Source organism: Hippopotamus amphibius, chromosome X, assembly GCF_030028045.1.
Source record: "Hippopotamus amphibius kiboko isolate mHipAmp2 chromosome X, mHipAmp2.hap2, whole genome shotgun sequence".
Taxonomy (NCBI): domain Eukaryota; kingdom Metazoa; phylum Chordata; class Mammalia; order Artiodactyla; family Hippopotamidae; genus Hippopotamus; species Hippopotamus amphibius.
Genome location: NC_080203.1, coordinates 17259966 through 17404144, shown reverse-complemented (window position 1 = coordinate 17404144; position 144179 = coordinate 17259966). Strand labels below are relative to the sequence as shown.

Genomic DNA, 144179 nt, shown 5'->3' with positions numbered 1-144179 from the left:
ATATATTCTCCTTTAAATTCTTTTTCAATTCAACAAATATTCATTAAACACCTACTATGTGCCCAGCACTGTGATAACTCCTGGGGCAGGGTATGAGGAGAAGACAGATGTGTTTTCCTGTCCTTAGGAGGGGAGAAAGGTGTAATCATTCATTCATCGATTTTTTTAATTTGATTTTTTAAAGAAATAGTCATTTATTTGCTTGTGCCAGGTCTTAGTTGCAGCAGGCAGGCTCCTTTGTTGAGGCATGAACGTGGCATCTAGTTCCCTGACCAGGGATTGAACCCAGGTCCCCTGCATTGAGAGCACGGAGCCTTATCCTCTGCGCTACCAGGGAAATCCCCTCATTTGTTGCATCTTGATTGACTGCTCTCTACGTGCCAGGCAGTGTGTGAACCACTGAATAACACAGAGGCCCCCCGACCCCCACCCTTCCAGAGCTCAAGAGGCGGGGAGAGACAAACCAAAGAGCAGGTATGGTGTGAAATATAAACCACCACCAGGGGAGTGCCAAGATGATGCTTAGCAATTGGCTCCATGTGAGGAGCAGACCTCAAAAGCTAAGCCTTGTTCCTAGTGGAAAGGGAGGCAGTGGAGTCGTAGGCAGGAGCAGGTGCACTGACGCCCCATGCCAGACCCTGGGCTAAGCCCTTCACACCCACAGTCTCAAGTAATCTTCACATTGCTATGAGGTGAATGCCATGATTCACATTTTACAAATGAGGACACTGTGGGCTCCAGAGATGTTAGGGAACTGGCCCTAAATCACACAATGGAGATTCAAACTCAAGTCTGTCTTCTGCAAAGCCTGGGCTCTCATCCACCATATTGATCACAGTTTCTGGGCTTGAGGGTGAGTACTGGTGATTCTGATACACTCCTTCTCCCCCGTCCCCCCGTGGAGAACCTACAGATAATAAGTTGACTTGCTCTTCTTTTATTTTTTATTTTATTTTATTTTCTGGTCTCAGCCTCTTTTTAGATTGTTGTTTTCCATTTAAGGTGTGAGGTGGAAAGGAAAATGCGTTGGTGTGGGAGTCAGGAGCCTCAGTTCCAGTTCCTGCTCTGCTTCTCATAAGCTCCATGACCTTGAGCAAATCATTCTACCCTGTGGACCTCAGGGTCCTGATCTTGGAAATGCAGAGAGTGGCAGGAATCCTCACTGGATGGTTGATGGGATTTGATATTTCCATCACCCCAGAAGGGCTGTAATGACACATTCTAGGGCAAAAACTACATCCCCATCTTGAGAATGATACCAACAAGCCAGTTCAGTAAGTCTACTTCTTTTTTATTCTTTTGGCCTCACCTCAAGGCTTGTGGGATCTTAGTTCCCCAACCAGGGATTGAACCCAGGGCCTTGGCAGATAAAAGCGCCAAGTCCTAACCACTGAACCACCAGGGAAGTCCCTCAGTAATTCTACTTCTTTTCAAGGCAATTTGAAAGCTGGATCTACAGTGAGGGTAAACAGCTGTCTTCCCCTTACTGACAGTGTGAGATGCTTTCTTGTCCTCTGCTTTCTGCTCCTAGTTCTGAATGCTTCCCCCCCTGCCCCACCCAATTTTCTCAATAAAATGAAATGAGCTTGAGTTAAGTGAGCAAGTATCTGTTTAATAGATCCACTTTAATTAAAGTCATAATCAACTAGCAACTGAAGATAATTGTTAGTGAAAACTGGGAAAGAGCCCTCAAATTAATGGGTTATTGCAGGTCTGTAATAACCTGAGAACTTTGTTCATGCTGATTTCATGCTCGGGAGAGCAACCCCATGACGTGCTACCAGCCACAGAAAGAGGATGTGCCTGACCAACAAGCCCCATAAAGCTAAGAGCAGAGAGGCTGATCTGATCCACAAAGGAAGGTGACTGAGGCATGGCCAGCAGATAATGAGCCTTCTGCTTTTTTTTGCTCGTTTCATTTCACATCAAATGTAGGGATTCAGAGTCCAGATCTGGTTATTGGAAAAGCAAACTCTTCTTCTGGACCCCACAGTGACACGGGGGTGAGAGGCTAAGGGAGTCTAGTTCTCAGGTAAGTGTCTTCCTCTCTTCCTTCCTTCTTTCTTTTTTCCCTTCCTTTTGATTTCTTTAAATTATAAAAGTAACAGATATTCATCATAAAAAACTAAATTGCATGTAATTGTATGAGGCATAAAAGTCCTTAATCTCTACCCTCCCTTTGTCTCTTTCCCTTTTCTTCCTTCCCTTCTTTCCTTCATTTTTAAAAAAATTATGGGAGTAACGCAGGTTCACTGTAATCAAACAGTGCAGAATGGTATGAGGCACACAGGAAACCTATTTCATTCCCATTTTTCCTTCCTATCTCTCTTGTCCCCTTCCTTCCTTCCTGTATTCCCTCCCTTCCTCTCTTCCTCCCTTTCTTTCTCCTTTCCTTCAATTTTTAAAATTACATAGGTAACATATGATAATTATAAAAGAATCAAGCAGTACAGAATTGTATGGTATATAAAGGAAAAGTCCTCAGTCCCCACCCCTTCCCCAACCCACCTTTTCACAGAGACTTACCTTATTCCTTTTAATGACTGCATAGTATTCTGCACTGTCAATATCCCATGATATATTTATGGGGTGTGAGGTAAGTTTCTGAAACATACCTTGAAATTATTATAAAAGTTTAGAGGAAATGCAAGGAAGGTATAAATTGGATTGTTTGCTGCTGAAAATTCCATTTTATAGATAGCAATCATATCCATTTCTATAGCACTTCATACTTTGAAAATTACCTTTGAAATATCACCTCATTTGATCCTCTTTTATAGCAGTTCTTGGAAATAGGCAGATTATTATCTCCATTTTTACAGATAAGGAAACTGAGGCCCAGGAAAATGAAGGAAGAGCACTACGGTCTCAAAGCTAGTTACAGATTCTCAGTCTGGTCCTCTTCCAGCACTGGAAATTTAAGCTCCATTTCATCTCGCAAGTCATAAAAGATTTAGACATCCCCTTATTTCTAAGCTTGTAGTTTAGAAAATCCATCCAAGTCATACAAATTCCCTTATTATTGTAATGAGAATGGCAGTAGAACACTTGGTAAATATGAAGAGCTTTATTAATGGCTGGCGCTCATAGCAAGACCAAGACTCATTTGGTTTCCTAATTGGCTTCTGTTGCTTTAAATATAAAGTGAGTCTATTCACTCCAAACCCTGCTCAGAAGTGGAAAGAAATACAATATGTTGCATTATCCTAGAAAAAATGTTTAAATCAGTAGTAAATCATTCAGAAGTGTATTTTATTTAAAATCAGAAAATGCCCATCAGCGCCTTACTGCCAGGCTTCTGTAATGTTTCAATAGGATTTGTAGCTTTAATACCATTGTGGTTGAGAAAGGGGGACCTCCAGTGCGTTTCTCAAATAAGCAGCTTTAGTTACGATTATTTAAGGAGAGAAGGTGGGTAAAGGTAATGAGATGGTCAGCTTCCTCTAAACAGATCTGCTTTTAAAAATAGCAAGAATGGGTGATGCCTTAGAGGGCTGGGATAGGGAGGGTGGGAGGGAGTCGCGGGAGGGAGGGGCTATGGGGATATATGTATAAATCCAGCTGATTCACTTTGGTGTACAGCAGAAAGTGGCACAACAGTGTAAAGCAATTATATTCCAATAAAGAGCTTAAAAAATAGCAAAGATTTGGGAATTCCATGGCGGTCCAGTGGTTGGGACTCTGCGCTTCCACTGCAGGGGGCACAGGTTTGATCCCTGGTCGTTCGCACGTGCCGCACAGCGCGGCCAAGTAAATAAATAAATAAATAAATAATAGCAATGCTTTGATGAGTTACTTTTGTCAATAAGGTCTTGCATAATGCTTCCTCCAAAAAGTTTAAGATCAATAAAACAGCAAGTTGTTGGGTTGAAGTTGTGTGCATTAAGGTTGAATACATCACATTTTGTAATTATGCATTTAATGGCTGTCTTTCCCTCTGGGCTAACTACCTTGTGAGGGCAGGAATCTGTCTTGTCTTCCCACTGCTGTATTCCCAGTGTACAACACAGTGTCTGACACATAGTAGGCACTCAATAAAATGTGTTAAATGGATATGCAAACAAATCAGTTGGTAAGGTTACAGACAGGCTGCATAACTCAGGCAAGGGTCTATATTGTGGCTGGCTGACATGGCTTTGAGCATTAAGAAAAAGCCTTGTGTGGGATTCGAAGAAAAATCTAGTCACATGCACTTGGAAATTGTTTGTTCTGAATCTGAGCTGGGCATATTTCTGATTTTTTGAATGCAGGTTTAGACAATGAAAGAACACATCATATATCAGAGGCTTTGTGGAACCATTCTCATGTCGAGTTTTATCTTTCTCTCAGGTAAGAAAATGTATTCTTATTATCTCTTTCAATATCTCATGGACAGTAGGGTACTGAAATAAACCATTTGAAAAATTGCTGGGCTGCCTCTCAATGGCTTCCTGTTGGTCCATATGGCTATAAGACAAGCTGAAGCTTCAGCAAGTGAATCCACTCGCTTAGGATTACCTGTGACCGATGGAGAACTGGCCTCAAGTAGACAGTAGCTTGGACTACTGCTGTCTTTGACATTTCTTAATGAAACTCCGAAATGCCATTTGGTGGCTAATACACACCTAACAGAAGCTTTGGGTTTTCTTTTAGGCTGTTTTCTCTTCTGCATAGTGCTTTATTTAAAGCTCCCTGGAGCATTACAATGTCATCTTTCTGTCTTTATTATATATATACATAACAAGAATCATAGAATATAGACTGGGAAGCTGAGGTGCGCCAAAAGCTGTCACTGATTCACAGTGACGAACAGGCATCTGCTCTGGGAGGCCTAGCCCTCACCTAGACTCTGTGATCAGAACGGAGATAGATTCTGTCTTTGTTTCTGTTCTGCAGCAAATAGATGATTGAGACAGTTGAACTGAAGTAGCTGGTAATTTGGAGACTTAAGAACGAGGTTGTCTTGGAAGACTGCAATCTTGTCCATGTTAAGTGAATTCAGTTGATAACATTGTTCATTTAGCACATCAGTCTTTAGCTAAAAAGGCCATACATGCCGATGAGGGACAATTCCTTGATGAAATAGAACTGGGGTTTAATTTGAACAGCCCTCAGATTTGAGAGCTGATCTTTGGGAAAAATACCAATTCATCCTCACCATCAACAATAAGCACTGACTGTGTGCAGGGCCTGATGAAAAACCATGTTTCTTATCATAAAGCTTAAAGTGGGATCTAGGGGGCACAGTGGCAACTCTGTCCCCTGGCCTTGACTACCTGCTAGGACATATATATGTATACACACACACACACACGCACACACACACACACTTTATTGCAGTGTAAATGCTTTATACTGTTGTGTCAGTTTCCACTGTACAACAAAGTGAATCAGCTATATATATACATATATCCCCATATCCCTTTCCTTTTGAACCTCTTTCCCACCCTCCCTATCCCATCCCTCTAGGTCGTCACAAAGCACCAAGCTGATCTCCCTGTGCTATGCAGGAGCTTCCCACTAGCCATCTATTTTACATTTGGTAGTGTATATATGTCAATGCTACTCTCTCACTTTGTCCCCTTCCCCCACTGTGTCCTCAAGTCTGTTCTCTACATCTGCATCTTTATTCTTGCCCTGCTACTGGGTTCATCAGTACCATTTTTCTAGATTCCATATATATGCATTAGCATACGGTATTTGTTTTTCTCTTTCTGACAGACTTCACTCTGTATAACATATTCTAGGTCCACCCACCTCACTACAAATAACCCATTTTGTTCCTTTTTATAGCTAAGTAACATTCCATTGTATATATGTGCCACATCTTCTTTATCCATTCATCTGTTGATGGACATTTACATTACTTCCATGTCCTGGCTGTTGTAAATAGTGCTGCAATGAACACTGGAGTGCAAGTGTCTTTTTGAATTATGGTGTTCTCTGGGTATATGCCCAGTAGTGGGATTGCTGGGTCATATGGTAGTTCTATTTTTAGTTTTTCAAGGAACGTCCATACTGTTCTCCATAGTGGCTGCATCAATCTACATTCCCACCAACAGTGCAAGAGGGCTCCCTTTTCTCCACACCCTCTCCAGCATTGATTGTTTCCAGGTTTTTTGATGATGGCCATTCTGACCCATGTGATACCTCACTGTGGTTTTGATTTGCATTTCTCTAATGATTAGTGATGTTGAGCATCTTTTCATGTGTTTGTTGGCCATCTGTATGTCTTCTTTGGAGAAATGTCTATTTAGGTCTTCTGCCCATTTTTGGAATGGATTGTTTGTTTTTTTGATATTAAGCTGCATGAGCTGTTTGTATATTTTGGAGATAAACCCTTTGTCAGTTGCTTCGTTTGCAAATATTTTCTCCCATTCTGAGGGTTATCTTTTCGTCTCGTTTATGGTTTCCTTTGCTGTGCAAAAGCTTTTAAGTTTCATTAGGTCCCATTTGTTTGTTTTTGTTTTTGTTTCCATTGCTCTAGGAGGTGGGTCAAAAAGCATCTTGCTGTGATTTATGTCATAATGTTCTTCCTATATTTTCCACTGAGAGTTTCATAGTGTCTGGCCTTACATTTAGGTCTTTAATCCATGTTGAGTTTATTTTTGTGGATGGTGTTAGCCTGCTAGGATGTTGATTTCTCTTTTCCCTGTTTCCTCAAAGGCAAGATACTGTGTTTGCTCCATTTCTTTATCCAAGACATCCAGCACATCTTGACAAACAGTTTGTTAGTACATATTTGCTGATTAAATAAATTAATGCAGTTTGAAATGATAAAACCTTGAACACCTGTATGTTGGTGGTGTATGTGACACAAACTCTAAGTGGATTTGTGTGTGTGTGTGTTGGGGGGGGAAATGGGGCATGGATAAGAGGGATCTAGGAATAGAGCTATCTAGAAGTCTTTATGTGTAGTCATGGAAGAAAAAGTGGAAGAGTGAGTGATACTGGAAGGTTAGAATGAGTTTTGTAAGGAATGTCATTGGTCAATGAAAATTGTGATAGATGTGCAGATTTTAAACCTTCAAATCCATGAGTCAACGCAATGTTTTTTTTCCCCAATTTATTTATTTATTTATTGTGGGGGGGCTGCGTTGGCTCTTCGTTACTGCGCATGGGCTTTCTCTAGTCATGGTGAGCGGGGGCTACTCTTCGTTGCGGTGCACGGACTTCACTTTGCGGTGACTTTTCTTGTTGCAGAGCATGGCTTCTAGGTGTGTGGGCTTCAGTAGTTGTGGCACACAGGCTCAGTAGTTGTGGCGCATGGGCTTAGTTGCTCCATGGCATGCGGGATCTTCCCGGAGCAGAAATTGAACCCGTGCCGCCTGCATTGGCAGGCAGATTCTTAACCTCTGCACCATCAGGGAAGTCCCAAGGCAATGTTTCTTTTAGATTATCAAACAATTAGTTCTCATTGTCCTTCAACTGGTAAGAAATTCTTCGTTTTCTTCCTGGAACAAAAAATTGGTTCTTGAAACAATCGTATAACTAAGGTTCAGTCCCCTTCAGGCTCCAGAAGAGTCACAAGGCTCCCAACTGTGAGGGTCATCGTGGGAGACAGGGTGAGGGCCGAGCCTAGATCGGGCAGAGGGTGATTCAGATGCTGTCGCTGGATGAGGCCAGTGTGTGGAGCAAAACCATGTCCATGGAGGGAATACCAAGGGTCAAGAAGAAACCAAATCTGTCATCATATCTAAAGGCAAGAGCAGTGCCAGAAAGAAGGGAGGAAGACTGAGGTCAGCAACTCGGGGAGGGTGGGGAAGGGGGAATGGGGGTAAAGGAATAAAGCAGAAATAGCCTCTGGGCTCCCTGCTTTTATTCTTGCTCTGTGATAGCCTATGCTCAACACAGCAATCAGAGCAATCCTTTGATGTATTAAGTCCGATCATGTCACTCTTTCACTCAAAACTTGCCAATATGTCTTCCAATCATAACACAATCACAATTCTTTAATTAGCCCTAAAAAACACTGCATGATCTGGTCTCCAGGTACCTCTTGGGCCTCATTTCCTACTATGCTTCCTCTCTCTCACTCCAGACACACCGGCTTCCTTTCTAGTCCTCGAACATGGCAAGCACAGTCCCACCTCAAGGCCTTTGCACATAGTGTTACCCATGTCGGGGTCACTCTCACTCCACATCTTTGTAACCTTAACTCTTTTTCATCTCCTAGGAGTAAACTAAAATGACTCTTCCTCATAAATTTAAAAAAAATTTATTTATTTATTTATTTATTTTTTGGCCACTCAACTTGTGGGATCTTAGTTCCCCGGCCAGGGATCAAATCTGTGTCCCCTGCAGTGCAAGCTCGAAGCCCTAACCACAGGACCGTGACAGAATTCCCAAATGAATCTTCTTCAGAGGCCTTTCTTAACTATCTGATTGAATGTAGACATTCCCGTTCCCCTCATCCCTGCCCCTTCCATTATCTAGCTCATCAGCCTGTTAACTTCCTTCCGAGTGCTGTTCATAATTTGTATTTCTTCTCTTTACTTGTTGAGTGACTACTTCTCTCTCTGGACTGTTAAGCTGACGAAGGCCAGGGACCTGGTGTGGACATGTGTTTACTCCATCACTGTACTCCAACACTGCCACGTAGTCAGGGCTCAGGGATCATCAATGTCGAGTAAATGAATGTTCCAGGGTGCTTCTGGCTTTATGAGTAAGGACATCCATTTTGTTGGGTGAGACATGGACCTTGTATCCAAGATTTGAAGGAAGAATCTCATTACCTATGTGGGAGTAATTCCTCTGCCTCCTATTTCAACAAGACCTCTTGGGCAGGCCACATACGTGGTCAGCAGCCTGGGTACTGGAGGAGGGGACGTGTTGGATGACTCTGTGACTGGTGACCAGTGAGGAAAATGAGGCTGAAAGTTGGATGCTTCTATATATGGCAGATCTGGTTTTTTGTTTGTCTTTTTTTATGCTTTTAGAGGGCAAATTTATTCATTGACGGTAGGAAACTTTTTTCCATATGCAGTGTTCCAGGTTTAGTATATCATCTATTTTTATTAATTAATTAATTAATTTTTATTGAAGTATATTGATTTACAATATTATATTTGTTTCAGTGTACGACATAGTGATTCAGTATTTTTACAGATTATACTCCATTAAAAGTTATTATAAGATAATGGCTAGAATTCCTTGTGCTGAATAATATATCCTTGTAGCTTATTTCATACATAATAGTGTGTACTTCTTAATCCCCTACTCCCATATTGCCCCTCCCCTCTTCCTTCCCCCACTGGTAACCACTAGTTTATTTTCTATATCTGTGAGTCTGTTTCTGTTTTGCATATACATTAGTGTTACTTTTTAGAGTCCATATATAAATGATATACTACTGTATCTCTCTTTGTCTGACTTGTATCACTAAACATAATATTCTCTAGGTTCATCCACATTGCTGCAAATGGCAGAATTTCATTCTTTTTTATGGCTGTGTAATATTATACACACGCACAGACACACACACATATGTCACGTCTTCTTTATCCATTCACCTATTGATGGACACTTAGGTTGTTTCCATAACTTGGCTATTGTAAATACTGCTGCTTTGATTGTTGAGTGCATGTATCTTTTCAAATTAGTGTTTTCAGTTTTTCCAGATATATACCCGGGAGTGGAATTGCTGGGTCATATGGTAATTCTATTTTTAGTTTTTTGAGGAAACCCCATACTGTTTTCCATAGTGGTTGCACCAATTTACATCCCCATCAACAGTGTACATGGGTTTATCTAAAGATTAGTTGGTTACTCACAAGAGCAGTGGGAAGTATAGGCAGTGGATGGCAGTAGCTCTGGGCCTCTGTGGTTGTCCACGTGATGGCCACGATGATGTGGGTAGTAGAGCTCCCCAGTATCAAGCATGAATCTACTGTATCTACTCAGACAGCCATGGGTTTGCCAGGACCTGGTCTACCAAGTATTTCAATGCTCCTAGATATTCATTTGCAACAATTTGTGATACTAAGAGCCAGAAGAGCCCCTTTATGAGTGAGTAATGGCATTTCCTAGTTGAGACAGGCATAGTGTACCCTTGGCAGAATGCTCACCTTCAGAAGGGGCAGATTCTTTACGGGATTGATACAGCCAATGACTCTGGTGGGCCTCTTCCCCAAAATCTACCCTGCCTCCTCTCCCTCCTTGGCTAGGAGGTATTGCCAGGTGGTTAGCTGGACCTTGAGCCCTATGTGGTGTTATGAGTTGAATTGTATCCCTCCCACAATTCATATGTTGAAATCCTAACCCTCAGGACCTGAGCATGTGATCATGTTTGGAAATAGGGTCATTACAAATGTAATTAGTTGAGGAAAGATGAAGTCACATTGTAGTAGTGTGGACCCCTAATCCAACATGACTGGTGGTCCATATACAAAGGGGACATTTGGACACAGACAGGCACACAAGGAGAAGGTCATGTGAGAATAAAGGCAGAGATTGGGGTCATGCAGCAGAAGCCACAGAACACCACATATTGCCAGTAAACCACCAGAAACTAGGAGAGAGGCCTGGAACAGATATTTCCTTCAGAGCCCTCAGAAGGAAACAACGCTGCTGACACTTTGACCTCAGACTTCCAGCCTCCAGAGCTGTGAGACAGTACGTTTCTATTGTTTGTGGTACTTTGTTACAGCACCCTAGCAACTATTACACTCAGACTCTGATGCTCGACTGGGGTCTCTGGATCAGAATTTTTGGGTAAAGTAGAGGAGAGCAGGTCACCTCATGGGGGAGAAACAGTGGCCAGATCATGCCCACAGTGCCTGACCAGGGGTGAACTGGCAGGTGGGTTCTTAACCACTGCACCACCAGGGAAGTCCCTCACTGACTTTTAATTATTTATTGGCCGTGCCGTGTGGCTTGGGGGATCTTTTTTTTTAAAAAAAAACTTTTATTGAGATACAGTTAACAGACAATAAACAGCATATATTTAGAGTGTACAATTTGGTATCCCAATCTCCCAGTTCATTCCCCCCAACCCTCCCCACTTTCCCCACTTGGTGTCCATATGTTTGTTCTCTACATCTGTGTCTCTATTTCTGCCTTGCATTTCCTCTTTCAAAGTTGTTAGCATTTGCCTTATGTATTGAGGTGTTCCTATATTGGGTGCATATATATTTATAATTGTTACCTCCTCTTCTTGGATGGATCCCTTGATCTTTATGTAATGTCCTTTCTTGTCTCTTGTAACATTTTTTATTTTAAAGTCTATTTTATCTGATATGACTACTGCTACTCCAGCTTTCTTTTGATTTCCCTTTGCATGGAATATCTTTTTCCATCCCCTCACTTTCTGTTTGTATGTGTCCCTGGGTCTGAAGTGGGTCTCTTGTAGACAGCATATATATGGGTCTTGTTTTTGTATCCATTCAGACAGTCTGTGTCTTTTGGTTGGTGCATTTAGTCCATTTACATTCAAGGTAATTATTGATATGTATGTTCCTATTACCATTTTCTTAATTGTTTTGTTTTTGTTTTTGTAGGTCCTTTTCTTCTCTTATGTTTCCTACTTAGAGAAGTTCCTTTAGCATTTCTTGTAGGGCTGGTTTGGTGGTGCTGAATTCTCTTAGCTGTTGCTTGTCTGTAAAGCTTTTGATTTCTCCCTCGAATCTGAATGAGATCCTTGCTGGGCAGAGTATTCTTGGTTGTAGGTTCCTCCCTTTCATCACTTTAAATATATCGTGCCACTCCCTTCAGGCTTGCAGAGTTTCTGCTGAGAAATCAGCTGTTAACCTTATGGGAGTTCCCTTGTATATTATTTGTCATTTTTCCCTTGTTGCTTTTAATAACTTTTCTCTGTCTTTAATTTTTGTCAACTTGACTGCTATATGTCTTGGCATGTTTCTCCTTGGGTTTATCCTGCCTGGGACTCTCTGCGCTTCCTGGACTTGGGTAGCTATTTCCTTTCCCATGGTAGGGAAGTTTTCAACTATAATCTCTTCCAATATTTTCTCAGGTCCTTTCTCTCTCTCTCCTCCTTCTGGGACCCCTATAATGCGAATGTTGGTAAGTTTAACATTGTCCCAGAGGTATCTTAGGCTGTCTTCAGTTCTTTTCATTCTTTTTTTCTTTATTCTTTTCTGCATCAGTGATTTTCACCATTCTGTCTTCCAGGTCCCTTATTCATACTTCTGCCTCAGTTAATCTGCTATTGGTTCCTTCTAGTGTATTTTTCATTTCAGTTATTGTATTGCATATCTCTGTTTGTTTGCTCTTTACTTCTTCTAGGTCTTTGGTAAACTTTTCGATCTTTGCATCCAGTCTTTTTTCAAAGTCCTGGATCATCTTCATCATCATTATTCTGAATTCTTTTTCTGGAAGGGTGCCTATCTCCTCTTCATTTAGTTGTTTTTCTGGGGTTTTATCCTGTCCCTTCATCTGATACAAAGTCCTCTGCTTTTTCATTTTCTCTATCTTTCTGTGGCTGTGGTTTTCAGTTCCACAAGACGAAATACTGCTGATACTGCTTGATTCTGCTGTCTGCCCTCTTGTGGAGGAAGCTATCTAGGAGGCTTGAGTGCGCTTCCTGATGGGAGGGACTGATGGTGGGTAGGGCTGGGTGGGCGGGGCTCAGTAAGACTTTAATCTGATTTGGTGGGCAGAGCTTAGTAAAACTTTAATCTGCTTGTCTGCCAATGGGTGGGGCTGTGTTCACACCTTGTTGGTTGTTTGGCCTGAGGCTACTGAGCACTGGAGCCCACAGGCTCTTTGGTGGGGCTAATGGTGGACTCTGGGAGGGTTCACACCAATGAGCACCTCCCAGACCCCCTGCTGCCAGTGCCCTGTCTCCTCGGTGAGCCACAGCTGCCCCCCACCTCTGCAGGCACCCCTCCAACACCAGCAGGTAGGTCTGGTTCAGTCTCCTATGGGGTCACTGCTCCTTCCCCCTGGGTCCTGGTGAGCACACTTTTTTGTGTGCCTCCAAGAGTGGAGTCTCTGTTTCCCCCATTCCTGTGGAGGTCCTGCAATCAAATCCCACTGGCTTTCAAAGTCTGATTCTCTGGGGATTCCTCCTCCCGTTGCTGGACCCCCAGGTTAGGAAGCCTGACGTGGGGCTAAGAACCCTCACTTTAGTGGGTGGACTTCTGCAGTATAACTGTTCTCCAGTTTGTGAGACACCCACCCAGCATTTATGGGATTTGATTTTAATGCGATTGCGCCCCTCCTACCATCTCATTGCGGCTTCTCCTTTGTCTCTGGATGTGCAGTGTCTTTTTTGGTGAGTTCCAGTGTCTTTCTCTCAATGATTGTTCAGCATTTAGTTGTAATTCCGGTGCTCTTGCAAGAGGGAGTGAGCACACATCCTCCTGCTCCGCCATCTTAATCCTATCTCTGGCTTGTGGGATCTTAATTCCCTGACCAAAGATTAAACCTATGCTCCCTGCATTGGGAGTGCAAATTCTTAACCACTGTGCCACCAGGGAAGCCCCTCACTGACTTTTCTTTTTTCATGGTCCAAGCATGTGGTGATTTTTATTAAGAATAACTTTGGTTCTAAGAATTCCACCCTCAGTTCTGTAATGCTTGCCATTAAAAACAATTATATAAGAGCAAATACAAAAAATATTAAATTATGAAAACAAACCCATTAAGGCTCCCTTTGTGTATGTTATATATATACCCAAACAAGTCAAGATTTTTCAGAGTAGAAGAATAAAGTCAACTGTGATAGTTTACAAATCAACACTACTTTACTACTCGGAGACTAGAAAACACTAAGCTATTTTAAGAAAACCACACGGTGGAAAAATGGAGCCAATTTTGTCAAAACGTGGCTCAAAGCACAAAACTGCTCGGATGTCCATGATTCCTAGGGGTTTGGACTGTATAGTATTAAAGTGTGTGTGTGGGGCTTCCCTGGTGGTGCAGGTTAAAAATCCACCTGCCAATGCAGGGGACATGGGTTTGAGCCCTGGTCTGGGAAGATGCCACATGTCGTGGAGCAACTAAGCCCGTGTGCCACAACTATTGAGCCTGCGCTCTGGAGACCTCGAGCCACAGCTACTGAGCCCACGTGCCACAACTACTGAAGCCCGCGTGCCTAGAGCCCGTGCACTACAACAAAGAGTAACCCCTGCTCACCACAACTAGGGAAAGCTTGTGCACAGCAATGAAGACCCAACACAATCAAAAATAAAATAAATTTAAAAATTTAAAGTGTAGGGCAGAGAATGATGCTTTTTTAAACTCGGGCTTATAGCCAGGACTTGGAAACAACCTAAATGCCCGTCAGCAGTTGAATGGTTAAAGAAGTTGTGGCACATATATACAATGGCATATTACTCAGCCATAAGAGGGAATGAAATTGAGTTATTTGCAGTGAGGTGGATAGGCCTAGAGTCTGTCATACAGAGCGAAGTATGCCAGAAAGAGAAAAACAAATACTGTATGCTAATACATATATATGGAATCTAAAAAAAAGTGGTGCAGATGTACTCAGTGACAGGGCAAGAATAAAGATGCAGATGTAGAGAACGGACTTGAGGACACAGGGTGGGGTGGGGGGGCAAAGGGGAAGCCAGGAGAAAGTGCGAGAGTAGCATTGACATATATACACTACCAAATGTAAAATAGGTAGCTAGTGGGAAGCTGCTGCATATCACAGGGAGATCAACTCGATGATGGCTGATGACTTAGAGGGCTGGGATAGGGAAGGTGGGAAGGAGTTTCAGGAGGGAGGGGATATGGAGATGTATGTATAAATACAGCTGATTCACTTTGTTGTACAGCAAAAACTGGCACAACAGTGTAAAGCAATTATATTCCAATAAAGAACTTAAAAAAATAAACTCAGGCTTATGAGCCGAGCTGATCTGGTAACTTCAAAGAACTTCTCTATCTGTACATCCCACTGTTTACTGAGGAGACATCACTTGATACTATTTACAAGTCTTCTTTTGGCCAGACCTTGGACTACTAACCACAATAATTTTGCAAATTTGCCTCACTGACTTTTTTTTAAATGTAGTAATCAAAAGTTTTAAATTATTATTATTATTTTGGCTGTGTCGGGTTTTCGTGGCAGTGCGTAGGCTTCTCTCTAGTTGGGGCTCATGGGCTTCTCTCTAGTTGTGGCGTGTGGGTTTTCTTTTCTCTAGTTGTGGCACTCGGGCTTAGTTGCCCTGTGGCATGTGGGATCTTAGTTCCTTGACCAGGAATCGAACCCGCGTCCTCTGCATTGGAAGGCAGATTCTTTACCACTGGGCCACCAGGGAAGTCGTTGCCTCACTGACTTTTAAAATGAATGTATTTGTTATTTTGGGGTCTGATAGGGAGAGGGAACTATCTCCTAATCTTTTGCCAAAGGTTCTCTAAAACAGAGGGCAGAGTGCAAGTTCAGTTTGTAGTTCAGAATTTGTCATCCTATGCCAGATGCTTCTCCCACAACACTGATATTTTTGCACAAGGGACAGCCCTCCATGTGCCCAACTGTCAGCCTCCAACTCAGTGCCCTAATACAGGGCACAAGCATTATATTCAGTAAATAGCAATAAAGGGGGCTTCCCTGGTGGCGCAGTGGTTAGGAATCTGCCTGCTGGTATGGGGGACATGGGTTCGAGCCCTGGTCTGGGAAGATCCCACATGCTGCGGAGCAACTGGCCCGCGAGCCACAACTACTGAGCCCGCCTGCTGCAACTACTGAAGCCCACATGCCTAGAGCCCGCGCTCTGCAACAAGAGAAGCCACTGCACTGAGAAGCTCACTCACCGCAATGAAGAGTAGCCCCTGCTCTCCACAACTACAGAAAGCCTGCACACACCAATGAAGACCCAATGCAGCCAATAAATAAATAAATAAATAATAGCAATAAAGGACCTACTATGTGCCAACCATTATGCTGGGCACTGGAAACTGGCAGTAGGGGCCAAGACTCCACTTATACTACTGCCCCGAAAACCAGATAATAAAAAAGTAGGAGCGTTCTAAAAAAAACTGGCATTGTTTAATGCTCAATGATTTCAATTCCACTTTAAAATTGCTTAAACTTGGTATCATCAGGCAAAGCAGCTTTGGAATTTAGCGAAAAGCAAAATAAAATTACATATTGGGAAACTGTTGTGGCAAGAGTGCTATTTTCCCTCAGACTCTGCCAGAGAAAGACCTGGGGCACATCCTCTTGTTATAACAATCTGCTAGAGAGTTAAAAAATGGTAGCTGGCAGATAAAGACATCATGAGAAAAGAAAACTACAAACCAACATCCCATATAAATCTAGATGCAAAACTTCTTAACAATATACTAGCAGACTAAACCCAGTGGCATATTAAGAGGATTATCTACCCTGATCAAGTGCAATTTATATCAGGACTGCAAAGGCGTTTCAACATATAGAAATTGATCTACCAGTGTAATATACTACTTTGATAGACTGAAGGGAAAAAAACACATGATCATTTTAATCGATGCAGAAAAATCATTTGACAAAATCCAACACCCTTTCATGATAAAACCACTCAACACTCTAGAAATAGAAGAAAACTTCCTCAAGCTATAAATGGCATCTATGAAAACCTAATAGTGAACATCATACTTAATTGTGAAAAAGTAGAATCTTCCCTTAAGATCTGGAACAAGACCAAAATACCCACTTCCACCACTTCTATTTGATATTATGCTGGAAGTTCTAGCCAGAGCAATTGGGCAAGAAAAAGAAATAAGACATCCAAACTGGAAAGAAAAAGTAAAACTATCTCTATTTGCAGATAATGTGATCTTACATAAAGAACATCCTAAAGAATCTGAAAAACAGATGTGAGTTAAACAAATTCACCAAAGCTGCAGGTTACAAGATCAACACACAAAAATTAGTAGTATTTCTATGCACTAACAATGAACAATCTGAAATGAAGTTAAGAAAACAATTTCATTTATAATACTATCTTAAAGAATAAAATACCTAGGAATAAATTTAACCAAGTGGGTGAAAGACTTCTACACTCAAAACACAAACATTGCTGAAAGAAATTAAAGAAGACTTAAGAAATGGAAAAGACCCCATGTTTACAGATTTAATATTAAGATGGCAATATACCCCAAAGAGATCCACAGATCCAAGGCCAACTCTATCAAAATCACAATGGTCTTTTTTAGGGAGTTCCCTGGTGGTCCAGTGGTTAGGACTCAGTGCTTTCATCGCCATGGGCCTGGGTTCAATCCCTGGTGGGGGAACTAAGATCCTTCAAGTCACACAGCATGACTGAAAAAATAAAAGCAAAAACTAAAACATTTCAATAAATAAAAAAATTCCAATTTTTTTTTTTTTTTACAAATTAGGAAAAGCTGATTCCAGTTGCAAGGAACACTGAGTAGCCAACATATCCTTGAAAAAGAACAAAGTTGGAGGACTCACACGTCCTGATTTTATTTTTTTTTCATTTTATTTTTTTTCAGATATTTATTGGAGTGTAATTGCTTTACACTGTTGTGTCAGTTTCTGCTGTACAACAAAGTGAATCATCTGTATTTATACATATATCTCCAAATCCCCCCCCCAATGACTCCTTCCCACCCTCCCTATCCCAACCCTCTAAGTCATCAGCCATCATCGAGTTGATCTCCCTGTGATATGCAGCAGCTTCCCACTAGGTATCTATTTTACATTTGGTAGTGTATATCTGTCAATGCTACTCTCTCACTTTGTCCCAGCTTCCCCCCCCACCCCCCTGGGTCCTCAAGTCCGTTTTCTACATCCACATCTTTATTCTTGCCCTGCCACTGGGTTCATCAGTACCATTTTTCTAGATTCCATATATGTATGCGTTAGCATATGGTATTTGTTTTTCTCTTTCTGACTGACTGCACTCTGTATGACAGACACTAGGTCCATCCACCTCATTACAAATAACTCAATTTCATTCATTTTTGTGACTGAGTAATACTCCATTGTATATACGTGCCACATCTTTTTTTTTTTTTTTTTTGGGGGGGTACACCAGGTTCAATCATCTGTTTCCATACACACATCCCCGTACTCCCTCCCTTCCCCGACCCCCCCCGGAGTCCCCCCCACCCTCCCTGCCCCAGTCCTCCAAGGCATCTTTCATCCTCGAGCTGGACTCCCTTTGTTATACAACAACTGTGCCACATCTTCTTTATCCATTCATCTGTTGATAGACATTTAGGTTGCTTCCGTGTCCTGGCTATTGTAAATAGTGCTGCAATGAACATTCGGGTGCATGTATCTTTTTGAATCATGGTTTTCTCACGGTATATGCCCAGTAGTGGGATTGCTGGGTCATATGGTAATTCTATTTTTAGTTTTTTGAGGAACCTCCATACTGTTCTCCATAGTGGCTGTACCAATTTACATTCCCACCAACAGCACAGGAGGGTTCCCTTTTCTCTGCACCCTCTCCAGCAATTATTGTTTTTAGATTTTTTGGTGATAGCCATTCTGACTGGTGTGAAGTGATACCTCATTGTGGTTTTGATTTGCATTTCTCTAATGATTAGTGCACGTCCTGATTTTAAAACCTACTACAAAGCTATAATCATCAAAACAGTGTGTTATTGGCATAGGGATAGACATAGATTAATGGAATAGAATTGAGAGTTCAGAAGGAAACCCATACACATATGGTCAGTTAATTTTCCACAAGGGTGCGAAGACCATTCAATGGGGAACAATAATCTCCTCAACAAATGGTGATGGGAAAACTGGATATGTAAACTATATATACATGTGTACATATGAATACATGTAAACACATGTAAAAGAATGAAGTTGGACCCCTACTTCACACCATATACAAAATTAACTCAACATGTATGAACGATCTGAATGTAAGAACTACAACTATAGGACTTTTAGAAGAACAGGCTTCCCTGGTGGTGCAGTGGTTAAGAATCCTCCTGCCAATGCAGAAGACATGGGTTAAAGCCCTGGGCCAGGAAGATCCCACATGCCGTGCACCACAGCTACTGAGCCTACGCTCTGCAACAAGAGAAGCCACCACAGTAAGAAGCCTGCGCACTGCAATGAAAGAGTAGCCCCCACTCTCTTTTCCGCAACTACAGAAAGCCTGGATGCAGCAACAAAGACCCAGTGCAGCCAACAAATAAAAAAATTAAAAAATGAATTTATAAAAAAAGAGAAAACATAGAGGTAAATCTTCATGACCTTGGATTTGACAATAGATTCTTAGAAATGACAGCAAATGAACAAGCAACAAAAGAAAAAAAATAGATAAATTGGACTTCATCAAAATTAAAAACTTTTGTGCATCAAAAGACACTATCAAGAAAGTTAAAAGACAGCCTACAGAAGGGGAGCTAGATGCAAGTCATATATCTCATATGCTCCTAGTATCCAGAGTACATAAAGGCTGCTTACAACTCAACAATAAAAAGACAACCCAGTTAAAAATGGGCAAAGGACTTGAAGAGACTTTTCTCCAAAGAAGATATGCAAATGGCCAACGAGCACATGAAAAGATGCTCAACGTCATTAGTCATTACGGAAATGCAAATCAAAACCACAATGAGATGCCACTCACACCCTCTAGGATGGTTATAACTAATTAAAACAAAACCCAGAAAACAACAACTGTTGGCAAGGAGGTAGAGAAGTTGGAACCCTCATATGTTGCTAGTGAGAATGTAAAATGGAACAGCCACTGTGGAAAAAATTTCAGCTGTTACTCAGTGGGCTAAACATGGAATTACTATATGACCCACTCCTAGGTATATACACATAAGAAATGAAAACATGTGTTCAAACAAAATGAATAGCATGGATGTTCATAGCAGCACTGTTCATAATAGCCAAAAGGTAGGAACAACCCAAATATCCATTAATAGATGAATTAATTTCTAAAATGTGGTATACCCATACAATGGAATATTATTCAGCCATATAAAGGAATGAGGTACTGACACATGCTACAACATGGATGAACCTTTAAGACATTACACCAGGTGAAATAAGCCAGACACAGAAAGCCACATTTTATGATTTCATTTATATGAAATGTCTAGAATAGGCAAATTCACAGAGACAAAAAGCAGATTGGTTGTTGCCAGGGGCTGAGGGGAGGGGCAAATGGGGAGTGACTGCTTAATTGGCACAGGGTTCCCTTTGGGGTCATGAAAATGCTCTGGAACTAGATAACGGTGATGATTGTACACCATCGTCAATGTACTAAATGCCATTGAATTGTACACTTTAAAATGATTAAAGTGGTGAATTTTATGTTGTGTGTATCTTCTCAATACAAATGCGGTGGTGCCTGGTACTCCTGGGGGCTGTAACATAGCCATTTAAATGCGGTTTATGATAAGCTTTTCCCAACATGGAAAACACTTATGTCATAATGTTAAGTGAGGAAGGCGGGGCACCACATTTTTCATACAATATCATCTCAGCCACATAGAAACAAGCAAAACCCACGTACAGAACCAAAAAAGCAAAGGAAATATTATAAAATGTTACTGGTGGTTGTCTCTGGGTGGTGAAACTCTGGCTTAGTTTGTTCTCATCTTTTTACTTTCTTTTTTTAGAAACAAATAAATTAACTTGTTTGTTTGTTTATTGGCTGCATTGGGTTTTTGTTGCTACACGCAGGCTTTCTCTAGTTGTGGCGAGAGGGGGCTATTCTTCATTGCAGTGTATGGGCTTCTCATTTTGGTGGTTTGTCTCGTTGCAGAGCATGGGCTCTAGGTGTGCGGGCTTCAGTAGTTGTGGCTCGTGGGCTCCAGAGCGCAGGCTCAGTAGTAGTGGCACATGGGCTTAGTTGCTCCGCGGCATGTGGGATCTTCCCGGCCCAGGGATTGAACCCATGTCCCCTGCATTAGCAGGCGGATTCTTAACCACTGTGCCACCGGGGAAATCCCTCATCTTTTTACTTTCTAATACTTTCCTTTTTTTTTTTTTAAAGAGTATGCACAGTATCAGTTTAATAATGGAAAAAACACCTCTTTTTTTTTTTTTTTTAAAGTGGGGGAAACCATAAATGTAATTTAAAATAAAAGGAAACAGAGGATAGAGGCAAAGAGACACAGAGGAGCCAAATCAAGAGAGAACATGCTTCAGGGGAGCAATCATGCCATCTGAATTTGAAAATTGCCAGGGAACAGATGGCAGCATCCAAGCAGACATCTGCAATGGATAGTTCAATCATATGCAAAGACACAAGTGGCTTTTGAAGCAGGCCCTGGAGAGGCCCGGCAGAGAATGCTGGTTGCCTGGCCAAACAGAAGGGCAAAGCTCCTGTGCCACCTCGTCACAGCCCGGCCTCCTCTGAGCCCTGCTCGAGTCCTGGAGGCTGCAGCAAGGGCTCAGCGCAGGTGTGCTTGAGTGCGTAAGGGTGCCAAAGGGGTTGTGGGAGAACAGGCCTCTAATAATGACAATGGCAAGCATGGCAGCTGACATTTACACGGGGCTTCGCAGTTTATCAACTTTCTCACATACGATGTGACCTAAACGTTAGTTATTTCATCAGTTTGTTAGTTGTTGCATCAGCTTTAATTTCCCTGCGAGGTAGGTAATTATTACTCCCATCTTACCATGGAGGAATGAGGCACAGAGAAGTGATGTGAGTTTATTTATTTAATATTAATATAGCGCTCACTATATGCCAGACACTGTCTCAAAAACTTTCACATGGGGGAGGGATAAATTAGGAGTTTGGGATTAACATATACACACTACGATATCTAAAACAGATAACCAACAAGGACCTACTGTATAGCACAGGGAACTACATTCAATATCTCGTAATAACCTATAAGGGAAAAGAATCTGAAAAAGAATATATATGATATATATATATAATATATGTATATATAATACATATATATGTATATCCTAATCACTTTGCTGTGTGCCTGAAACTAACACAACATTGCAAATCAGCTATACTTCAATAAAATATTATTTTTTTAAAATGCTTTTACCTGTGTTCATTTCCCATGTTCACGCAGCTAGGAAGGGGGAAAACTGGGACTTGAATCTGGCCTTTTTGGATTCCACTACACCACACTTCTGCTCAGATCTCAACAAAACTTACCTCTGTCTGCAGAACCTCAAGTATGGCCACCAAGTGGTTTCTTTCTATCTATCTATCTATCTATCTATCTATCTATCTATCTATCTATCATCTATCTATCTATCTATCTATCTATCTATCATCTATCTATCTATCTATCTATCTATCTATCTATCTATCTATCTACCTATCTATCTAATCATCTATCTATCTATGCAGAGAATAGACTGGATGACACGGGGTTGGGGGAGAGAAGGGGAAGCTGGGACGAAGTGAGAGAGTAGCATAGACATATATACACTACCAACTGTAAAATCGATAGCTAGTGGGAAGTTGCTGTATAACAAAGGGAGATCAACTCGATGGTGAGTGATGCCTTAGAGGGCCGGGACGGGGAGGGTAGGGGGGAGTCGCGGGAGGGAGGGGATATGGGGATACATGTATACATACAGCTGATTGACTTTGGTGTACCTCAAAAAGTAGTACAAGCGTGTAAAGCAATTATATTCCAATAAAGAGCTAAAAAAAATATAAAGTGACTTGTTTCCCCACAGGCTTGTTGTACTAGGTATTCTCAGTCTAAAGTGTTATCATTATAAAAGGGAAAAAATGGCATCTTGTTGTTCTAAGTTGTATTTTAAAAATAGTGAGAGGCCATCTTTTTTTATTTCTGATTTAGTTATTTGCTTGTTCATGTTCTTTGGCAACTGGTTTTATACTAGCATATTGCAGAGGGCAGAGGCCCTTGTAGACCATGTGAAATTACGATACATTGTCTTTTAAGGGACAAATAAGCCCTGGAGATTTATGCTCACCATAATAACCACTCTTACATGTTGTATCTGACGTCATTTTGGAGGGCTGAACAGAAAAGCAATGTTAACCAACCATAATTGAGACTCGGGTTTCATAGCAATTATTGCCATGTGGGATTAACTCTTAATTTATTAGCCACATGAAAGATGATAAGATAGTAGAATCACATAAGCCAAAGACAGAAATGAGCACTTGCTCATCCACCGTGGACAGTTTAGAAATAGCTCCCTGGCAGGTCCATGCTATGAGTTCCAGCACATGGTTTTGTGTGTGCGCGTGTGTATGTGCACGTGTGTGTGCGCGGGCAGCCACATGTTTGTTTGCTTTCAGAAGATGTTCAGTGGAGGAATGGAGGGAGAGAATTCTGTAGGGCTAGGGAATATCTAGAAGCTTTCATATGGGGACAGTTTCCCAAAGCAGTGAAGTTGTCACTTCCTGCCAGCCTGTGTAGTGTGCTGTGACGGCTGTGAGTTTTAGAGCGGCGGTCCCAACATTACACCCCTAATTCAGAGAAAGGTTGGCCTTCCTTTTTGCCATAAAGCTCTTTTTGGTTTGTCTTGGGTTGTGCTGGGAGTGGAATTAGGTTGATGTTCGGCAAGCCTCAGGTATTTGCCTAGTGCCCTGGGTTGTGAGGTGTGCAATGGTGATAGTATCACGATTCATCAATAGCTACCTATGAAACAAAGGGCTTACTTAGTTTCTACTTTCATAGATATTGCCCAATTGCCCGCCAAAAATTGTACCAACGTGCATGTCCTTCAGCTATGTTTGAGAGCACACATCATCTCACTTAATCTTCAAACTATCTTGTAAGGCCGGTAGTGCATTCATGCAACACTGTGGCCTTGAATTCCCATTTTACTGAAGCAAACGTTCAGGCATTGGGAGGTTAAGTTACATGATATGTGTCAGAGCTGGGATTCCATCCCAGGTTGTCTGACTCCAGAGCCAGTGGTAACCAGGTCTGTGGCCATCTTGAGCCTCTTAAAGCTGCTGCAGCCCCCTTAGTGAGGAAATGGAAGGAAGGAATCAGGATACACTCCAGGCAGTGCCCTTTCTTTCCTTCCTGAATGCAAACAGAAGCCCTACAGTTTCAGTGTTGTCCATCCTTAAGGCCCCTGTCAGTGCCTCAGTGAGAAGCGGTCTCCAGAGACAGAAAAAATCAGGTAATTTGGCTCAGGAAAAGGCATTGGAGAAATAAATTGTTCTTGCAGCGTGAATGTAATAAGGCAGTTAGGTAGATGGAAATAGTCATCTTTTGATTATATGAGTGAAGATTATGTGCAGCAAATTTTAAGTGCAAGCTGCCTTTTCCTTGGTCCTCCCCACCCCCACCCCACTAGCCACACACTTCGAAATGCCTCCCCAAACTGTTCAGTTGGTGTACGCTCTGGGAACACTAATCTAACTTTTCATATTAGCCCAGGCAAAATATAATTAGGAAGAAGCTCTTCTGCCAAAGTCAAGTCACATGCCAATGTCAATTAGAGATGATTTTTGTGTATCAACTATTTTGGCTTATTTGCACCAGTATTGACTTATAATAGTATTGTAGAATCTGGATTGGACTCTATGGCTTAAAAAGATGATAAATTAATTTTTTTTGTTACTGAAATTTCATTTGTTTTCTCTTTTCCCTTCCCCAAATGTGGACAGATGCACTTTCACTAAAAGGAAAAAGGCTGGATTTTTACAGCAGAGCTGAAGCCTATGTAAGCCTGACCAACGCCATTCCTGAACTCAGTCGATTCACAGTATGCATTGACCTGCGATTTGTGGGAGCCAAATCAAGTGATTGGATGGCCTTCTCCTATATTACTAAAAACGCTTTCCTGGGCAGAGAAGACATAGACCTTGGACTCTCAGGAGACCATCAGCAGCTAATCGTGTACAACTTGGGCAAGACCTTTTACATCCGTTACGACCTGACTCCATTTCAGTGGCACACAGTATGCTTGTTATGGGATGGTGTGAAAGGCAGATTGGAGGTCTTCCTGAATAGAGAAAGGAAACTGGTAATGATCAATCAACCACAAAACCTGGCACCTAATGGGACTCTGGTTCTAGGATATTTTCTCAAGAAAGGGGATGACCAGGTTAAACGCATGGTTCCTAGGTTCACCAACAGCTTGTACTACTTTCAACTCTGGGACCACATCCTGGGAAATGAAGAGTTTATGAAGTGTTTGAGCGGAAATGTGGTTAGTTGGGAAGAAGATGTTTGGCTCGTCAACAAGATCATTCCAACTGTTGACATCAGACTGCGCTGCTGTGAGTAACTGATGAATTGTCTTTCTTAGCAAGGGCAGTGGTGGTGCAGAACTCTTCTGCTCACTACTCTAAATAACCCACTCCTAGGGCCAGGCTCTATCTTCCTCAGAGGGGCCCAAGGTTGCCACAGTTCTGTCGTCTACGTTTTAACGTAGAGAAAATAGTATTTTCTGTCTTGCATTTTGATATGATTTCAAACTTACAGAAAAATTGCAAGAATACGACAAAAAATTTCTATATATTCTCTACCCAGCTCCACTGACTGTTACATTTTCCCCATATGTTTTATCATTCTCACTCTCTCTCTCTCTCCTTCTCTCCCCCCCATACACTCACTCTCTCTCTCCCTCCCCACCCCCTAACACACACACACACAGACACAAATTGCTTCTTAATAATTTGAGATTAAATCCCAGACATAATGCCTCATTTACCCTAAATGTCTCAGTGTGTAATTTCCTGAAAATAAGGACATTCTCTTACATAACTACAGTACAGTGGTCAAAATCAGGAAATTTAACATTGGTATGATACTAATTCATACTCCATATTCAAATTCAGCCAATTGACCTAATAATTTTCCTTATAGTTATATTTTACTTGGTTAAGGATCCAATTCAGGATCACGCATTGCATTTAGTTATGGTGTCTCTTTAGGTTCTAATCTGGAGCAGACCTTTAGTTTTTCCCTGTTTTTTGTGACACCAACTTGTCCCGTTACTGGTGATGGTAACTTTGATCACTCGATTCTGATGATGATTGTTAGATTTCTCCACTGCAAAGTTACTATTTTTCCTTTATAATTAATTTCCCGGGAGATATTTGAAGGCTATGTCTATATCCTGTTCTTATCAAACTATCACCCACTAGTTTTATATCTATCAATGATTCTTGCCTCGATCACTTATTACTTATGATGATTGCAAAATGATATTTAGAACTCCATCATTTTTCTATATTTATTAGTCAGTATTCTATTGTGAGGAAGAGCGTTCTCTTCTTCTACATTACTTATTTATTCCTTCAGTTGTTTATATGTTTATATCAGCCTGAACTCATGGACTCTTAGTTTATTCAGTCGGTTACAATCTGTTGCTGTCATGTATTTTGTTGCTTAAATTGACCCAGATTTGGCCAGTAGGAGTCCTTCAATCTGGCTCTTGTGTCCTTTTGACACATTCCCATTATTTTTCGAGCACTTCCTTACTTTCTAGCACAAGATGTTACAGGCTCATCTTGTACTTTTCCCACTCAGCCCAAGAATCAGCCATTTTACCAAAGTATCCCAGTCCCTTTTAGTGGGGAATGGTATTGATAAACCAATTCATTTTTCTTTTGAGAGCAATGATGATGTGGGAGAACTGTTTGGAATGGAATTCTTGTAAGCAAACTGGGTTTTGGGAATTGCACATGTATTTCCCCCCTTCTTTCTAGTTTTGAGGAGGAAATGTAGGGTTGTTTTTCTCTGTACAACCCCACTCTCCCCTCGAATCCAATCTTTCCCAACGGCAGTAGCAGCAGTCCTGAAGTGTGGATCAAGTCATTGATAACAGCATCAAGATAGGAATTTTTTCTCATTTCCTGAAACATTTACTTATTCTTAGAGGAATACTTTTACTGTTCTTATGTATTTGGGAGGGGGTAGCGAGGGAATGGGAGCTAGATCCATGCCTAATAGAGCTCTCACAGACTATGAAGATAGATTTTCACCAATGGTCTGGATGCTGTTTGAGTTAATGGCAGGGGCACATTCCGGAGGGTTTCTGTGTTTCTTTGAGCTCAGACTAATGCAAAGGAACAGGAAAGCTATTCCTTTGAGCTACTACCTGAAGGCATTTGGTTTTCTCTTTTCTGAAGGCTTGAAAATGAAAGAGAAAATTCCTAGCTAGCTCTGATTACAACACTGAGCTAGGGACTAGTAGGTTAATCCTAAACAGCTCACTCAAAGCAGTTTAAAGTAACTTTATGTTTGTTGGAAGGAACCAGAAGTATGGCTCTATTAAATCCATATACTTAGCAGTCGTCTTTGAAAACCTAATCTGGCCAGTGAATTGCCATGGCCTTTCCTACTACTTTGCTGGTAAATGACTAAATCTAACTGAAGTGTTAAAGTGTCAGATGACCCTCATTTATTTTGCTCTTTTGTACACTTTTTCATGTATAATCTATCCTGTTGGTCTGATTAAATCCTGGTGGGCATAATATACAAATAAGCCAATATAACAAACAAGCAAAAGAAAACACAACCTAAAATGACAATCAGTAAAAAGAGTAGAAAATGTTATTTCTACTATTCAGGTTTCTTCAGATGTTCTTTCCAAACCTTAGACCAGGGTTTCTAACCTGAGGTCCAGAATGGCCTTGACAAGTGAGCAAAGCCCCTGAGATGTTATGTGCCATTCTAAAAATGCAAAGTGAGTTTTTCCCCCTGAGGACAGTTTATAGTTTTCATCACATTCTAAAACAATATAATTGCTGCCTTTTACTAAGTCCTTGCCGTGTGCCGGGCATTTTATGGATAAGGAAAGAGAGGCTCTGAGAGTTTAAATAAATTGCTTAAGGTCACCCATCAAATAAGTAGTGGAGCTCGGATTTGAACAAAGATCTGTCCTGTTTCAAAGCCCATTCTTTTCACCTCCCACACCTTGTAGGGCTACCTCAAAGGAGTCTGTGGCCCCAAAAAGGTTATGAGTCACTGTCTTAGAAGCTTCCTTTGAAGAGAATTGCCGGTGCTGATAACCCACCTGGGGAAATTAAGCTACCAGTTGCGGTCACTGCCTGCTCACCACCGAAGTAGCTGTAATACCATAGAATTTCTTCCACCTCCATCTTGATGTCTGACATCTGGGAAAAAGAGGGCAGTTATCTGAATAAATAGGAGTGATTACTACATGTCTAGCCTCAGCTTTTGCTTAATAAATTGCTATTTATGGTCTATAGAAGGATTATGACCTTTCAAAAATCAATTTTAATGAGCACATTGCTAGGTTATAGTTCTCAATAAATCTATTTACACATAAATTATATATGTATATATTTATATATTCATGAGAACAAGGCTTTGGGGGAACATTTGCTGAAAATCACAAATGCTACCTGGGTTTAATAAACAAGTATTCACTGTAGTTGGAGATGTCTCAGGAATATTTAAACATGCTGTGATAATAATAATAATAATAATCATGGCAAAGGTGCTAGTCATTAGCAATTTAGTTTTGGAGTAGTTTTTAAGCACCTTTTCTTTATTTTAAAAAATTACAAATGCAATAAATATGGTTGAGAATAAAACTCAAACAGTACAAAAATACATGAGGTGTAAAGTAAAACCTACCCTGCACCCTCTCCAGAGATGTCTATATTTTTAAGAATTTTTTTCCTATAGATTCATAATGTATGTGTGTGTGTATGCATGGGTGTGTATATGTGTGTGTAGTTTCAAAAAACAAAAATAATATATGCATATGTACATATAGTTTTACAATTTGATTTATTTTAACTTAATATTATGATGGACGCATCAGTACATTTATATCTACCTCATCTGTTTTGGGGCTTCATATATCCATTGTATAGATGTACTATAATTTATTTAACTAACTCACCATCAATGGGCGTTTAAATTGCTTCCAAATTTTTGTAGTTACAAGTAATGCTACAACAAATTTTCTTGTACACATATCTTGGTATACATGAGCTTGTAATTTCATAGGACACAGTATTAAATGTACAGTTTTAAGAGAAAATGATATAAGCTTTTACAATTTAAATTCATTTACCATTTTTGCTAGTTATTTTATTAATTTAACTATTCATTAAAATTGATTTACTTTTTAAAGTAATAGACATGCATGGTTAAAATTCAAACAATGCATAAACATACGAATTCAAAGTCTCCTTTCTCTTCAATCCCTTACCCCAAGTGCTTCTCCCTAAAATTAATGATTAAAATTTGTTTATATATCCTCACAGAAACAATTTAAAACTTGAATTCGAGTGTAAGTATTGTTTGTTTTTTTTTCACAGTTGGAATCATCATAAGCATAGCCTTCTGTATCTTTTTTTTACATTGAATAGTATGTTTTGGAGATATTTCCATATCAGAAATTATAGAACTATCTGACTATTTTCGGTGTGGGGGTAGGTGCTGATTAGTATGATAGAATAGAGCTATGCTATAATTTATTCAATGAGCTTCCTTTGAAGGACTTTTAAGTTGTTTCGAGGTTTTAGCTGTGACAAAAGTCTAATGTATTTTTAAAAGGAATGGATGGTGACCGGAATTTCTTGACGTGACCATTAGGGACTGATCACAAGCTAAAATTCCTCTCTAGGTATATTGAGAGCACTTTACTAATCTCATCTCAGACACATGATCCAACGAAGGATTTGTTCTGACTTGTAAATGTATGAAGACGTAGAGTCTTCCTGAAGGTATGTAGATTAAATCACTCTTAGTTAATGCATTTGAGAAATCCCTTCTTGGAAAAGAATAAAGTAACATGAATTGAGTTCATTCTGTGAAATCTACCTTGTATCAAAACATAGGGTCCCTGTGTGCGTGGAGCTATTGATTTGCTAAGATTTATTAATTAATGTAATGCCCCAGCTGCTTTGAATTACTTTATGAACTAACCATTCTTAAAATATGTGGAGACTGACTATATAGTTTACGTACTTTCTAAGGCCTTTGTCTGGCCCACTATTAAGCTTTCTATCCAATTATCAGCTCTGATCGGAAAGGTTTCATCGTGATGGGCTCTTCTAGTTAAAAGGCAATTTGGTTTTGCCCCTGTACATCAGTTCTCTATGCTATCCTCATTTTTCATCACGAAAGATAAGCAAGGGCTGTTTGTAGTTCGTCCAAACCTCCTTATTTGTATTCTCCTGCACAAGCTGACATTCGCCTATGGATTCAGAGATAGAAGTTTCTAGCCTGTCTCTCTCTCTATCGCAGGATTTGTTTTTCATGTCCTTGCCTAGAAACTGAATACAGACACCATTTTGAAAACAATTTTTTTCCCATCATCTTAAAGATGCTCATTTCATATTTTTTCTGCCCCACAGGCAGATGTGTCTGTGACAGTTTCTGGTCACCACTCTCTCTCACAAATCTAATAAACACACTCTGAATTATATTTCCAGAGGTCGTGATTAAAAGAAAAATCAGATGCTAAATGTGGGCTAGAAAAATGCAAAGATTTAATATGAGGTGATATACCCAAATCATAAGCAGAATTTGGTACCTTAGCAAATGTTCTACTTAATATTCTGTTGGCAGGTACATCCGCAACAAAATGCCTCATAAATATTCAGCTACTCTATACCTCTGTTCTCCAGCTCCCAATGATTACAATAATACAATTTGGTCTAAAGAGAAAGACCAAATGGCAATTAAGCCCACAGGCCCCTGGGAATTAGCATGTATTATCGCCACTTTAAAATACAGAGACAGCGAAGCTCATGCAGATCATTCGTGCAAGTGATCACTTGTTCACAAATGGGAGCAGGACGAATGTGGCAAAACATGTTTGTAAGCCCTTCAAAGATGGAGGCCAGACTCCATAGCTTCTGTGGTCCCGCCAGTACAAGTGGACATTCAGTTATCGTTCAACTACCTGCATGGTATGGGCTTTTGCATTTGCTTCTTTTAAGTTGAATTTTTATCGTGATAACTGTAGATTCACATGCAGCTGAAGATCTCTTGTACACTTTGCCCAGTTTCTCCCCATTGTAACATTTTACAAAGCTATGGTATAACAACCAGGATATGGACATGAATACAATCCACTGATTTTATTAAGATTTCTCTAGTTTTACTTGCACTGATTTGTGTGTGTGTGTGTGTGTGTGTGTATTAAGTTCTATACGGTTTATCAGCTGCGTAATTTTGCATGTCTACCACCACAATCAAGATACTGAATGGTTTCAACACTGCAACTATCCATCATGTTGCCCTTTTATAAACACGCCCACTTCCCTCCTTGCCCTTTCCCCCCATCTCTGCTTCCCACATCCCTAACCCTTGACAACTACAACTAATCTGTCCTTTGTTTCTAAAATTTTGTCATTTTAAAAACGTTAATAAATGGAATCATGCAATATGTAACCTTTAAGGACTGGCTTTTTTTTCACTTAGCATCATTCTTTGGAGAGTGGTCCAGGTTGTTGTGTGTATTCATAGTTCATTTCTTTCCATTGCAGAGTAGGATTTCATGGTGTGGATATATCACAGTTTGTTTAGTCATTCACCTGTTAAAAGGGATCTGGGCTGATTCTAATTTTTGGCTATTACAAAAAAAAAAAAAAAACACCAATCTGCTATGAACGTTTATGTACAGGTTTCTTTGTGAGAATAAGTTTTCATTTCTTTGGGATAAATGCCCAAAAGTGTAATGACTGGGCATTATGGTAGTTGCACATTTAGTTTTATATAAAGTTGTCAGTTTGTTTTCCCATATTCTATTTCACCAGCAGTGTATGAGTAGTCCAGTTTCTCTGCATCTTTGCCAGCATTGCGTGTTGTCACTATTTTTCAATTTTAGCCATTCTGGTAAGTGTGTGGTGACGTTTCATTGTGGTTTTAATTTGCATTTCCCTGATGCCCAGTAATGTTGAATATCTTTTCCTGTGATTATTTGCCATCTGTATAATCTCTTCAGTGAACTATTCATGCCTTTTGCCCATTTTTCTTTCTTTTTTATTGAAGTATAGTAAATTTACAATGTTGTGTTTGTTTCAAGAATACAGCAAAGTGACTCAGTTATACATACATATATTCTTTTTCAGATTCTTTTCCATTATAGGTTATTACAAGATATTGAGTATAGGTCCTTGTGCTATACAGTAGGTCCTTGTTGTTTACCTATTTTATATATAGTAGTGTGTGTATGTTAATCCCAAACTCCTAATTTATTGCCCATTTTTAATTATTTTATTAATTTATTTAAAAATTAAAAATTTTTTTCCTCAGATCGTTATTGGAGTATAATTGTTTTACAACGTTGTGCAGTTTCTGCTGTACAACGAAGTGAATTGGCTGTATTTACACATATATCCCCATATCCCTTCCCTCTTGAGCCTCCTTCCTCTCGCCCCTATCCCACCCCTCTAGGTCATCACCAAGCATCGAGTTGATCTCCCTATGTTATGCAGCTGCTTCCCACTAGCTATTTATTTTACATTTGGTAGTGTATATATGTCTACGCTACCCTCTCACTTCGTCCCAGCGTCCCCCCCCCACACCGTGTCCTCAAGACTATTCTCTACGTCTGCATCTTTATTCTTGTCCTGGCCCTAGGTTCATCAGAGCTGGGGGTTTTGGTTTGGTTTTGTGATTCTATATATATGTGTTAGCATACAGTATTTGTTTTTCTCTTTCTGGCTTACTTTACTCTGCATGGCAGACTCTAGGTCCATCCACCACACTACAGATAATTTCATTCCTTTTTATGGCTGAGTAATACTCCAATATATATATGTGCCACATCTTCTTTATCCATTCATCTGTTGATGTATTGCCCATTTTTTAACTGGATTTTTTTTTTTTACTGTTGAGTCTTTAGAGTTCTTTATATATTCTAGCCCTTTGTTGGATATATGTTTTGCAAATATTTTCTCCAAATCTGTAGATTACTCTTTTATCCTTTTCACATGGGCTTACACAGAGCAAAAGCTTTTAGTTTTGGTGAAGTACAATTTATTGATTTTCCTTTTTGTGGATCATGCTTTTGATGTCAAGTCTAAGAACTCTTTGCCTGATGTTAATTTTGTATCCTCCAACCTTACTGAACTCACTTTTAAGTCCCAGGAGGTTTTTTTTTTTTTAGGTTCCTTGAGATTTTCTACATGGACAATCACGTAATCTGCAATGCCTTTTATTTTTCTTTTCTTATTGGAGTGCCTCTAACTTCCCATACTATGTTGAATAAGAGTGGTGAGAGCTGACATCCTTGCCTAGTTTCCAGTCTGAGGGGGAAAACATTCAGCCTTTCACCATTATGGTTGATGTTAGCTGTAGGTTTCTTGGCAGTATTCTTTATCAAGTTAATATAAATACCCTCCATTCCTAACTTGCCGAGAGATTTTTTTTGTGAATGGATGTGGGATTTTGTCAATTGATTTTTCTGTATCAGTTGAACACGTTTGCTAACCCATTGTAATTTATTGCTAGACTCAGGATTTGAAAGGATCTTTAACTCCTATGGATCCTGGTTGAAAAGTTACTGGCGTTTGATTGGATTGCCTCTGTTTGCGATATGAGTGATCATTTAAGGAATATTGTTTCAGGGCATGGCTGTAATTTGGGATCCCCATTGGGTTTCAATGCCTAAGCTTGCAAGGGTGTCTTCATGTTTTGGTTTAGCTCTGTGATGCTCTCTTCTAAAGTTTCTGACTATTTTGGGTGATTGCTTTCTCTTGAGCAGTTCAGCATTTGCAGAACTTGGCTTTTGTTATCTAAGTTTGCCAATTCTTGGTTCTTTTAGGTAGAATCTCTTCTTTCTCTGGGGTTTGTGATGGTTCTGTGTAAACTGAGGGCATGCACTGGTGGGTACTGGATAATTGAAGCACCAGCACACACTGTCTTATTTCTTCTCTACATATTTCACCTGTGGAAATGTCATCTTCTCAACACTGCACTTCTCTGGACCTAATCTCTAAATGAGGGGATTGAATACAATCTCCAAGACAGTTCTAAAATTCTGTGGTTTAATTAAGGAAGATTTGAGTTTTTATTAATGAAGACTTTAGAGGAAAAACTTGAGACAGTAATGTCTCTGGAAAAAAACTTTCATCTGAAAGATTCAATGGGAGGGTTGCTGAAATATTCAAATCCAGGTTTTAAGTTAAAATGAAAATTGCATTATTTCCTAAGAGATATCTGATACTTAAAATGCCACCTGTTTGGCAACTTTGTTCAGCTCATTTGTTTTTCTTTTTCTCAATCTTATGATTCTTTTTGGATGCTTACAGGAAGTGTTAATAACAATTAACATCTATAGCTCAGCCCTCTCTAGATAAAAATATCATGCCCAACTCCCATCCTCTGTGTTCTAAAAGAGTTTCCCATTACTTGTTTTGGATTGCTCTTACAGTGCTGTTTGAATACTACACCAAAGAAGATAATTTAGGCTTTTGTGGTATTTAGTGTTTTATTGTTTTCCTAAAAACTGAATGCAGCTCAATTATTAATCATTTGTAAAGGAATGGGAATTGTGAACTCTTTTCAAGACAATTAGTGCATTCATAAGGAGTGATTCAGGCCCTCGGATGCCACACTTCTTAAACGTGATATAAGTGACACTTGAACAGGTTTGCTAAGCCAATTGGCTGTGGTAAAGCCATCTGCAAAAATGGGAGCCAAGATCCTGTCAATTTTCCTTTTACTTGCAGTTATGGACAAATTTGAAGGTAGAAAGCTTGTTATAAATATGGTGCTGCTGAAGTGTACTGGTTTCTTGATACAGCCTGATAAGATATGAATCTCCGATAATTGAAACGATAGTGTAAAATTAAGTTAAAAAAGTACTTCTTATTTCACTTTGAGTTTTCTTTTTATACATGTGTGAACTTTTGTCAAGTCATCTGTACAGTGAGTTGCAGGTTTCTGATTGTCACTCATTCTACTTGCTAATGGCCACAAAATCCCCCCAAAATATTCCACACACCTCAGAATTTCTATACATGCAAATTAAAAGTAATTTTAATGCTCATGACAGTGAAATAAGTTAGTAGATTGTCTACCACCATAATTATTCCTACATCAAAGGTATTATGCTTCCCAGGTAGATAAAGTCAAAATGCTAATTTCCCAATGGTAAATATGCATGATTTCATTCTGGATTTGAACTGGAGAAAAATTATGACTCAGTCTTGAATTTTACTATGCACCATTTTCACGTGGATGTTCCACCATCATTCCAAATTCCACTTATCCAAGCCTGAAGTGGGTGTTTTTCTTCTGAGTGAGGCTGCCCTCCAATTTTCCTACTGCTATGAATATCACCACTGTTCTCCAAGTAGCCCAAAAGCAAAAGTTCTCTGAGATTTCTCTGTCTTCCTCTCTTAAACCTCTTTGCTAACATAACCTGTCAATTCTTCCTTTCCAATAGCTGTAGGGTTAGAATTCCCCAGACTACTCTCATCTCATTCCGAGCCTTCATCATTTCCACTTGTTCAGTTAGCCTGCAAATATTTATCGGACATCTACCATGTGCCAGGCCCTGTACTAGGCACTGGGGACACAATGATGAGTAAGCAAAGAAAGATGAGGTCCCTACCCATACAGTGTAGTGAGGAAGATGGATAATAAACACACACACACACACACACACACACACATATAAAACTGCATCTGTGACAAGTACTATGAAGAAGATGTATGAGGGATGTCATAAGAGCCTAGAATAGATTGGTTTGACCTAGTCATGGAGGCAAAGGAAGTCACTCTTCCCTGAGGAAGTGATGCATGAGTGAGATCTGGAGGATGAACAGAAGTTAATCAGATGAAGAAGGGTGGGAAAATCATTCTAAGTAGAGGTAACAGCACATGCAGTAGTCTTGTGGTGGGAAAATAATGCCAAGTATTGGAGGACTAAAATGAGGCTGTTGGGCTGAAGCCCAGAAAACAAGGGAGAAACTTAGTTCAAATTGAGGCTGAAGGGGTAGGTAGGGACCAAACCATGCATAGTTTTTTTAGGCTCTATTAAGAAATTTTTTTTTAATCCTATGAGTAATACAAGCCATTAACAGGAGCTGAGTATGTGAAGGGGTGTGTGTGTGAGAGAGAAAGAGAGAGAGAGAAAGAGACACACACACACACACACACACACACACACACACGTGATTAAATTTGCATGTCAAAAAGATCAGACTGATTGCATTATGGAACAAACTGGAGCAGCCCCAAGAGTAGAGGCAACATCTAGTTGGGAAGCTACTGTAGTGGTCCAGGTGAGAGTTGATGGTGACTTGGTCAGAGGGGTAAGTGATAAAGATGGGGAGAAATAGGTGGAGTCAACAGATATTGGGTTGGCCAAAAAGTTCATTCGTTCTATAAGATGTTTGGAAAAACTCGAACGAACTTTATGGCCAGCCCAATATTTAGCAGGTGAGATCTATAGGACAAGATTATGGGTTGGCTATTGCATGCGAGAGAAAATGAAGGAGACAGAGAGGGTTTTGGTTTGCACAACTGAATATATAATCGTGCCATTCACTGAGGGAATACTGAAAGAGGACCAAGTTTGGAGAGAGTTTAAGTTGGGGCATTTTGAGTTGAGGTGTTAATGAGGTATCCAAGAGATGATGTCAAGTGAGCAATTGGTTATGCAAATGTGGAGCTCAGAGTAGAGATCTGGTCTAGAGATATAACTTTGAGATTCATCTGTGTATAGGTGTAAGTTGGAATCCTAGATGTGAAGAAACTATAGAGGGACTTCCCTGGTGGTCCAGTGGTTAAGACTCTGCGCTCCCATTGCAGGGGGCCTGTGTTCAATCCCTGGTCGGGGAACTAGATTCCACATGCATGCTGCAGTTAAGAAGCCCACATACTGCACCTAAGAAGCCCGCATGCCGCAACTAAGACCCGGCACAACCAAAATAAATAAATAGATAAATAAATAAATATTTTAAAAAAGAAACTGTAGAGTGAGAAGAAAAGAGGTGCTGGGACCAAGCCTTGGGGAACCCTGATATTTAATGGCCAGGTGAAATAGGATGTGTCTGCAAAGATGATAGCCAGAAGGAGCGGCCAGAGAAGAAGGAGAAAAACCAAGAGTGCATTATGTCATGGACGTCAACTGAGAGTATTTTAAGCAGGAGGGGTGGTCAACATTATCAAAAGCTGTTGAAAGGTCAAATGAGATGAAGACTGAGAAAGTATCCATAATATTTGTCTCCCTGGTGGCCATTGGTGGCCTTAGTGAGTGCTGTTCAGTTGAATGATGATGGCAGAAGCCAGATTATTGTGGGCTAAAGAATGGGTCAGGGGAGCATGAAGATAGCCAGTATAGATCAACTTTCTTTAAAGAAGTTTGGGTGTGATGGGGAGGAGAGTGAGAGAGCAGTACCTGCAGAAGGATGTGGGGTTTTTATTTTTTATTGCAAGAGACGGGAACATGTATTTATTTATTTGTTTGTTTATTTATTTATTACTTTTATTATTTTTTGGCTGTTTCGTCTTCATTGCTGCTAGCGGGCTTTCTCTAGTTGTGGCCAGGGAGAGCTACTCTTTGTTGCAGTGCGTGGGCTTCTCATTGCAGTGGCTTCTCTTGTTGTGGAGCACGGGCTCTAGGCACGTGGGCTTCAGTAGTTGTGGCAAGTGGGCTCAGTAGTTGTGGCAGATGGGCTTAGTTGCTCCGTGGCATGTGAGATCTTCCCGGACCAGAGATGGAACCCATGTGCCCTGCATTGGCAGGTGGATTCTTAATCCACTGTGCCACCAGGGAAGTTCTGGAACATGTTTTAAATCAGGAGGCGAAAGCTCCTTAGGGAAGGCCGGGATGACTGTTGGTGTCAGCTTTCTGAGACGGTAGCACAGCTAAGTTTCTATCTGACGACTTCCATTATTTTTTCCTATGATATAAGAGGTATGGTTACTTGATAAACATGTGAGGGTAAAGTTTGAAAATGGGGAAGGTTTGCAGTAGTTATTGCATACAGTAGGAGCATAAATTGACCAGAGAAAAGTAGTAGGTTGGATGGGCAGTGTGAAAGGCTTATCTGAGGGTGGTGCCCAGCAGTGCCTGTCTGCTCAAATGCAGGTATTATGGCAATGGGTAGGGTTGGCCCAGAGTTGGCGGGAGTGAGGTGGGGAGGAGGACTCTATCAGAGAACTCTATCAGACTCCTAAAGAGTCTCTTTGCCTTCAGTTTCTTCCCATTCCTACCCATCCTGTACACTGTCATGAAATTCATCTTCCTTAAAGATTACTTTTGATCAACTCATTCTCCTTGCTCAAGAATTTACATCTTTCCAAATGATGTAGTGCTTAAGGCCATAGATGACAGACCTTGAGTTCAAAGTGTGAACTTGAGCAATTCAGTAAAGTTTCTGACACTCAGTTTCTTCAACTCTAAAATGGGGGTAATTGTAATATCTACCTTATAAGGTTGTTAGGTGTATTAAATGAAGTAGCAAGTAGCACAGTGCTTGGCTTGTAGTAAGTACACGAAAGCTGATATCTTATCTTCTCTCATCTGTCCCTCCACCCTTCTCTTTAGTCCCCATCCTAGTCTGACATTCTTTCTCACCCCTATCCAACATACTCCCTTCCAGTTAGACCGATCCTTCCACTGCCTCCATATTCATTGTCGTGTGCGTTTGCCTTCTCTACCCAAACCCAATCATTTCCCAAAAGGCCCATGTCTTCTAAGAGAAAGCGTGCTCATTAGCTTGAACCCAGTACACTGATCTCCCATTGTAATTTGGAGACATGTGAAACCTGAGTATATTCCATTGGTCAGTTTATTATCAACTGTATTATTTTATTGTGTTTTTATTTTTGTTTTTAAAATGTTATAGTTTGTCTAAAAATATTTCAGTAACATAAGACTTTTCCAATAAGAATGTGACCTCTTTGAAGGAAGGAATCATGCCACAGTCTCTATACATTTCTCACAGAATCTAGAATAGTATTCACGGTACTTGTTAAATTTAATTGACTTGAATTGAGACATAAGCTAGGCTCCAGTGGTCTTCAAAGTGCAGTGCACAATTCTAGGGGGTACACAGACAACACAGTAGAGTGCAGGAAGAAAATATTGTGAAACTTCTATTTATACTTATTTTTATCATATTCTTTTGATATATTTTGAGTATGTTTATAATGTACATAATATAAATTTATTATACATATGCATACATTATTGGTAAATATATACACATAAAATGGTGTATGTTCAAGAAATTTTAATCTTGGGGTCCCAGATCAAAACATTCTCAGTCTATAGTATTGAGGTGAATAATTGGCATTTGAGAACAGTTAATCATTTTTTGAGTGCTTGCTGTGTGCCAGGTGCTATGCTAAGTGTTTTACATGCCTTAACTCAATTCTCAAAACAATTTTTTGAGGTTGGTGTTATTATCTCACATTACAGAGGAGGAAATTGAAGCACAGAGAGGTCATCTAACTAGTCCAAGATTACATAATGAATAAGTGAGGGAGCCAGGATTTAAAAATATGTCTATCTGAATCCAAAGCTGGTCCTCTTTTTGGAAGACTGTAACTACACAATCCAATTTCTGTAATAGATATAGGACTATTCAAGTTATCTATTTCTTCTTAAGTGAGTTTGATAACTTGTGTCTTTTAAGAAGTTGGTTCATTTCCTAAAGTTAATCCTCTTACTCAGTGTACTACTCTAGTATGCACCCCTCTTTTAGGAGTGCCTATCTTTTTGTATGGAGACATCATGGAATGGATATCCTTCTACTTGTTACTTAACCGGGGCATTATGAGAACTATATATAGATTTTGGAAAGTTGAAAATCATCTTAAGAAAAACCGAGTACAGAAAGAAAGAAAGACAGAAAGAAAGAAAAAAAAAAAGAAAAGAAAAGGAAAGGAAAGAAAATCAAGTACAGTTGACCCTTGAAGAATGTGAAGATTAGGAACGGCAAGCCTCCAGAGCAGTGACTATCCCATTACAACTTTTTTTGGCCTCACCTCATGGCGTGTGGAATCTTAATTCGAGCCCCATGCCCACTCCAGTGGAAACGCAGAGTCTTAACCACTGGACCGCCAGGGAAGTCCCCCCATTACAATTTATAGCTGGCCCTCTGTATCTGTGGTTTCTCCATATCCACTGTTCCACATCTGAGGATTCAACCAACCATAGATTGTGTAGTACTGTAGTGTTTACTATTGAAAAAAAATCTGCGTATAAGTGCACCCACATAGTTCAAACCCTGTAATTCAAGGGTCAACTGTAATCACGATTTGATTTATATCTGATACTTATCTCCTCTTAAAAATATGAAAAACCATTATAGAGCTGTTTCTTAAAGAATTGTCTCACACTTCTAAAGCTGAATGCAAAGTAACACATGCTTTGTAATTTTGCAGTTGTTTCTGAAAATATAGCAATTCAGGAAACAACTACAGCTCTTTCACAACAAACAGATTTGATAACTCCATTCCAAGTTACTGGACTAAAACCACAAAAGACGGTATATTCTTCTACAGTGGTGTCTAAAAGCATGCCTGTATTTGCAACTGATTATATAACCAGATGGTACTCCAATATATCCCCACCTCTGGAAACAATGACTGCACCAATTATTTTAAAGACATCCATAGCTGAGACAGCTACATTTGCAGCAGACATTTTGTCTACTTCAGCAGCCATTGCTCTGTCTACCAAGAGTACCTCCATAGACCCTACTACGAATTCCATGAAAATAAGTAAATCCCCATCTTCAGAGACCATGGAGACAACAAAAATGGCTGAATCCATTGCTACTGAGACCTTTCATCCAAGAGTAGCTACCAATTTTCTGTACACATCTGGATCTACCAAGAATTCAATTGCATCCGAACCTCCAGTGACTGGATCTCAGTCGGCTGTTATGAGGACAGCGTCTTTATTCTCATCTATTGAGTCGACATCCATGTCTACAACATCTTGGCCCAAATACAAATCCACAGGTATTGGGGCATTCCCTATTTCCACAGCTAGCAAGGAGTTTCTAGCGTCTACAGCTGCTGGAAGTGTACCTCAGTCCACGGTGGACCAGACTTCAGCTACAACTACTCACATTGGGACTGCATCGGCACAGCCGCCTGAGTCTGTGCTCCTCTCTACATCTGCTCCAGTGGATTCTGTATTTTCTAGAAATCAGACAGCATCCATATTGGCAACAACTGATATGGAAATACCCTTTACAGTTTATTCAACTAGGTCTATTGAAATGACACCTGCACGAAGAACAGTTGAAACAGAACTGACATCTACAAATTTCCAGGATGTCTCTTCACCCAGAGTGGAAGACACAACATCTACCTCCGTGCCAACAGAGGCCTCTTCTATGACCCTTTCTTTCAGGACATCCTCTCCATTCACCAGAGCTCAGAGTATACAGACGGTTATTGATGCTGGGACTACACATACAGCCTTGACTCCTGGGATCACACTTGCACCTACAGTGGCTGAAACTATGCTTTCCCCTACACTCGCTGGGCCAGTATATACCCAGAATACACCCTCAGGTGGTGAAAACATGCTTCCTCTGATTTCCACTAGATCAGCTTCTACATCCAAGGCATCTGAGTCTGGTCCCACCTCAATAACTGATGAAGGTAACAATTTATCCTCCACCAATGAGGTCATTTGGACTTCCAGGCCAGAACAGACCCTGTTGACATTAGCATTCCATGGGAGTACTTCTAATACAGAACATTCACCCACGACTACTAATATTATCATCCAACCAGAAGCATCCAAAGAGAGTGAGGCCACCACCTCTGATATTACTACAGATAGATATACAACAGTTCTATCCAAATTGATATCTCCACGGTTTGCTAATTTCTCCACAGTTTCTGGAGCTATATCTGTAACCAAACTGCCTGAGTGTAAACTTACCACCTTGCTACTAAAGCCCACCCCTGTGCCCACAGTAGCAAGACATGATCTTTCAACACCAAAGGAGACAGTTGTTCCACCAGATAGAATATCTACCCTTGCTTACGTTGAACCAAATTTTTCTACTGAGGAGAGTGCTTCTGAGAACACACAAACAGAGACAAATGATACAATTGCATTTGGAGAGACAACAGCCCCTATTCCAGAGTCTGCAACAACACAAAGGTTCAGTGCTACTGTAACAAGGAAAGAAACAGCTTCCCATCATCTTAAGGGAAAATCAACTCTAGCAGCCACAACCGAGGTTTCTCCATTTGTGACAATACTGGAAGCAACAGATGAATCTGTTTCCCCCTTTCCTGATGTAGAGAAGCTGACTACCCAATTGGATAATACAACTGCAACTACTGAGGTGAGAGGAAGTTGGTTTTCTTCAAAATCGGTGAAAAACACACCTAACAGTTCACCTAATGGAACTACAGAAATCTTTAATTCCACCCACATCCACACAGCACATTGGACTTCAGAGACTCTACCTGAGGGGAGTCCAGCTCCATCTCCCACTTCTGGGAGCATACAGACATTTCCTGGACCCCTGGGTGCTTCCACCACAAGGCTACTGAAGACGGGTTTTGCTGCTATCCCTACACACAGGACAGCTATGTCCTTGCCTGCTGGTACCTTGCCTCCACAGCCTACCCATTCCTCAGTAACCCCTGTGCCTATTACCTATGTGTTCTCCCTGCCAGTTAATGTCTCTGCTGTCACCTCTGTGGTGGTGTCTGAGGAGACTAAGGTTACCATGCCTCGGCCTTCTACACTGGCCAGGGCTTTCTCCACATCTATGCCCTCAGCTGTCTCAACTCTGCCATCAGCTACAGTGACCACAGCATCGGTGCCGCCATTGGATGAGACCACTTCGACAACCAGCGGTACCATGCTTTCCCACAGAGACTCTATCCATACCACTTCAGAGGCCACAGGGATCTCTGTCAGGATGACACCCACGGCAGTTCCCTCTCTGACAGAAACTCCAGTCCGCTCATTGAGGCCTCCCACTTCTGTGGCAACTAAGGCTGAGACCACCCTTCTGTCCACCTCAGCTGACACAGTAACCCCTTCCAGACCCACTCTTGCCTGCTCTAAACCTCTCCCTGATAACACTCCTGCTGTGTCCTCCACTCACATAACCTCAACTATGTCTACAATATCAGCAACCCAACCCATAGCTCAAGTGGAGGAGACGTCTACCCGTGCTCTCAGCTTTCCATACACTTTCAGTGGTAGTGGAGATGTTGTTAGCTTGGCTACTGGCACCACAGAAACTTCTGTTGTTGATGACGCCATGCCATCACACACCTCTGCCAACAAGCTTATTGCTTCAGTATATGGTCACGTTTCTCCATCTTCCACACGTCTTGTAAACACACTGGTCCCCACCCTATTAGTGACTGACATTTCTACCTTATCTTATGACAAAGAGAAGATGACCACTTCCCTGGGAAAGACCCCTAGAACTCTGAAGGTGACAGAAATGTCCCCATCAAAGAATCCTTTTATTTCAGATTCTCACAGTGCTTCATCCTTGGAAATGACAGACACAGGATTTTCTGAGGCCACAAAAATTTCCAGTCACCAAACACATTCACTTTCAGAGACTCCATTTGTGACTTCACCTAATGAGAATTCAGCTTCATCTCCCACTTCTGGGAGCACACAGATTCCACCTACCTCGACCTCAAGTAACACGGTAGATGTTCACATTTCAGAAGTGTCTACCAGTCTTGGGAAAACAGCTCTCCCTTCACAAGCTCTGACAATTACCACACCTTTGTCTCCTGAAAGAGAGAGCACAAGTGCCCTCTCAGTATATACTCCCAGGACTGAGAAAAAGATAGTAAGCACCACCTCTGTGACTCACCCTTTCTCACACCACCAGGATACTTCATTTGTAGATACCCTAACTTCTGGGACAACCAGGATATCAAATCCTGTAAACAATAACACAACTCTTTCACACTTGCTTTCATCTAGGGCTCAACCTGTGGTGTCTTCAGTTGCCTCTCCTATTTCTGAAAGTACACAGACCTCCCCTGAGACCCCATCTCTTTCCACGCCTCGACTATCTAGTGCCAATTTTACGGCTATGTCTACTGACAGAATCACGACAGTCCTTTCTACTTCAAATGTACCTACAGCACTTCTTGGGAAAACCTCTATGGCAACGTCCATTCCCATCTACCAGATGTCTCCATGGCCAGTTAGTGCCACTGCCTTCACCTCCAAAATTGTTGCTGACACTCCCACGGTACTTATGACTGAATCTTCTAAAACAGCACATGCAGATTGTTTGAAAAGCCCCTCTGTAGCCTCTTCTGGGCCTGTGCCTGAGATGTCCTCAATGTCAGTTAATGACTCTGCTTTTCCATCTCCTGCTGTTTCTTCTGATGCTTCTGCAACAGGTGGATCATTCTATACTTTATTGTCTTCAGTCACCCCCAGGCCGTCTATGACCATGCAAACATCGACATTGGATGTCACACCTGTGACATATGCTGGGTCTACTTCAAAAAGCACAGTGGCTTCCTCTGCTTTCACAACTTCAGAAATAACTGAGGTGTCCTCTAGGATCATACCTACATCCTTTTCCTCCCCAACAGAGCCAACTTTTCCCTCTGTGAAGACCATTCCAACCACTATTATGGCTGGGATAGTGACTACATTCGTCAGCACCCCTGCCTCTCCTCTACCCAGTTCTAAGAACACTGAAGCTCTTTCTTCCATTCCGAAGACCACATTTTCACCATTGCTATCAACGAGCCGACAGTCATCACAAGGATATGAGGCCACCACTCTGGGCATATTCTCTGGGATTACTAATAGCTCTCCATCTACTGTAAGCAGTGGTAAAGTAACAGCTCTCACAAATACTTATCCCAGAACTGCCACCCCTGAGAGTGTACTTTCATCTACTCCTTCAGAAAATCTCCACACTTCCTTGAATATTCAGGTTTCCCCATCTTTGGCTGGCTTTAAGAGCACTCCTGGACTCACAAAATGTGTAAAAGCCACCACTTACCATTCTTCAAATACAGAAAAGAAGACTTCCTTGTCAGAAAGTACTTTAACATCCAAACTGACAAAAGGTGCCACATCTGCACATGCACCTGTTTCATATCCTCCCTGGATTCCATCCAGTACAGATCCACCCTCTTTGACATCATTTGTTTTTTCACCTCAAAGTACTGAAGCTGAGTTCTCTACTCCAAAGACTTCTCTTCCTCCTACATCCCAAATTGTTGAATTTCCAGTTCTGCGAACGAGAACCACTTCTAGTAACACCCAGCCTCTGCTTATGACTTCCGGGAACACACCCACAGCTGAAGATTCTCAACTTTCAACTTCTACCACTGCTCATGCATCTACACCCAACAAGGTGGAAACAGAGAGTCCTTCCCTTGTTCCAGAGTCTTTGTCAACATTCACAGCCACTCAGACTGGTCTTGTATCTGGAGGTGTAATGGCAATGTCATCAATTTCCACAACAGGAATTCTTCCTACCTCGGGGATGTCTGAGAGCCCTTCATTATCAATATCTTCAAGATCTATCCCTACTACTTTGGCTGACATTAAGCACACATTTGAGAAGACAACTACATCTGTAACTCCTGGGACCACACTCCCATCCAATCCTTCTGGTGCTGCTTCAGAATCTATAATTTCGAAGGCTGCAACTTCACCCATGCTGACTCGGATCTTACCTAGTCTCCCTTCGGGTTCACCTCTGGCAACTATATTCAATACTCCTCACATTTTATTTTCCTCTCCAGTAGAGGTGTCAAAATCCACATTCCTGACTTCTGACATGACACCAACACTCCCATTCACTAACTTTACAACACGACCCTTTGCTGGTGTAAGTGCCATACTCACTAAAACCACCCCTTCACCTACAGTGGGCAGTATCACTACTGGCTTCCCAAGTTCTTTCCCTATGTCTATAAAAATCACAGATGACAGTACCTACATTTCCAAATCCCCTGAAGCATTTTCCAGAATCGCCTTGACTGCCAACTCCAGAACTGTGTCTCAAGCTCCATCCTTTAGCAGAATGAGTAAATCACCTCCTACAACTGACCACACCCTGTCTATTGGTGCCATGCTTCTATCTAGCCCTACAACAACATCTGCATGGAGCAGAATCCCAGCTGCATCAGCATCCCCTACGTTAGTTCTTCCTAAGTTCACACAGGACTCCCTTCTAAATATAGCCACCACTACATCCACTGCTACTGGAGCCCCATTTCCACTCATATCCACTGGAGTAACACATCCTTCTACAGCAACTGTGTCTTCACTACCCTCTTCCTCTTTTGAAGCAATCTGGCTGGACTCCACACCTTCCTTTTTATCTATGGAAACTTCGACTTCATCTATTGCCGTTAAGTCCGAAGGTATGTTCTGCAATATATGTGGCATAACAGACTGTATGCACAATGGGACATGTGTTCTCCAAGGGAGTCAGTTCTCTAAGGCAGAAAGGGAAAAAGAAGGGTACAGGTATATTTCTCATCTCCTACAGACAGTGGCTACAGTGGGCATCTTGTACAAACACAGAATTCTCTAGCCATCTTGCTTACCTTTGCTTTTTTGAAATATAATGCAAATGTATCTTTCTTCTCAGTATGACATTTCTAAGCCTCCTTTCCAACCATTTTGTTCCCGATGCTCTGACTCTGACTCTGCCAATGTGAACATGGATTAGGAACCTCACTCCCTTCCCTATGAGAGGATTATATGGCCTTAGGTCCCCGTGTTGACCACATACCAGAAGACACCAGAAGATATTCTAGCTTGCCCTTTTTTTTTTAGAAAAAATATTTATTTACTTATTTATTTGGCTGCGCTGCATCTTAGTTGCGGCATGAGGGCTCTAGTTCCCTGACTAGGGATCAAACCCGGCCCCCTCCCCTCCCCTCCCCTCCCCTCCCCTCCCCACATTGGGAGCGCAGAGTCTTAACCACTGGACTACCAGGGACGTTCCCTAGCTTGCCCTTTTTGAATTCCTTTTATGCAGGTTTCAGTCTTCTCCAGTCCCTACCTCCAGTTGGCTTCCAATGCTTATCATCCGTAGCCAGGGAGTATTTGGCTTCCACATCATTCAAATATTGGATGTTCCTTCAACTTTTATAGATAGATAGATGATAGATAGATAGATAATTTTTTGGCCACACCATGCAGCAGGCAGAACTTCCCCAACCAGGGATCAAACCCATGCCCCCTGCAGTGGAAATGAGGAGTCTTAACCACTGGACCACCAGGGAAATCCATTTTCTCAACTTTTAATATTCTAAAATTGCAATTTGATAGTACACACAAAAGAAACAAGGAAATAAAGAGAAAAGCCTGAAGCGTGAAGAAGGGCACAGGAAAAAATAGATATTTTCTCAGTGCAAATGAACTTGTGAGATAATGTTCAGCTTGGCCGTTAAAAGGATTGGAAATCTGTTGGCCAATGAAAACTAGGATTTGGGGGATTTGCAGAATGTCCATCAATTGTGCAGAAATCAAGGAACAGCCCAAATAATTAAAGCAAAAATGCAATAGTACGCGTACATCCTGGTTTGCTTTTGTATATGGAGCTGAAAGTACTGGTTCTTGACCTTGGAGTTAAACTAAGGAAAGTTAGAGAATGCGACTTCATTGTTTGGTTTCTTTAAATTAAAGAGCAGTTGTGACCAGATTTACAGAAGTTAAATTTCTTGAACTAAATGAGTGAAATTAATCTCCTTATTTTTAATTACAGTTTCCTTCTACAATATTGAAATGATCTTTTCTGTCTTTGACGAAGAGCCAAGGATCCCTATTAGCAGTGTCGTAAAAGAATTTGCAAAAAATTGGGTAAATGATCTTTCACATATTTATGCTACATATAAAATATGTGAAAAAATATGACTGAGTAGATTAAAACTAGGCTTCACTTTTTTCTACCCATAATACATTTCATAGCAAATTGATTTTGATTTTTTTTTTTTGGCTGCAAATTTATCCACTCTGTAATCAACACCATGAAGAAGTTTGCGGTCTCTTTTTCATAGCCCCAATGCTGAAAGCTTTTATGGGTGTTATTATTTTAATTGGTTTAGAACTGTACATTTCCCTCCACTGACAGGAATTCTGGGTCTTTGTCAAATTTCCCTATTTGGGGAACCTAGGAGAGCCGTGATAACATAGTGTATGCCATTGTACTTAAATAGTTTTGTTTTCTGCATTTTCATTTCTTCTCTCTTTTACACAAGAAATGTTTTATTTATCCTTACATTTTTCTGATAATAAGAGTAATAGCCACTCTCTATAAAAAATTCAGAGAGTGAAACCTGAAACCCAGAAATTAAATGCCCTCCCTAATATCATTTCTTGTATTAACTCCTCTTAACAGTTTGAACTATTATCTTTCAGATTTTTCTATACATATAATAACAGTGATGCATGTATGTTCTTTTACAAAAGTAATCGGAATCATATGAATTAAACCAATTCTGTAACTTGCTTTCTTTTCACTTAAGCATGTATCTTTGAGCACATTTGTGCTGGTAAATACAGATCTCCCTCATATACTTTAACAGGATTTCAAATGCAGGCATCCTTTGTTGGACATTTAGGTTGTTTCTATTTTTTTTTCCTCTATTTGGAAACAATGCTGACATTAAAACCCTTGGATTAAATTTGGGGGCACTTCAGTATTTCTATAGGATAAATTCCTAGAACTGGAATTGCTGGATCAAAGGACATGAATATTTCACATTTTAATAGCTATCATTAAGTGGCCTTCCAGATAGGTGATACCAACTTGCATCCCCACCAATAATAAATGATGATGTCTGTGTCCCCTCTCTTCACATTAGCATTTATTTTCAAGTATATATGACATGATTATAAATGCTTGAAAATGGGTGGGTATATTCATCCACCAGGGCTGCCATAACAAAATATGATGCACTAGGTGGTTTAAATGACAGACTTTTTTTTTCTGTTTAACTGAGGTTTAGTTGACTTATGACACTGTGTCAGTTTCGGTATACAGCAAAGCAATTCAGTTATGTATACATTATTTTACAGATATTTTTACAGACATTTATTTTCTTACAGTTCTGGAGGTTGGAAGTCCAAGATCAAGGTGCTGGTAGGGTTGGTTTCTGGTGAGGCTTCTCTCCTTGGCTTATAGATGGCCACCTTCTCACTATGTCCTCACACATGGCCTTTTCTGTGTGTGTGCATGCAGAGAAAGCGAGATCTCTGGTGTCTCTTCCTCTTCTTATAAGGACACTAGTCCTATTGGATTAGGGCTCCACCCTTATGACCTCATTTACCCTTAATTACCTCCTTAAAGGCCCTATTTCCAAATACAGTCACATTAGGGGATTAGAGCTTCAACAAGAATTTTGGCGGGGGTGGGGGGACGACACTTCATCCCATAGCAATAGGTAAAATGTTAATTGAAAAGTTGAGTGGAGCAGATGGAAACGTTGAACCAACTGAAATAATGAATGCAGCTTAATGATCACATCATCTCAGGTAACTTTGGTGGGTTAAGAAAGAGGAGCAGGAACACTAAAACGGATATGTTTTATCTTTTACAGTTGACTTCTATATTTCAGGACAGTGAATTTGTTCTTGCTAATCTGGCTGTTCAAATTAAAAGCAGGTATGTGAGTGTCATCTACTGTGCATCTGTTTCTATCCCGAGGGGATTTCCTTTGTTTTTGTCTGAGATTTTAGAGACTGCTGCATTTTGAGTTGCATCTTCCCTTCTGGGTATAAGTTCTCTTTGGAATGAGAAAGAAGTGTGTATGATTACTGTAGGATAGAAAGCCAATGGGAGAACAAAACAGAAGAAAGTAAATAGGGGAAACAGTGGAATTGGACTCAGTTACCCTTAATACCCCTTTTAGCTTTAAAATGCTATGATCTGTGACTTAGGAAAAAAAATCATGTCTTAAAGGGATGAAAGGCTAGGGATGGCCATTGCATGAGGATTTATAAGGCCTTTTATTTTTAAATAATGCACTTGCAGGAATTAGAAATTCCAAGGGAACTTGAAATGTTTGAAGTGAGGAATGCTGGCTAGCTCAAGACTTGCCTGGGGCACAGATTTGGAGAGGTGATTGCAGTGAAGTTGGCAGGCACTGAGTAGTATTCAGAAGACCATGACAAAGGCAACTGGTCATCTGAGAAATTTTCTCTGCTCTTGCCCTGCACGTATACTAGTCCTCTGTTAAAGGAACATCCAGAAGAATCCATGTGAAAAATAAGCATGGTTCTGGTACACCATGGTAAGCTGCTCTTTTAAAAAATTGAATGTGACTGCCTGTCTTCCATACACTGGGATTTCGGTTTCTTTTGCACATTCAGACATAAATGGGTTCAGGAAGGTTCAGGGAAAGTAATGGAAGTAAATCCATGATAGGTTTTTAAAAGAAAATTGGAAATGTCTGGTGTATACAACATTCTTTTAAAGAAATGTGTCTATGATTTTTCTTTATTACCAGGGTAATATGTGATCATTGTAAAATCTTAGAGCTTTACAGAAATGTATAGCATGGATAGCAAACATCTCCAGAAACCTGCCTTTTCCCATCTACTTTAAGAACTCTGGTTAACAGCATATTTTATATATTTTTCTGGATTTCTTGCCATGTGTTTACTAAGAGAATGGGATCCCACTCTACATACTGTTTTACAACTTTCTTTTCTTGCTTTAAAATACATCATGTACATCCTTTCAGGCCAATACATACAGATTTAGCTTATTCATTTTAATGAATGCATAGAATTCTTTTGTACAGGTGTGCCGTGGTATATTTATCCAATTACCTAGTGATGGACTTTTCAGTTACTTCCACCCTTGTATATATATTTTATACACCCATGCTGGTACTATTATGGGATAGATTTCTAGAAGTGGGATTGCTGAGTCAAAGGCTTACCACCATTTTGGTATGCAAATAATGACCCAACTCTTTTAAAGTGTCTCTTTGGAGGTCTAGTATTATTAGAATTCCAAGCTGTGGGATGCTACTGTTCTGCCTCAGAGTTGTCTTTCTCCTGAACTTGTTTCCTCACATATTTGGTACTACATTTCATTTTTTTATAATTTTTTGATGATTTTGGTACAGAGACACTACTGAGGAAGAAATAATCATGGACCGAACATTTGTAAGTAATTTTTCAAAACAAATCTACTTGTAAGTCATCCTATACCTGATTAGATATAGGTAAATAGTGCCTCCATTCAAGTGTATATTATCACACAAGGTTCAGTTGTGATAAACGAGGGTCAAATTACATTACTTTCTTTGGGATCTGCACAAGAAGCCATGAAGAAAACCATCTTCTGCTTTCTGAACTGTCCATGTGGTAGTTTTTTGAGGCACACTTTGGGGGCTATGGTAGTATGGAATGATTTGAGGATTGTAAATGATAAATGGAATTTCTTGATTGTAGACATCTGGCAAAAAAGCCTGGTTTTTCCAAGAGTGATGCAATTGTTTGCAAAACAGGCATTCACGTAATAAATCCACTCTTTATTTGTATAGATTTCAAGTCAGAGAGTGACAAAGCTATCTCCCATCATCTGTTCCAGTCCCTCAAAGCTTTACAATGTTAGGTTCTGAAAGAATTAGTATGCACCCAGGTTTTAAGGTATTTAAATCTGAGATAAATATTTTGACTATGCAAAATAGAGTCAAGCCTGCAGTGCATTCCAAATTATCTGCCATCATTTAACATACTTTCTGTAAATACCTGAGTCAGAATTGAAAAATTGAATACAGTATAGATAACATGAAATAACTAAAATTCCTCTTAACTAATAGGTGTAAAAACCTTTTGCTGATAATGTGGTCCCCAGAGTCAGGCTGCCTGGATTAGAATCCTTGCTTTTGCACTTCCTGACTGTGAGACCTTGGGCAACTTAATTAAACTCCCTATGCCTCAGTTTCCTCATCTGTAAAATGGGGATAATAATATTACTATTCCTCACAGGGCTGTTGTAAAAATGGAATGGATAACTTACATACAGTGCTCAGCACAGGACATGGAGCACAGTGAAATCTTGGTAGTGTTTAATATTATCATCACCATGTGTGGATACAAATCCTAAAGGTTTTGATTCTGCTCCCAGTGCTGTAACTCATCAGCTGTGGGATACTGGGCAGATCATTTAAGTTCTGTGAGACTAGGAAATGGGGTGACCATCCCTGCATTACCCACCCTATGGTGTTGGTGTCAGGACTAGATGCATTGATGTTTTTGCGGGTGATTTGTACTCATAGATGGCAATAGGTTACATAAACGTAAAGTACAATCACGATTGTGGTTGTTAACGATAAGCCCTGTAGTCAATTGTGACGTTTGTTTAAAGATTTCAGTGACTATGTACCTTTCTTTTGTGTTATTTGAAACAGAGAGAAGGGCAAGGAATGGCTACAATTTCCCATGTACCATACAGGTAGGAGCTGAGTTTTTCATAGCTGGTACATTTAGTTCTGATTTTCCTTCCATTTAATTCTGTATGTGTAGCCTGTTGGTCAGAGTTGTCAGAAGGAGATCAAAGTACCTGGTGGTTATTTTACAGATGCTGTAATTGAGCTCCTGCCTTCACGAAATAAGTTGTTTTGGTTGGTCATGGCACGGCCTAGCAGCCTGCCTGTTGCCTCTTTGTAGTGAAGAGAAAATGAGGTCCAAAGTGGTCATAATTTGGAGATAGGGCAATTAAGTGTTTGTTGTCATCAAAAAAGTGCACGAGATACTGAGCAGGGAAATTGAAAAACAACGTGGAAAGCAGCCTCGGTCCTATTCAGACTCGTGGTCCAGCTCCTTCTGGAGCACTGGCTATTGTTGGTCTGCTTGATGCAACCCAAGAAGGACGTATAGCCTTAGAAGGCTCATAAAAAAGTCATTAAAATGTTCAGAGTGCTAAGGGTAGAGGGTCTGCCTCTCCTAAGAGGAGAGGTTTAAAGAAGAAGAGTCCTCTTCAGACTGAGAAGATGAAAGCTGAGAAGAGATAGGCTACCAGTGGAATGGGTAGGATAAACAGGGACTTCACCAAATATGGATCAGTCGGAGGCAGGGCATGGCTTAGATTGGACATAAAGAGAAATTTTAGGTAAACACAGGTGCATCTGACTTTAAAGAGCTGATAGGAAATATAGGAAATAAGTTCTTCCAAAAGATGTACCTACAAATGGAAATGGAGAAAAGGCATAGGAAAGTGTGTGAATCTGAAATGTGCTCTGTAATAGGGGAGTAGAGGAATTTAGAATATTTGAGGACCTCGCTACAGAGGGTGAAGTTAAGAACAGCCCTAATGTTTCACAACATATCTTTTAGCGGACAGAATATTCCGAAATGAAATATCAGGTCTTTGTGACCTTGGCTAAGGCTCAGTTCCTTCATCTGTAGAATGGGGATAATAGTAGCACTACCTGATAAGGTTCTTGTGAGGATAACATGAATTAAAACATGCAGAACAAGAGCTCTACAAATGTTGGCTACTATTATTATCCTCATTATTATTCTATTATAGAAATAGACCTTCTGCAGAACACAGCTTTATAGACTAATTGAGCATGTGCCTATTTGCCTTATTGAGGTAATGATGAGTAAATTGGAGACCAGAAGGGTAAAAGGTTTTCTCTGAAGTAATAAATCCTGAGTACTCCATCTTCTCTATTAATTATCACAAACTCCTGGAAATCACATGGCTAGTCAATTTCAACCTAATGCAAATGTTGCTAACTGTTATTTTGAAAATGGGTTTTGAGTTGTTTGTTTTGGATGTGAGAAAATTTATTCAATGACTTCAAAATGCTGTCTTCCATCAATTCTTAAGATTTGCCACTCAATAGCTGTAAAATTCTTGATATTTATGGACTACTTAAGTCATCTGCACAGAATTTCAGCACCGCAGGCCAAGTTGCACTCTGTGGCCATAACTGCAACATCTTTCTTTTCTGCTGTGTTTTAGCTGTGCTTGTCAGGTCATCATAAAGGCCAACTCTTCTTTAGCGACCACCAAACTGATTAGCAGGATCAAAAGTAAAATACATGGCAACCTTACGCATGGAAACTTCACACAAGACCAATTGATGTTACTAGTAAAGTCTGAATACGTTGCAGTGAAAAAACTAGGTAATTTGCTGGGGGGGTGGTATTTCCATATGCATTCACTCCCTTTGTTATAAAGCTCCAAATGCATACATAGTAAGTGATTCTGCCTTCAGATGGGGAGAGAAACTGTCTTCAAGTTCCTTTCCACATCCTTAGTGCTCATCTTGCCCTGGCAAACTTTCTACCTGGAAGAGCTTGTAAAAAACGCATGCCAGATTACCAGAGACCATCGATTCGCTCTGGATATTAGCAGCTGCCAGTTCATCAATGGAGTGGGAGGACTGTTTCTCTTGCTTCAATACTCAGAAAGGGAGAGGAAGGCATCTTACATCCTCACTCAGAGAGGAAACTGGGATGGCTGGACAAGGCTGGTGGGCCGGCTTCTCCGGCCACCCTGATTTCTGGAATCAGGGTCACAAACCTAGTGGGTGGTCAGAAAAAACTGGGACCTTGGGAATTCCCTGGCGGTCCAGTGGTTAGGACTGTGCGCTCTCACTGATGAGGGCCTAGGTTCGATCCCTGGTCGGGGAGCTAAGATCCTGCAAGCTGTGTGGCACTGCCAAACAAAATAAAACAAGAAAACAAAACAAAACAAAAAAACAACAAAAAACTCCTGGGACCTTACCACATAAGCTTAGGTCAGGACACATCTCCCTTAACGTGACAACACTTGGCAGCAAAACCTTGCCCTCAGCATTAACATCAGAACAGAGCGCCCTGGTCTATACTACTGATGACAAATGCACTGTTTACCAAAACCAAATCCACCCCAGAGTCCATTAAGAAGGGAGGCGCCACCAGGAAGAGAAGCCAGCCTTTAGTTTCCTGTCACTCGGCCTCAGACTATTAACAACTGCCCTCCAAAGGAGGGCAATCAGCAGGTGGGAACTTTCGATTTTAACTCTACATCTCTTTGTGTGGCTTGATTTTTTTTTCAATACGTATGTGTCATTTTAATAAAACCAAAGCAGAAAAACTGTCCCATCAAGTGGGAGTTTTAATGCAAAGGACCAAATGTCTACTTGGGAGCCTTATATATAAAAAAAAAAAGACTCCATTTAATGTTATTTTCAGCCTGGCTTAAATTGCCTGGTAGAAAAGTTTCCCCTTTTATTTGCTGATGTTTATATGCAGGGTAATAACGATGGGTGGTAATGGATGTTCATGAAACTTTTAAGTGCCTTTTGCCCTTTCAAATGTGCATACATTTTCTCTGCAGAGCCTGGAAAGTGCCAAGCCGAAGAAACAGCCTCTAAATACAAAGGGACGTATAAGTGGCTCTTAACCAACCCTATGGAGACAGCCCAAACTAGATGCATAAAAAATGAGGATGAAAGCGCTACTAGAATCTGGTATGTACCGGCCAAATTCTAATTGCAATTTCAGATACACAAAGATCTGCTTAATTGGGAGCATGTTTCCACGTCATTTGTCTGAGCGTGCCCACCTCCCTTTCTTCCTTTCACCTTGTAGACCTACTTAAGCATACACATGCCACATAATAACATTCCAGAAAACATTTCAAGAAGACAAAAGAGAAAAAAAAAGCACCCATAATCCCACCACCTGAACACGGCTGTTTTTAGGTGGTCATATGTTTCCAAGTAGCCTTTCACTGTATGCCTTTTAAATTTTGTGTAGTGGTATTCACCGTCCTTATAGCAATAATGCCATTTGCCATTTCACTCAATGGTTTATCAAACATTTCCCATGCTTTACATTCATCTCCTTAATGACCTTTTCAAAAACCTGCCTCAGAAGCTATCTCGTTGATGGGCCACTGTAATTTACTAAATCACTCGTCTATTGTTGACTTTAACATTTTCCTTTTTAAAATCATCAGCCCCTCTTTCCTTACTCTCTGCTACTCGGTTTATGCCATTAACTTAAATGGGCAGACCAGAGGGGCAGCAGGTTTTGACAAAAGCTTAAAAGCTCTCTTTCAGAAGGTGACATCTTAGACTGGGTCCTACCTCTTTCTCCATACATCTAATCACTTAGCAAGTCATGCAGCTTTTATGGTCACAATCAGAGCTCACCTCTACCCTTTCCTTCCCAACCCCACTGCCACTCCCTGGATGCCTACTAGTAGAGCAGTCTCCTTGCCTTCTAATTTCCCACTACCCCCCCCCCCCAGCTACACGCCACCAGCGTGATTTTCCTAAACTATGGCTGTCATCATGCCAGTCTCCCACTCCAGCTCCATATTGCCTCAAGAATGAAGTCCAAACCCCTAAATAAAGTGCTCAAGATGCGCAGGCTCTTTCCTTACCACGCACTCCAGCCAAAAAGGGCCATGGCCATTCTGGACTTGCATCTCTTTCTCTGCTGGTGCTATTTGCCCTGCTTGGTTGGGGGGTTTGGGGGGCACTTTCTCCATCTCTGTCCTTTTAGCACCCAGCTCGGCTCAAAAGTTGCAAGTAAGTTCTCCTTGCTTGGTGGTTCAGTAGATTCAGTTGTGTTTATACACTTTTTCCATCTCATACCTTGCCTTATAAATGTAGTTACATTTACAGTCTCAAAGGACCAAGTTACAAACTCTTCAAGGGACTAGCCCCTGCCCTGTTTGTCTGTAGTACCTACTACCAGTCCTAGAACACAGAAGGTTCTTGACAAATGTGTTAGCTGATTTGAAGTGAACTGGCTTGAATTGGATGGGGCATTGTGGAGGGTGGATGATGAGGGCCAATGAGTCACAGAGGGTGCTGTATGAACTGCCTTGAGCAAATTAATATGCTGAAATAGAGATCGCAATTCTAACAGGAATTTCCTCTTAAAATGAGGGTAAGAGGCAAAAGTGAGGGTAGCAGTCATGTCCAGAGGGGCAAAAATCTCTGCCCTGACTCTCGGTCCAATGGACATGGCCCTGCCCCAACTCAGGCTCTCTTGCCTGTTTATACCTCCTGCATGGGGACCCTAGATTCATTTGATCCCCAAGAGCAAGGTTTTCTTCACTGTACAAACACTGGGCTCCCACCTTTGCTAGCTCAGCCAGGAGGCCGGGAGTGGGCAAAGGGGAGGCATGCCAAAGACACACCACGTTCTTTCATCATTCGCTTTCAAACTATTCTGGCCTCATCTTCCAACCATGAAGCTTTTTGTTCTCCTCTCCTCTCTTTCAGCTCAATCAGTATCAACACAGGCAAATCTCACTGGGAAAAACCAAAGTTTAAACAATGCAAATTGCTTCAAGCGCTTCCTAATAAGATTGTGGATCTTGCTAATATTACAATAAGTGACGGTAAGACTGTTCTGTACACATCAGAGAAATAATGGAACCTCAGTTAGTTTGTCGACTTGACCTGAGACCAGAGAGAGTACAGGCAAACCTCCCATAGGAAAATCTACCTGACAACAATTCAATTTCAGAAATGAGGTAGTTACGTTGGTGGAAGTGGGAGTGGAGCATGAGAAGTCAGAACTGTCAGTGTTTTTTGTTTTATAATGCTTTTTATTTTATAATTTTTTGCTAGTTATTTTTTGTTTTATTTTAATTTTTCAGTTTTAATAGATAATACTTCATATGGTTCAATAGTGAAAGAATAAAAAAGGTATGCAGTAAAACCTCTCTCTACCACTGCTAACCCCAGCCATTCATTTAGTATCCACAGAGATATCTATGCATCTATAAGGAAATGTGTGTGTGTGTCTGTGTTCTGTGTGTACGTATACTCTTCCTCCCTTTTTATATGAAAAGTGGAGCGTGCTATACATGCTGTTCTGCACCTTGCTTTTTTCTCTTAACAACATATTGCAGAAATTATCATATTAGTATCTGAAGAGCTTCCTCATTCTTTTTTTTCACTGCATTGTATTAACTGCATGAATATGCCACAACCGATTTCTTTAACCTGTTGTTTATGGATGGGCATTTAACTTGATAGTTACACTTTGTTTTTTAAAAACTGCTGTAATGAGTATCATGTGTGGGTCATTTTGTGCAAGTATGGTATGCTTGAAGCATAAAATCCTAAAAGTAGAATTGTTGGGTCAATCATACTTTTTTTATTAATTAATTAATTTATTGGCTGCGTTAGGTCTTCGTTGCTGCACACAGGCTTTCTCTAGTTGCAGCGAGCGGGGGCTACTCTTTTTTGCTGTGCATGGGCTCCTCATTGCCGTGGCTTCTCTTGTTGCAGAACATGGGCTCTAGGCGCGTGGGCTTCAATAGTTGCAGCACATGGGCTCAATAGTTGTGGCTCACGGGCTCTAGAGCACAGGCTCAATAGTTGTGGTGCACAGGCTTAGTTGCTCTGCGGCATGTGGAATCTTCCTAGAGGAGGGCTCGAACTCGTGTCCCCTGCGTTGGCAGGCGGATTCTTAACCACTGCGCCACCTAGGAAGTCTTTTATTTTTTTCTTTTAGTATTTTTTAATTGAAGTATAGGTTAATTTACAATGTGTTAGTTTCAAATGTACAGTAAAATGATTCAGTTATACACATGTGTGTGCATATATATATATGTTCTTTTTCAGGTTCTTTTCCATTACACATTATTACAAGATATTGAGTACAGTTCCTTGTGCTGTACAGTGTGACCTTGTTGTTTATCTATTGTATATACAGTAGTTTGTATCTGTTAATCCCAGACTCCTGATTTATTCCTCCTCCCCCTTCCCCTTAGGTAACCATAAGTTTGTTTTCTATGTCCAAGTCTCTTTCTGTTTTGTAAGTAAGTTCATTTGTGTCATATTTTAGATTCCACACATGTGGTATTTCATACGGTATTCATCTTTGTCTGACTTACTTCACTCAGTATGACAACCTCTAGGTCCATCCATGTTGCTGCAAATTTCTTTCTTTCATTCTTTTTTATGGCTGAGTAATATTCTATTGTATATATATACACATCGTATCTTCTTTATCCATTCATCTGTTGATGTGCTTTTAGGTTGCTTCCATGTCTTGGTATTGTAAATAGTGCTGCTATGAACATTGGGGTGCATGTATCTTTTCAAATCAATCATACTTTTGATGGTATCAAAATGCTCTCTGCAATTCTTGCACCAACTTATACTCCCACTTGCAAAGTGTGAAAGTGCCTGTTTCAGAGCATCTTCAAATCACGCAGCATGTTATCAGATTTTTGGATCTTTGGTGATTTGATAAGTATAAGTTAATCTCAATGTAGTTAGAATTTTTTATGAAGATACTGACATATCATAAAATTCAGCCATGTAATGTGTACAAGTCAGTGTTTTTTACTATGTTCACTAGATTGTGCAACCATCACCACTAATTCTAGAACATTTTAATCACTCCTAAAAGAAACCCCATACATGTCAGCAGTCACTCTAAATTACCTCCTCCTGCCAGGCCCTGGAAACCTCCAATCTACTATCTTTCTTCTTTTAATTTTATTTTATTGTAGTAAGAGCACTTTATGTGAGGTCTACCTTCTTGACAATTTTTAAAATGTGCAATACGTTAGAATTGACTGTAGGTACAATGTTGTACAGCAGATCTCTAGAACTTGTTCATCTTGCTTAACTGAAAGTTTATGCCTTTGATTAGTAACTCCCCATTTCCTCTCCTTTAACCCCTGGTAACCACCATTTTACTCTGTGCTTCTGTGAGTTTGACTATTTTGGATTCCACATATAAGTGAGATCATGCAGTATTTGTCTTTCTAAGTCTAACTTATTTCACTTAGCTTAATGCCCTCCAGTTTCATCCATGTTGTTGCAAATGGCAAGATTTCCTTCTTTTTTAAGGCTGAATAATATTCCATTATGTATGTATGTATGTATGTATGTATGTATACATATATGTATAATAAAATTTTATTTATTCAATTATCTCTCTACAGACTCAGGTTATTTTCAAATGTTGGCTATTGTGAATAATGATGCAATGAACATGGGAGTGCAGATATCTCTTTGAGAAAATGATTTTATTTCCTTTGGATATATACCCACAAATGAGATTCCTGGATTGTATGGTAGTTCTATTTTTTTAAATAAATTTGTTTATTTATTTATTTTTATTTATTGGCTGCGTTGGGTCTTCGTTTTTGTGCGCAGGCTTTCTATAGTTGTGGAGAGCTGGGGCTACTCTTTGTTGCAGTGCGCAGGCTTCTCATTGCAGTGGCTTCTCTTGTTGCGGAGCACAGGCTCTAGGTTCATGGGCTTCAGTAGTTGCAGTGTGTGGGCTCATTAGTTGTGGCTCACAGGCTCTAGAGCACAGGCTCAGTAGTTGTGGCGCATGGGCTTAGTTGCTCCACGGCATGTTGGATCTTCCCCGACCAGGGATCAAACCCGTGTCCCCTGCATTGGCAGGTGGATTCTTAACCACTGTGCTACCAGGGAAGCCTGGTAGTTCTATTGTTAATTTTTATTATTTTCCACAATGGCTGCACCAATTTGCATTCACATCAACAGTGTACAAGGGCACACTTTTCTCCACATCCTTGCCAATACTTGTTATCTATTGATTTCTGATGCTTGCTATCCTGACAGTTACGAAATGATATCTCATTATGGTTTTGATTTGCATTTCCTTGATGATTACTGATGTTGAGCACCTTTTCATATGCTATTGGCCTTTTGTGTATCTTCTGAGAAATGTCTGTTCAAGTTCTTAGCCTTTTTTAGATTGGTTTGTGTGGATTGTTTTTTTGTTTGTTTGTTTGTTTTCTTTTTCTTTTTCTTTTTTTTTGCTGTTGAGTGGTAGGAGTTCTTTGTATATTTTGGAAATTAACTCCTTATCAGATATATGGTTTGCAAATATTTTCTCCCATTCTGTAGGTTGTCTTTTCACTCTGTTGATTATTTACTTTGCTGTTAAAAGCTTTTTGTTTGATATAGTCCAATTTGTTTATTTTTGGTTTTGTCACCTGTGCTTTTGGTGTCATATCCATGAAATCATTGCCAAGATCAATATCATGAAGCTTTTCCCTTATGTTTTCTTCTGAGAGTTTTAGAGTTTCAGGTCTTACATTTAAGTCTTAAATCCACTTTGAGTCGATTTCTGTGTATGGTGTAATATAAGGATCCATTTTCATTCTTTTGTGTGTGGATATCCAGTTTTCCTATCTGTTGAAGAGACTCTCCTCTTCTCACTGTGTGTTCTTGGCATCCTTGTTGGACATCAGCTGATGTGTGGATTTATTTATGAGCTCTCTATTTTGTTCCATTGGTCTATATGTCTGTATACCAACATCATACTGTTTTGATTACTGTAGCTTTGTAATATATTTTGACATCAAGGATTGTGATGCCTTTATTCTACTTTCTTAAGGTTGATTTGGCTGTTCAGGGTTTTTTGTGGTTCCATATGAATTTTATTTTATTTTTTAAAAAACATTTTTAATTAATTAATTAATTTTATTTTTAGTGGCAGCTTTGGATCTTCATTGCTGCTCACGGGCTTCCTCTTGCTGTGGCAAGTGGGGGCTACTCTTCATTGTGATGCACCAGCTTCTCATTGCAGTAGCTTCTCTTGTGGAGCATGGGCTCTAGGCATGTGGGCTTCAGTAGTTGTGGCTCTCGGGCTCTAGAGCACAGGCTCAGTAGTTGTGGCACACAGGCTTAGTTGCTCCATGGCATGGGGGATCTTCCTGGACCAGGGATCAAACCTGTGTCCCCTGCATTGGCAGGCAGATTCTTAACCACTGTGCCACAAGGGAAGTCCCCCCATATGAATTTTAGAATTGCTTTATCTATATCTGTAAAAAATGCTATTGGTTATACCAGTTTGGTGAAGTCTGTTTCCCCTGCAGTGTACATCCTTTAATGCTGCTCCTTAGAAGATGCAGCCTTGGGGATGTACACATTTTCCTTGACCACCAGGGATTACTATGGTTCTAGCTGAGTTCTCTCTTTTTCTCAGATTTCCTCACTAAGCTTCTGGTTGGTCTGCTTCTATTGCTATCACACATAGATGTTAGCATCCTAATTGATAACTTATTGCTTTGTTGTTTTTGACAAAACCCTAGGGTATAAATTGTGCCACAGTTTGATGCAATTAAAGTCTGTCCCCTTGTCAGGGGAAGAGTATTACCAGTCTTTGAGGCTTTCTCCTACCCTCTTTTGCAAAATATCTGTCTTATGGGGCAGGAGCTCAGGAGTGGCGGTGGTGGTGGTGAAGATGCCCTTCACCAGGTACTTCACTAGGGTCTTCCCTATGGAGCAGGAGCTGTGTGTGTGCTTGGGCAGAAGGGGGACTTATTGCTGACACTCAGCTGCTGCCACTGCCCAGTATGGATCTTCCACAGCCCAGAATTGGAAAGGTGGGAACTGCTAGCGTTCACTTGCCGTCAAATCCACTCAGGTTAGTTCTTCCACACCAGGGACCTGGGGGAGATGGTAAATGCCACTTGGCTGCCTAGCCTAGTGAAACAATTCCTCTGCAAGACAGAGCTGTGGGGGGATGGGTACAGTTCCTAGGTCAAATGCCATGGCCTCCCACTGCACTTAACATGTTTCTGTAGATTTTATTGAATAAATGCTTCTCAATCTGTTGTAAGATCTCCCATCAATCTCCAGAAACTTTGAATGATTGTCTGCTAAATTTGACCAGCACAATAGATCTCTCTCGGTGAACTCTTCCCCAAGCTTATCCTTACAGCACCACCCTGAAAGTCCTGCCTCTCCTTATCTGTGTTTTTTAAGTATGCATAAAGGTTTTCCTCACAGATTTTCAGTTTATACACACTTTGTCAGCCATAGCTCTACTGCATAAAGTGGGTTCTTCCCATCATGAAGAGTTGGAAATTGAGATGCAGGCATTCCAGTGCCCTGCAAAAGAGCCAGGGAAGAGCCTTGAGGCAGTGAACTTCTGAGTCTTGTCCTTTTGCAGAAGATGTAAATTCAAGGAATATATAGAAGAATTAGAAAAGCAAGCACAGCTCTGATGATTTCTAGATCTGTAATCATGAGTCAGGGCAAGAGGGAGTGTTGGCAGCTTGAAGTGAGTAGGCAGCAAGATAGAGAGGTCTGTATTTCCTGTTGGCCTCCCTCCTTCTGAGTGACACATTTTGCTTAGACATGCTAATAGAGTTTTCTCTGTGGAAAAAAAAGTTAATAAACAACCATAACAACAACAAAAGCATTGCATTGGGTTGGGATTTTTAGAAAATTAACTGTCAGAAGTCACTTTATTAAAAAAATCTGTAGAGAAACAGAACAGTTGGAGGGTGGCTGTAATGTATATAACTGAAAAATAAACTATCAAATTTATTAGCTTCGGAGAAATCCTTCTTTTCTCCTTGTAAGGTAGGAGCTTAATGAAAAATGCATTCACGTTAAAATAATTTTTCTTTAGCTTTCAATCTTGCTGACAAGTATGAGATATCTTGGTTGGAGAAAACTCATTAGTTCCCCATTTAAATCCTCAATTCACATAACTCCTTAATATCACAGTTAGAAAAGTTTCCCTTATTTCAAAGTTCTATAGATTCTTTGTTGTGCTCATTTTTTATTACCTCCATGATATTGAGGATGCATCACACTCTGAAGCTGGCTAGAACTTTTCACAAAACTATCTCCTGTCTGTGTTCATCCCACCACCTGGGCAGGAGAGTGTGTGATTGAGCAAGAACAATGTAATTCACAGGATGTCAGGGAGAAGGCCTGCAAAGTACAGCTGTTCCAACCCCCAACACCATGGAGAAAAAGGGACAAAGGCACAGATGCTGTAGTAGGATGTGGTATTGAAGAACACTAGCTTTTGAATTAAGCAGGCCTGGATTAAAATCTAGGTTAGAACCACTGTGTCAATTTTTTTCTTTTTTTAAAGATCTTTTTTTTGATATGGGCCATTTTTGAAGTCTTTATTGAATTTGTTACAATGTTGCTTTTGTTTTATGTTTTGGTTTTTTGGCTGCCAGGCATGTGGGATCTTAGCTCCTTGACCAGGGAGCTAACCTGCACCCCCTGCATTGGAAGGCAAATTCTTAACTGCTGGACTGCCAGGGAAGTCCCTTAGTTTCTTAATCTGTATACAGGGGATAATATTACTACCCACCACATACAGTTATTGTGATGATTAGATGAAAAAAATATATGTGTAATGCTCTGCTATGGTATCTTGTGTCCAAAGCTGCCACCATCAATTCATTCCCTCCTTGTCAACTGGGAGTTGAATTGAGGCTGGCTTGTGACTGCTTAGCCTAATAGAATTGGGCAGTAGTGATACTATCCCAGTTATGGGACTAACTTTTAAGAAGACTGGAAGCTTCTGCTTCCTTTTTCTTGGTACAGTCTCATTTGGGATTCCTCCTCTCAGAAACCAGACACCATGCTATAAGTACCCCAAACAGTTGTGTGCTGGAAAATGTTTAACAGTCAGCTCTACAGAAAAAAGGTAATAATTTTTAGCACATGCTGATTTCCTTGATGTAATACTCCTTCCAAACTACAACATATAGCACTGAATATAAAGTTGGTAAGCGATACATGAATACAGTAGATATAAACAATCACAAGAGAATAGATTATGAAAATGCAGTACAATAATTAGCAAGTGTTGGGTTCTGAGTACCACCATTATTTTTAATATAATTTATTGTAAGTTTATATAATTTAACTTTTAATAAAGGCTCACAAAATTCCTGAAAGTGTAACAGTTGGTTCTCAAGTGTTGATACAGGCTGGCTCCAATACACTGTAAGCTGGATCCAGTGTACCACTGAGCCTAAGCCAGTGGGAGAGGCCATGTGTAGTAAAGAGCCTCAACTGACTCAAGGGACCCCCAAATGACAACAGCCCCAACGGACCAGTCCATGGCAGCATCAACTGCCAGCCACATGAGGGATCCATCTTGGACTTCCAGCCCAATCCCTTCAGATGACTCCAGTCCCAGCTGCCATCTGACTGCGCTGATGAAAGACTCCAAATGAGAAGTGCTCAGCTGAGGTTAACAACACAGAGAACCATGAGAGATAACAATAAATTGTTGTCTTAAGTCATTAAATTTTGGGGTTGTTTGTTATGCAGTAGTAGATAACTGGAATACTGGCTTATAGAAATTGTTCAATAAATAACAGATGTTATTGTTGTTGTTGTTGTTGTTGTTTTGGCTTCAGTGGCATGTGGGATCTTAGTTCCTCCACCAGGGATTGAAGCCATGCCTCCTGCAGTGGAAGTATGGAGTCTTAATCACTGGACCACCAGGGAAGTCCCAGATGTTATTGTTTTGATTCTTGTAATTACTGGCGGATTAATTTTAACTATTTCAAGCAATGGAGATTATTTATTCTACAGCTAATAAGGGAAGACTCCTTTTATTGCTTTTGCTTGGGGACTTAGAACTTTTACATAAGTGTAATTTTTCCTGAATTTATTTAAAAACCATACAACTCCTGATGAAAAGTCAGTAATTACTTTCCACAATATAGTTAGTCTCCCATTGGCCTGTTGTTTACTTTCATTATGCCACAGCAGGGACTGCATAAAGTGAAGTCACATCACTGAAACCCAAATAATAATGACCCAGGTAGGCAGCTCTGGCTATTGCATTTACAACAAAGCCTGAACAATTTAATAAGAGCAGTAGAAAGATCTGTGAATGAGCATGCTCTATTTTTCTTCCACCCCTAGTCTTACTGTTTTCCCAGTTTCTTTAACTGACCAGAAGATAGATGTAACAGGGACAAACTATTAATTTAGAAGTAATTTTAACTTATTGAATCATCTCTCTTCCTTCTATCTCAGAGAGAACTCTATTTGCTGCTTCAGTTCCTACCTAAGCCACAGTTGGGCAGATTGGGGTAATGGATAAGGAGGGAAAATTGAGAGGATCTCAGTTAAGACTGCTTAATTTACATTGACAAGGACAGAGAGTTGTTTGTAAGGAGAGAGAGAGAAAAACAGAGAGAGAGAATAAAGCCAAAAATGAGAGGAAAAGGGGAGCAAGAAAAAAAATAGCCTGTGTGGGCTATGTTGGGGACAAAGTTTTGATGGGCTTGGGGTAGGAGAGAGAGATTTGGGGAGGTGCTGCCAACTGTGGAGGACATTGAAAGAGGGGGAGAATCAGAGAGATAAAGAGTTGGTTATTTGTAATGTAATTTGGGTTAAGTGAGTTATGAGTGTAATCTTTCTGAAATTTTCCTCAGTAGATTGTATTTTTCAATTATTTTCCATTATATTTTGGTTACTGGACTTGAATGTGAGTGTTTTAAGCTGGGAGAGCACCACAAGGGAGCCCAGCTTTACACGGGTTATATTGAACTAAAATCTAATTTTGCCTAGTTTTGTATTTGTTTAATGAAGCGCTTTAACAGTGGGTGGTGATCCAAACAAAAACTATTTTAAAAAAGCATTTATGAAACATAAGGACATTTGAACACTGACTGAATATTTGATGATGTTGAGTATTATTGTTAACTTTTAAAAGAAATGATACTGGTATTATGGTTTTGACAAACAAAGGTCCTTTGTTTTAGAGATGCATACTGAAGTATTCATGGATGAGATGATATGATGTCTGGGAGGTGTTTTAAAATAATCTGGGGTTGGGGGAAGGTAGGTGGGATTGTAGATAAAATAAGATTAGCTCTTCATTGACACTTGTTGAAGCTAGGTGATTCATGAGGTACATGGGTATTCTTTATACTATTCTTTCAGCTTTTGTGCATATTTAAAAATTTCCATCATAAAAGTGAAGAAAAAAGTGGGTGAGTTAATATCTATTGTTCTTACTCTCTAGAAAAATCTAAGTTGCTTTTTGTTGTTATGTGGTCCATATTTGCTTTTCTTCTGCGTGTTGCTGGTTCTTGACAAAATAACATAATCACCATCCTTGATTATGAAAACATAGACTGAGTGTCATATTTGAGTACAAGTGGGATCTACTTAACTCAATCCAATACTCAAAAGTCTTAACTTAATTAGAATCTAATTGCAAGATAATCTTTAGTGACAAGAAAGGTTTCCCTGGGGGAGTATTTAAAAAAGGATTTAATGAATAAAAATTTGACTTTCGTGCTACTTTCTGGGACTCCATAGATTGCAGAAATTGAGGTCCAGTGTTTCCTTTTGTAAATTTTATTAACTTGGTATATATTTCCATTTCACTGCCTTTACTTTTTTTTTTTTTTGCCTTTACTTTTTAAAGGGAAAGAAGCAGAACAGCATGGCCCAAAGCTAGGCAATGCAGGTTTTACGTTTCAATTTTCTTTCCCCAGAGAATGCAGATGATGTTGCAGAGCACATTTTAAATTTAATCAATGAATCAACTATTCTGGATGAAGAAGAAACAAAGATTATTGTTTCAAAAGTGTCCGATATTTCACAATGTGATGAGATAAGTATGAACCTAACCCAGACTATATTACAAATAATCAGTGCTGCTTTGGGAAAGCAAAACAATTCAGCATCTGGTCTGCATGAAGTAAGCAATGAGTAAGTACTAATACTTTGCTAAAATAAGTTATTTCAAAATATTTAAAATATATAGTATTAATTCCTTTGCATACAGTCATCACCAATTTGAAAGGTTAGATAGCTATGCGTTGAAAGCTCAGTTAGTACAATATAGTGGGGTCATTCTTCTCGAATCCCGCTTGTGAAAGAATGCATTCAAATTCTAACTGAACCTTAATGATAGCAACTTTCCAAATAAATAGTTACCCCAAACCAAACATCCAATCCATTTCCCCGGTCCTGGTGCTCCCCCAATGTTTCCCATTTCTATAAAATGCATCCACCCAATGCTCAAGCAAAAAACTTGAGAAGGACACTGGTTACCTCCCTGTACCTCACAGCCAATCAATAACCAAGTCTTGTACGAGGCACTGTACATAATTTTTTTAAATCCCGTAAATATTCCTGGAGTCCATCTACTTCTCTCCATCACAATCACAACCACCCTGGTCCTAGCTCCATTTCTCTAAGCTGACCTTCTACAATAACCTCTTAACTGGTCTCCCAGCCTCTGTTCTTGCCTCTGTTCTTGCCTATCTTCTACATAGTCGCCAGAATGATCTTTTAATGAATATATCAGATCATGTCATTCTCTTGCTTTTAAAACCATTCAGTGACTTTCTATTACATAAAATCCAAATTTCTTGGCCTATGAGGTCCTGCAGGATCTGGCTTTACATATATCAATTTCATTTAATCTTTAAAACAATCTTTTGAGATGAGTGCTTGTTATTATTAACTTTGCAGGTGAGGAGACTGAAACTTGATGAGGTCATTTGATATGCCCACACAGTTAGAAATTTAGAGGAGCTAAGCTTTAGACTTCAGCTGCTCGACTCCAAAGCCTGTGCTCTTATCGACTAATTTCTAAGCAATACAAAGATAGTGATTAAAACTCAAAGAAAGGTCTTACATTAAGAAAATCTTGTAAGGAGGATGGGTTTTACATTAAAAAGCTAAGAATGCTCTTCTCTACCTGTCTGTCCTTGCAGAATTCTGATGATAATTGAGCGTGCTGGTCACAAGATGGAGTTTCTTGGGAGGACAGCAAATCTGACGGTGGCCAACCTGGCTTTGGCTGTCCTGCAGGTGGACCACACATTTGAAGGCATGGCCTTCAGCATTCACTCCTATGAAGAAAGCACAGACCCTGAGGTGAGTGTAGCTCACGGTACTGAGAGCCAATCAGCCAAGCACTGCTCCAAGTCTTTGTTCATTTACTCCTTGGAGGGAGACAGGGTACTTTTTTAACTTTCAGAGAATCTTATAAAATACAAATATCCCAGGGAAGATTCATATATAACCCTTAGTAGGCCAACACCTTGGTTGGAATGGTGTCCATGAGGTGTACAGTGATACCACCTTTGGCCCTGTGGCCCCAAATCATCTCAAATGTCAGTTTATCATTAGCTGTCATTTATGGAGCACTTATTTGTTGGGCATTGTGTTACTATTTCATCTGTACAGATAAAGAAACAGAGAAGTTAAGTAACCTGCCTAAAGACACACAGCCTAATGGCTGAGCCAAGAGTCAAATTTATGTCTGGCTGGCTTTAAAGTCTGGGCCCTTTTCCCTACTCCACACTACCTTAGCCTTTGGTCACCAACTTATGTTCAGAACAATTTGGGAGAACAGCATTTTTTAAATTTATAGTTAAAAAATTATAAAATTTACGTACAAGGAAATGCATACATGCGTATACATTCTCTGATTTTTGACAAATGTGTACATCTGTGTAACTTAAACCCCTGTCAAGATATAGAACATTACTATCATCCCTGAAAGTCCTCTTGTGCCCATTCCCAGTCAATCCCTGCAACTGCTACCTCCATTGCCAACTGCTGTTCTGATTTTTTTTTTAACCATAGTGTTGCTTGTTCTAGAACTTTATATAAATGAATCACATAATGACTGTTTTGTATAAGGCTTCTTCCATGTGCTATAATGGGTGTTTTTTTTTTAAGATTCATTCTTTTGTTTCCATAGTTTCTTCTTTTTATTGCTGAATAATATTCCATTGTATGGATATACCACAGATTGTTTGGATTGCTTCTAGTTTAGGGCTACTATGTTTAGTGTTGCATTGAAGATTCATGTAAAAGTCTTTGTGTGGACATATTTTTTCATATATCTTGAGTAAATACCTAGAAATGGAATTGCTGGCTCATAAGCTGTATGTTTAAATTTGTAAGAACCTACCATACTGTTTTCTAAAGTGGTTAATGATGTGGAGCGATTTTCCATTTTTGTATTGGCCTTTTGCATATCTTCTTTGGTGAAGTATCTGTTAAAATCTTTTGCCTTTTTTTTTTTTTTTTTTGGGCTGTGCTGGGTCTTCTTTGTTGCCCATGGGCTTTCTCTCTAGTTGTGGCGAGCAGGGCCTACTCTTCATTGTGGTGCATGGGCTTCTCTTGTTGCGGAGCATAGGCTATAGGTTCACGGGCTTCAGTAGTTGCAGCACACGGGCTTCAGTAGTTGTGGCTCTCGGGCTCTAGAGCACAGGCTCAGTAGTTGTGGTGCACAGGCTTAGTTGTTCCGCGGCACATGGAATCTTCCTGGACCAGGGATCGAACATGTGTCCCCTGCATTGGCAGGCAGATTCTTAACCACTGTGCCCATTTTTCAACTGGGTTGTTAGTCTTCTTGTTGAGTTGTAAGTATATTTTACAAGTTCTGGATACAACTCAGATATATTTTGAAAATATTTTCTCTGTGGCTTACCTATTCATATCTTCAGTGCTGTCTTTTGATGAGCATACGTTTTAATTTTGATGAGGTATAATTTATCGGAATTTTTCTTTTATGAATAGTAATATGTGACTTGTCTAAGAAATCATTGCCTACCAGGGTCATGAAGATATTCTCTTATGCTTCCCTTTAAAAGATCTACGGTTTTAGTTTTTATGTTTAGGACTATAATCCTAATTAATTGAATTTAATTTTGTGTATGGTGTGGTGTATGGTTTGGAGTTAATTTTGTCTCATATAGATATCCAGTTATTCTAGCATCATTTATTGAAGACTTTTCTTTCCCCACTGGCTTGTTTTGGTAACTTTGACAAAATATCAAATAGTCATGTAAATGTAAGTTTACTTCTGAGTTTTCTATTCACTTCTATTAATTTTTTTGTATTGGGTTGGCCAAACCATTCATTTGTTTTTATCTGTAAGAGGGCTCTAGTAATGCTTAGTTGTCTTTAACTTCATTCAAAACAATTTTGTTAGATTGTATTATGACAGCTGTCATATCAGAATGCATTAAAAAAACATCAAAATTGGTGGATTTTTGTGTAGCCATTTTAATATTGAAGATGGAAGAAAAAAGCTACATTTTCAGTATATTATGCTTTATTATTTCAAGAAAGGTGAAAACACAAGTGAATGGAGGAAATTATTCTCTATTCAAGAATAATAAAAAGACATGATCTATTTGGGGGGAAAAGGCTATAGAGGACATTCTGGAGACAATAGGAGAAACATGAATATGGATGATATAAAATAATGTTATATCAATTAAAAATGCAGCTGAAATGCATAAAAAGATTTGTGCAGTGTATGGAGAAGCTGCTGTGACTGATTGTATGTGTCAAAAGTGGTTTCTGAAGTTTCGTGCTGGAGATTTCTCACTGGACGATGCTCCTCGCTTGGGTAGACCAGTTGAAGTTGATAACAATCAAATCACAACAATAATTGAGAACAATCAATTACACCACACGGGAGATAATCAACATACTCAAAATATCCAGATCAAGAGCTGAAAATCATTTGCACCAGCTTGGTTATGTGAATCGCTTTGATGTTTGGGTTTCACATAAGTTAAGCGAAAAAAACCTTCTTGACCATATTTTCTCATGCGATTCTCTACTAAAAAGTAATGAAAAAGTTCTGTTTTTAAAACAAATTGTGATGGGTGATGAAAAGTACCTTGCAATAATGTGGAACAAAAGAGATCGTGGGACAAGCAAAACGAACCACCACCAATCACACCAAAGGCTGGTCTTCATCCAAAGAAGGTGATGTTGTGTATATGGTGGGATTGGAAGGGAATCCTCTATTATGAGCTCCCTCTGGAAAACCAAATGATTAATTCCAGCAAGTACTGCTCCCAATTAGACCAAATGAAAGTGGCACTCTACTAAAAGCGTCCAGAATTAGTCAAAAGAAAACGCATAATTTTCCATCAGGATAATGCAAGACTGCATGTTTCTTTGATGACCAGGCAAAAACTGTTACAGCTTGGCTGGGAAGTTCTGATTCATCCGTCATATTCATTGCACCTTCGGATTTCCATTTATTTAGGTCTTTACAAAATTCTCTTAATGAAAAAAAATTCAACTCCCTGGAAGACTGTAAAAGGCACCTGGAACAGTTCTTTGCTCAAAAAGATTAAAAGTTTTGGGAAGATGGAATTATGAAGTTGCCTGAAAAATGGCAGAAGGTAGTGGAACAAAATGGTGAATACTTTGTTCAACAAAGTTCTTGGTGAAAATGAAAAATGTGTCTTTTATTTTTCCTTTAAAAGTGAAGGAACTTTTTGGCCAAGCCAGTAGATTCTTATGCCATTATCACATTATTTTTATTCCTGTAGTCTTAAAGAAGTCAGGTAGTGTGATTCCCTCAACTTTGTTCTTTCTCAAGATTGCTATGGTTATTCCAGGCCTTTTGCATGTCTATGTGAATTTTCAAATGTGCTTATCAATTTATACAAAAAAAAACTTGCCGAGACTATTATTGGGATTGAGTGGAAACTATAGATGTAGCTTCCACTCAATTTTGGGAGAATTAATTTCTTAGTAATATTGAGTCTTGTAACATTTATCCAGGAACATTTATTTGGGTCTATTTTAATTTCTCTCAGCAATGTTTTGTAGTTTTAAGTGGAGAGGTATTGCATGATTTGTATTAAATTTACTCTAAACATTTTGTTTTTTGATGCTGTTGCAAATGGAATTGTTTTTAAATTTAATTTTCCAATTATTTGCTGCAAGTATTTAAAAATAAAATTGATCTGCTGTATCTATATTTATCACCTATTTCTATTATCATCTATCTATCTATCTAAATCTTGTATCCTATGAACTAGCTAAACTCACCTAGTAGTTGTAGTAGTTGTTTTAGAGATTCCTTAGGCCTTTCTATGTAATGCCATCTGACAATGGAGACAGTTTAATGTCCTCCTTATTGATTTTTATCCCTTTTATTCCTTTTTTTGGCCTTATTTTGATTTTAGTACTTGCAATAAAATGTTGAATAAAAGTAGTTAAAGTGGACATCCTTTCTTGTTCTTGATATCAGGAGAAAAGTGTTCACTATTTTGCCATTACTGTAATATTAGCCATGGTTTGGTTTTGTTTTGTTTTTAATGCCCTTTATTTGATTGAGGAAGTTACCTTCTGTTCCTAGTTTGCTGAGAAATTTTATTGTGAATTGTTGCTGAGTTTTGTTAAATGCTTTTTCTTTATCTCTTGAAATAATCATTTGGCTTTTCTCCTTTATCTTCTAATATGGTGAATTGCTTTAATTTTAGGATGTTAAACCAATCTTGCATTCCTGGAAGAGACCCTACTGCTCATGATGTATTATTATTTGTATATATTGGTATTTTCAACTTGCTAATATTTTGTTAAGTATTTTTGCAATTATGTTAATGAAGGAAGTTGGTCTGAATTTTTTTTTCTAATTTCTTTATCAGGCTTTAGATTAGGGTTTTGTCAACTTTACAAAACTCTGTCAGAAAGAGTTCATGTAACAATTGGTGTTACTTCTTCATTAAATGCTTGATAGGGTTCACTAGGAAACTCTCTGGTTCTGGAATTTCTTTATGGGAAGTATTTTGATATCAAATCCAGTTTATTTAATGGGCACGGAGCCATTCTGATGTTCTATTTCATCTTGTGTCTGTTTTGGTTAGTTACATTTTTCTAAGAATTTATTTCAGTTAGCTTTTCAAGTTTACTGGCAAAAGTTGTTCATAACATTCCTGTATTTCTTAATGTCTAAAAGATTTATAACAATGGTCAGCAAACTTTTACTGTGAAAGGCAGATAGTGAATATTTTAGGATTTGTAAGCCATAAATGGTCTCTGTCTGCTGCACATTTTTTTCTTTCCTTTGCTTCCTTCCTTCCCTTCTTCCTCCCTTCTTTCTTTCTTTTTCATACCTTTTTAAAAATGAAATATAAAAGCCATTCTTAGCTAGAGACATACAAAAACAAGCCGTTGGTAGGATCTGGCCTGCTGACCAGTTTGTCAATCTCTGATCTACAGTAATAATCCCTCTTTCATTCTTGATATTGATAACTTCTTTTCTCACTCTTTTTTTCTTGATCAGGATAGCTAGGGTTTTTCAAGTTTGTTGATCCTTTCCAAGAACCAACTTTTGGCTTTGTTAATTGTTTTTGTTTTCTATTTTGTTGATATCTTTATTTCCTTCCTTGTATTTCCTTTAGGTTTAACTTGCTCTTCCTTATCTAGCTTCTTAAGGTGGATCCACCGACCACTGATTTTAAACCTTTCTTCTTTTCTAATACAGTCATAAAAAGCTATAAATATCTCTCTTATGCACTGCTTTAGCTGTAGTCTGCAAATTTTGATATAATGTATTTTCATGATCAGTCATTTCAAAATAGTTCCTACTTTCTTCTTTGATCCATGGATTATACAGGAGTGTATTCTTTAAGTCAAATATTTGGGATATATCTAAGATATATTATTGCTATTGATTTCCTGTTTATTTCATTTTTGCTATAGAATATACTCAGTATAATTTCAACCCATTTAAATTTATAGAGATTTGTTTTATAGCCCAGCATATGATCTATTTTGGTGTTTCATACACTTGAAAAACTTGTTGTTTCATGTGGACTTGAAAAAATGTACATTCTACAGTTGTTGGAAATATTGTACTATAAATATCAATTAGGTTTCAAGGTGGTTGATGGTGTTCAGATCATTAACATCTTTACTGATGTTTTTCCTAGTTATTTCCTAGTTTAAAGGGGTATTGAAATCTTTAACTTGGATTGTGAAATTGTGTATTTCTCCCTTTAGCTGTGTCAAATTTTGCCTTGTTTATTTTGGGGCTCTGTTGTTAAGTGAATACGTGTTTATGTTGTTATGTCTTCCTAATAATAACTCTAATCCTAACCTATTTATCATTATGAAATAGCTCTTTTTATTTCTGGTAATATTCTTTGCCTCGTAGTCTATTTTATCTGATTTTAATATAGTAATTTCAGCATTCTAATGCTTACTGTATGTATATATACAGATATATTTATGTTTGTTCTTTCATCCACTTACTTTCTAACTATTTGTGTATTCATATTTAAAGTGCATTTCTTATAGATAGCATATAATTGTGTTTCACTTTTTTATCCATCTGAAAATATCTGCCTTTTAATGGAGTGTGTAGTCCTTTAACATTTAACATAATTTTTTATATGATTGGATTTAGGGCTACCGTTTTATTTTATTTTCTATCTGTCCCTCTGGTTTTTGTTCCTCTGTTCCTCTTTTCCTATATTTTTGATTTATTTTAATATTTTTTTATAATTAAATTTTAATTTTTTACCACCTCTTTAGTTACATCTATTTGCATTATTTTCTTAATGGTTGCTCTAGAGATTACAATACACATCCTTATATTTTTGCAGTCTACTTAGAGGTAATATTGTACCACTTCATGTAAAATGTAGAAACTTTAACCATACATATCCATCTATACCCTCTGTCTTTTATGTTATATTGGGTTGGCCAAAAAGTTCGTTCACTGATAGTTGTCATATATATTTTGAATGTTACTAAGAAGATGAGAAAACCCACTAGACGATGTTATAACCATCACTTTAAAGAGTCTTATGAAATTGAGAGAAAAAAATAATCTTTTATATTTACTTAGATATTTATCATTTTTGATGTTCTTTATTTATTCCTGAAGGTCGGCATTCCATCTGGTAATATTTCCCTTCAACTTGAAGAAATTCACTTAGCATTTCTTGTAGTATAAAGTCTGATTATAATGAATTTTCTTAGCTCTCATTTATCTGAAAATGTCTTTATTTTGCCTTTATTCTTGAAAAGTATTGTTTACTGTAGAATTCTGGATTGGCAGCATTTTATTTATTTATTTGTTTATTATTTTTGGCTGCACCATGATGCTTGTGGATTTTAGTTCCCTGACCAGGGATCAAACCTAGGCCCTCAGCAGTGAAATTGTGTAGTCTTAAGCACTGGACCACCAGGGAATTCCTAGCAACATTTTAAAGATGTTGTTTCACTCTCTTCTGGCCTCTATGTTGTTCTCTGATCAGAAATTAGTAATCATTTGAATTTTTGTTTCTCTGTTTATGATGTGTAACGTGTCATTTTTCTCTAGTTGCTTTCAATATTTTCTCTTTTTTTTTTTGCAATTTGACTATTATGTGCCTAGGCATGTTTTTCTTCGTATTTTTCTTGCTTGAGGTTTGATGAGCTTCTTGAATCTGTAAGTTTATGTCTTTCACCAAATTTAGGGAGATTTCTGCCATTATTTTTTTAAACATTGCTTCTTCACCATTCTCTCTCTCCTCTCCTTTTGGGACTCCAATTCCACGCATGTACGATTTTTTGATGCTGCCCCACAGGTACCTGAGGCTCTGTTCACGTTTGCAATCATTTTCCTATGTACTCTTTTTTTTAAAAGTATTTATTTATTTATTTATTGGCTGCATTTGGTCTTTGTTGGTCCGCGCAGGCTTTCTCTAGTCACGGTGAGTGGGGTGGGGGGCTACTCTTCATTGTGGTGTGCGGGCTTCTTATTGTGGTGGCTTCTCTTGTTGCAGAGCGTGGGTTCTAGGCACATGGGTTCCAGTAGTTGTGGCACTTGGGCTCAGTAGTCGTGGCACAGGGGCTTACTTGCTCCACAGCATGTGGGATCTTCCCTGATCAGGGATCGAACCCGTGTCCCCTGCAGTGGCAGGTGGATTCTTAACTACTGCGCCACCAGGGAAGTCCCCTTATGTACTCTTCTGATAGTATAATTTCTATTGATTTCTCTTCAAGTTCATTGACCTCTGTCATCTTCAAGTTACTATTGAGCCCACCAATGAAATTTTTAAAATTTCAATATTGTATTTTCAGTTCCAGAATTTCCATTTTGTTCTTTTTTTGCTTCTGTTTCTCTGCTGTTATTTACTCCTTTGCATTAATTGCAAGTGCATTTTCTTTAAACTCCTAAGCTAGTTGTCCCAGCTATTTTAAAATCTTTGTCTGCTCACTCTAACATCTGGGTCATCTCAAGGTTGATCTCCATTGATTGTCTTTACTTGAAAATGGGTCGTATTTGTTCTTCTTAACATACAGGGTAATTTTGGATTATGTCCGGGCTTTTGTGAATGGTATCTTGTGGAAACTTTGGATTCTACTATATTTCTCTGAAAATTATTGATTTTTGTTATATCAGACAATTAACATGGTTGGAATCAAACTGTAGATTCCATCTCTTGGATGGCAGCTAAAATCTCAGTTAAGTTCCTTTATCCTTAGTTGAAGTCTGTCCTATACATATGTGGTTTCGAGGTCAGGCCGAGTTTATACTCTGAGTTTTGGCTCCCCATTGCTAGCTCTCTTCTCTTCAAGATCTCCCCCTGACCTTCTAGTGTCTGTGGTTGCCTTGACCTTTGTTTTCTGGTTCTTCATGCCACAAACCCTGCAGGTTTTCTATCAGAATTTTGAGTGTCCTTCACAGTGTTCATTTCAGGCTGCCATCTGGCTAACAGCTGTAAAAACAGGTAATTCACCTTGCGATGTCACCCTTTTCCAAGTGTCTACTCTTCTTCAGAACCTGCCTGGTTTTATTCATTTTCCGGTGTCTTCAAGTGATTGTTATTCTACATAGTTGTTACATGCAGGAGGGTTGAGTCCATTAGGAGCTACTCAGGCATACTGGAAGCAAATGTCTTCCCACTGAATGTTGTTTACATATAGGGTTTTCTATTATAGACCTTGGTGGAGAAAAATGTCAACCAACCCCAATGACCTTCTTGGTACCAAACTGCACACATATTGAAGCTAAATCATCAACTCTCCATAGTACTTGATTGCCCTAGCAAAGTTCATTTGTGCCAGGAGAAGCGCCATATGGCTTTTGGACTCACAATTCATTTTTAGAAATATTACAAGCTTTCATCTCCCCAGGATATACCCAGCTACTAGATAATAGTTCCTTGAAAGGCAGCATGCATAATGAGGAAAATGTGGCCCAAAACACATATGTGTTTGTTCAACTACATCCAAGCTATGTGACCCTAGACAAGGCACTTAACCTTTCTGAGCTTTCATTTGCTTACATAATACTACATACCTTTCAGAGTTGATAGTGGGATTAAGTGACAGAATGCTTGTGAGGGTGCTCATATACCCTGTTTTTCCTGGCAGAGTCCAGGTTTATGACTGTGGTTTCAGTGTAATTATTGGCAAAGCCCTCTTTCACTCTCAAAAATGTAACTGTACTTATCAAATACTATTACCAATCAAATCAGCAAACCCTTCTGATAGTGAGCCTCTAATTCCTAAGGCCTATTGCCTCACTTCCCCTGCCCCACTTTTCTTTTGGGGGGTGAAGGGTCTACGCAGCATATGGGATCTTAGTTCCCTGACCAGGGATTGAACCCCTGCTGGAGGCATGGGGTCTTAATCACTGGACCACCAGGAACGTCCCCAAAGACCTCTTTTTTTTTTTTGGCCACACTGGGCAACATGTGGGATCTTAGTTCCCTGACCAGGGAATGACCCCTTGAACCCTGCAGTGGAAGCGCAGAATCTTAACCAATAGACCACCAGGAAAGTCCTCCTGCCCCACTTTTTAAGAAAAGCATTGCTCAATAAACTGTGAGACAAGTGCCTAATGCCATTGTGTTGGGTTTTTTTCTGTTTTTTTTTTTTTTTTTTTACCCATTCTCAGAACTATATGGGAGAAAGTAGCCGACTTTTGAAGACAGGCCTTTATTTCTGAGAATTACGGCAAAGCCATTTTACAATTACATTACTTGCCATTCCTCTTTCCACCTCTATGAATACCCAGGTGGAAGCAGGTCAAAGGGAGAGAAACAAGAATAGGTTGAGAAAGGAGAAAGTGCTGTGTGTGTGTGTGTCTGGGTCTGTGTGCCCCTGGGTCACATCTGGGCCTATGATCTGAGTGTGCGTGTGTGTGCATGCGTGCATGTGTGTAAAAGGTGCCGCATAGCTGGTGGAGCTAGTTCCCACCCTTCAGCCCTCCGTGTGATCCTCTAAGGGCTGAGGCTGGGGTGGGGCGGGAATTGGGGAGGACTTCAAGCTGATGGGTGATAACTCCAGTTTTCATTTCCTGGCTTTTCTTGGCAGATTTCCCTAGGTGAAGTCCCTCTGGGGAGGGTTTTGGCCTCCATATATTTACCTAAATCACTGAGGGAGAGAATACCTCTTAGCCACTTACACACCATCTTGTTTAATTTTTTTGGCCAAACTTCACTCTTTAAGGTAAGTTCTTGCCTCTGGTAACTGTCATGAACTGACATACGGTGACTCACTGTAATTATGAACTCCTATTTTCATGATGTTCTGTTTATTTTCGAATATACTCTCTGATTTATTCCACAAGACTCCCAGCACAACCCCTGGCTCTCAACATGAATCAATGTCTACTTTAATGATGTTCCCCAGTTTTTCATTTTCACAGCTTCTCAGTTTTGAAAGGGACCTTAAAGATTATCTGGTAACCAAACGAAAGCCTTTAAGATGTTTCAAAACCAAAAAAGAACAGCGAGTTCTTCTGATGAGATGCAATTTCAGCTTGTCAGTGCTTCCCTCCCAAATCTCTCCTGGCTCCTCAAAGCCAAGATGCCCATCTCTCGGGCCAATTTATTTCAAGCTGAGTAGTGTCCAGGAGGACACGCCTACAGACATTGTTGCTTCTTCTCACCGCCTCCACAGAACCTTCTCTAAGGGCTCCAGTCCTTACCTGCATTAAAACAGAGAGGCGGTAAGATGTGGTGGTTAACAGCATGGACCCTGGGCCAGATGCGGAATTTAAAGCTAGCTATGCCATTGTCTACCTGTGTGAACTTGTGGGCAAGTTCCTCGACCCCCAGTGCCTTTGTAAAACGGGAGAATAGTAGTACCTCACTGGGCTGTGGAAGGATTAAAGGAGTTAATACACATAAAATGCTTAGAATATGGCCAGGCACATAATTAACACCATATAAGTGTTTGCATTTATTTTACTATTTGCCTGTCTTGGGGCTCTGCCTAACAAAAAGCCCCTTTCTTCAGCCTGCTCTGTCCCATCTAGCTGTTGGGAAGACAGCAATCAGTGTTTGCATGACATTGTTGATGATGATTGCTGCTAATTGTTATTATTTAACATTTCATCTATTTCTCACGAGAAATCAAGACTCAAAGAGTACTGTGATCTGGATGTTTGTGTTCCCTCAAAACTCTTGTGTTGAAATCCTAACCTCCAAGGTGATGGTATTAGCAAGTGGGTCCTTTGGGCAGTGATTAGGTCATGAGGGTGAGGCCCTCATGAATGGGATTAGTGAAGCCCTTATAAAAGAGGCCCCAGAGAGCTCCCTCACCCCTTCCACCATGTGAGGACACAGCAAGAAGGTGCCATCTCTGAACCAGAAAGCAAGCCTTCACTAGAACCCAACCATGTAGGCACCTTAATCTTGGATTTCCAGCCTCCAGAACTGTGAGAAATAAATTTCCGTTATTCACAAGCCACTTAATCTGGACTTTGTTATAGCAGCCCTAATAGACTAAGACAAAAAGGTTAAGTAATTTTGCCCAAGGTCAAATAGCTAGGAAGTGGCATAGATAGGAATCAAACCCAGGATGTCTGACTCCAAAGTTCAAGTATTTAAGAGGTTCATACATTAACACCCGGGTGTGTTTGAATTTTCTAAAGAAGCTATCCAAAGAAGTGCATTTCTAATGGTCAAATTTTCACAGAGTTATTTTGGGGGAGGTTGTACTGAGCCAGCTTAAACATACCACATACCACCTCAATATAACACACTATCTCCAGCTATGTCTGTAGGATGCTTGGTTCTCCTGGAATTCTGTAACCGCTCTTCTCTATCTAAATTCTATTTGTTTCTGTGGGCTTAGCTCAAATTCCACCCAGGAAGTTTACCTGCAGTTCATGAGCCCCTGCTCTCCTCCTCACCCCTTGCTTGTATTCTTACACCTCTGCCTAGTTTCTAGATTGGTATTCCCAAGGAGGTTGTGGCATATCATGGCTCAGGCATGTTTTATTTTCATGGCACCTAGCACAGGGCTAGGTATCCAACAGGTTTTCAGTAGCTATATATTTATTAGACATTTTTCTAATGGAAAAAAATAGGCTGGACCCACAACAAGTGAGTTAATTAACAAATAATTTTAATAAAAATTAGGAATGTGGTTCATGGTACTCAGACCCTTTTGGCAAGCTTGTAAGTTATTGGTATCATCTCAGATGCCATTATTTTGGTTTTAGTTTCTCTCCTTTCTTCAGAGAGCTGTGCTTGTTTTGTAGAATAAAGATAAACCTGTTTTGCATAGATTTCACACCTAATAAGTCATTTTTATTCCCTAACACCTTCCACTGAAAGAGATTAAAGATCTTTGCCAAAATTAACCTTCAGACGTCATAGTGCTAGATGAAGAAGGATTAGAAGTAGCTTACCATCAATTTCAAAACTGGAAGCGTCCTTATAATTCATCGTGCCCATCTCCTCATTTTACCAATGAGGATATTGAGACCCAGAGAGGGGAAGGGACCTGCTGGAGGTGACACAATTTATTCAATTTATTCACCCAGTTATTTATTCAGTTAGCAAATATTTCTTGAATTCCTACTGTGTGTCTTGTGTGCTGCTGGATGGGGGGATTCTCCCATGGAAGGGGGTGACCTGAGGCTGGGGCCTGGACCACTGGTTTTGGGGGAGTAAGCACTTACAAGAGATTCCACCATTTAAGCACATCCTCCCCCTGCCATGAACTCCAAATCTCATGGCCCTGCTTTAACACTGCTTCTTCTAACATCTTTCAATCAAAGTCTTAACTGTCATTACAACATACTACCTTAAAGATCGTTGATAAGATGCCACTCTTGGAAAACATGTATCTCCTCTTCCACTCCTCCACTAGTTGGCAGTTCTCGGGGAGAGGGACAAAGCACGAGGCAAGTACAATATGGCACAGGGGTTCTGGAAACATGCGGAGGGCACCTTCCTCTGTGTGGGAGCTCAGGAAAGGCCTACTGTAGAAGAGGCATCAGCTGAGACCCGAGGTTGAGTACCAGCTAGAAGATGAAAAAGGGTAAGGAGAAGGAGGGAGGAGTGTTTCAGACAGAGGAAATCCTTTCTGTAAAGGTTCAGAAGTGAAATCGGTACAACTGGAGCCTAGAGCCAGAGGGTGGAAGAGTGAGCAATGGTTTATTTCCTTTCCCTGCATGGCCGCCATTTTGTAGGTCAAGGAAATAAAGCCAGAGAGCTGGTTAATTCAGTCCCGGGTCACTGTGTGTTTCTCCTCCTTTTGCCTTTTTACTACAGAAAACTACACCTCTTAGACTAAGTTGGGAGGGTTGTTAGATATTGTTTGGTCCACCTTCCTTCATGTCATCAGTATCCCAGAAAGGGGAAGGGACTTTCGAGAAACAAGAGGGCCTGGGCTAAGACTTGGTCTTTTGACCATCGGCCAGGCCCTTTCCACCATATCTTGCTGCAGACTCTCCTCTACATCAGACCACCCCAGGGGAATTCCTCTGGGAAGGGAGCACTGAACCATCAGGCTGGCTTTGGACGGACAGAGTTGGTCAGGAACAGGAAGTGAGAAGCTTCCTAGGGGAGCTCCAGGCTGTGTTCATAATTCCTCATTTCTCAGTGGCTGCAGGGCTCAGAAATTTGAGGGCTTGGCATCTTCTAAAAGTGGCCCAGCAGACTCCTCAAGGGACATCTGGGCTCCCCTCCTCTAGGCTTTCTTGGCAAGTCCTCAGAGGCTTTGCTTCCCCTCCCTCCTGTCCTGCACCTGCCCCATCTCCCGTCTCTTCAGGTGTGCCCCGCAAATGGCACCCTCCCAGCTGCCTTGCCTCCTAGAGCCTTGGCCTGTGCCACTTTGGCCCTGTTAATTAGCAAGCTGTGCACCTCAGTGGCTACATTCTAGTTGTTTCCTTTAGACCAATGTTTATGAAGCATCCCTGCTCTATCATTCACCAGCTATGTGAGTTTGTCCAAGCTTCTGAGCCTCCCCAAGCCCCAGTTTATCTGAAAAATGCCTCCATTGTTCCAGTGAGGACTGAAGATAGCGCATGTGGAAAACATTTAACAAAGTAACTGGCTCACCGTGGGTACAAGATAAACTCCCTGCTGTGTGCTAGGCCGTGCAGGGACGCCAGGACACACAATGCCTCTGCTCAGAGTTCATGGTGCCCTAGGGAGGACACTTGTTCCAAGCTGGATGGTAGTCAACCTGCTTCCATTGCCAGTAAGGATGGAACAGGAAGAGGCTTCTAACTAACCCATGATGGGTTTGTGTTCCTTATAAGAAGGGGCTTCCTCAAAGTAGGTAAGGATGGGTGAGGGTTAGAGCTGGGATAAGCTGTGCAATGTCAGAGTCTGGAGAGTTACCTAGTAGGCAATAGTTTAACTTTTTGCTAGGGCAGTACTGAGTTGCAGGTGCAAAACCAGAGCTTGTTGGATAGATATTTGGATATATGGCTGGATTAATGAATTGGTCTAGTTAGGTATAATTTAGACCTAATGTGAAGACAGGAGATGAGTTAAATTACCTCTAAAACTTCCTTCTTAGCTTGTGATTTTATTTTCCACATTTTTGTACTGAATGCTGTGTAGTACTTCAAAATTCTAGACAGATAACTAACATGCCAGAAATTTGAAAGGTAGGACCTGAACTCCTCATCTTTGTATGTTTCATCTGCAGACCCAAAACGTTGCTAAAGCGTTATCCACATATGTTGTGAGCGCCAGCATTTCAGATACATCCATTCAAAACCTGGCCGACCCAGTGGTTATTACTCTGCAGCATGTTGAAGAAAACCAGGTAACATATCCATTTTCATCTCAGAATAAAAAAGCCTCAGAACCTCCTCCTGATTCCCCTGTTAAAAATAATTGGCTACTTGGGACGTCCCTGGTGGACCAGTGGTTAGGACTCTGTGCTCCCAATGCAGGGGGCCTGAGTTCGATCCCTGGTCAGGAAACTAGATCCCACGTGCATGCCACAACTAAAGATCCTGCATGCCACAGCTAAGAGCCCGCACGCAGCAATGAAGATCCCACATGCCACAACTAAGACCCTGTGCAGCCAAATAAATATTAAAGTAATAATAATAATAATTGGCTACATAACAGATGTGATTCCAAGACAATGAAGATTGTTCCATTCCAAGTAGCAGAGATGTATTGTAATTGGGGCCTTCTAGAAATAATGCCTTAGCCTAAAGGAATAAGTAATAGTGGGTTTCTAGCACTATGGCAGATTGGCAGGGGAGTGACTGGGGGCAGGTGGATCTGTTGGTTGTCCCATTTCTCTAAATGATATTTAATTTGGTTTATTTTTGAGGGAGGCAAACAAGTTAATTCAAAATAATGGAACATTTTTATCCTTTGAATTTCCATGAAGAGCATTAAAATATGTATTAATTATCACCAAAGAATTAAAACCATTGTCATATGGCATAACATAAGGTATATATTACTAAATGATCAAATTTAGCCGTGGTATGAGAATGAACTACTATTCCATTCTTTGATGTTAATGTATGTCCAGTGTGGAGTCTTAATAGCTTCCTTCATTGCCAATCTAAAAGACCATATGGTACAGCATATTTTTCACAGATCTGAATTCTAGAAGGGAAGAAGGAAGAGTGGGAGAGGGAACTTAAGAAAATAGATACCAAATGAAACATGTTTAATGGGTAAGATCTCTTAATTCTGGCTGGGGCCACAGCTCTCCAAGCATCCCCCATAATCAATTTCTCATTGCTTGCCAGTTCCTTGGAGATTGCAAGAGCTGGTGAGACTTCAGGAATGCTCACTAAGCCTAATGAAGAGGCGGTTCAATCTTGTATCCATAAGGCTTGACCTCGGCCGTGAGCCCCAAATTCCACAGCTCCACAAGAAACACCTACCGCACATCAGACCTGCACTGGCCATTCACAGCCTCCTCCTGGTCCTTGCAGGAGGATGTGGCAAATTCTTATGTTACCAAATACTTTATTTTTTTTTAATTATTTATTTTATTGGCTGTGTTGGGTCTTCGTTGCTGCACACGGGCTTTCTCTAGTTGCAGCGAGTGGGGGCTACTCTTCATTGTGGTGCGTGGGCTTCTCATTGCAGTGGCCTCTCTTGTTGCAGAGCCCAGGCTCTAGGCACGTGAGCTTCAGTAGTTGTGGCACATGGGTTCAATAGTTGTGGCTCACGGGCTCTAGAGCTCAGGCTCAGTAGTTGTGGCACACGGGCTTAGTTGCTCTGTGGCATGTGGTATCTTCCTGGGGCAGGGATCGAACCCATGTCCCCTGTATTGGCAGGCGGACTCTTACCCACTGCGCCATCTAGGAAGTCCCACCAAATACTTTAAACGACACATACCAGATCACCATGCAGCAGTAACATGTTGTTTTCTCATTTGTAAACCCCAAGATACTTGGGGTTCGTTCTAAAACCAACTCACAAATGGTCCGTGTGTGTGTGTGTGTGTGTGTCTACTGTTTGAGAAAATATCAAGAAGAAAACACGTGCATAATGGTCATTGTATGGTAATGATCACAAGGCAAGGTATTTATCTCTTATTTTTCTTTTTTCTAGAATTATGATCAAGTTCAGTGTGCCTTTTGGGACTTTGGGAATAACAGTAAGTATTTTTCTTAGCAAGCTTTGGCTTTGGTTCTAAATGAGACTTTGCCCCTGACCATGTTGCTATTTGGCAGTTACATGAAGCAAGTTGTACTGAAGCTACTGTCTTTTCAGACCCTACAGGGAACTCTGAATGACCAAGATACAAATATGAGTTTCATATCTAACTAGGGCATGGGAGTTTTTTTTTTAATTTTCTTTCTGAGAAGAGACTTATTTGGAGATTAGAAAAAAATTGCACAACTTAGCAAGCTGGAAGAAAGAAAGTTGGAAGACCCAGTGCAGGGCAGCCTTGAGCTGTTTGAGGAAAGTTAAGGATTGAAAATCTGGCTCTTTATCTGTCTTTCCTATGAGATTTGCCACGTCTACTGTCTCCTTCCATTTTTCCTTCTCCTCTGCATTGACAGTGTGACCTTGGATGCTCCATTTACTCTCTAGGGGCTTGAATCTTTTTAATCTTTTCATGGAGGGGGTAAGACTTTCTGATTGGTCTCAAAGGGCACTTCCTGCATAGCCGGGTAGGAGTCTTTGGGGACCATAAGAGAAGGGGTCGTGGGAATAATGCCATTTGAAGCAACATGAATGGACCTGGAAATTGTCGTACCGAGTGAAGTAAGTCAGACAGAGAAAGATAAATGTCATATAATATCGCTTATATGTGGAATCTAAAAAAAGGGTACAAATGAACTTAGTTACAAAGCAGAAGTAGAGTCACGGATGTAGAAAACAAACTTATGGTTACCAGGGAGGAAAGCGGGGTGGGGGGTGGCGATGAATTGGGAGGTTGGGATTGACATATACACACTACTAGATATAAAATAGACAACTAATAAGAACCTGCTGCATAGCACAAGGAACTCTACTCAACACTCTGTAATGACCTATATCGGAAAAGAACCTAAAAAAGAGTGTTTATATGTATATGTATAACTAGTTCACTTTGCTGTATGGCAGAAATTAACACAACATTGTAAATCAACTACACACCAATGAAAAAATTTTAAAACAAGAGAGAAGGGGTTGTGGAAGGGGATTGCTGAATGGGTTCCTCTTAAGCTTGCCATTGCCATTGAAATCTCCAGGGATATAGCCAAATCTCAGGGAATTCCCACACAGAAGCAATTGCCCCTGGAATGCCAGGAGTGGCTCTGGGATCAGTTCTTCCACCTGTGGAAGCTCTGCCTAGGACTTTTCTTTTTTTAGTATCCTTGGAATCCTGGGGAAAAAGGGGGAAATTCGCTTCCCATTCAACTCCCTAGGATGTGGGAATACTACTGCTTTCTTACAACAGAGATAGCACTGTCCTTTTCTGGTCCTCCTAGTCGCCCAGGAAAAGATTTCCATAAAATGATAAGCTTTGTCCCCCTCAGCCTCAGTAAGTTGGTCTGTGTGTTCATTAATGCCCGTTGCTGGGCTCCTCCCAGGTCATCTTTTGCCCCCACCCCTCTGTCCATGGATACAGAACTTCTGGAATCTATTGGCATTATCCTGGATGGACAAATTTGGACCACACTTAGCTGCCTGCCTTAGAATAGCCCCTCTGGTCTAGTACTATTCTGAAGGTTTTACTCTAAATTTGGTCTAGTACCCAAGATCTACAGGTTCTCAAGGTATGTGGGTTAGTTCTAGAACCCTGAATATGCTTAGGAGTGAGAAGCTAGGCAGGTGTTAAGTAGACCAGAGGCTTTAATTGGCCCTAAGGAGTTCCAGACCATGATCTGACTTGAATGCAGAGCACTTGAGACCACTTGAATTCTGGGTTGAACTGGTTGTTTCGGATGTTTATTCCAGTCCGACGGAGGAGGCCCACGTGTCAGCCTATATTCCATAGCTCACGTCTTTCAAAAAGTTCTAGATCTACCTGTTTCCTCTTTGTGCTACTTGAAAAAACAGTCCTTACTCTGTCATTCCAGCATGGTGGCAGGACTGTTCATCATTGGAGTCTGTCCTAGTCTGTGGAAGAACAGGGAAAGTGAGAACCAAAGAAGTTATGCCATTTACGAAGTCCCGTGCAAGTCAATTTCGCCTATTAGACTTAATTTAATTTCAGTGTTCAATTATACCACTCTCCTGCTGTCTTAACAAACAATACTAATTATAGCACATGTTGGAGAGGTACATATAATGAAAAGTTAAACATTTCTGAGAAAAACAAAATTGCTTTGAAATTCCCTTCTGTCACTTGCAGATGGGCAAGGTGGATGGAATTCATCAGGCTGCAAAGTAAAGGAAACAAACGTAAATTACACAATCTGTCAGTGTGACCACCTCACCCATTTTGGAGTCTTAATGGTAAGTCGTTTCTTAATCACTCCTTGATAGAATTTTGACAACTTTTATTAGATTGCAGACCAAGAATATATGTGTGAACTAAGTTATGGAGAAGTGGCATGCAAGTGGAAAAAAGCCCCCACCTTGTTCATTCAAAGTAGAGCAAACTGAAACAAATACTTATTTTTCTCCTTGTAAAATTAATGCCTGCTCGTCAAAATCCAAACATTACAGAAAAGATCCCTATGATCCACCTCCCAATAGATCACCACCTTTAACACCTTTATGTATATTCTTTCAGATTCTTTTCCTGCGTGTATATTAATATGTTTTTGTTTTATAAAAATGGGATCAAATTATTCATACAGTTTTTACCACTTGCTTTTCACCTAACAATAAATATTGGACACGTTTCAGGCAAATACATATCCATCTACTTAAATTTTTTAAAATTCTTTTATAGTATTCCCTCGTGTGGATTTTACACAATGAATTTAACCAATCCCCTATAGGTAGGCATGAATTGTTACTGCTTTTCTCCATTATGAACAATGCTGTAATACACATTTTTGTTTGTCTTCTAATATTTGTATAAGTATTTCTGTAGAACAAATTGATGGAAGTAGGATTGCTTCCAATTAAAATGTGAAATTTTAATATTTATTGTCTAATTGCAGTATAGGAAAGATTTTTTTTTTTGGCAGCATTTTGTCTTCGTTGCAGGCTTCTCATTACGGTGGCTTCTCTTGTTGCGGAGCAGGGGCTCTAGACACGTGGGCTCAGTAGTTGTGGTACACGGGCTTAGTTGCTCCGTGGCATGTGGGATCTTCCTGGAGCAGGGCTTGAACCCATGTCCCCTGCATTGGCAGGTGGATTCTTTACCACTGCACCACCAGGGGAGTCCCAAGATATATTTTTTAATACTTGCGGTGCTTCACCAAAGAAGAGTTATCTGACCAATTCAGGCTTAGAACCTCGGAGTCATTATTAACCCTTCTCTCCTTCGTTTCCTGTGGTCCTCCCTAACATTGGAAGTGGATGAATTTTCCTTCAGAATGGCTCTTAAATGTGTTTCCTTCTTCTCTACCCACCCTTGAGTACTTTCTTAGTTCTCCTAAGTTGCTCTATTGTGTATATTATATACTGGTATCTGAATGTGTTGTGTATGAGTTGTTTCTTCTGCTAATGGTAAGCTCCTTGAAGGCCGAGAGTCTGTTTTATATGTCTTTTTTTTTATCATATCTATTCAACAAATAAGAGATGCTCCATTGATCTTTGTTGAACTGTAAGAATTTTGTTTACCTTCCTCCAAATTAGTTAAAACATTACAGCATGAGTCAAAAGACCAGGGCCCACATTCCAGCTCTGTCACTATCTATGTGATCTTGGTCAGATTATTTCACTTGTTTGGACCTTGAATTTTCTTCTGAAATGTGAAAGATTGGAGTAGACCAAGGTTTCTTAACCTCAGCACTATTGCTATTCTGAGCCAAATAATTCTTTGTTGTGGGTGCTGTTTTGTGCATTCTAGGATGTTTAGCAGCATTCCTGGCTTCTACCCACTAGATGCCAGTAGCACCATCTCCAGTTGTGACAACCAAAAATGTCTCCAGACATAGCCACATGTCCCGGGTAGGGACAAAATTGTGTCCAGTTGAGAACTACCAGAGAAGACCAGTGCTTCTTAATCTTTTATGAGTCACAAAGCTCCATTACCATCTGATGAAAGCTATGGACCATCTTCCCAGAATGATGCATACATATATTCAAATAATTTTGCATACCATTTCAGGTCTTTTATGGTCCTTAGGTTAAGAAGCCACTGGTTTATGTTATCTCTAAGGCCCATTTTGTCTCTTAATTTTATGAAAATTATTTAAGGTCTGAGGGAAAGGAACATTTTTTGATTTCTGTGCAGTGTTTTGGGATGCTCAGTTCAGATAATAATTCACTTTATATCCCCAATTCACATCTAATTAGTTTGGTTATATTTGAAGTATGGAACATGTTAATGACAATAAAACCAAGGACTAAATATTCTTCCAGTGCTGTTGATGGCTTTCCATGCCCTACACACAGTAAGTTGCACTAGGCATACTCAACAAACAATATATAGTCTTATTGTATATCCATCTACATACTCCGGTTTTATAAGAGCTTTGACAGAGATGCTGTACATCCTGGGAACCTCCTGTTAGCGCTGGAAGCGTTTTACCATTAACTTGCCCTGGTGAATGTATAAAATACAACACATTGCATTCCCTAGGATTTATCCAGGTCTGCAGTGGATGCAGTGAATGAACGGATATTAGTGCTTATAACATACATCGGATGTGGAATCTCCTCCATTTTCCTGGGCGTTGCGATAGTGACATACATAGCTTTTCAGTAAGTTGGTAGAGTCTTATTCTTAAGTTCAGTTTGGTTTGATGGATGTTATTGGCATAACCTTGTTAATTTCATGTTAATTTCACAAAAAGGTCCTTATTCATCACAATAGGGAGAGGTCAGATCCATTAGATTATGAAGTGGGCAGTTTAAAAACAACCAAGGCCCCTCTGGAAAAAAGAAAGATTGTAATTGAATTTTTTAAAAAGCAAGAGCGTTGAGATAGGAAAAGATATCTCTAACAGGATAGAAAAACAATAACCATAAAAGAAAAAGTTGATAAATTGGACTTCATTAAAATTAAGAACTTTTTTACATCAAAAGATACTATGAAAATAGTGAAAAGACAAACCACAGATTGGGAGAAGATATTCACAATGCATATATCTGACAAAGGACGTATGCAGAATACATAAAAACTACAAAGTGAAAAGCAAAAGAAAGATAATACAGTTAAAAATGGGCAAAAGACTTGTACAGGCACCTCACAAAGAAGATATCCATGCCTAGTCCTAACCCCTACCCAAATGGCTAACGAGCATGTAACAAGGTTCTCAAAATCATTACTCATCAGAAAAATGCTAATCAAAACCACAATTACACTTCTGTGCACCCACCAGAATGGCTAAAATTAAAAATACTGAAAGTAGCAAAGGCCAACAAGAATGTGGAAAACTACAAATGGCACAGACACTTTGGAAAATTCTTTGGCAATACTTACTAAAGATAAATATCCACCTAGCTGTTGACCCAGAAATTTCACTCTTAAGGAGAAATGATTGTATGTCCACTGAAAGATATATACAAGAATATTCACAGCAGCTTCACTTATAGTGGCCCCAAATTGCAAAAAAAAAAAAAAAAACCCCAATATACATTAACAGTTGACTGGTTGAATAATTTGTAGTATATTCATAAAAATAAATAAACTACAGTTGGCCCTTGAACAACACGGGTTTGAACTGTGTGGGTTCTCATATGCAGATTTTTTCAATAGTAAATACTACAGGCCTGCATGATTCGAGGCTGACTGAATCTGAGGATACAGAATCGTGGATAAGGAGGAGGGAAAACCATAAGTTATATAAGGACTTTTGACTGCTTGGAGGGTCAGTGCCCCTAACTCCCACATTGTTCAAGGCTCAACTGTACTTCTACACAATATAGCGTAATATCTAAATCTCAAAGGCAGAGAGTTGAGCAAAGAAAGTAAGAAAAAGAAGAGAACATGCTGTATGGTTCCATTCATATGAAGTTCCAAGTACAGGCAAAACTAAATCTATGCAGATAGAAGTTAAACTATTGGTTACCTCTAGTGGAGGGTATTGAATGGGAGAAGGAATGAGGGAGCTTTCTGAGATGCTGAAAACATTCTATCTCTTGATCTGTGTGGTGGTTCCGTGGGTGTATTCATTTGTAAAGATTCATTGAGTTGCATTCTTAGGACTTGTGTACTTTACTATTTAAAAAACCCACATACACACAAAGTGAAAAGTGCAAAATTTAAATAGATAGACATTTAATAGAAATGAAAAAAATCAAAGGGAAAGATTTTTTTTAATTTGGAAAATACAGACTCAGTTTTCACAAAGTACAATTGTGATCACTTAGTGAAACTTAAGGTCATATTTCCATGATGCCAAATAGCTGGATCTTTGAAAATACCCAAGTAGCTACTTGAAATGGTTTCCATAGTCATCCTACTATTTGGTCATATGGTCATATGTAGATCCAGCCTTGAGCTTACTGAAGGAGTGATGGTAGAATTGTGGTATCCAGGAAACTCTTTCCTTCCTTCTCTTCAAAAGAGAAAAAGAAACAGAAAAAAGGGGGACTGCTTAGCTGAGAGAGGCTATTATTATTCCTGTCAGTGAAGGTCACCATATTTAAAATACTTTGACTCTACTTGGAAAGTATAAGAGGGAACGAGGGCGGGGGACTCGAAAATTCAGTGCATATAAGGTAATAGGAATAATTTAATTTTAATAGGCAGTTCTTTTGTTCTTTCACTTATTATGCAGATAAAACATGGCAATGCTTGATGAAAAACAGAGACCCTACCTAACATTGTGCCTTTTCCTTTAGCAAACTTCGAAAAGATTATCCTTCCAAAATCCTCATCAACCTGTGCACAGCACTACTGATGCTAAACCTGGTATTTCTGGTCAATTCCTGGTCATCATCATTTCAGAAATTGGGCCTTTGTATCACAGCCGCTGCGGCACTTCATTACTTCCTGCTCGTGTCTTTGACTTGGATGGGCCTGGAGGCGGTCCACATGTATTTTGCTTTAGTCAAAGTCTTCAACATATACATTCCCAATTATATCCTTAAATTTTGTCTAGTTGGTTGGGGTAAGTATATCTGCCATCATCCTTGATGTCTCTGTTTCAAGCCTGTGTGTGTCTAATTCTAGCTCCATTAGACGAATGATTTGGGACCAAATTCTGTTATTATCACAGGTAAGGAGTTAAGGATTGACTCATTGGTGTTTGGGTGGGCACTTCTTTTTCTGTCTGTATTGCTCTATAAATTCAACTTTTAACCTCTATGGTGAGGTTATTGGTCCACACATATTTACTGAGCAGCTGCTTGTGTGCACTGCTAAATGCTGGATCTACAGTAGTGGGCCTGTCGGTTTTTATCCTTCCCTTTACTCAAGTTACAATCCCAACAAACACACACAGATACGATAGCCAACACTGAGGTAGCGCTCTGTGTGCCCGACACGGTTTGAAGTGTCTCATTTAATCTAAGTGTCTCATACTCATTTCATCTTCATAATACTTCTATGGGAAAGGTTTCATCATTATTCTCATTTAAGAGAGGAGGACACTGAGGCACAAAGAGATTACATAATTTGCCAGAATTTACACGGCTGGTAAGTGGCAGAACTGGGATTTGGACCAAGGAGTCTGTCTCCATAGTTTGGACTTTGACCTCTAAGATCTAGTCATATTGTTTAAAGGCCAGGGGAAAGACTTTCAAGATGTGAGAGGGTGCTGGCCCAGACATGCCCCGATTCGCACCATACCTCGTGACTGTCGCCATTCTGCTGCCCTGTAGAAGAAGCCGGGGAGGAACTCAGCATGAATAGTTCCTAATTTAAATGACACTTCATTGGTTGGCTTTCCTGTATTTCTAACTGACATGGACAACTCAGCTCTTTTGCACCCCTTGCCTACTCGAACCGGATTTGGGATTCAGAAAATGTGTTGGATCCGTAGGAGATGTATATTAAGTGGGATGCATAGGCTACCTGGGAAGATAGATTTTATGTTCCACTGCTTTGTGAAGACCGTAGCTTCCCAATTAGCTACTCATCCTTTTAATGAGTTCATTAACATAGTACATGCTTTCTTTGGATACACAGTTAGTGCTATTACCCATGCTAATGTGGGGAGCAGAGACAGGCAAATGCTAAACAAAGCATGATCTAAAAAATGGTTTTAATATACTTTGGAACCCGTCAGAAATACAAAGCCAAAAGCAGTCAATACACTCGCCTTTATGCCTGGCGACCCTCACCTCGAGTCAACTGGAAGATTGAAAAATGTTGTGGAAGAGGCTTCATGAATAATCCAGAAGGTGGATAACCCACATCTGGCTAACTGTGCGGCGGCTGGAAGTAGCACTCGATCCCCCAGCATCACTCATTCTCGGCTTCCTCCTCCAATACTTCCTCCTTCACCTGCTCCTTCCATGTTGGTATTCCCCAGGGCTGGCTTCTCATCTCCTTGATCTGCGCATTCCACACACACTTGCTGGGGGGCAGGGGGGAGGCAGGCAAGGCTAAGGCTTGGTACTCGGGGGCAGGAAAAAGTTGAGGGTGTCAAATACGCACCCAAGCCAAGGCCAAGCCAAGGTGAATGCCTGACTGGCTCAACCAGTACGGATACAACGAGCCGCTTTCAGACTCAGTTGATGACTTATATAGACAGTGAAAAGACAAGGAGCTAAAGGTGCCAGCTCCCAGGTCTCTGTCCCCCACACTATAAAGAACGACACCCAAACAAAAGGGAACAGATGGCTGGGTGATTCCCTACTGCTGAGGAGCCAGCTCTCAAGTGAAGCTCCGCGGTTTTGATGGTGCAGCTGTGTTCTGAGGGGGCGGGGTGCGAAGCCCCACACCTCCTCAGAGCCCAGGAGGCAGTGAGAAACTGCATCATGACAGCCTTCCAGAGGAACTGGGGAGAAGCGTAAGAGATGGCCGCAGAGCGTCTCCTCACAGGCCTGCTTCGTCTTCTCGAATTTGTAGAGGGTCACAAGGCATTCCACCAAAATTCAGATCAGCTGTGGTTCAAGCCTTCTCCTGCTCGACCTCTGGATCCCTGCAAGGCTGGCCAGGGAGCCAGTGCAGAGCTGGCCCACTACAGGGAGTCTCAGAGGATTTCAATATTAGACCAATGCAATCAACTGTAAGGAAAATAAATAGTAGCCTCTGTTTATGTTGGAAGTTCTGTGTTCCTAATGCCAAAGCAGCCTGTTGAAAAGGTTTTATTACTTATTTAAATCCCTGTCCAAGGCTGTAGATTTATTTGTCCACATTTTGTAATAACCAGTAGGCATCTTTTTTGTTTTAATTATCAAAGTGTAAACACAGCTTGGGGACCGTCTCACAACTTTCTTCTTACATGTGAGGCCTCCCTCCATCCCTCCCTTCCAGCCTCCAACAGGTATTTTTTTAATCTACTTCGTGCTGGGCCCTGTGCTAGGTGTGCCACAAACAGATCAGAAGGGATTGTCCTGCTAATCACAGGATAGGACAATGGAGGATTTCTCAAGATGCTTGGCATTCTGGGGTTTGAAACCACTTTGGAAAGTGTCTTAGAAACCCGTAATATGTGTGCGGGTGTTATGCCCCTAGTTTAGGAGAAATACATTGTGAGAAAGAAAGAAATCATTTGAGTTTTGCAAATGTACATGTAATTGGATTTTTAAACCCTGTGTCTATACTCACGTCACGTTTGACCACTTTGACTGAACTGATTGCTTTATTATACTCGGGCTGAATTGACTGGTCGTTAACTGGTCGATCTAGTCAAAATGTCAAACTGGTAACGAGTGTGGAAACAGGCCCCGTGTCAGAAAAGCACTGAAGGCTGCAGCTGATTGTCTGTGCCCTTCCTCCAAAGTGACCTAGACAAAAAGAGACCAGGAACTAACGGGCAGTATTGAAAGGGAGACAGATTGGCAGCCAATCCTCTAAGAAATGCTTGATGCAAACTTGCATTCCTGTGAACTAGATACTTTTATCGCCAAGTTGATTTTTGGCACTTGTGCTATTTTAATAACCAGCGGGTGTTGTATTGGAGCCATTGGCACGCTGTTTAGTTTAGCAGATTGGAGAACTCCTAGAAATGTTTAACTTGGAAGAATTCACAACCATTTTGCAAACAATGGTATTTTGATGCCTGCACATCTGTGGCTCATTTAAACAGTGTCTTAATGTATCAGCACCAACAACCATTGATCAGGAGCTCTCTCCCGCTTCCTAATGGGATGCCTTTGGCTTGCTTCCTCACTCTAGGAATTCCAGCAATCGTGGTGGCGATCATACTCAGTGTGAAAAAAGATCTGTATGGGACTCTGAGCTCAACGACTCCATTGTAAGTACCAGCATTTCCGCTTCTCCGATGGTGATGCTCTTGACCGTCAGGTGAGGTGTTCCTGGCCTGGGGTTTGGTCTTGACATTGGCTTCAGGGAGGAAATCGGTGTCAGCCTTTTTACCCTAACAGAGTCGTGGGCACACTGATATAATGGTTGTGTGTCTGGGCTCCATACGACCTTGGTCAACTTACTTTACCTCTTCCTTCCATTTTCTCCTCTGGAACACGGAGATAATAATGTTTGCTCTCAGTGTTTGGTGCAGATTAAAATGACACCATGTATATAAAGTGCTCAGCGTGTGGCCTGTTCCTTGGTAAATGCTACATATCTGGCAGCGATTATTAATTAATTAGTTTGGTTATTTCTCTAATTTTTGGCTGGTAAAGAGCTCTCACATTTATTGAATGGGAATATAACGATGTAAATACAATGCAAGAAAACAGAAGAAATCGACATAGACATCTGGCAGCCATCATGATTAGAAAGCTCGCAGAACTTAGGAGTTGGGGCGGCCACTATAAAGAAACACTGAAATGGGTTGGAAAACATTTTTATATTTCAATGAGTAAAGGTCTGCCCTGAAGGAGACTCCACCACTTTCCTTTGTAGATTGACTCAGCTTTGTTGTCCTGTTGCTGTTCTTTTCTTTCTTTTTTTTTCTTTTCTCTTTTTGACGTGTAAACCCATCTCTTTGGTTCTCTCAACCACAGGTACCAGAGAGTAGCTATTCAAGTCGCTCTACCTCTCCAGAACCTTCTTTTACAGGCCTGTAGATCGTTACCATGTAGTCCATCAGACTGCACAACCTTACTTACACCTTGCATTGTTTTTTACTTACCTGTATCCATTCTCTGTATTGTAGCCTCTCAAGTTCTTTTACACTATAGATTTCCTCTCCCACTGGACTGGAATCAAATGCACGAGATGTTGCCCCCAGCCCCAGACTTCTCCACCTTTCATATTGAGATGACAGTTTCCAGAGGATCGAAATTATATTGCCCCTGCCAGCAGATGCCTCTAATTATAATTCCTCGTTATCCTTTCTTTCTCTCCCTTTTCTCTTCCCTTCCTTCTCACCTCCTCCTCTATCCTCCCTCCTTGCTTGTTTTGTGACTTAAAGGGTCCCCAGTGTCTATCTAATGGGGATTCTTCTTCAAGGATCAAAAGCAAAAGCAAAACCAGGACAAAACCAACTCCACTCCCCTTGAAAAGAGCCCTTTCATGTGAACTGGTTAGTAAGAGGCAGACTGCTCTAAGAGCTTTTTAAAAAATAATTACATTTTGAAGAAGTAATACACGCACATGGAGAAAATTCAAGTGTACCAAAGGGTAGAGGATGAAAAGTGAAGTTCACACCCAACGCCCAGCTCCCTAGTTTCCGCCCCTTGATGCATCTCTTACTACCAACAATCGAAATTGTGTAGATACTCTTTTGCACACTTTGTCACCCAAATAGTAGATATACACTGTTTTGTACTTAACAATATGTCTTGGGGATGATTTTCTATCGAAATGTATAGCACTGCCTTTTTTTAAAGAGTTTTCTATAGCCTCTTTTAAGGTTGAAGATGATATTCAGGGAACCTTAAGTTGTTGTGTTTTGAACACGAGGTTGAATATCTTTATTGCTATAAGCCACAGACATTTTGGGCATTCATTGCACTTCAGATTGGCTAATAAGCACATGCAGGAATGCAGTAGCAATATTTATTAAATGCAAATATTTTTAAAATTTATTTTATTGAAGTGTAGTTGATTGTGTTGTGTTAGTTTCTGGTGTACGGTAAAGTGACTTTGTTATATATATATATATATATATATATATATATATATATATAATATTTTGCATTTGCTAATCCCAAACTCCCAATCCATCTCCCTCATACCCACTCCCCATTGGCAACCACAAGTCTGGGGAACCCTAAGTATTAGAGTCTATTAGGAAAATTAAATGCTACCCCCCCAACCCACACAAACCCACACAAACTCACATACACATGAAAGTATCCACACCAACATGAACAATATGACCACAGGGATTTTCCTGGTTCTGGAAAAGAGATCTCAGCTAAGTTGACACACAGTTAAATTAGTGAAGCTTATCTATATTCAAAACTCAGAGGTAATGCCTGTAATAATTAGAAATATTATGAGATGAAGTATCTGTTCACATGAATCACCACATATTTCTCCTTTAGTAGAAACTGCCATTAATTGATCCAGTGGCCAGTGCTGCCTTTTGGAGTTCAGACCTCTAGCTGTCGTGGGAGGTTGAAAATAAATATCATATTTGAAAGCAATACAGTTAGAGCTGTCCTCTTTTTGTTGCATTTTCATTAACTCTGATGATCTTATCACTGTTCGATATAGCATTCCAAAAAGCCAGTCATTACCCATGTCCTTTCACTGTGATATTTATCATGCAAAGCAGAATTTATCCTGCAAATAAAAGCTCAGGTGTAAGCCACTTTGGGGGCAAATACATAATTTGTTTTTCTGCTGTTGAGGAAGAGAATAGCCTCCCGGGGAATTGGACTGAGAGGTTTCTGCGTGTGTAGAGCAGAAATATCCTCTAGGATTTTTAACTTGACACTGGGAAGAACCACAGACTGGGGCTCAGGAGACTGGGGTTCTGGTCCCAGCTCTGCCCCCAGTGAACATGAGTGAACTCTGTCAAGTTGGTTTACACTCTAGGCCTAGGTGTTCTCGTGTGAAATGAAACTTACTCAGTGATCCTCGGAGTCTGATTAAAAATAGGAGTTTATGTTTCTCTACCTCACAATGGCCTTCTCTCCTTGGTCTCTTCCAGCTGTTGGATTAAAGATGATCCTATCTTTTACATCTCAGTGGTGGCTTATTTTTGCCTCGTATTTCTGATAAATCTCTCCATGTTCTGCACTGTTCTTGTTCAACTGAATTCCATGAAATCCCAAAGCCTGAAGACTCGACGGAAGATGATCTTGCATGACCTCAAAGGCACAACCAGCCTGACATTCTTACTTGGCCTCACCTGGGGCTTTGCCTTTTTTGCCTGGGGACCTGTGAGGATCATTTTCTTGTATCTTTTTGCCATTTTTAACACTTTGCAAGGTAACTGTTGCTTCTCTGTACTTTCTGTGGCTAGCTAGACCTCCATCAAAGTTCTTCCTGCTTTGGAAAATCTTACCTTCAGTATTCAGTATTTTTTCAAAGGAGGAAAAAATAATCCAAGAGACCTCTGCTGTCAATGACTGACAGGCAGCCATTAGAAACACTGGCTAGATGTGAAGGCTTCATTAAATGAGCCCACTGTCTCTTACTCAGGGATGTAGAGAGAAACCCAGATAGCTAACTCAACTCCAGCTAGTTGGCCATGTCTCTATGGAACGCTGATTGGCAGTACTTCCTACAGTATTCATTGCATCAACACGTTGTGCTTGTAAGTGTACAGATTCACACTTGTGTTGACATTTTGAAGTGCACAATCTGGTTGAACATAGCAACTACTGAACAGTGGAAACATTAAACTGTTGACCCCATAGACTCTGGCTGCATTAGATATCCTCATCTTGTGGGAAGGAGCCGGGTTAGGAAATTGTAGAGCCATGGAGGATTGAAAGTGGAAAGCAAAGAGCAGTGGGCCACGGCAAGAGGCCAAGTTTCTGGTCTTGGTTTTGCTACAAATCAGTCTTGAAAAAGTCACCATAGCTGGTTGAATTCGATGATCCTAAACTAATGACTCTATAGCTCTTTAGTCTCCTTTCTGTTTTCTGGTGAAAGGAGTAAATGATTAATGAAGTTATTAAATGGTGAGCCAAAGATGGCATGAGAAGTCAAAGCGAGGGCTCTGGTGAATACACCTCTGAGTAATTGCTGCTGTTCATTTTAATCTGATGTTGCCTGTTTAAAAATCTTGGCAGGAAGAGGCATGCAGAATGATTTCCGGGGCATCTCAAAGTCCACCCCATGCTCTTATCCTCAAGTTTGGCCCAGTTCATTTGGGCTACTGGGGCAGGCTATGAGTTGATTTGGGCAGACTATTGAGTTAGGGTCTCCCTATTGCTCCTAACTACTTATTCATTCAATAAACCCTTTTACCAGAGTACAGGGAACTGGTGGTCCCAAGGGTGCTTCAGCAAGAAAGAGTTCTATGGTCAAAGACATCTGGGAAATGCAGAGAGTACCCCCCTCATTCTTGAAATGGCACAGTGTACATTGGCATCTATAAGCTCTGAGAAATTCTGCTGGGGGAAGAAAAATTTAAAAATTTTGTTTTAGATTCGGCATTTTAAAAACCTCAGAATCCTTTGTCATTGTGGTTAACCCCTGAGGAAACTTGGGAAATAAGAGTTGCTCTGCAGTTATTATAGGCCAGGCATTGGCAAGGTGCTGCAGGGCATCGGGGAACAATCCAGAATAAGTTTTGCTCTTTGACAGCAAGTCCTGTGATTCAAAAAACCATCTCATTTTAGAGCAAGGCAGAGTATCAGTCGAAACTTTCTGTCCCACTGGATTCCACCAACCTTACATAGTCAATTCTGATTGGAATATAAAGACACAAAAGGTGTCTTCGTCCACATGCCATCTTTATTCCTTCTGGTAGTCAGGACAGAATTTTTAGGAGCTCGCCACACCACTGTCACGTGGTTTTCTTTGAGGCTACCAGTGCTTGTTTGTATCCTAGATCATTGACCAAGGCCCTGGTGATGGTTCTACACTTCACCTCTTGACTTTACCTGGCCTCCACTGAGATACCCTGGTCTCAGTAGCATGATGCTTTGAGAACAAAGCTGCCTTAGCTCTAGAATGTGTACAGAGGTGGATTCAGAACCAGGTGACTGTGTGGATTTCTTCCTAAGCAATAACTCCAGGCTACTCTTGGGCTCAACACAACCCCTTATAGAAATAGGGATTAAAGGGAAAGCTGACAAAAGAACCAGAAAGCAAAGAAGTTTAGAGCTTAAAGCGGTGGAGGGGTGTTTGCAAAATAGCATGTGCTCCATTCCCGCGGTGGAAGGAGAGAGTCGTTTCTAAGCGGGAAGCCTGGATGAGTAGATGCAGAATCTAATGAGAGATCTCCTGAGGACAAAAACCAAAGCCCCATAGATCCAGCATCAACAGAGCCAGGCTGTCTCCGTCTGTCAGATACGCTTTATGTCAATCAAGCACCAAGCCTTCCTAGTTCCTAGTCCTGCCTACAAGGTAGAATATGCCATCTTGCAGAGGGGGTGTTTTCAGAGCTCTGAGTTTCAAACTCAAGTTCCATAGATACACACGCACACACGCGCGCACACACACGCACGTGTCCTAAATATTCAAAACAAGAATGCAATGAAACAAGTGAACAAATTAGCCTTTTAAAAGACAGATCGCAAGTTTGCAGTTCTGGCTGAAGGGGGTTGCCCTATGGTCAGGTGTGAAAAAAAATGATGTTCTTGATGAGCCATTTCTGAAGGAGGGATGCACAAATAAAAATGCAGGTGACGAAAACCTGACATCTTCCCTCATGCCTATGTGCTAGTGAGTAAGCAGATCAATCTGTTATTGGAAAGAAAAAGGAAGGCTGTCATGCAGAGAGGGAGAGCTGGCAGGCAGCTCATTGGAATTCACAGAATAACCTTTAAGTCTGAGAACTAGCTAAACTCCATGCAGGAAATCAGAGCAGTAAGAGGGGCTGGTTGTCACTAAAGGCCTCTTGTTCCTGCCGAAGCTGGAGGAGTTTTACCTGCTTGGAGACTGGGGTTTGCTCTCATCAGGTTGCCGGACCACCTTCCAGGTGGCTGCTGCTCAGAAAAAGAGTGAAGGCCTCTGGCTTCCTCACCACAGTTGTTAGGTTACAAATGGAGATAAAGCCCTTGGGGGAGGTAGTGAGACTTGTCATTCCGTTTAGCCTCCAGATTGCTGCCTCCCACCTGGAATCAGAGAGTCTCAGTGCTGGGGCCAGGAAACCCAGATTTTCCCAATCCAACTTCCCATCAAGTGACAGGAAGTCACAAGCCTCTACCTGAAACTTCCCAGAGACAGCTCCCCATTCCATAAGGCAGAGCATTTAACACCCCCTTTCTTCTCTTTCTTTTTTTTTAAATTGAAGTATAGTTGCTGTACAATATTATATGTTACATGTATACAATATAGTGATTCACAAGTTTTAAAGGTTATATTCCGTTTAGAGTTATTATAAAATATTGGCTCTATTCCCTGTGTTGCACAATATACCCTTTATAGCTTATTTATTTTAAACATATTACTTTGTACCTCTTAGTCCCCTACCCGTCCCTCTCCCTGCTGGTAACCACTAGTTTTAATGTCTCTTTTTTAAAATCTGAAATGTATTTGACATATAACATTGTGTAAATTTAAGGTGTACAACATGTTGATTTAATACATTATATATTGTAATATGATTGCCATTGTAGCTTGTCATCATCTCTGAATCTTAACTGGGTCATCCTTTCCTGGGGCATGGAGGGAGAGAGACAGAGCACAAGGTCTTTTATAACCTAATCTTGGAAGTGACATGCCATAGCTTCTGCTATATTCTTTTTTTTTAAATATTTATTTATTTGGCTGTGCTGGGTCGTAGTTGCAGCATGAGAGATTTTCATTGCCGTGTGTGGGATCTTTAGTTGTGGCATGTGGACTTTTAGTTGCAGCATGTGGCATCTAGTTCCCTGACCTGGGATCCAACCCAGGCCCCTTGCATTGGGAGCATGGATTCTTAACTGCTGGACCACTGGGAGGATATGAATGCCAGGATGTGGACATCATTGAGAGCCATCTCAGAGGCTGGTTCCCATTGCAGACCTGATCTCTCAAGCTCTAGGACAGACAGCAGCCCAGGAGGAAAACTGTGGTTGACATGAAATCTTGATAAAGACCTTGCTATCACTGCTATTGGGAGGGAGGCTAGAAAGGTGACCTCAGAAAGCTAGTAATGGCCTTGGGGTTCCTGGTGACAAGGGTAGGATTGAGTCTAGGCATTGGTGACAGTGATTGAAAGAAGCTGAAAAAGACTGACCTTCTTCTCCTGGCTTAGGGTTCCTCATTTTTGTGTTCCACTGCGTGATGAAGGAGCGTGTGCGGGAGCAGTGGCAGCTTCTTTTCTGTTGCGGGTGGTTGCGACTGGGTACTGGTAAGACGCCATTTGGGGTAAGGTTTTGAATTTAACAGGTTTTCCAAACTGATGAGATTAACTTGTCTCCTGACTTGAGTTCATACAACATCAGCATCAAATGGAGCTTGTTTCTATGTCAGGAAAATGATTTGTACTTTTGTGCGAAGATGAATGAAGTCAGGTGAAGGATGTGACTTGGGCCATATTTTAACTTAGTGAAGCTTCACTTTTAGCCCACATTCCTTGGACTGCTTGTCCTTGCTGTCATCTGAGTCTCAACTCAATTAAAAGAACATTGATTGAGTGCCTACTGTGTTCTAGGCACTGGGTCACAGGGGCTTTCTGACCTTTAGCCAACAGTGGGCTGAGCGGATGTGGGAAGCAAGGAGTGATGGTGGAGGAGGAGAGAACATGCCAGCATCCCCAAGATGCCTGGCTGGTGGGCAGCCCAGATAGACCAATGGCCCTTCCTGCACAGTGGGAGATGTAGTAGACTCTGGTGTTGCCTCTGAGAATATCTTCAGTTCAACCAAACTAGTTTTCTATGCATCAAAAGGCTCTTCCATTCAATTTAGGTAGCTTCACTCAGTCTCAGTGCAAAGCTCAGTTTATTACTTTTAGGGGAGGCGATGCTTGAACTAGAAGATGCTATAAGTAGCACAGGGATCCCATTCCTTTTACTGGGTATGTCAGTAACCTGCTGGTCCCTGTGCTGGGCTCTAGGGAAAGCGGGCATCCTTGCTAAGTGAATTGGCTCTGCTTGTACCACACACTATAGTTCAAACTTACTTCTCACAACTTCACAGAAAACCTGACTCTTTGAGGTACCCAGAATGAACAGTCTGTACATTGGGCTTTATATTTTTAACAGGATTCTTAAGGTATAATTTACCCATTTGAAGTGTAAAATTTGATGAGTTTTCTGTTTTTAACTGTTTGGGGTGTCGTTTCAGATGGCAGCAGCCGGTGTGGGCTCAATGTTGGGCAGAAACAGGAAAGACTGAGGAAAACCTTTGCGCACAACTTGTGGACACCATCCGCCAAGTCAACTGCAACTAGTTCCATTTTCAAATCTTTAGGCTCTGCCCAAGGCACTCCTTCAGAAATGAGCTTCCCAAATGGTGAGAGAAAAGGCTAGACTGTCTACACATGTATTCCAGAGGTATTGAATTAGTGTGAGGCCACAGATGTGGTCTTGGGAAATGATTCCTCCTCAAAACAAAATGTACATGTGCATGTGTACACCTGGGCTCACTCTGGGCTGAGAAAGTGTGCATACAAGCACCTAATGAACTTAGTACGTACAAATCAGTGGGTTATTAGATTCATGGAGGAGAGAAGAGACTGCAGGTAAAAAATAAATAATTCATGGGTAATTGCAAACAATCGTCACAGACTGTTAAAATCCGAAGGCACCTTATACATTGTCTAGTGCAATCCCCTCATTTTACAGATGAGGAAACTTTAGCAGGAAAAGGAGAATGCCTTATGGACTGTCTCCATCAGCAGCAGAATTGGGGCCAGAATTCAGGCCTCCTGGCTCCCTGGCTGGCGCTCATCACACCCCACTGAGAATACCGGCTGAGCTGCACATCACTCTTAGATGCTTACCTTCTTCCACAGGAAGCCAAGTTTCTAGGTACAGAGACAGATGTTGAGATGGAAATGGATGATAGACAGGAAAGTGTGGGGAAGGGATTGATCTAAAGGCCTAAAGTAAATGGAAAGGCAAACTAGAGCAAAAGCTTAAGAACTTCGAGGTGATGTTACAATGACTCCATGTTCTGTGCTTCCAGTTGGACCGCAGTGCAGTGGCCTTTGTTTGCCTTTCTTAAAGACCAAAGTAGACTCCAATTCACACACAGAACACCTCTGGTGGCCTGGCTGTGGTCATTCTCCCACCACCTCAGTGCTGGTGGTAGAACGACCTCATTCACTTGCAGTTTTCATTCTATTGGCTCCATCAGCAGTTCCGTTTCCAAGGGCTGCAGGCAATCTGGAAGCAGTATGGGGTAAAAAAAAAAAAAAGGCACTAAACGTGGAGTCAAGAGGCTTTGACTCAAGTCACTAACTCCGCGACCTTTGGGCACATCACTTCCCTACTCAGAACTACATTCCCTCTACCTTCAACGTGGGGGTGGGGGGCAGGATGGATCATCTCTAAAGTGCCCACCAGCTTCACGACTGTGTGAGGCCACACCATGTTCCAGTTTAGGCTCATTGACTAGTAGTGGAGTCTCTGTCTCTGTCTCTGTGTGGAAAAGTTGGTGCGTATGAAGAAAATCTTCCCGTGGCCACGAGCGCCCATCACATTCTGGCCGGCTAACTTGCAGATAGGTTGGTGACCATATGGAGGCGCTGGGGAGCCATGGTGTATAGAGGGCACAAACTGTGGAGTTTTTTAGTCAGTAATAGTTAGGACTGATTGGGGAATATTTTTGCAAGAGCGTGAGTTAGGCTTGGCTCCCCTGCTGTCCCTGAGCGATATTGTTTCATTAGCAAATATACAGCCCAAATGGACATACTTCTCTTTGAAGGAGCAGTAGGAAATATGTCCAGGATTTTAATGTCGTTGGACCAAGTTACAGACCTGGAGAGCCCAGGGGCCTGCAGCCGGCACTGAGATGCTGTCAGCTGTGACAGTAACTCAGCCAATGGGGCAGGTAGTCCAGCCTCTTGGGCCACAGGTTCTAAAACTGCAATCTGGATGCTGCCATCAGACATATGGCAGCCAGAAACTTGATTCCATTAGCACCGAGTGAAAACTTGCGCCCTTTGTACCACTAGGCACTCTCAAACTTGAGACTATCAAATTCGTAAGGGATACAGATACCATTTTATGTTGTCTCTTCCTGAAGGCCTCCAAGGTTTGCCCGTGACTAGCCTCCCCTAGGTTAAGGTTACTGTGAATTACACAGCCTGTTATTCACAATGCAGGAAGAGCGGGTGCACTTGTGATTGCTTAGCAGTGCTGTCAGGATGAATTAATTCACTCCAGATTTATATTAAACTATCCGAGGAAAGCACAACTTTTACTTCCTTTCTAATTCTTCTATTCTTTCCTTCATTTGATAAACATGTCTTACGATTCTACTATGTGCAAAGTCCCTAATGCCACAGCTGAAAATGCTCTTTTTTTCTTTAATGCAGATGACTTTGATGAAGATCCCAACTGTTTCTCTCCCTTGAGTTGTGAAGCTGTGCCTAACTGTGTGAGAAGAATATTACCTGTGGAAATCAAAATGAATTCCATTCACAAACAAAGATTTCTTCAGTAAATCCCGGCAGAGATACGTGCCTTCCACCACCCCCAGATTGGGGAAAATCTTGAATTTGTGAAACCATCTGCTCCAACTTCATATTCTAAATATTATTTTGGAAGGGGCAGAATGAGATAGCATTTAGTGAATATTTAAAGCCAGAATAATTCTCTTATTCATTGTAATAGTTGTTTCTTACTTTTTTGTAGAGAAGATATGAGCCTATAGTCATGGTATGTTAGGAGAGAGCTGTCTATAGCACTGGAGATTTTGTTTTGAAAATTCTTGTGTCTACATCCTGAAAGGAAAAAAAAAATCGTGATCAGGATCTTTACTGTGCTGAGAGTCAAACAATTTCAGGTGGCCGAAGTTTCCAGGTACCCAGTTGGCCTGACACCCATGTTGCAAGTATATAAGAAAAGTCACAAGGTCCTACATTTTGGGGAAGAAAATGCTATCCTGGCTTATGACAAAGCACCTGAAATCCCCATTATTCAAGTTACTCTTGATTGCAGCCCCTTGTTATAATGTCAGCATGTTTTGTGAAAACGGTGGCTCATCCATCCACAGACGCCCATCACTTCCTTAATGGGGATGAACTTCTCAACCAAGACAGCCCCCGAGGGCACAGCAGGCAGGGCTTTGAGGAAGGGAACAGAACAGGAGCTGTCTGAAGCTGGTGGTTCTTCCTAGGGAGGAAAGGACAGATCAGGGTGAGCTGGACAGTAGGGGGATGAAGGCAAGAAGACTCATGCAAAGACAACCGAGTGACCTTGAGGATGAATGTTGTCTGCCTTATGCTCTGTGGCTAAGCATGATGGGTGGCCTTCTTAATCCCATCTCAAGTGCTGTCACCAAGGCTTGCCAGCCAAGGCAGGCTGCTCGCATTTGTCCTTAGGTAGAAACGAGTAAAGAGATGAATATTCTGGAAGGATACACAAGCAACTAGTATCAGTGGTGGTTTTCAGGAAGGGGAACTGGGTATCTGGGAACAAGGGAGGAAGGGAGATTTACTTTTTACCCTATACCTCTTTGTATCTTTTGAATCTTGTACTGAGAGAGTGTTCTATCTCTTCAAGAAATAAATGAAAACAAATAAAGACAATTGGACCCTTCCAATGAGAAAGAAAGAAAAATTCTTGGGTTTCAATACCACAAATCTAGTCTCCCATTACTCTCGTGTATATGTATGGTGCAATGGGCTGTGGAGAGAGCACAGCTAAGTTCAAATCCCAGCTCTTGGCAGAGATGTGATAGAGATTCCTAGATGTGAGGTTTGGGGAAGTAATAATAATAGTACATTCATCACAGAGTTGAAGCAAGGCTTAAATGAGATGAGGGCTATACATTTTCTAGCACAGTGAAACACAGGACGACTTAACCCCTTTCTCTTTCCAACTCCCACACCCTCACCTCTGTCTCCCTCATGGCCCACCCACTATGTCTACCCCATTAAAGCTATCACAGTGGACCCTCTAAGCAAGATTTAACACTGACTGCTAAACAGACTGGAACACTGGTGCCAGTCACTGGTATAAAGCTCTTAGACCCCCGTTTGCCCCCTCTAGCATCATGAGTAACAACAACAAAACTGTAGGTAGGCCCTTAGGCCCCTGAATAGCTGCCTCAGAGACAACTCCTTTGCTTATGAAATGTTGTCCTTGTAAAATCCTACATTTGTTGTTCCCCATAGGGCTTTATGTGTAATTTTTTTTTCGAAGGGGAAAGTGAATGAGTGAGTGAGTAAGAAAGGGCTAACATAAATGATGAACAAAGTGTTGGGATTTCCCTGGTGGCGCAGTGGTTGAGAATCTGCCTGCCGTTGCAGGGGACATGGGTTCGATCCCTGGTCCGGGAAGATTCCCACATGCCGAGGGGCAACTAAGCCCATGCGTCACAACTACTGAACCTCCGCTCTAGAGCCCTCGAGCCACAACTACTGAGCCCATGTGCCACAACTACTGAAGCCTCCATGCCTAGAGCCCATACTCTGCAACAAGAGAAGCCTCTGCTTGCTGCAAATAGAGAAAAGACCATGCACAGCAACGAAGACCCAAAGCGGCCAAAAATAAAAATAAATAAAAAAGTGTCTTGAATGTTAGAAAATGTTTTTAAACTGACAGTATTGTCACCTTCATTCAAAAGCAGAATTAGGGACAAGACTTGGGTGTAATTAGCAAATCTATGAATATAAACATTCTGCAAATGCTTTGATTTGGGGGGACCATTGGGGGCTGTGAAAAATGCCTATGATTGTATTTATTTTCAGTGAGTAATAGGACTCCGATTGTTCTGCTGCTGCTGGGTGAGGAATGTACAGCTTGTCCCTAACGACCTGACATGCTGTGAAGAACAGAAACGCTGTTTTATAGAAAAGTTCATGGTTCCTTTCATTACTCCTCCTGCTAATTAGTAAAACATGGGTTTACCACAAATTAGACGACAGTTTGAGACTGTAGGGAAAACACTGGTGAAACATCCTTTAGGCACCCTTTGGTTTAGTTTTCCTGGGCCCACAACGTGGCTGACACTTGCATGAAGACGGACCCAAGTGATTATGGAACAGAGACCCTAGAACCTTTGGGCTGTTTTTAATCAACCATCAACTCTGAAGCATTTGTTGAGCCCTGGCATGAAGAGAAAGATTCAGACATTGTACTTAGGCCACTACCTCCAGCAGCTTACTATTTACCTCGGGAGACCAGATACACACATTGGAAGAGTGAATGATTAAAGCAAGGGTATTGTGACAGAGAAGTGCTTCCCTGGCAGGAAATGAGAAGGTATTTAGTCAGGCTGAGAGTGGGGTATTCTAGGCTTTGGGAGGGGGGGAAGCTTGGATAAGGCAGGACTCCATTTCTCAATACCACAGGCAAATGCTATTTGTTAAGTAGTGATTAAAAAATTAACATCAAAAAGGCAACAAATAGTAAGTGTTGCTGAGGATGTAGAGAAAAGGGAATCCTTGTGTACTGTTGGTGGGAATGTAAATTGGTGCAGCCACTATGGAAAACAGTATGGAAGTTCCTCATAAAATTAAAATTAGAACTACCATATGATCCAGAAATCCCACTTCTGGGTATTTACCCAAAGAAAACAAAAACACTAATTAGAAAAGATACATGCACCCCTACGGGTTTTTTTTTTTTTTAATGTGTATTTATTTCTTTGGCTGTGCCGGCTCTTCGTTGCTGCATGTGAGATCTTTAGTTGTGGCATGTGGGATCTAGTTCCCTGACCAGGGATCAACCCCAGGTCCCCTGCATTCAGAGTGCGGAGTCTTAACCATTGGACCACCAGGGAAGTCCCGCACCCCTATATTCATTGCAGCATTACTTACAACAGCCAAGATACGTAAGCACCCCAAGTGTCCATCAACAGATGAATGGATAAGATGTAGCATATAATATATACAATGCAATATTACTCAGCTGTAAAAAAGAATGAAAATTCTGCCATTTGCAGCAATGTGGATGGACCTAGAGAATATTACGTTTAGTGAAATAAGTCATACGGAGAAGGACAAGTGCTGTATAATATCACATATGTGGAATCTCAACAAACAAACAAAACAAAATAGAAATAGACATAGACACAGAGAACAAACTGGTGGTCATTGTATGGGAGGCAATGGGGGTTGGGTGAAATAGGTGAAGGGGATTAAGAGGCACAAACCTATAGTTCTGAAATAAGTCCCAACAATGTAATGTACAGCATAAGGAATATACTCAATAATATTGTAGTAATTTTGCATGAGGACAGAAGGTTACTGGACTTGTCACAGTGATCATTTCATAATGTATTTGCTGGATCACTCTATTGTACATCTGAAACTAACATAAAATTGTACATCAACTCTACTTCAATAAAAAAAATTTTTAAAAAGAGAAAAAAAATTCTCAAAGCCCCTTGGAGCTTCAGGGCACGGGCTCTGGCTTTTCATTCTCTGCTGTGCTCTGGGTACCCTGTGGACAAGCTGGCAAACACTGAATAGTGCTAAACTCTCTCCAGGGCAAGTTTGAGGAAGCTCCTTTCCAGGACCCTAATTTTTACTGTTTTGTCATAAGTCTCCAAAGTGACAGTGACATCTGTGATGACCCTTACCCCCTGCCCCCAGGGATATTGTAAGGTTAGGGGGTGGAAGGGTAAGAGATGGTAAAGTTTGCATCTTCAACATTTAGGCCTATGGTTATTTGGTGTGTTTCTCAACCTGACCTTCAAGCATTTAGGGAACACGAAGAATTTGGAGCAATGGAGGAAGGACCTAGTTATACTTCTGTTGATGAGCCAAAGCAAATGAATTAGATTCGTACTTATAATGTGTGGCACCTCATAGGCACTCCATAAATATTTGTTGCATGCATGAATGAATGGATGGTCTAAAATACATGAGTGTATGAAAGCAACAGCTGCTTTTTCCTGATCTGGGGTCTCTTATCTCAGTGCTGAGTAAAGCTGCGTTCTCCAATAATATGTAAGCTTCATGAGGGCAGGAACCTTGTCTGTCTTGTTGACTGCTGTACTCTTAGTGCCCAACACAATATTTCAGTCAAGGTTCCTTTGTTGCCAACAGTAGAAACCAAATTTCGTTGACAGTCTTTGACTGTCAGTTCTGGTTACCCAAGAAAAAGGGAATTGGTTCAAAGGATTTGGGGAACTCAATTTATGGGGAGGTTAAAGAACAGGGCATGAGAAAAGACAGAGGTCTACAAGTCAGGAACCATAGTGGGTAGTCTCCTAGCAGGGAATCTTCTTGTTAGAGCATCACTACTGGGAAGAATAAATTAATTTCTTCTAGTCTTATGTTATTAACTTAAGATTCAGTCTCATGAGACTACTCGTGATAGGCTGAGCTTAACTTTTGTGCTGTACTGAGCAGTGAGAGGAAGGATGTGGCAGAAGGGAGCCCTTCAGGGAGCCCTTTGGTTTTCACAGTAGTAAGACAGGAGCTTGGGTTTACCATCCTACCAAGAATACCCAGAATTTGGGAGAAATCTTTCTGCAAAAAGAAATTAGGCTGCTGTTAGGAATGGGTGAGTAGGTGGGGAAAAATCTACATTTGCCAACTACATACTATATAGGACTGAATGTATTTTGGTTGAATCAATGGCTACTTCAGTAATATATGTATTTGATAAGTGTACAATAATGCTTAGAGGAGGAGGTCTCTCCCCCACCGCTCATGTCTCATCATGTATTCACTTATTTTTTTAAATTTATTTATTAATTTATTGGCTGCTTTGGGTCTTCGTTGCTGCACATGGGCTTTCTCTCATTGCTGCGAGCGGGGGCTACTCTTCATTGTGGTGCACAGGCTCCTCATTGTAGTGGCTTCTCTTGCTGTGGAGCACAGGGCCTAGGCACGTGGGCTTCAATAGCTGTAGCACATGGGCTCAATAGTTGTGGCGCACGGGCTTAGCTGCTCCTTGGCATGTGGAATCTTCCCAGAGCAGGGCTCAAACCTGCGTCCCCTGCATTGGCAGGCAGATTCTTAACCACTGCGCCACCTAGGAAGTCCTTCACTTATTTTTTAAAGGATAAGGTATATGGGGATGTTGAGAGAGTTGAAGAGTTGGAGATAAGTATCCCAGAATGACAGAGAACTGTGCTGTTAAAAACGGTGATTTTTAGAGATCTTGGATACACAGGTTGACCTCACTCTATAAAGAAAATCAATATATGAAAATGAGCTTAATTATTTGTCTATGTTGTTGTCATATCTCTCCAGAGGAGTTCACAACTGATTATGTTTTTTATTTTTATTTATTTATTTATTTATTTATTTATTTTTGGGTACACCAAGTTCAATCGTCTGATTTTATACACATATCCCCGTATTCCCTCCCTTCCTTGACTCTCCCCCCCTCAAGTCCCCCCCACCCTCCCCGCCCCAGTCCTCTAAGGCATCTTCCATCCTCCAGTTGGACTCCCTTTGTTATACAACAACTTCCCACTGACTATCTATTTTACACTTGGTAGTATATATATGTCTGTGCTACTCTCTCGCTTCGTCTCAGTTTCCCCTTCACCCCCCGCCCCCTCCCATACCTCGAGTTCTCCAGTCCATTCTCTGTATCTGCATTCTTGTTCTTGTCACTGAGTTCATCAGTACCATTTTTAGATTCCGTATATGTGAGTTAGCATACAATATTTGTCCTTCTCTTTCTGACTTAGTTCACTCTGTATGACAGATTGTAGTTCTATCCACCTCATTACGTATAGCTCCATCTCATCCCTTCTTATAGCTGTGATTAGGTTCTTTTGTGAAGGTGCTTCACCATACAGCTTTCCAAGAGTTCCCTCAAATATCTGAAAATATATTTTGATTCCAACTTCCAGGACCCTTCAGCTCTGATAAGGGAAGGTTCAGTTGTCAGAGAAGGAAATCTGCTTACATTCCCCATCTCACCATGCTCATGGCATGATACAAAGAAAATGGGGAAACATATGGCATTCAGGGCCCTTCATTGGAGGACTCTGGTGTGAGTATTAAAAAAAAAAGAGCCAAAAGAAATCAATAATAACTTCAAATATTGAAAATAAATTCATCTCATCTAAATGTGTAAGAAAGCTACAGATGTTTCCTTATGCAGTCCTATGCAAATGATTATGTAAATTAAACAAAAAGTTGGGACTGGCAAATTCCCAAATTTTCAAGATTTACTTATGTGAACCTAGTATTCAGCATAGAAACAAGGTTGAAAGTTTTTGCTCACACCTCCTATCACTTAGATGGGAGGGGAGGCAAGCCTGAAGAATGTGCTACATTAACAGGGGGAAGGCACTCAAATCAAGAGACATGCTAGATAGATGGTTAGATAGATAGATAGATAGTTTTCACCTTCAAAATGTTAGCCACCTCATTCATCATGCTTAGTTGGTTTTGGGCAGCAATGGGACTAGAAATGGAAATGAATCTGAGTTGCAGTGAATTTCGATGAAGGCCTAGTTCATGCGAGAAAGATTAAAAAAAAAATCCTCAGCCCACCAATTCCCAGTGGAATGTAAAACTTCAGAGCAATTATAGGGGAAGAATAAAGACCTAGTGTAACAGGCTCCCTGAATTCTTCAGACACTGGCTCTTTCAAGGGTAGAGACAGAGGGGTATACCTTATAGTGGACCAGACTTCCCCCATCGGTGGACCTAGAAATCAGGTTGTGAAGGCTGACGGCAAGCTGGATTGGCTTCTAGCCATCTTCCACCCAGAAAATATTCTCCCAGTCTTTCTCCCCATCCTTTATTAACCTCAAAATTATTGTGTAATATACCTACCCCTCTGCATCTTGATTTTTTTTAATATTGTTGTTGTTGTTTTACACTTAGCATAAGGAGCTTTTTCTTTTAAGACTACCTGGTATTCCATTGTATGACTATACCATAACTTTTTTAACAGGTTTCCTAATGATGGTTTCCAAACTTTTGCTATTTCAAAAGAATGCTGCAATATATAGTCTTGTACTTGTCCAAAAAAAAAATCATGTTGTGGACTTGAGGTTAGGGGACTATTTCCTAGCATTGGGGTTAGTGGCCATACAGCTGATGACTGGTAGAAGAGGATCCCTCTCTTCTCTGCCTCCTTTTGACTGAGTCCAGAAATGTGAGCAAGTAAAGGTTTCGGGGAGGTCTGACATTCTTTTAAGCTGTTTATCTGACCAAGTATAGCATGCTAGTCATTACAGGTGCTTCCTCTGGGCCCAGTCCTATGCTAAACACCACAGAAGATGTAATGATATATGTCATAGTGCTACCCGTAACAAACTGGGACTATCCTGGGGGGTAATAAAACGTCCACACCAGTAACATATGTTCACTCTTCAAACTGTGTGGTAGAGACCCTCAGGCATAATATACAGAAGTCACTTAACTATAAATCTAATTCCTCAAATACTTATAGAGAATCCACTATGTTTGAGGTGTTGAATAAGACAGACACAGTTTCTACAATTGACTGGGGAGACAGAAAGCCAAATATCCAATAACAATACTGTGTGTGATACTCTCATACGCTATTATTGGAGGTTTCAATTTATACAACTGGTGGGAGGACAAACAGAGCCTCTTTGGAAAACTATTTCATAGTTTCTAATAAAAAATTAAACAGCTCTATGACCCAGCAACTCCGCTCCTAGGTATATGCCTTAGAAAAATGCAAATATATGTCCACAAAAAGACTTGAACACAAATGTTCAAAGCCACTTGGTATTCATAATAGCCCCAAACATGGAAACAACCCAAATACTCATCAGCAGTGGGAGTAAACAACTTGTGGGAGGCTCATACTGAGTAATACTACATGACAGTGAAAAAGGAATCAACTATGGATACATGAAGCAACATGGGCAAATGTAAAAAATATTTTGAGTCAAATAAGCCAGACATAAAAGATTCTATACAGTATGATTTCATTTATATGAACAGGCAAAAATGATGATTATAGAAGTCAGAATAGTGGTTATCTCTGAGGGAGGGGTTTATACTGGGAAGGTGCAAGAAGGAAACTTCTGGGGTGCTGGAAATGGTATATATCTTGATCTAGATGTTGGTTACACAGGAATATACACATGTAAAAGTTCACCCAGCTGCACACTTAAAATAGAGCATTTTATCCACTTTACTGTATACATGCCTTCTCTCAATAGAAAAGTAGAAAGGAAAAAACTTTCTGGAGGGTACATTAGCAGTATCCATCCAAACTTAAATGTACATGTAATTATCCCCTCAAATTCCATTCCTAGCATTTCATCCTAGCACAGAAATACAAAGATTTATGGGCAATGTTGTTTACTGCAACCACGAAACAGTGAACACTGGAAATAAACTAAAGCCCAACAATATCATAATGGTTAAATAAATGTGGGCTACATATAATATGAGATAATATACAGCTAATAAAAAGAATAAGTTATATCAGGGCTTCCTAGGTGGCACAGTGGTTAAGAATCCACCTGCCAATGCAGGGGACACGGGTTTGATCCCTGCTTCAGGAAGATCCCACATGCTGTGGAGCAACTAAGTCCATGCGCCACAACTATTGAGCCTGCGCTTCAGAGCCCGTGAGCCACAACTATTGAGCCCATGTGCTGCAACTACTGAAGCCCAGGTGCCTAGAGCCGGTGCTCCACAACAAGAGAAGCCATGGCAATGAGGAGCCCGTGCACCACAACGAATAGCCCCCACACGCCGCAATTAAAGAAAGCCCGTGCAAAGCAAAAAAAGACCCAACACGGTCAATAAAATAAATAAATTAATTAATTAATTTTAAAAAAGTTATATCAATATGATTAGTAATGTAAAGATATCTGCAATATATTTTAAGCTAAAAAGCAAATTGCAAAACAGTACATATAGTATGATAAAATACGTGTGAAAATAAAACTTTGTGTGTGTGCATATCCATATATATGTAGCCCATAAAAAGTCTGTAAGGATACACACCCTCCTGTTAATAGTGGTTTACCTCAGGGGTAAGGGATTGGTGGGGACTTTCACTTTTTATTTTACATACCTAATTTTAATTTTTACAAAATTAAAGCATCTATACTTTTTGTAATGTAAAATTTTAGTAATAAAAAATAAAATTTTAGTAATGATCAAATATGTGTAGTGCTTTGAGTTCTCTGGCTTGGCTGATATCATTCACTCACTGAGATAGTAACAGTGGAGGTGATCAAAGGCGGATTGTTGAGAAAGATGATAAATTCAATCTTGGACATCTGGTTTGGAGATGCCTGCTGGACATTGAGATGCAGATGTTTAGAAAGGAGTTGGATACGTAGGTCTGGAGCAGAGGGGAGTGGTTAGGGATGGAGCTAGAGATTCAGGGGGTATGGCTGGCAATCCAAGCCACTGTAGAAATCAACAGGATTACTGAGGGATAGTACATAGAGGAATAATGGAAGCAGGGAGGCCCAGGCATGAGGAACACCAAGGGGCCGACAGAAGTTGATCAGCCTGCAGAAGACATCTTGAAGGAATGGCTAAAGAGGTAGGAAGGAAACTGGAAGTATGAGGTGTCATGCAAGCCAAGAAGGGAGAGGTTCACAACAGACAAAGTAGTGACAATATGCTGGGGAGAATGGAAATATGATAAGGGGAGAAATGTGTCTTCTGGATTTGGTGACAAGGAAACTTTGGTGAGATCCAGGAGGTTGAGTGTGTAGGAGGGCAAATGTAGCTCTTTCACGCTTAAGGAATCTTATTTTTTAACACAGAATTTTCTCATGGGAGTCAAACTATTGAAATGATTGCCAGTACCGCCCCCTCCCCACCCACCACTAGTTATTATTTTTTCTTGTAAACATTTCACTAGTTCTTTTTTAAAATTAATCAACTTATTTATTTATTGGCTCAGTTGGATCTTTATAATGATTCTTGAAATCAGGTAGCATTAGCCTTCCAAGTTTGTTCTTTTTTTTTTTTTTAATATTTATTTATTTATTTTATTTTTGGCTGTGTTGGGTCTTTGTTGCTGTGTGCAGGCTTTCTCTAGTTGTGGCGAGCGGGGGCTACTCTTTGTTGCAGTGTGAGGGTTTCTCATTGTGGTGGCTTCTCTTGTTGTGGAGCACGGGCTCTAGGCACACGGGCTTCAGCTGTTGCAGCATGTGGGCTCAGTAATTGTGGCACACGGGCTTAGTTGCTCCGCGGCATGTGAAATCTTTCTTGACCAGGGCTTGAACCCTTGTCCCCTGCATTGGCAGGCGGATTCTTAACCACTGTGCCACCAGGGAAGTCCCGCATTTCACTAGTTCTTAGAGAATGGTCTCTTGGCAAGCTGCTGTGAAGTGTTTTTCAGTTGCTTGAGTCCACAATCAGTGTGGTAAATTGCTGGCAGCCATTTTGGTGAAAGAGCAATTCACAGTTAGGAAGGATGAGGCCAGTGGGCGGGTTCTGAACCTACACTGATTGCTCAACTTAGTTGCTATGTTGCAGGGTTGGTGATAAAGATGGGGGTCACTGGAAAGGACTGAGGTTCAGACAGATTTTTTAAAATATAGTATTCAAATCAGAAAGACTTGAACACATTTGCATGGTGATGGGAAGTGTCACTAGCTAGTAGAAGTATAGAGGTTGAAATATTGAGGGGAAGAGGGTACAATTTAGCCAACTGAGCAAGGAAGGAGGGAATGGGACCCACAGCCCAGATGGAAGAATACCTCCTAGACAGAAGGTGGTGCACTTCATTGGAACAGGAAGGAAGGAGGAAAGGGTGGGAGTGGATGCAGGCAAATTTATCGATTTGGTAATAGGAATTTAAGTGAGTTCTCATCCGATGGCTTCTATTTTCTCTCTGCAGTAGGAGGTGATGTTACCTGCTGAGAGTGAGGGGAGAAGTGACAAGATGGAGAAGGTTTAAAATAGCTGCTACGGAGAACAGAAGGAAGCGCTGACTAAAGAAACAGAAGAATTTGTAGGCCTCCTTCAAGCTCCACTTGCAGTCAAAGACCAAGGTCTGCATTGTGGTGGGGGGGGGGGGATTCGTTTGGGTTCATCTCCTGGGAGTGAGGGTAGAGGTGGAGGGTCTACAGAATGTCAAAATCTCTGATCAACTGGGTTAATTGATTCAAAATATGAGTCGATTCAGTGAAGGAAACCTGCTCACATAATTACTTGGCACTAGAAGAGCCCAAATAGTGATTACATCCCTAGCGGAAGCATTTGGATTGAATTCCATCACCTGAGGCTCTATAGCATGTTGGAGAAAAGGAGACCTAACAGTAGCACCTCATCATTCTAGTCACAGCTCAGAAGCAGCTGCCTTTCCTATTCGCACCCTCACCTACAATTCTTTTCTAAATTAGAATGTTTCTTATTGCAGCATTATTTATGGTGACAGGGAATTGGAGGTAATCTGGCATTCATCACCCAGAGAGCGGAGCGGCAAAACGTGGTGGACACACGTTTGGGAGTCGTTTTCAGCAATTTGAAGCAAGGGATTAGATGTAGGTAGAGCAACAGGTATAGATTTTGAAAACAATGCTGGGTAAAAAAAATAGCAAGAAACAGAGTAATATTTACCCTAATACTATTTACAGAAATTAAAAAGACATTCACTGAAAATAATACGCATTTTATAAGAATACATACACACAAAGAAAAATATAGTAATTAACCAGAGGAGAATGGTGGCCAATGAGGGAGGAAGGAGAGTGTGAATGACATGTGGGAATGGCTAGAAATAAATAAATTCTGTGTTTGATTAACTCAACCTTCTGCACCTAAGACACTAACTAAATACAGAGATAAGGAAATAAATTGAAACGCTTCCTAATCTCTTGAAGACTTTGTCTCAAGCAACACCTTTATCTCCAACCCAGAATAATGGACTCACACAGGATCAGAGCTAGGGGAGACCATGCAGGTCATCTAGGGCTGCCCCTCACCTCACCACTTATTTTATGGAGGAAGAAACTGAGGCTCTGAGAAGGGAAATGACTTGGCCAAAGTCACACTCTTAGTTGCAAAGCTTAGACTAGACTCAGGTCTCCCAAGCCCTGTACTCCTTCCCCTGAACCCTGCATATCCACTCAAGAGATCCTCACTTGTTTTGTTGTTGTTTGCATCTCAAACGAATTTAACTCCGTCCTATGTTTTCTGCTTATTTTTTTAAATCTAAAAATAAAGCAGGAAAAACGTGTATTGCCCTGCTTTGCTTCCACACGGGAAGAGTGGTGAAAGCCAGTGAAAGTTAACCGATTGCAAGGGTCCTCAACAATTTTTTAAAAAATCTATGACGCACTTTTTAAAAACACTTTTATTGAGATATGACAGCAAGCTTGAAGGGCTTTCAAAAGTTTACTAAACAAGGCAATAATAATAATAATGTAGTCCCTACTGCACTGCTACAATGCCTCACAGGGCCCGGGATAGCATGGTGACGTTTATCTGCCTGTTTATCAACACGTCAACCCTGTGTCGTGGTTTGAGTAGAACAGTTCCCTACCCTGACCACCTTCACTTATATACCCATGAGGCACATGACCATGCAGTCTTTCTGGACACCCAGAGTGATATTGTTCTGTGACATCCATTTGATGTGTGTGACGTATGTGTTGCCCTATGTCTCGTCCCCGCCCCCACCCCCCTGCAGGTTGAACTCCAGTCTATTCTATATAGCATGGTCCACTCAACACAATATCTTTATGACAGTCATCATCATAACATTTTGCATGTTCAGTCATAGTAAAAGTACATCACTTTCTTGGCTCACCAGAGGGGTTCAGGGCACACCTGCTGAGACCCACTGCCACAGGCTATAATGGGAAGCAGCAGAATGGAGTCATTATTAGTACCTGGAGAGCCCGGGGTTTAAATGCTAAACCTATCACTGTGTCACCAACCCTTGGCAAGATACTTAAGCTGTTTAATACAATCAGAACAAAAATTCATGGGCCTGGCAGGCAAGGTACCATAGGCGAGGTACTGTTCTAGGTGCTTGGGGGTATAGTAGCAGATAAACCAGACGAAAATCCTTGCCCTCATGAGCTGATATTCTAATAGGGGGAGATAGACACAAACAATTAACATAATAAATAAGTAAATTACGTGATGTATTAGAAGGTAGAAAATGTCATGGAAGGAATAAAAGGATGAGAAGGGTACTTGGGTATTGGCTTGCTAGAAAGAGGGTGCAGGTTGCAGTATTAAATAGGGTGGTCAGGATAGGTCTTACTGAGAAGGTGACCTTTGGGCAATGAGGAAAGGAAATTAGCCATATAGCTACCCGTGGTGGACAAAGGTATTCCTGGCAAGATCAAGGAACAGGGAGGTGGCAGTGGAGGGGGTGAGGAATGGTTGAATTCTGGATATATTTTGAAGGTGGATCCATCATGATTTCATGACAGATTGGGTATGGTGATTGAGAAAAATAAGATGTCAAGAATGACTCCAAGGTTTTGCCCTGAACAACAAGAAGGATGGAAATCCTGCTTCCATCTGATGAAAGATATAATTACTGCCTCCATCTGATGAAAGGTAGAGTTACTGCCTCTATCTGATGAAAGGTAGAGTTTGGAGCAGGTTTTCCTTCTTTCTTATCTGTTTATTGTGGGGAAAGTTCAGAAACAGTGCTTTGGACATTGAGATGTCTATTAGAAATCCTAGTGGAGATGATTTTGAGTAGGAAAACACAAGCCTGAAGTTCAAGGGAGAAGTCTGGGCTGGAGGTACAAATTTGGGAGTCGTGGGTATAGAGATGGTCATGAGACTAGATGAGACCACCTGAGGAAGGAGTGGAACTAGAGAAGAGCTCCAAGGACTAGTCCTGCGGCTCCACAGCAAAAAGAAATCAGAGATGGGACACAACTAGCAAAGGAGACTAAGGAGTGATCTGTGAAGTTGGAGGAAAACAAGACAGCGAAGTGTCCCGAAAGCTAAGGAAGGAAGTGCATGGAGGAGGGAGTAATCTACGGTCTTCAGAGCTGCTGATGGGTCAAGGACAATTGTGACTGAAAACTGACCCATGGATTGGGAATGTGAAGGTTATTGGTGACTTCACTGAGGCAGGTGTTGTAAATGGTGGAGGCAAGAGCCTGACTGGAGTAGCTCTAAGGAAAAATTGGAGACAGGGTGCAGAGACAACTGTTTAATGGTGTTTTCTGTGAATGGGAACAAAGAAATGGATGCTAGATGGCAAATGATACCTTAGCTCCCTCCTCTGTAAAAAGGGATTGATAGTATTGTCTATCTCTTAACATTACTGACAAAATTAAAGAAGTTTTAATACAATTCTTTTGATTACTGAGAGAGTACATGTAACATGTCTATCATATAGTTGGCACTCAATAAAAGGTAGTTATTATTTTTATAATGTTTATCCATTAAACATTATAACATTAAAGTAGAATTAAAAGCATATTCCAATACCTTTTTAAATAATACAGATTTTAGTGTCCTAGACCAACAGATGAGTCATTGTGTCGGGGAACCAAAAAAATCTCAGAATAAGTTTTGCTGTAGTGCACATCAAACCGCATCTCACAAGATGACCTCCGAAGAACGCATCAGCTGAGTTTTCATCACATTTGTCTTCCCTAGGATGTAGTAATTATATGTAACTACCAGAGGCCTAGGAAAGAAGCTTCTTTCAAAAACACAATCTTCTCTCAAAATGAGACAAGCATCTCCATCAGCGAGAATATCTCTTGAGTGTGACAAGGCCATAAAGTTGGCTTCCTTTTTTCCTGTATATACATTATTTTTTTCCTCTCTCAGCCCCTAATTGTCAAGTTAAATGCCACAGAAGTAAACTGACATCTGAGAATTTTCTCCTGTCCAAGTCAATACACCTTCTAAAATCTTTTTAAGATGGTGAACAAACAATATTACATAAGCTACACATTGTGAAGCCTGAACAGACCTGAAGGGAGTTTAGCTGTGAAATAAAATAAAACTTAAAACGAAATTAAGCTGACAAGTATTGAATATGTATTGGTGTACACAATAGTTAGCGTGCCGTGTGTTAATTAGGTGTAAGTGGTGAGCTATTAGCATGAGTGATTCGAATTAGTTATTCTCTTACACAGCCAAGCCTGATTGCATTTTCCTCTTTAATTTTCCAGGCACTAATATTTCTATTAATGGTGAAGATGTTCTCCAAAACATCACATTCTATCGTGTTTGTGTACTTGTTAATTCCTTTCTGTTTCCAAGAAAAGGTGTTCTTCCTTTCTAAGAAACACATTTCTATCACCTCCTCAGGGAACTACCTCCATCAGTTCCCTTTCCTCCAAGACCTAAATCTGTCCTTCTCGGCTTACCATGCCCAAACCCCGGCATACTAAAATTCCTTCCCCAGAACCTGTCTCCCCCACAAGCCAGCACCCTATTCTGCTTTCTTCCAATACCAAACCCCTCACAATCCCCAGTTTCTCATTTTTCAGTCCTTCTTCCTCCCCAGCAACCTAGCTTCTTCCTCCTTTGCACTACTGAAACTGCATGGGCAAAGATCACCAAGGACCTACTAATGAATTAATCTGATGATTTCCTCTCAGCCCATATCCTTTTCAACCTCTTGTAGCATTCCAAACTATTGACGACCCCTGCCTGCTGAGACTTTGTCCTGCCTCTGCTTCCTTGACACCATTCTGTCCTGGCTCTTGTTGGCTTTTCCCCAGGTTCTCTCCTCAGTCTTCTCCTCTTCTTGCTTTGTGTATTCTCTTGGGAGAGAAAATTCACTCCTATGGCTTTTGTTAGCAATAATATGCTTGTAAATTTCAAGCCTAACCCTCTCTGTTGAACTTCAGCGCTATTTTTCCAACTCTTACTAGGCATTTGCACCTAAATGACTCCTGGACACCTCAAAGTCATACTGAATATTCAGTGTAAGGAAGCTCTGGGGCTGATGGGCTGTCATGTGCTTTGTTGTATTAACAGGGCCCAGATGAGCCCCTTTGGGTCGCTGGCTTGCTGGCCTGTGACCCCCTCCCTCTGCCCCTCTCTGGAACTGTTATGCAGATTATAAAAGATCGACTAATGACCAGATATCATTCAGGGGACTCCTGCCTTATTCCGTGCAGTGAAGATCTGCAAAAGGAAAATGCCCATTCTCTCACCCAAAACAAAATGGAACCCTAAGGTGAGCTGTAAAATGCAGGCCTAATTCCTGGTAGCGGCCTTTCCACGGTGGCCTCCATTCAACCCATTTGGAGAGAATGGATCTGATTGCAGTTCGCTCAGCTCATTGTTAAAGCGTATTCACATTTAACAAAGGTGTATTTTAAGAATATCTCTGTCTCATTGTTACATTTTTCTTTCAGACAAGAAATCCTAGCATAGTACAGTATTTCTTAGATCTTTCCCTCATTTCTCCATCCGTAGCCCAAATGCAGATCTTAACCACATCATTCCTGGGCAATTATAAGATCCCTCCACCTCCCATGTTAGTCTACATGATTCCTCTTTCCAAAACCATTCGCCTATTTATCCAGTGTACCTCTTGGTTCATCAGTCAGTTAACAAGCATTCATTAACAATTGCGCACCAGCCGCTGTGCTAGGCCCTGAAATGAGGGAAGGGGAGGAAGATATAAAGTAAATCAGACCCCCACAAAAGGTCCACAGTTCAGTGCGGGAGACAGACATCTCTGCCTGGAGGGACACAGTTCTCCTCTCTGTACGAGCAATTCTTCATGTTTCAACTCAACGCACAAATATCACAGGTGGAGGGGTTTGCTGCTCCTTGCTGCCCCCCCAGTGCTTTGTTTACATCTTCGCTGGGGTGCCTGTTGCAGTGGATTGAATATTGTCTCTTATCTCAAGACAGTGACCTCCTCGAGAACAGGAGTTATGAACTTTAGACGGGTAGGGCTTAATGCATCAGAGATGGCTCAAGCAACACAGAACTAAGTAACATAAGAGTTCAACTTCCTGCCACACTGAGTTCCAAGCAGAGCGCCATCTGTTGGAGGGTGGGGGTCTTCTCTACTCTGCGAGACCTCTTCCCCAGCCAGACAAACTTGCTTGCCAGTCCATGAATAAGCATGGATTCGCCTGTCTCCAACACCCAGAAATCCCGTTCCTGGCCCACCTCCTGTTTGTAGCCTGGTGCTCCTCAAACTTACATGTGCACCCGAATCAATTAGACAGCTTATTAGAACGCAGACTCTCAGTCAGGAGATCTGGAAGAGGTGTCTGAGATTCTCCCTGTCTAACAAGCTCCCAGGTGAAATCCATGCTGCTCGTCCAAGGACCAAACTTTGAGTAGGCAACATTCTAGCCAGCTTTCCCTATTCTTAGGCCTGCTAGTTACTTAAGTTAGGACCACCCCATGTGATTGTGTACAAATGCCCAGCATCAAGGCACCAAGCGGAGGAGGATAATGAGGGTTGAAAGCTAAACCATGCTTACCAGGCCCTGCACCCTGGCACTGGCCACATCTGCTGGCAGGAAGGGGCACCTTCCCTGCCCCCTCTTTTTTTTCTACTTCCCACAAAGGCTCTGTAAGCTCCATGCACCTCTAGGACTGCATCCATCAGAATGGAGCACCTTTTTTCTAATTCACACAAAGCTGCCCTATGGTCTAGCAGCCTCAGCCATGAGTGACACCCCAGCCCACCCCACTTCTGTATCTTTTGCTCCTTTCTGACTGATCACTCCAGTTGCTGATTCTGTAAACAATTTGATTTTGCTCTGTCACTTTCATGGGTGCCCCTGCATTTGTTGATATGTGAGAAACAACAGGATGTAAGAGAGCACTGTACTCTTCATCACAGGACTTGGGCTCCAGCCCCGGCTCCTTTTTAACTCACTTCATGGCGTCAGGCAAGGCACATAAAGCCTATGAGCTTTGGTTTCATCATGTATCAAATGAGGATTGGTAAGACCTGCTCTACTGGCTTCTCTCAGTTATTGTGAGGATCAAAAGTGATAACCTAGGGGAAAGCCCTTTGTAAATTGTAAGGTTCTGTACAAATGTTAAGGATTATTATGAAGGGGTTAGGTGGCATGTCTTTAAATCCCTTTGTAATTCTCCCCAGCTCGGAAGCACAGTGCTCTGCACGCGGTAGCTTCAGAGCCTACTACTGGTCGACCAGCCAACTCCAGAAGAATGCGCTCTGCAGATTCTCTCTAAAAAGCCCAGTGACCTTGGCGAATGCACTGTGTGCCAACTTTGGAAGGAGCTGTAACTCAAGCCCATCAGCTTGTAAAGTCATTAGGAAGATACCATCTTTCACACAGTCACAATGGTTTCACAGGAATTAGTCTGTACCGAAACACCAAAGTAAAGACACCAAATTCCAAAAAGTTGCTTTTAAAGGTAATCTTTCACTGATTATTTTTTTCAGATTTAGAAGGTTGACTCACCTGTTTATATGCTAAAAAGAACCCCCTTATTTTGATTTCTGAATACTTTCCCTCCTAGTAGTCAAACTTATTACGGAATAAAACATTTTGATAATTGCTTTTTAATATGATGAAAGGTTGGAACCTTTTCCAATGACAAGGAAATGAGAGAATATAATGGAATGATGTCTTATAATTTTTCTAACTTCCAAATAGCAATGAGAGAGTCGTTCATTTATTCACTGAAGTTTCCTTCCAGAATCACAGAATTACTCCTACACAGCAATTAGAAGGGGGAGATGAATGTTTAAGCGTTAGCTGTAACTTGTCTTCTGGGGAGGAGGGGACTAGGTTTAAGCTGTTGGCAATAGGAAAAGTTAATTAACAAATAGAAAATTTTAGTTGTTACTTCCCTATGTTCTGAAAATCTTTCCCAAGTCAAGGAGTTAAATAAACCATCACCGTAATTTTCAATGATTTTCTTTTAAAAAGGAAGTCAAGGTAAATAATCTAAATGTTTGTATTTTAAGTGTTAATCTTTACTTTAAAAATATGGTTCTTTGGAGGAAGGTTTCTTATCTATCACTTGTCAAAGTCCATGGCTGGGCAATTCAGTGGGTAGGAGCTCAGGGCTAACAATTCCACATGTTCAGAACCCTGTAGGCCCCTCAGCTTCCCTCCTTCTCAAGGTCACAGCCAAGCCTGCCAGTGTGGGTCACAACTCACAAAGGGCACTGGCCAAGAGAGTGGGGACGGTTCCAAACAGGACGACCCTCACTCCTGGAGAAACAGCTCAGAGTTGATGACTTACTCTGAAGGCCACATTTTCTTTAGATGAGGAGAGATTTGTAGCCCCTCAAGAATTATTTCCTTGATTGTCAGAAAGGCCAGAACACTTTTAGCATTCAGGTGCAGTAACTTTCTATCTTCAGTTCCTAGTCCATTCCTGTGCCTCCTTTCCCGATGGCGTTGCTGATTTTTCGTCCTTATGTTTCTTTTAGCTTACCTGGGAATATGTTCTCTCTCTGTCTCTCTGTCTCTGTTCCTCTATGTCTTCCTCTCTCTCTCTCTCTTACAGTAAGCCTCTTCAAATCTTCTTTAGGAATTGATGGCTGTTAGATTTAAGGACAGCTGACTCACTTAACAGCATATCCCAGTGGGCAAAGGTTACTTCATTTTTTACCTTGAATCTTTATTTTTTTGACACTTCCCTTCTTCATCTCTTCTTGACATTTGTTTTCTCACCTATGTACTTTACTGGTTAGTGCTGAGAAAAGAATAACAAAAAATTAATGAGAAAAGACGTGTGTGTTAGTATCCCGTGTATTCGAGCTCTTCCAAGAGAGTTACTGTTTTGCTGAAAGTTGTGTGCTTCTGTCAAGAGTGAAAAAGCAGAAAATAAGATTTTTGAAAATGGATTTTCATTTCTTACTGCTTTAAACCAAGATACTAGTTCCTATAACAAAAATCGCTCACTGGATGTCCTCTTCAGCAATGTCTTAATTTTATATTTGTCCTAATCTAAATAAACATGACTTTCAAGCCATGTCAAGTCCTTTGGGGAGAAACGTGGTGTGTAGATAAAACAGGGTGGGTTTTTTTGCCTTGCTTGCTGTTTTAGTGTTTTACATGCTATGGCTTGTCTCCGGCATTCATTCATTAACTCATTTATCATTCATTCACTCATTCATTCATTCAGTAAATACTTAGGAAGAGCCTCACACACGCTCCTTTGCCAGGTCCTGGGGACACAAAGATAAATAGGACAAAGATAAAAAGTCCCTGTCCTCAAGGAACTAGGTATTAGGAAGAAACAAAACTGCCCTCATAGAGCTTACACATCAGTGAGAGATGAAGACATGTTCACAAATAACTATAATATAACATAGAATTTATGTGCTATGAAGGATACAAGTAAAGTTGATGATAACACAAAGGATGCAGTGACTAACTTTAAGTTGGGAGGATGAAGAAGGCTTCACAGAGGAGGTGGGTTTCAAGTAGATCCTTGAAAGATGAACTGGTTTCTCTGGGCCAAGGTGTAAAAGAAAGGTATTCCAGGCTGAGGGAACAGCCTATGGGAAACCTCAGAGGTATGGAAGAACTTTCTGTGTTCATGTTGTTAGGTTGGAGGAGGATGGTGAGAGAGGAGACTGGGAAGGAAGTGGGAGCACTTGGAATGTCAAGCTAAGGTGTTTTTAAGGACCACTCAGCACTCAGGGGCCTTCTCAACCTGCTTCTAACCTTGTTTTCACCTTGCTCCCTTCATTGTCTCCCATTTTCCACCCCCCTTCCGCTGGCGGGGGTATAGTGACTGTACTGGTTTCCCTAGCTTGATTCTCAATACCCATTATGGACTTGTACTGGTACTTATGCCTCTTTCTTATAAATTTATACATTTATTGGCTGCGTTGGGTCTTCATTGCTGCATACAGGCTTTCTCTAGTTGTGGTGAGCAGAGGCTACTCTTCATTGTGGTGGTTTCTCTTGTTGCGGAGCACGGGCTGTAGGCACATGGACTTCAGTAGTTGTGGCACATGGGCTCAATAGTTGTGGCTCATGGACTCTAGAGCACAGGCTCAATAGTTGTGGCGCACGGGCTTAGTTGCTCTGCGGCATGTGGTATCTTCCTGGGGCAGGCTGATTCATAACCACTGCACCACCTAGGAAGTCCCACTGCTGCCTCTTTCTGCTCCTCGTTGCTTTGGGTAATTCACCATCTTCCCCTCCAGTCCTTGGGATCCAAATCCAACTACCTTTGGCCTGTATCCTGGTTAATTCTCTGCCCTCAGGTCCAACTTCCCTGCACTTGCAAGGAGGGCCAGGGAGCAATGTGATCAGACAGGAACTCATCTAGCAGCACAGGGCTGTGGGCTGATTACTAGTTTCCTGTGCAACCTAACTTGCTGTAGCTAGAGGCTGGGGTGGGGGCTGTCTTGCACCAAAGATCACCCCAAGAGGCAGAATAAGACTGCAATTAATTTGATATTTTAGGAAATTGAGTTTTGAAATCTCAAGATTCTAAACAGAAGGACAAATATCACAATAGCATGGCACCAGTGAGTGGCTTCATGGAAAAGGAAAAAAAAAAGGAAGATGTGGATGATTGAGGGGGAAGTAAAGATGGCCTAATTTTCATCTGAAATATAGTTATTTTTCTGGAGTTTTTTAGTAACACTGGGGTTGGGAGAAAGTTTAGAGACACATCATTGATATCTTGAGGTATTTCCATGTAACAGTTTATGTTTATCCATTGTCATTTTTCTTCATTTTATTTTCTTTTATCCAGGTTAGCAGAGTGAACAGCCTGTAGTGTGGGTTTGGGTAAGGCAGATCTATATTTGAATTCAGGCTCTGCCACATATTAGAGGTGTGACCTCAAGCAAGTCATTTAATCCCTTGGAGTCTTAACTTCTTCTTCAGTAATATGGAGATAGCAAGTAGTACTTGCTTTATAGGGATGTTGTGAAGATTAAATAAGGTAATGCATATAAGGCATTCAGCAACAGTGCCTGACACATAGTAAATATTCAGTAAGTATTTATTTTTGCTGTTGTTATTGTCATCATTATCCTTTCATTGTGCCTTTTCTGATATCTTCATTCCCAATTCTATTCTTAAAATGTTATCTCCAAGGTGATCAATATTAAGGAGGCAAAGTGGTTCAGAGATTTTACAGATTAAAGTAAGTATAAGGGTCATTGGTCATCTCTACTTGGAAGTTCAGTACTGTAACTGACATCAGTTAGAGAACAGCCATTGGCCATCAAGCTCCCATCAATTTCTTTGAGATTATCCCCAACAGATAATCCAGGAGCAATGGCTGCCCAAAGATATCAATAATGTGTCCCCAAACTTTCCCCACCCCCTGTATAAATAAAAAGCTCAGGAAAAAAATATATTCTAGACTTAAACAGGAAACACCTGTTTCATTGGCCAGAGTTACTTAAGTAATCTTCGAAGGTCTGCATAGTCTCAAGGAAGTTGTCTCTGTATCCCTGGATTCCTGCACAAAGGATTGGTCCCCCAACTATTGTGCTTTCATCTAAGAGCACTGGAACTAATTTGTGTCATACATGATTGCTTCTCTGTCCCAGGGAAGACAACTTGTCTGGCCCAGGTAATTAATTGGTCATTTGATAAAATTATAGAACCCTCTCATACTCAAAAACATCCATTTTAAAAAATTCATAGCTGTCTCAATACAACGATAGGTAAAGAAGCCAGATCTGAGAGAACTGAGGAATGAATGGTAGGTAAGAAAGTGGAGGTGGCACAACATGTGAAGACAACTATAAAACAGTTTTGCTGTGAAGGGGAGCAGGGAAATCTGGGAAGGGATGTGGAGTTATAGAATCTTTTAAGAAGGGAGATTATAATAGATTATGTTCAAATGCTGATGGAAATGTTCTACTAGAGATGGAGTGATTGAAGTTGTAGGAAAGAGGGGAATAAGTAAAGGAGTCAAAGCTTTGAGTAGGTGAGAAGAGTTAGGCTACAGTTTAGAAGAAGTGAGTTTGAAAGAGGGAGATAGTCTTCATTGTACAAAGAGGGAAGAGAGGGCATGTACAGATAAAGATAGAATTGCGGATTTGTTGATGAGAAGATTCATTCATTCAGTGAACACATACGAGGCACTGTTCTGGGCTCTATCTGAGGATAATGTGAAATAGTCAAAGTCCCCCCTCTCATGTCATGGAGTTTTCATTCTAAGGGAGAAGACATATAAGGGAGAATTAAAAACCTGGAATATATAATAGAATTTCAGAGAAATACAAGTATTAGGAGGAAATATAAAATAAGATAAGGGGTCACTGGGTGGTTGTGTGTATGGGGGAGTTGAAGTGGATATTTTTTCAAAGGTAATCAAAAAGTGTCCTCTCTGAGGAGCGGAGACCGAAAAGAATGTGAGGGGAGACTGTTTAAGAGAAATGGAACTTTGAGCATAAAATCCCTGGGGGAGAAACATGCTAGAAGCACTGATGAAAGAAGGCAAGTATTACTAGAACTTCACAAAGAAGAATAGGAGTCAGAGCTGGAAAGGCAGGCATGGGAAGTTTATGATCATCCTTATAGGCCTTGTTAAAGACTTTGGGTCACATTCTAACAGCAATGAGAATCCTTTACTTTTATAGAGGATCACTCTGGTTACTCTGTAGGGAATGGATTGCAGAAGACCAAGAGAAGAAGCAGGGAAATTAGGTAGGAGGCTATTACAGTAAGCCAGGTGAGATATGATTGTACCTTGGACTGGGATGGTGCTGTGGAAGGTGAGAGGTAGGTTGACAGGTCATGATTTTGATAGTAGAGTTGAGTGGCCTTGCTGATGGATTAATGTGAAAGCAAGAGAGTAACCCAGGATGACTCTTAAGCTTTTGGGCTGAGAAAATGGGTAAATGGTGGTACTATTAACTGAGATCAGAATGACTAGAAGAAGAATAAATTTTAGTGGAAAAATCTAGAGTTTTTTTTTTTTTGTAGTTGTTAAATGCACGCTCTATGTTAGACAACCAAGTGGAGATGGATAGTCAGCAGTTGGAGAGATGAGTCTGGAGCCCAAGGGACAAGTCACAAATGGAGACATCAATTTGGGAGTCATCAACTGATGATTAGCACTTGAAGCTACGAGCATTGGTACAACGACATTAGATAGAGAATAAAAGTAGTCTGAGGAATGAGCTCTGGAGCACTCCAACATTTAGAAGTTGAAAGGATGTGGAGGAACTAGCAAGAAAGGCTGAGATGAAGTGATTACCAAAGTAGGATGAAGACCAGAAGAGTGTGGTTTCCAGAAAGTCAAGTATATCAAGATGGAGGGAAGGAGGGAGCCACTGTGTCAAATGCTTCTGTGAAGTTGAGTAAGATGAGAGCTGAGAAGTGAGCTATTGATTTGACACATGGAGGTCATTGGTGAGATTATTAAGAGAAATTTTGGTAGACTGATGGAGATGAAAACCAGATTCAAGTGAATTCAAGAGAGAATGGGGACTTCCTAGATGGCGCAGTGGTTGAGAATCCGCCTGCCAATGCAGGGGATACGGGTTCGATCCCTGCTCCGGGAGGATTCCACATGCCGCAGAGCAACTGGGCCCGTGCGCCACAGCTATTGAGCCTGTGCTCTAGAGCCCATGAGCCACAACTATTGAGCCCATGTGCTGCAACTACTGAAGCCCACGCACCTAGAGCCTGTGCTCCTCAGCCAGAGAGGCCATGGCAATGGGGAGCCTGTGCACCACAATGAAAAAAAGTAGCCCCCGCTCGCTGCAACTAGAGAAAGCCCTTGTCCAGAAATGAAGACCCAACACAACCAATAAATAAATAAATAAATAAATTTTAAAAAAAAGAGAGAGAAAGAGAATGGGAGAAAAGTAACTGAAGACAGTGAAATTCTATAACTCAAAGAGCTTTGCTGTAAAGGGGAGAAGAGAAAAGAAGTGGTAGCTTGAGGGATATTTGGCTTTTCTCTGATGACTGATATAACACGTTTTGTATGCCAACAGTAATAATCCAGTAAAAGGGGAATCTTGATGATGCAGGGGATGGGGGCATACATGTTGGAGCTGTATTCTCCAGTAGACAAGAGAGGATGGGATCCAGTGTACAGGTAGAGGTGTTGGCCTCTGGTTTGTGTGTAACTGAATTACATGGGTAAAGAGGTAGGTAAATTGGTAGATTTGGTGGTAGAGACACATGAAATTTTCTCTTTATCATATCTATTTTCTCAATAAAATAAGGAGAAGAGTCATCTTTTGAGAGGGAAAGAAGTGAAGAGAGTTTGGGAGGTTTAAGAGGAGAAGCTGTAAAATAATGATCTGCAAGAGTATGAGAGTGGCTTGAGTAGAGAAATGTATACAGTAGGTCAGCCAGCCAGTACTGAGGGCCCACTTGAGGTCTTGGCAAAAATATTAAGAGAGACCAGTCAGTGTGGTTACATGCTTTCCTTCAGACAGGATTAGCTGCTCAGGAGCCAGCACAGAGTAGGTGGAAAGTTGGCTTTAACCACCACTGAGGCTTTGCCAGGCAAAACTGATGGTGGAAAAAAGGGATCAATCCTTTGAGGATATATGCAAGGGGGTAATCATAGTATTGGATCACAGAGTCTAAGCTGGGTAAGGAAGAAAGTGAAGACATGAGAATTTCAATTGGTTGGTGAAAGGGTGGTAGGGTTAATGGGTTGGAGGTATAGATAAGAGTCAAAGAGAATGCTTGGTGTAGGGGAACTAGAAGAAGTGAGCTAGAAGAGTTAGAGGTGGCAATCAGAGAGATGCTTGAAGTCAAAATTTTGCAGGTGGTGCATTTTTGGATAATGACTATGGGAACAAGTGGCTGAAGTGGAATGGAGGAAAAGATCACAAAGAGGGAAAGGGACTCATGGATCTGAGCAACTAGAGTGTCGGATGGATCCTATACTTAGATGTTGAAGTCACCAAGAATATCAAGAGTTTGGGCTGAGAAGATGGTAATTCAGGTACTGAAGTCTTCAGTGAAAGACTAGTAATAGCTGGGGGAAGGGTATGATTGATAACTGCAGTAAGGAGGGGATTCCTGTAAGGGGGCTTCTGTTGTCTCAGTGAAATATAAAATGAGGTCATCTGTCGAGAATGAGGAGTATAGCAGGTCTGAGGAGAGAGGAGAGATGTGAAATAACTATTTTAGAGCATGATAAAATGAATTTACCAGGGAAATGTACCAGGATTGCCTGGTGGTATTAAGTGCCATTTGATACTTGTGATCATGAATTGAAAGTGAAGGCAGGCATCCCAGTTCTGTGATTATCTCCAGAAACATTTAGTGGCTCTGATGCTGAGTTCAATCAGAGTTGGACTTTTGCCAGGTGAATACCATGGCGGAGGAGAGAGAGGAGGGAGGGAGAAAGAGAAACCAGGGAGTTGCAAAGAAGTGATTATAACAGTGGCTCATGGAATCTAAGCTGGACAAGGAAGGGAGGATGGGAGGAGGTGAGAACTGAGAGAAAGCGATGGAGTGATGAATTGGAGGGCTCAATGAAGTTAAAGAATTTAGATATGTCTGAATCCTAACTTGGATTCAAACCTGAATGACTCTCCCCACCCACACATCATTGATAGAGTCAAATCCTAGCACCTACCCAGCCAATCAGATCCATTGTGTAGTAATTGATTGTTAAGACATTTGTATAATGGTTGATGCAGTGGAATATTCTAAATTCATTGGATAGTTATACAGCCTTTGACTTTAGCTATATAAACACAAGTGCTAAAAACCCAAAGATCTTATAAAGTCTACGGACGGTGGACTTTGGAATGGTTGAAACCATTCAGGTTTTGCAAACATTGTTCCCTAAGGTCCCACCAAACTTTAGGACATTCACAAAATTTGGCTCTGAATCCTAGCACAGTTTTGCTACTGAAGGTGTGAGAGTCAATTCCCTGCTTGGCAGTACACTTTGTGGAGGGACAAGTTCTTCTAGGATCTGGGCTAGAGTGCATTTGATTGAGACCACTTTAGGTCCCAAGTGTGTTCTTTGATGACTTCAAAGTCAGGACCAAAGACACAAGTATATTCTCTCTCTCTCTGTCCCTCCCTCTCCCTCTCCATCCTTCCTTCCCTTCTTCCTTCCTTTCTTTTTCTATTTTCTTTCTTAGAGTGAGTTTTCCATCATCCTGGGGCCTTCCTCCACTCCCCAGCCAGAGGTTAGGGCACTCTTTACCTTCCTACTTTGTCCCAGAATTTTAATCCTAGTGTGGGAGATGGAATCTCTAAATCCCTTTTGTGATTCTTCTCAAGAGGCCCAGTGGTCACCATACAAATAAGGAATCCTTATGTTCTGGCTTGTCAACTCAGAGTTTCTGATGTGACTTTGCAGATTAGATTCCTACCATTACTCTTGCTTCACTTTTTAAAAGCCATCAAAATGCCAAGAGATTCTTTTTAATCGCATTCACTATAACTGTTTGTTAGCCAGTTCATCAGTTATAAAGTCCTCATGAGGAAAATAGTACACCATGAGTTAACACATGAATCCTGCAAGTAGATAGAATAGGGCTCTGCTGTGACCTTTGGTAAGTACCTCACCTCTCCAAGTCTCAGTTTCCTCACCTAAATTATATAGCACAATGTCAGACACATTATAATTGCTTGACAAATGTTTTTCATTATTATTATGGCACTCCATAGAATGCAAGTGCTACGAGAGTGTGGATGTTTTTCTGTTTTGTTCACTGCTATATCTCTAGAGCCCAGAACACAGTCTGGTACATAGTAGACACTCATTAACTATTTGTTGAATGAGTGGATAATACGTGTCATATTGTCTTTTGTAATTCCTGCAGTGTTAGGTACAGGTAAAGGTCTATTAATCCTGAGAATCTCGAAGTAGTAAAGCTGTAAAAACCGGGGAGATCAAGATCAGCATTTTTATTTTACAGATGAGGAGACTGAGGTTCAGGGAGATTAAGGAAGTTGTCTGAAGTCGTAGAATTGGTTAAATGCAGTGTGGATGGTTAAGAGCTCAGACTCCAGGGCCAAATCACATGAGTCCAAATCCCTACTCCCACTTACTAGCTGTGTGATTTGGGCAAGTTACTTTATCTCTCTGTACCTCAGTTTCCTCATGTGTACAGTGAGAGTAATGAACAAAACTCCTAACTGATGGAGTTTTCTGAGCATTAGATAAGTTAATATATATGCCTGGCATATAATAAGTGCTTTAGGTATTAACTATTATTATTTATTAATCATAGAGCTAGGAGTCTTCCTACGTTCAGTCCAAATTGTTTCTTAGCACACTGGTTGGTTGAGGTAGATATTTCTCCATTGGAATGAATTTCTCCCGGTTTCTAGAAAGTATATAATTGCTTCTGTGAAAGGCAGAGCAGATTAGCCTACCTCTGATCGTTATCCTGTGTCTGGTGGCTTTTCACTGTAACGTTTAGATTGCAAACCCACCATTGTTTACCTTGTCACCTGGAATGGGAATATGTACTCTTCTTGGTGCTGAAAGTGTGTCCTGTACAAACACTATTCAGGGTCTTCATTGTCTTTTAATTTCTAGTGTCTGGCACACACTCGAGTTCAGTTAATTATTAGTTATTTGTTGAGGCAGTGTACCATCCTTTAGATCTTTCATCATATGGTCGTGTAGAGTTAGCAGGAGTCAGTGATGTTTTTCTATAAAGGGTCAAATAGTAAATATTTTAGGCTTGGGGGCCATACAGTCTCTGCCATAGCTACTCAACTCTGCTGTGAAAGCAGCCACAGACATAAATAAATGGGTGTCTCTGTGTTCTCATAAAACTTTATTTGCAAAAACAAGTGACTGATCTATGCATGGGTCACAGTTTGTAAGCTCCTGGTTTATAGAGTAGCAAGAGGTTTAGAGACAGAAATGGATAAAAGCGATAAATCTAGACAGGGACATGTACTCAAATGAATTTTAAGCATTTAATTTTCATTAAATGAATGAGCAGAGGTTTAAACCATAAACAGATTCATTTTCTGTTGGATGTTGTCTAGACCTGTGTTATCCATGCTGGCAAATGAATCAAGCAGAAAAGACTATTAAATTAAAATTAAAGAGGTACAAATTAGTATGGGGGCGAAGAGTACAGTGGTTCAAAGTTAGTGCTTTTTTTTCTTTGGGGTTCTTACACTTGATTCTTTTTGAGTGCCAGTAGTTGTAGACTATATGACTTAGGGCGTGGTTGGTCAGGGGCTCATTGGGACAGTAAAGCACGACTGGGGGAATCCTGCTTGCCCTCTGCCTATTACTTTGACCCCAAAACCTACACAATAAAGTCTCTACTCTTGCTTTTTTAAATGTAGCAGATAAGAACAGGGAGAGGGGACTTATTCATTCATTTGACGACCAACTGAACATCTATTCTATGGCAAAGATTATGAGAACCCAGAGAAGGAAGCTAAAAAGATGAAAAGATGCATGATCCCTGCCTTTACAGAGCTCCCAAGCCAGTAGGGGAGACAGATCAGCAAACAAACAATAACATTTGCGCTGGAGTGTGATATTGTTAGAGTTGTTGGAAAGCATTGACTACTCCTAGAGTTTTAAAATCACATAGTATGTTATTTGGATACTGAAGACTTACATTGGACTTTGAGGACATTCCGACCCAGTCGTTAGTACAAGCAAACTATTATAACAGTTAATTTTATATGCATATGGATATACTTTCAATCGTCTCATTCCTAGAAACAATACACTCAGTGAAGAAAGACTTTTTCTCATTTGGTTAGCTTATGAAGTAGCCATTAAAGATCCAAATTTGTTTGACATTTGTCTGGAAGGATAACAAACCAAAACAGACCTGGGGAGAGGCAGAGTCCTTCATTCCCTCATGATCAATACTAGACTGCAGAGAACAGGGAGCAGAAAATAAGGAAGAAATATCACTCATTATAAATATGTCATGACTAAACCCTATCTGATGTATTTGGCATAGGAGAATAATTGGAAATTCTATTTATGGTCCTATTTACACTTCTATTGTGAAAATTAATGATTCACTATAAGTGAGAGGTTTTGCCTATATCCATCACCATCAGTGCCTGTGACTAAATTAAAATGTATTTATATTTCCACAAACCTTGATTTTCATTGCAAAGCCCCAGACTCAAATTTTGTGTACTAACCTTCATGGCCAATAGCCTAAAGTCTTCCCTAAAGTGACAAATCCTTACCCTTCAAACCAAACACTTATTTGTAATAGGTTTTATTAACTACTGAACAGATAGAAATGTCTAGCATACGTCTAAGGAATGGCAATGAAACAAACCCTGAATATCCGCCATTAAGAAACAAGAAATCAATACATTTTTAAAAATTAAATTTACTTTTCTATAAGTAATGCTTGTATAAGTAATGCATTACATGCTATAAATTCCAAATTTACAAGAGGGTATACATATGTTAAAAACTCTATCATTTTCATTCATATAAAGCCCTTCCTTGTTCTTTTTATGGCTGCAGAGTATTCTATTTATAGATTAAGCATCATTTATTTAACCAGTCACCTACTGATTTATATTTCGCTTGTTTTTAATATTTTACTGTTATTTTTTTAATGCTACAATGACTAACCTTGTGTGTAAATCATTTAACACATATATGAGTATAGCTGCAGAATAAATTCCTAGAAGTGGAACTGTTTGGTCGAAAGACATACATATTTTGTTTTCTTTTCTGTTTTTTTAAGGCATGAGTATTGTTATGCAGAGAAAATGTGTGCTTCTACCAGCAATGCATTTGACAGTACTTGTTTCCCCACACTTTCATGAATGAAACACGTCATTAAGCTTTGTCAATGTTATAGATGAAAAACTGGTATCATGGTGGAATTTATATTTGCGTTTCTCTTATTATTACTGAAGCTCTTATTATTACATCTTCTTTTTTTCTGTGTGATTCCATTTATATGAAGTTCTCCAAGAGGCAAAACTAATCCCTGATGATAGAAATCAAAATAAAGGTCTGGGGCAGAGAAAGGCTAGGAGGAAGCAAAAGAAATTTTTCTGGAGTGATGGAAATGTTCTGATAGGCAGTGGGTATGAATGCTACCTCAATTTAGAAAAAAGATAAGCACATAAGTACCATGAACAGTATCTGGTTTGCAGCCGGTGCGTGGTAAGTGACTGCTGAATGAAATGACTGCTCCCTAAGTGATGAAGATGAGGGAGGACGAATTCGTGTTGGACTTCTCCCGGGTTCCACTGCCTCCCATGGGCAAGAGCTAGCCGGGACCGAGGGTGGCACTTAGGACCTCCCTGAGCATCTTTTCATATGTCAATAGCCAGTTGTATTTGCTCTTCTGTGAACTGTTTGTTCATCTTCTTCATCTACTTTTCCAAGGCTTATTGGTCTTTTTCCTATTGATTTGTAAAAGCTGTTCATTTAGGGAAATTTGCTCTTTATCTGATATTAATCCCTCTTCTCCCCAGTTCATTTGTCTCTTTACTTTGTTGAGGTGGTATTTGCCATTCATAAATTCTTTATTATTGTGTACTCTAATGTATCAATCTTTTTTATGGTTTTGGAGTTTTCTGACATATTGAGAAGGCCTTCTTTACTCCAAGAGTAAAAACAACAGACATCAAAACAGAACTGTGATTCTTGAATCTTCCTGCTATTGAGTGTAAATACTATTTTACCTGTAGCGTCTCTACATCTGACCTAAGGCACTGAATGGGATGGATTGGGTATAAAGAGTTATGCGTGGTGACACTTCAGAAATCCAGTTGCTTTGGAAATTTGCCCCTACTCTGTCATTTAAAAAACACTCATCACTTGTCTATTATGAGTAAAACAATGACCCAGGCACCTTGTGGGATACAAAGAGAAAAGATGGATCCTTTCCCCGAAAGAGCTTGCAATATAGTGTGGGAGATAGATCTGGTTAGAAATATGGGGGGCAGAGGGGACTGAAGAGGAGAGTGGTGTGTAGGGATGAGGGGTGGGACTAAATGTAGGTCGAGGGTCGAACTAGCTAGCTTTTATTGGCCTCCGTATTGGATCCAATGTTTTCTTCTTTAATTGATTTTATTGAAGTATAGTTGATTTACAATGTTGTATTAATTTCTGCTGTACAGCAAAGTGATTCAGTTATACATTCTTTTTCATATTCTTTTCCATTATGGTTTATCACAGGATATTTTTTTAAAGCTCTTAATTGGAATATATTTGCTTTACACTCGCACCAGTTTTTGAGATACACCAAAGTGAATCAGCTGTATTTACACATATATCCCCATATCCCCTCCCTCCCACGACTCCCTCCCCCCTCCCTGTCCTGACCCTCTAAGGCATCTCCCATCATCAAGTTGATCTCCTTTTGTTATACAGCAACTTCCCATTAGCTATCTATTTTACAGTTGGTAGTGTAATATGTCTATGCTACTCTCTCACTTCGTCCCAGCTTCCCCTTCGCCCCCCACCCCAGCCCCATGGCCTCAAGTCCGTTCTCTACTTCTGTATCTCCACTCTTGCCTGTCACTGGGTTCATTAGTACCATTTCTTCAGATTCCATATATATGTGTGTTAGCATACAGTATTTGTTATTCTCTTTCTGGCTTACTTCACTCTGTATGACAGACTCTAGGTCTATCCACCTCATGACATATAGTTCAATTTCACTCCTTTTTATAGCTGAGTAATATTCCATTGTATGTATGTGCCACATCTTCTTTATCCATTCATCTGTTGATGGGCATTTAGGTTGTTTCCATGTCCTGGCTATTGTAAATAGTGCAGCAATGAACATTATGCTACATGTTTCTTTTTGGATTATGGTTTTCTCTGGGTATATGCCCAGTAGTGGGATTACTGGGTCATATGGTAGTTCTATTTTTAGTTTTTTAAGGAACCTCCAAATTGTTTTCCATAGTGGCTGTACCAACTTACATTCCCACCAACAGTGCAGGAGACTTTCCTTTTTTCCACACCCTCTCCAACATTTACTGTTTCTAGATTTTTTGATGACGGCCATTCTGACCGGTGTGAGGTGATACCTCATTGTGGCTTTGACTTGCATTTCTCTAATGATTAGTGATGTTGAGCATCTTTTCATGTGTTTGTTGGCCATCTGTATGTCTTCTTTGGAGACATGTCTATTTAGGTCTTCCTCCCATTTGTGGATTGGGTTATTTGCTTTTTTGGTATGAAGCTGCATGAGCTGCTTGTATATTTTGGAGGTTAATCCTTTGTCCGTTGCTTTGTTGGCAAGTATTTTCTCCCATTCTGAGGGTTGTCTTCTTGTCTTGTTTATGCTTTCTTTGGCTGTGCAAAAGCTTTTAAGTTTCATTAGGTCCCATTTGTTTATTCTTGATTTTATGTCCATGATTCTAGGAGGTGGGTCCAAAAGGATCTTGCTTTGATGGATGTCATAGAGTGTTCTGCCTATGTTTTCCTCTAGGAGTTTGATAGTGTCTGGCCTTACATTTAGGTCTTGAATCCATTTGGAGTTTATTTTTGTGTATGGTGTTAGGAAGTGTTCTAATTTCATTCTTTGACATGTGGCTGTCCAGTTTTCCCAGCACCACTTATTGAAGAGGCTGTCTTTTTTCTATTGTATATTACTTGCCTCCTTTGTCAAAGATAAGGTGCCCAGATGTGCTTGGGTTTACCTCTGAGTTCTCTATTCTGTTCCACTGATCTTCCTTTCTATTTTTGTGCCAGTACCATACTGTCTTGATCACTGTGGCCTTACAGTATAGTTTGAAGTCAGGAAGCCTGATTCCACCAACTCCATTTTTCCTTCTCAAGATTGCTTTGGCTATTCGGGGTCTTTTGCGTTTCCATACAAATCGTAAGACTTCTTGTTGTAGTTCTGTGAAAAATGCCGTTGGTAATTTGATAGGGATTGCATTGAATCTGTAAATTGCTTTGGGTAAGATAGTCATTTTCACAATATTGATTCTTCCAATCCAAGAACATGGTATGTCCCTCCATCTGTTTGTATCGTCTTTGATTTCTTTCATCAGTGTCTTATAGTTTTCTGCATACAGGTCTTTTGCCACCTTAGGCAGATTTATTCCTAGGTATTTTATTCTTTTTATTGTAATGGGAAATGGAAGAGTTTCCTTAATTTCTCTTTCTGTTCTTTCATTGTTAGTGTATAGGAATGCAAGAGATTTCTGTGCATTCATTTTGTATCCTGCTACTTTACTAAATTCATCGATTAGTGCTAGCAGATTTCTGGTAGAGTCTTTACAGTTTTCTATGTATAATATCATGTCATCTGCTAAGAGTGACAATTTTACTTCTTCTTTTCCAATTTGTATTCCTTTTATTTCATTTTCTTCTCTGATTGCTGTGGCTAACACTTCCAAAACTATGTTGAATAATAATGGTGAGAGTGGACACCCCTGTCTTGTTCCTGTCCTTAGAGGGAATGCTTTCAGTTTTTCCCCATTTAAAATGATGTTGGCTTTTGGTTTCTCATATATGGCTTTTATTATGTTGAGGTAATTTCCTTCTATGCCCATCTTCTGGAGAGTTTTTATCATAAATGGATGTTGAATTTTGTCAAAAGCTTTTTCTGCGTTTATTGAGATTATCATATGTTTTTTTTCTTTCATTTGTTGATATGGTGTATCACATTGATTGATTTGCATATATTGAAGAATCCTTGCATCCCAGGGATAAACCCCACTTGATCATGGTGTATGATCTTTTTACTATGCTGTTGGATTCTGTTAGCTAGTATTTTGTTGAGGATTTTTGCATCTATATTCATCAGTGATATTGGCCTGTAATGTTCTTTTTTTGTGACATCTTTGCCTGGTTTTGGTATCAGGGTGATGGTGGCCTCGTAGAATGAGTTTGGGAGTGTTCCTCTTTCTGCTCTATTTTGGAAGAGTTTGAGAAGGATAGGTGTTAGCTCGTCTCTAAATGTTTGATAGAATTCGCCTGTGAAGCCATCTGGCTCTGGGCTTTTGTTTGTTGGGAGATTTTTAATCACAGTTTCAATTTCCGTACTTGTGATGGGTCTGTTCATATGTTCTATTTCTTCCTGGTTCAGTTTTGGAAGATTGTACTTTTCTAAGAATGTATCCATTTCTTCCAGGTTATCCAATTTATTGGCATATAGTTGCTTGTAGTAGTCTCTCATGATCTTTTGTATTTCTGCGGTGTCTGTTGTTACTTCTCCTTTTTCATTTCTAATTCTGTTGATTTGCATCTTCTCCCTTTTTTTTTCCTGACAAGTTTGGCTAATGGTTTATCAATTTTGTTTATCTTCTCAAAGAACCAGCCTTTAGTTTCATTGATCTTTGCTATCGTTTCCTTCATTTCTTTTTCATTTATTTCTGATCTGATCTTTATGATTTCTTTCCTTCTGCTCACTTTGGGGTTTCTTTGTTCTTCTTTCTCTAGTTGTTTGAGGTGTAAGATTATGTTTTTTATTCGATATATTTCTTGTTTCTTGAGGTAGGACTGTATTGCTATAAACTTCCCTCCTAAAAGTGCTTTTGCTGCATCCCATAAGTTTTGGGTTGTTGTGTTTTCATTGTCATTTGTTTCTAGATATTTTTTGATTTCCTCTTTGATATCTTCAGTGATTTCTTGGTTGTTTACTAGTGTATTGTTTAGCCTCCACGTGGTTGTATTTTTTACAGTTTTTTTCCTGTAATTGATATCTAGTCTCAAGGCATTGTGGTCAGAGAAAATGCTTGAAACGATTTCAATTTTTTTGAATTTACCAAGGCTTGATTTGTGACCCAAGATGTGATCTATCCTGGAAAATGTTCCATGTGCACTTGAGAAGAAAATGTATTCTGTAGTTTTTGGATGGAATGTCCTATAAATATCAATGAAGTCGAGATGGTCTAATGTGTCATTTAAAGCTTGTGTGTCCTTATTTATTTTCTGTTTGGATAATCTGTCCATTGATGTAAGCGGGGTGTTCAAGTCTCCCACTATTATTGTGTTACTGCCCATTTCCCCTTTTATGGCTGTTAGCATTTGCCTTATGTATTGAGGTGCTCCTATGTTGGGGGCATAGATATTTACAATTGTTATATGTTCTTCTTGGATGGATCCCTTGATCATTATGGAGTGTCCTTCCTTGTCTCTTTTCATAGTCTTTACTTTAAAGTCTAATTTGTCTGATATGAGTATTGCTACTCCAGCTTTCTTTTGGCTTCCATTTGCATGGAATATCTTTTTCCATCCCTTTACTTTCAGTCTATATGTATCCCTTGGTCTGAAGTGGGTTTTGTGTATACAGCATATAGAAGGGTCTTGTTTTTGTATCCATTCAACCAGTCTGTGTCTTTTGGTTGGAGCATTTACATTTAAGGTGATTATTGACATGTATGTTCCTGTTACCATTTTCTTAATTGTTTTGGGTTTGTTTTTGTAGGTCTTTTCATTCTCTTGTGTTTCCTGCTTAGAAAAGTTCCTTTAGCAATTTCTGTAAGGCTGGTTTGGTGGTGCTGAATTCTCATAACTTTTGCTTGTCTGTAAAGCTTTTGATTTCTCCGTCAAATCTGAATGAGATTCTTGCTGGGTAGAGTATTCTTGGCTGTAGGTTTTTCTCTCTCAGGACTTTCAATATATCCTGCCACTCCCTTCTGGCCTGCAGAGTTTCTGCAGAGAGATCAGCTGTTATCCTTATGGGTTTTCCCTTATATGTTATTTGTTGCTTTTCTCTTGCTGCTTTTAATACTTTTTCTTTGTGTTTAATTTTCATTAGTTTGATTAATATGTGCCTTGGTGTATTTCTCCATGGATTTATTCTGTATAGGACTCTCTGTGCTTCTTGGACTTGGTTAATTATTTCCTTTCCCATGTTGGGGAAGTTTCCCACTAGAACCTCTTCAAATATTTTCTCAGACCCTTTCTTTTTTTCTTCTTCTTCTGGGATGCCTATGATTCAAATGGTGGTGCACTTAATGTTGTCACCAAGGTCTCTGAGACTCTCTTCCATTCTTTTTATTCTTTTCTTCTCTTTCCTGCTCTGTGGCAGTTATTTCCCCCATTCTGTCTTCCAACTCACTTATTCGTTCTTCTGCCTCTGTTATTCTGCTGTTTATACCATCCAGAGTATTTTTAGTTTTGGTTACTTTGTTATCTATTACTGTTTTTTTGCTCTTTAGTTCTTCTGATTCCTTATTAACTCTTTCTTGTATTTTCTCTTTTTTCTTATCTAGATTTTGGATCATCTTTACTATCATAACTCTGAATTCTTTTTCAGGCAGTTTTCCTATTTCCTCTTCATTTATTTGGTCTTGTGTATTTTTGCCTTGTTCCTTCATCTGTGACATATTTTTTTGTCATCTCATTTCCCCCCCACTTTGGATGGGTGGGATTGTATTCCTGCTGGGTCTTGGTGTTAAGTTGAGAACCTCTGGGAGACCTCACGGTAAAGGATATTCCCTGGGAACTGGGTTTCCCTGTTAGTCCAATGTTTTGGACTCAGAGCTCCCACCTCAGGAGCGCAGGCCTGACACTGGGCTTATGTATCAAGATCCCACAAGCTGTGTGGAGCAGGGAAAACGAAAAAAAAATTTAAAAAAAAAGGTAGGAGAACAGCAGAACAATAGCAAGCTAAAAAATACGATAGTAGAAAACTAACAGATGTATTAGAAAAAATTTAAAAAAATGATGGAGCAACAACTGGATTGTAAAACAACTGCAATATCCTAAGTGAGGAGGTGGGAAGAAAAAAAAAAAGAAAAAGAAAAAAGGGGAAAAAAAGCTAGAAAAGGCCTTGGCTGTGGGGCCGGGGCTTAGACGAGGGTGGGGGTGGGGGGGGAGTTAGGCAGTGGGCAGAGCCTACCCTTAGAGAAGGCCCTGGGGGTGGTGGGGAATGGGGCTTAGGCCCAATGAGGTAGAGGGACCCAGAAATGCCTCTGGTCCTGGGAGCAAAGGCCAGGTGAAGGTACGCAGTGGGCTCCCTGGGCCCGATTTGGTGGGAGAGATGCTAGGCACCTCCCCTAGTCCTCCAGTCTTGGAGGGTCCCTCCCCCTTGGGTTCTCTTCTTTCCCACCCCCTCTCTCCTATTCCCCTAGAACCCTTACAGCTGCAGGGGGCACTGGAAGGCAAGAGACCAGACTCTGATGCCCAACAGGCTTCCCAGGGCCAACTGGGCTAGGGTAACGCCTACCGCACTTCCCCAGATCTCCCAGTCTGGTACGGTCCCTGTCTGCCTCTCTTCCTCTCCCCCGCCCCTCACTCTCCTAGGTTCTAAGCAGCTGGAGGGGGCCTGGAGAATGAAGGACCA

At 40.5% G+C, this 144179-nt stretch overlaps 1 protein-coding gene and 1 non-coding gene across 2 annotated transcripts; one reads left to right on the top strand and one right to left on the bottom strand.

Annotated features, from left to right (window-relative positions):
- Nucleotides 1–1331: 1331 nt before the first annotated feature.
- TRNAK-UUU (transfer RNA lysine (anticodon UUU)) lies at nucleotides 1332–1405 on the bottom strand. Its single transcript has one exon. It is a non-coding gene; the product is annotated as a tRNA-Lys (tRNA).
- Nucleotides 1406–24442: 23037 nt separating this feature from the next.
- Nucleotides 24443–106377, top strand: ADGRG4 (adhesion G protein-coupled receptor G4). The gene is made up of 23 exons (XM_057717558.1): nucleotides 24443–25067; nucleotides 40132–46104; nucleotides 47457–47551; nucleotides 49291–49355; nucleotides 50827–50873; nucleotides 52115–52160; nucleotides 53679–53842; nucleotides 55041–55173; nucleotides 56944–57062; nucleotides 66948–67164; nucleotides 68178–68340; nucleotides 78547–78681; nucleotides 83128–83247; nucleotides 85014–85059; nucleotides 87250–87353; nucleotides 89599–89720; nucleotides 91806–92074; nucleotides 95251–95329; nucleotides 98141–98421; nucleotides 102347–102442; nucleotides 103378–103545; nucleotides 105575–105636; nucleotides 106255–106377. The coding sequence occupies exons 1-23, from the start codon at nucleotides 24443–24445 to the stop codon at nucleotides 106375–106377; spliced, it is 9252 nt and encodes a 3083-aa protein (XP_057573541.1).
- The last annotated feature ends 37802 nt before the right edge of the window (nucleotides 106378–144179 follow it).

Bases quoted from the DNA above. Each gene is read 5' to 3' on its own strand.
- ADGRG4 (XM_057717558.1), top strand. From the start codon at position 24,443: ATGTGGACAGATGCACTTTCACTAAAAGGAAAAAGGCTGGATTTTTAC. The intron at 78,682-83,127 runs GTAAGTTCTTGC...TTTCATCTGCAG, and splicing joins GCCAAACTTCACTCTTTAAG to ACCCAAAACGTTGCTAAAGC. The intron at 102,443-103,377 runs GTAAGACGCCAT...GTGTCGTTTCAG, and splicing joins GTGGTTGCGACTGGGTACTG to ATGGCAGCAGCCGGTGTGGG.